Source organism: Schistocerca cancellata, chromosome 2 (assembly GCF_023864275.1).
Source record: "Schistocerca cancellata isolate TAMUIC-IGC-003103 chromosome 2, iqSchCanc2.1, whole genome shotgun sequence".
Classification (NCBI taxonomy): domain Eukaryota; kingdom Metazoa; phylum Arthropoda; class Insecta; order Orthoptera; family Acrididae; genus Schistocerca; species Schistocerca cancellata.
This window is the reverse complement of record NC_064627.1, coordinates 1,150,913,334-1,151,057,512: the sequence shown is the minus strand read 5'-3', so window position 1 is coordinate 1,151,057,512 and position 144,179 is coordinate 1,150,913,334. Positions and strand designations below refer to the sequence as shown.

At 41.7% G+C, this 144,179-nt stretch overlaps 1 protein-coding gene across 1 annotated transcript; it reads left to right on the top strand.

Moving 5' to 3' along the window:
• The first annotated feature begins 33,325 nt into the window (after positions 1 to 33,325).
• Positions 33,326 to 95,456, top strand: LOC126161285 (cytochrome P450 9e2-like). Its single transcript, XM_049917024.1, has 7 exons — positions 33,326 to 33,686; positions 54,017 to 54,148; positions 54,225 to 54,427; positions 59,727 to 59,910; positions 72,302 to 72,529; positions 79,417 to 79,683; positions 94,644 to 95,456. Exons 1-7 carry the CDS (start codon positions 33,326 to 33,328, stop codon positions 94,808 to 94,810), a joined length of 1,542 nt encoding a protein of 513 aa, XP_049772981.1. The 3' UTR covers positions 94,811 to 95,456.
• Positions 95,457 to 144,179: the final 48,723 nt, after the last annotated feature.

Here is a 144,179-nt window from a genome sequence, read left to right as displayed (position 1 = left end):
CTGTGGCAATTTCCGAATTAATGCTTCTGCATAGAAGTTTCACTAGCAGAGGAGGTGGAGGTAAGAATGTCACGCATATATTTAACTCATGGTCATTCCGAGCAATCGCTGTAATCAATTAGACAGCTGGAAGATGCCTACAGAACTGACGCAAACGTTTAAGGTTACATTTGTTTTACAATGTTTTCCGCCAGACTGAAGAACAAACAGCCGTAACTGTTTAACTTCTTGTAGCTGGTTTTACGGTCAGGAAAAATTTTGGAAACGACGTTATGTTTGTCTCTGACAGTACAGTTATTTATTTCCACAAACAAATATTGTCATTTCAGCTGTGTGGCAATTATTAAGTGGAAATTATTGACGCTCGGAGCTAGATAATGGTAAGCCACATACTGAATAAATTGAGATTTTTACACTGTTAATACCTGCAGCGGATTTCAAGAGATGGCACCACACACTCTATTGTTACGTATTACATCAAGAGACAGCACGTCAGTTTTGTGGTTTAGTATGGGATGGAGAAGAAACAGCGAGATTTATTCAGCTGAAAAAATGCATTGTGGAACCTATAAGGAAGCCATTTATTTTGAGAGGGTGATGACAGGGTTATGTAATTATGGAGCATGCTATATTACAGCACGTTATTATGTGATTATCAAGACAGTGCAGTACATGTAGTACCCTTAAATAATACGAATAGTTAGCTAAACCAAACTATGGAACAATTCTAAGACATTTATCTGGAGCCCATTGACTGTAAACCAATTTCGTGCTGCTTATGGGCACCACTAGTGGCTGCTATAGGGGTTATTGCGGCTTGCCATTGTAGTACTTTTCAATTTAGTTTCGTAGTTTCATGTTATCAGTAACTTTTGCATTTTTTTCTTTTGTAAGGAGAAATATAACAAAAAGAAATACTGTAATGGATGTATACGCTATTAACTTTTCAGAAGCTATTGCGCTCAAATTTTTGGTCCCAATCTCTGATTCAGTTTTCCGGAAGCACACTATTCATCGAGACTCTTGTAAAATTAATGTCAAGAAACATGGCCGTGGACTGTGACCTTAACATCAGAAGTATCGTAGGCCTGTTTCTATGCGGCACAAATAAACAAAACATTTACTGATGTAAGTAAAATTATTCTCTTACGTTACATTATTTTTAAAGTTAAATGATAGTGAGAAAACTGAATGATGACAGAAGCATCTGTATAGAGTTAAAGGAAGTGGACTTTCCGCAGTATGTTTCGCGCTCTTTGCTGGACATAAGGTGGTCTGATTGTAGCCTCCCCACGCCTCCGTTGATTAGTCGTCGCTGCCTGGGCGACGAATGATTCATCTTGTTTTGATTTTGACACTATTTCTAACGTGTTTTGTCTGTGGTTATTAGAAAGTTTCCGTCGCTCTTTGCAACTGCTGTCAACTTACGCGGTATACCATGCATGACGCTGGAATATTCATTGCACGGTGAACAGTTTGTTGTTGTTACTGTCGCTTTGTTGGACGTTAGGTGAAACTCCATCGCGATACCAAGAAAGCTTGCAACCCCTGTGACAGTCAGTCGCACCCCCTTCCCCGCACCGCCGACCACAGGGTTCGTGAACAGGCTATCGTCGTACGCCCAAATTTCTGAAAATGTCAAGTGATACACAATGACAAAAAGTCTGGAAATCCCTGCTATAAGGCAAAAGAAACTGTCTGACGTAATGGACCCGCTTCCCTATAAAGCTATCTGCGGTAGAACGTGGACATTTTTTAGCCCTCACTCAGTATGAAGCCATACAGCAGGTTGAAGAACCTGAATTGACTGATGGCAGTATCTCATATTACCCTGAGAGAAATGTGAATTGTGATTATTGTAGCCGGCCGTTGTGGCCGAGCGGTTCTAGGCGCTTCAGTCAGGAACTGCGTGACCGCTACGGTCGCAGATTCGAATCCTGCCTCGGGCATGGATGTGTGTGATGTCCTTAGTTTAGTTAGGTTTAAGTAGTTCTAAGTTCTAGAGGACTGACCTCAGATATCAAGTCCCGTAGTGCTCAGAGCCATTTTTGATAAGTGTGGCCAAATATTGGCGCTGAGTCTTTGGTGACATACAATGACAAGCCAAAAAGTTATCTGTCTTGCTTCATAATATTGTGCTTGACTGTACCCAGTAGTTAAAAATGGTCTTTTTCGTCCGCAGCTCGTGGTCGTGCGGTAGCCTTCTCGCTTCCCACGCCCGGGTTCGATTCCCGGCGGGGTCAGGGATTTTCTCTGCCTCGTGATGACGGTGTTGTGTGATGTCCTTAGGTTAGTTAGGTTTAAGTAGTTCTAAGTTCTAGGGGATTGATGACCATAGATGTTAAGTCCCATAGTGCTCAGAGCCATTTGAACCATTTTTTTTTTTGTTCTTTTTCATTTGAAAACAACCTTTTTGAGTTCGTGGTTTCCCTGACCAATTATGTTGTTTCCGTCTCTCCCTTGTAGGATGCCTTGTAAAAACTGAAATAATAATAACTTGTTTTTATTATATAAAAAAGTTATGTACAGAATACTGCTCGCCTGAGTGCGAGACTTCAGCTTGCTACTCGCTAAACAGCGTGTCAGATTTTGGCACGAAATTACATACAGCTATCCTCATTTCCTTCTTCACACAAAGTCGTGATCTGTACTTCGTTTTAATGACAGCCACTGTCGAAAACCACTCTCGCAAGATAGAAGGTTGCGAAGGCAGTTAATACCTTCAGTGCTTTCTTGCTCAAGCTTGGAAACTCTTTTCTTACTGAATACCACAATTTTGGCAATGTCAGTTTTGAAAACGTCACTTGGAGTGAAGAATCTGAAGAAAATTCTATCAACTTCCTCTTTTGCAGTATTGAATTCAGAAGGAGAATCATTACTGAAGGGATTTTGAACCCACTGACATCTGTTACATATTTCAGAAAATTATTTTTCAAAATGTACATGAGGTCCAGATAAATGTCCTTGGGTTATGGAAAACAATATCTGCACTGAGGCCTACCTCATTGTCGTTTATAAAATGCTAACGTGGAAAGCAGTTCATTTTTCTCTTCCAAAGAAGCAGCTTCTTTTTGAAGGACGAAACTTCATCAATAATCTGAATTAAATGAATCTCATTTCTTTGCAGAGACTTGTTCAGTGACTTTAACTTCTCAAATACATCACAAAAGTATGCAACCTTTAAGGAAAAGTCAGTGTCTACAAAGTACTTCGCACTGTTACGATTTTCTTCTTCCAGGTAAGAACAGACTTCTCGCATACGTTCAAGAACGTTCGATAATAAATTCCCCTAGAGTGCTGCTATAAAATAAGAGATGTATTAGATTGGTGCGTAAGCTCGTAGCGTTCTGTTCTGAATGTTGGTATTCCGGATGCTATGGCTGCATTTATCGACTGTCATTTTCCATTTGTATTTCACTGTTGCTATTTGAGTTTTCCTTTGGCAGGGGTAAATACAGGGAGCGAAAGGCTATTTACAGTTTGTACAGAAAGCTGATGGCAGTTATAAGAGTCGAGGGGCATGAAAGGGAGGTAATGGTTGGGAAGAGAGTGAGACAGGGTAGTAGCCTCTCCCCAATATTATTCAATCTGTATATTGAGCAAGCAGTAAAGGAAACAAAAGAAAAATTCGGAGTAGGTATTAAAATCCATGGAGGAGAAATAAAAACTTTGAGGTTCGCCGATGACGATGATGACGATGTTTGGTTTGTGGGGCGCTCAACTGCGTGGTTATCAGCGCCCGTACAATTACCCAATCTTTGCTCAGTCCAATTTCGCCACTTTCCTGGATGATGATGAAATGATGAGGACAACACAAACACCCAGTCATCTCGAGGCAGGTGAAAATCCCTGACCCCGCCGGGAATCGAACCCGGGACCCCGTGCTCGGGAAGCGAGAACGCTACCGCGAGACCACGAGCGGCGGACATTCGCCGATGACATTGTAATTCTGTCAGAGACAGCAAAGGACTTGGAAGAGCAGTTGAACGGAATGGACAGTGTCTTGAAAGGAGGATATAAGATGACCATCAACAAAAGCAAAACGAGGATAATGGAATGTAGTCGAATTAATTCGGGTGATGCTGAGGGAATTAGATTAGGAAATGAGACACTTAAAGTAGTAAAGGAGTTTTGCTACTTGGGGAGCAAAATAACTGATGATGGTCGAAGTAGAGAGTATATAAAATGTAGACTGGCAATGGCAAGGAAAGCGTTTCTGAAGAAGAGAAATTTGTTAACATCGAGTATAGATTTAAGTGTCAGGAAGTCGTTTCTGAAAGTATTTGTATGGAGTGTAGCCATGTATGGAAGTGAAACATGGACGATAAATAGTTCGGACAACAAGAGAATAGAAGCTTTCGAAATGTGGTGCTACAGAAGAATGCTGAAGATTAGATGGGTAGATCACGTAACTAATGAGGAGGTATTGAATAGAATAGGGGAGAAGAGGAGTTTGTGGCACAACTTGACTAGAAGAAGGGATTGGTTGGTAGGGCATATTGTGAGGAATCAAGGGATCACCAATTTAGCATTGGAGGGCAGCGTGGAGGGTACAAATCCCAGGAGGAGACCAAGAGATGAATGCACTAAGCAGATTCAGAAGGGTGTAGGTTGCAGTAGATACTGGGAGATGAAGAAGCTTGCACAGGATAGAGTAGCATGGAGAGCTGCATCAAACCACTCTGTGGACTGAAGACCACAACAACAACAACATTTGGCTTAAGTGTTGTCATTTTGTAATTTGGAGATAGTGAGTGGCGTTGTGGACACTAGAAAATGGAACGACAGGTGGGGAAATCGGAACATTTCCGACACATTCTTCTGTTTGGGTCCATTAAAAGGGTGATGACAGCGGGGGCAGTCGGAAACATATGCGCCGTGTGTAGGGGTTAATGCCATTAGACAGAGCACGGCAAAAAATGGTTTTCTCGTTTTGAAGAGGATCGTTTTGACATTAGTGACTTTCCAGGTTCATGAAGAACCTCAGGGTTTGATGAAAATCACTTGAACGCATTAATCCGCACCAGTCCACTTTAGTGTACTTGAAGACTGGCAAATGCGATGTTTTTTTCATCATTCCACCATTCAGTGACATTTGCATGCAGTGGGGAAGGTTCAAAAATCGGGCTTATGGGTAGAGAACGCTCCAAGTCCAAAAACCAGCGGGTGGCCACGTGCGTTCCGCTGATTGCTCATCATCAATTGGTTCGTGAACAGTACCAACCATTCCTCTCCTGTTTCATTATTGGTGTCGAGAAGTTTCGTTTTTATGCTAACATAAGGAGAAGAAAGGAACGGTTGAGTCCAAACACAGCAGACATTCCCTGCACAAAGACCTGCGCATTTTCACAAAAGGTAACGTTACGCATCAGTGCTGACATTTATTGTCAACAAGTGACGCGCCTTGCAGACAAAATCCAAGAACAATGACCGGGAAGACTGCGTGAAGTTGTGCTATTCCACGACAACGCCCGACCGCATTCTGCTACACTGACAAATTACACTATACAGGAACTGGATTGGGAAGTCATTCAGCACCCACATTATTCACCTGATGTTGCGCCCTCATATTTTCACGTTTTCCCCACTCTGTCGAACAATCTTCAAGGATTTTCCATTCAGGATGAAAATGCTCTCGTAACATGACTCGACGAGTTCTTTGCCTCAAAACTAAATAATTTCTACAGTCGCGGAATCGAAAAGTTACCCACGCGTTGGCTAACTGTTGTGAATGGTGAAGGGGAATATACTATTGATCACTAAAGTCTCTTTATGCGTATCTGCTGTATTTATTAATCTTACGGAAAAATGATGCGAACTTATGCACCAACTTAACATGTTCAACTCCCATACCGTGACATATTTGTCTAAAAATCTAGCTTCTTGAGGACGGGTTTTAATAAAGTTCACCACATTTATCACAGTTTGCAGTACTTGATTTAGATCAGTACTCAAATATTACAAAGCAAGAGCTTTATGAATAATGCAGTGGGTCCGAATAGTGCTTGTAGACCGCTGTAACTCCCCGACATGGGTCGCGCGCCACCAGTACACAAACCACACCGCAGGCCGGGTTAATTTGGTTTTCTACCATCAAGTTGCCCTCTATTTCGAACAAATCATTGTCGATAATACCTGAATTTATTTTCATAACAAAAAAGATCGTCAATCATTTTGTAACTTTATTCGTCAACAAATGGCACGCAGCAAATTACATTAACATCTACGTGTAGATGTAATTTCTATATGTACATGGATACTCTGTAAATCACATTTAAGTGCCTGGCAGAGGGTTCATCGAACCACCTTCACAATTCTCTATTATTCCAATCTCGTATAGCGCGCGGAAAGAATGAGCACCTATATCTTTTCGTACGAACTCTGATTCCCCTTATTTTATCTTGGTGATCGTTCCTCCCTAAGTAAGTCGGTGTCAACAAAATGTTTTCGCATTCGGAGGAGATAGTTGGTGATTGGAATGTCATGAGAAGATTCCGTCTGAACGAAAAACGCCTTTCTTTTAATGTCCATCCCAAATCCTGTATCATTTCTGTGACACTCTCTCCCATATTTCGCGATAATACAAACGTGCTGCCTTTCCTTGAACTTTTTCGATGTACTCCGTCAGTCCTATCTGGTAACGATCCCACATCTCCCAGCACTATTCTAAAAGAGGACGGACAAACGTAGTGTAGGCAGTCTCCTCAGTAGATCTGTTACATTTTCTAAGTGTCCTGCCAATGAAACGCAGTCTTTGGTTAGCCTTCCCCACAACATTTTCTGTGTGTTCCTTCCAATTTACGTTGTTCGTAATTGTAATTCCTAGGTGTTTAGTTGGACTTACGGCCTTTAGATTTGACTGATTTATCGTGTAACGGAAGTTTAACAGATTCTTTTTAGCACTCATGTGGATGATCTCACACTTTTCGTTATTTAAGGTCAAATGCCAGTTTTCGCACCATTCCGATATTTCTTCTAAATCGTTTTTCAGTTTGTTTTGATCTTCTGATGACTTTATTAGTCGATAAACGACAGCGTTATCTGCAAACAACCGAAGATGGCTGCTCCGATTGTCTCCCAAATCGTTTATATAGATAAGGAGCAGCAAAAGGCCTATAACACTACCTCGGGGGAACGCCAGACATCACTTCTGTTTTACTCGATGACTTTCCGTCAATTACTACGAACTATGACCTCTCTGACAGGAAATCACAAATCCGGTCACATAACTGAGACGATATTCCATAAGCATGCAATTTCACTACGAGCCGCGTGTGTGGTACAGTGTCAAAAGGCTTCCAGAAATCCAGAAATACGGAATCGATCTGAAATCCCTTGTCAGTAGCACTCAACACTTCATGTGAATAAAGACCTAGTTGTGTTTCACACGAACGATTGTTTCTATACCCGTGTTGACTGTGTGTCAATAGACCGTTTTTTTCGAGATAATTCATTATGTTCGAACACAATATATGTTCCAAAATCCTGCTGCATATCGACGTTAATAATATGGGCCTGTAATTTAGTGGATTACTCCTACTACCTTTCTTGAATATAGGTGTGACCTGTGCAACTTTCCAGTCTTTGGGTACGGATCTTTCGTCGAGCGAACGGTTGTATATGATTGTTAAGTATGGAGCTAATGCATCAGCATACTCCGAAAGGAACCTAACTGGTATACAGTGTGGACCAGAAGACTTGCTTTTATTGAGTGCTTTAAGTTGCTTCACTACTCCAAGGATATTAAATGAGGATATTAAATGAGCATCTCTATTGTTATCAGTGGCCTCACAAAGCTGCAAGCCAAAATCTTTCCCTCTAATTTTTTTATATAATTTTGTCATGATGGTCTTCCCCTAAATCTTGAATTCGACGACTAATTGTGATGTCGGTTGTAGGAATGGGCAACACTGTTTTGCCATGGACACTCCAAGCTAAACACCATGTGTGCAGCACACCGTATAATTAATTCTTTTCCAATCGTATGAGCTTTCATACATTTTGCTACTCGGCAAGCTACAATATAGGACGCTAGAAGGGCTTTATTCGAGATTTCGCTTACTTAGAAAATAATGACTTTCTTGTTCTTTCATTTCACTCAGTTTTCTAGAAAAATATTCTCTTGGTTTGATCACGTCATTCTTACGAACACTTTCTAAATGATGCCTTAATTGTTAGATAATATAATTTCAACAGAAAGTACTTTTAGATACCAAACACGCTGTTGACGTTCTTCTTTGTTCAGAGCAGGGTACATGAAACCAATATCTAACTAGCTATCGTAGTATTTCCTGTACTCGCGTTTCCCGTCTTCGTTACCTCTTTCCTTGCAGTCTTCAGCGACTTCTCGCTTTTTGCTCCCGTAGTTTATCGCCTTTATCAACTTTATACAAAATGTAATAAAAGCTGGTTGAAAATACAACAATCACTGCTGGTGCTAAGGGTAACTCGCGGTAGTTCGTCTTCGCAGTTGTGACCCGACTGCTTACGCAAGCAGGTGGAATTCCTACGAGACCACACAGGCTGACACCAGAAATGAAACTTCCCACAGCTGTCTTCTTTGCAGCTACGAAACAAATCCACGGCGCCCCAAGCGGTCATTCGTGGCTCACGACGGCGTCGCAGCACACAGGTTAAACAGCACTGCCGTAATACACGTAGTACGTTGTAGCACAGCAAACGTCCTTCTCAGTCCATCACCTGATTTATGAAGTTTGCTGGACCTTCATGTGTCTCTCCTGCAAAGATTAGATTAGTACTTGTTCCATAGATCATGAATACGGCACTTCGTAATGATGTGGAACGTGTCAGGTTAATAAAAGGTGTCTATACAAGATATTACATAGGACAAAATATTACATGACACTCAATAATTATTTTTTTTTTTGTGGAGGTTCGGAAATTACCCACTTACTGTATCCAAAAATTCATCTAATGAGTAGAAGGCGTTTCCATTAAGAAATTCTTTTAATTTCCTTTGAAATGCTATATGGCTTTCTGTCAGTCTTTGATGTTATTGGGTAAGTGACCAAAGACTTTTGTGGCAGCATAATTTACCCCCTTTTGAGCCAAAGTTAGATTTAACCTTGAGTAGTGAAGATCATCCTTTCTCCTAGTGTTGTAGCCATGTACACTGCTATTATTTTTGAATTCGTTCGGATTGTTAATAACATATTTCATAAGTGAATATATATATATATATATATATATATATATATATATATATATTGTGAGGCTACAGTGAAGATCCGTAGCTCTTTAAATAAGTGTCTGCAGGATGATCTTGGATGAGCTCCAGCAATTATTTCGATTACACGCTTTTGTTCAATGAACACTCTTTTACTCAATGATGAGTTACCCCAGAATATGATGCCATACGAAAGCAGAGAATGAAAATAGGCGTGGTAAGCTAATTTACTGAGATGTATATCGCCAAAATTTGCAATGACCCTAATAGCATAAGTAGCTGAACTCAAACGTTTCAGCAGATCCTCAATGTGTTTTTTCCAGTTCAACCCCTCATCAATGTATACACCTAGAAATTTTGAATATTCTACCCTAGCTACCGATTTCTGATCGAATTCTATATTTATAATGGTGTCATTCCATTTACTGTGTGGAACTGCATATACTGTGTTTTGTCAAAGTTTAATGAGAGCCCATTTGCAGAGAACCAGTTAATAATTTTCTGAAAAACATCGTTTACAATTTCATCAGTTAATTCTTGTTTGTAGGGTTTGATAGCTATACTTGTATCATCGGCAAAAAGTACCAGCTTTGCATCTTCGTGAATATAGAATGGCAAGTCCTTAATATATATTAAGAACAGCAGAGGACCCAAGACCGAACCTTGCGGCACCCCATTCTTGCCCCCAGTTTGAGAAATCACCAGTTTTTTGCATATTATCTGAACTGCTTATTTCAACTTTCTGCACTCTTCCAGTTAGGTATGATATAAACCATTTGAGCGCTGTCCCATTCATACCACAGTACTTGAGCTTATTTAGAAGTATTCCATGATTTACACAACAAAAGCCTTTGAGAGATCACCGAGCGTTTCAATTGTGTTTCAGGTATTGACATGTGTCCATTATGAACAGCAGTAACTACTCCATTCTACAATAGCATCACTAGAGGAACGGGTAAAATGGAGCACAGTGGCTTACTCTTTCGTAGTGATACACATTGTTCGTCCTGATATATTCATTTTACTGCCAGTTCAGCATTTCTGAATTGTTGGTGCACGTATGGTGTGTGATTCCGTGACCACGGTAGCCGAAGTGATGGTGTTTCGAGCGGCACACATTACCTTGCTTAATACGGTTTAGGAAATCTGTTGCCATTTCAAAACAGATTCCAGCCGTCTCGGGATGGATACATACAGGTCCTGTTTGGTTTTTAAGGGAATCTCATATCATTCTTTCAACAGAATAGTGACAAATCGAGGTAATGCTGACGAAAGCAGATAGTGTTACCACACCATTCGCTCCGAATGGGACCACAAAGTCTCAATAATACTCAGATCTGGTGATTGACGTGGCAGGGTTGATGCGACAATTGATACTCGTGCTCACAGGATCAGTCCTGGAAGATGCGTGGACAGGGGCCCCGTACTCCTAGAACACGGCATCAGCATTGGAGAAGAAACATTATACCATGATCATCCTTGGCAGTAGTGCGAGCTTGCAGAGTAGCCATGGGGCTCTTGGAGAACCACGAAAATGGCTTGCCAAACCATCACCGGACCTCCGCCATGTTTCACCCTTTGGACACAAACTCGGCCAGCAGTTAGAAACTGTGAAATAAGAGTCACCAGACCAAATGACTTTCTTCAGAGGCATTGCCAGAATTTAGAAGTGAATTATTATACCACCATATTAAATTACGCGGACTATTCGTCGTTGCATGTCGGCCTCACAAGCTTTGCAGACTGTTTCTGACCACCCTGTATAATACTCCAAACCGTTCGCTCTCAGCAACTTCTTTCCAAAATTAAGGCCTATGGTAGACTTGAAGGAAGCGAAGGAAGTTGGATTGTTAATTACACTTTCTAAACATTATTTTATCGTGCTTTTCAAAGCTATTTCCCAACGTGGACAAGTGAAAACAAGTCCTGTTTAGGCGCTGTACGACTCACTGCTCATTTATTACCAACACGCATAGGTTTTTTTTTTAAATTTCAACCGACGGATGCGGTTAGAAATCCGTATAAAAATCACAAAATAAATAAAAAACATGAAAATGATTTAATCCCAGCACTAACACTGTGTGTCTTTCCTAACACAGACGGAAACCTATACATGATGCAATGCTTGGGCTGTTGAACAATGCGTCGTATACTGCGGTTACAGTTGCACTCGAGAGCTTAGAGGTCTGTGCCAGTAGTTCAAGGAAGCCGACTGGAAAGAAATCTTTGTGCAACATTGCTTGCCTCAAATGCACTGTCGCATCCAAATAAGACGACAGAAGCGTACGAGTATACCCAGCAGCTATTTTCAAGGGTAATTTATTTCATTTTAGCCACCATAGAGCGATTTTTGAATATCTGCGAATATACGACGAACATTCCGATTATAAAGTCAGAAAACATTTATTAATGGAAGCTATGACTATTTATTTAATTTAAATGATATGTAAAAGGTTCTAGACAAAAATAGAGGGCAGCCACCAACAACTGTTACTTTATGTTATGAACGTAGCTAAAGGTTACCTGTTGAGTTTTCCTTACTCGGTTCGTCCAGCAGTTTTACAGAAGTCCATCTTATAAAGAAACTCTTCTTTTTCATTTATTCCTCATTCCAAAGTAATCCCAGAGTGCCATTAAAATTACGCAAAACTGTCGTTATTAATATTTCTAAAAGTTTCCAACCCAACGCATCTTGTGATGTTCAGTATTTTACATTGTTTTTCTTTAGGTTTCAGGGACGTTACGTAGTTTAAATAATGTATAACCAGCGGAAAAGACAGTGACAAAAAAGTGGCATACCAGTTGCTTTCTCAGCATCTTCAAAATTTTTCGTAAAAACTTTAGCATGTGAACATTTTCGCACTCTTTCTAACATGAAACTCGCTTCTCACTCCCAAAAGCTCCCCTAATTGTTACTCGCTCACACCCACTACTCCATCGTTGTAGGTCGCTCATACCCAACCAATTTCAGTTGCTCATTCTCACTCGCTCACTCAGTCCAACTCATTGTCATTATCCGTTTGTGTCTCTCTGTCACTGACTGCCTCCTGTCCCAGAAGCTCAGTCTCATTCGTTCTGTCCCGCTGTTGCTGCCTCCTCTCATATTTGTCTTCTGCTCTCTCTTACTGCTCCTGTGCCATCTCCTCCTCCGTGTCACAGACTCGGTTTCTCTCCTTATCGCTGGCTCTCACCCACTTCCACCTTCCCCATCTCTCTACTCCTCTCCCACTGGCACTGTCTCCTTCGCCCTTTCCCTAGCACTGTTCTGTCACTGTCAACTATGTTCCAGTGTCACTGCGTCCATTCTTTTTCTCAGACTGCCTTCGTCTCCTTCACTCTTTCTATATCACAACTAATGTCTACTATCTTCCAGTACTTATTATTTTTCCTTTTCGTACCCACTGCCACTGCCTCCTCCTCTCTCAGTATAAAAAAAAGCGAGAATTTATTCACATACGACAATTTTAAAGGTGTTGAGAGAGGTAGAAGAAGCAGCTGCTATCCCACTTTTCAGTCAGTCTTTTAACAAACATAAACATGTTCGACTTTTTTCTGCACCAACAGAGGCATTTTTCCACTGGTTCTCTTCATTTTCTTACCACAGCAGGATGTGTCACTACTAAGAAAATATCACTACGGTCACATACATTTTGATAGTTTATTTCTGGGGTGCTGGAATAACGTATGACTAATTTTACACCCCAAACCCGATTTGATGGGTACAAAAATTTTGCATCTGCTTCATACTACAACATGGGGTTCCCAAAATTCTTATGATGGTTAACAGAGACTCTTTTCAGCATATTTCTTCGTGCTACATCACATTATAAACTAGGTTTTCGCCTCATACCGGTTTTACGTGTGTATTTTACTTGTACAAGAAGGGTGACATTGAACATCCGTATCTCGCAAATTGGTAAAGATATCAAGAACACTTTCAAGGTACTTTAGGATTGGGATCTCAGGAATATTTCGTGAAAATTGCAGCCATTTGCTGTGCATAGCCGTCTCGAAAGCCTTGGTTCGTTTTTGGTACTCAAAAACCATGTTTTTTTCGATGTTTCTCGATAAAGGATAAAGATTTTTGAAAACGAGAAGATTCCTAGAGAAGATGCCGTTAAAATTTGAGCAATTTGTTGCTGTTAGTTATTTACATACCCGCTGCTGACGTCCTGAAATAGTAAAAAACGTCTTCGGGTTTTCGCAGGAACCAGGCATGAATGAAATGGTGCCTTCATAAGCCCCTTAAAGCGCAGCGTAGACCACATTTAGTGCAGAAAAAAAGCCAACAGATTTGTTCCATTTGCGTAAGCCGAAGGAAGCGTACAGTATTGAAAAATTGATCTTGTACTATAGGATAGTTACAGTAAGAAGATCATTCTGTTGACTATTCAAATGATCGCTAGCCGAAGGGTTATCCAACACATTTGACCCTATCTTTTCATCGCCAATAGAACCCGACGTAGGAGCAGCGGAAAAATTCCGTTTTTATGCGCGTGGTTTTTTAACACATTGGGCGCAAGCAACACAACATGAAATCGAGGCCCATGCCGTGAACTGCTGAGACACGTGTCTGCCACGTACCCGCTCGCTTACCATCACCTGGTAACCCCAAGTTCGCTGCTGCGTCAGTCAATTGTTCAAATAAAAGCAGTAGTAACTCTGCAGCATATCGACGTTGCGCTCAGCTTACCCTTCTGAACTTACCAGGCACCAGAAGAACATCGTAGCGGCTTTCGCGTCTTCTAATACTCAAAACTAGCCAAATGAGGTAATAGAAAGAAGGGAAAAATATTTCAAAGATTTATGTGACGCATGAAAATAATGTTATTTTTTAACGCCGGAACCATCTCCCGTAAAAGTCAAGTTATTACAAAATACGTCTGGCATTCAATCGATAGACTAGTGCAGACCGTCACAGTGACCTGTGGGCCGCAGAGTCCTGAAACAAAGGTTCCTAAAGTGAGGGCTCACGGCATCACCTTTAGAAACGTGAGAATTTCTCTTACTGAGCTAAGATATCACAACATTGAAATATAATTAATGCAGGGTAGTGATTTCGGAATACATTTGTCTAGGTAAGAGATTTATGTGATTAACATCGCAAGGTCACGGGTTAATGTGGGTAATGTAAGCGCGAGATAAGCCTTTGCAAATGTGAAACGCCGGTGCGTTAATAATTTGCGTTGTCCGGGTGCCGGATGTCAGTTTGTGAGGTGGAGTTTCAGGTCGCTTGCAGTTAGTCGGTCAGTTACTGCTGTTTGTGGATTAGGCTGATGTCGTCGTCTGATGACGTCTCAGCTGGGCTCGATTGGAGACAGGTCTGGTGGTGGAGCAGGCCGGGCCAAGATGTCGGCACCCTTTAGCGTATCTTGGTTACAACAACGGTATGAAGGCGAGCATTATTCTGCTGGAAAACACCCCCTGATATGCTGTTCGTGACTGGCAGCTCAACAGGTGTAATCGGCAGAGTGACATGCGGGAATGCAGTCAGGGTGCGTGGGGCAGCCAAGAGAATGCTCCTGCTGTCGTAGGACATAACTCCAGGTGTGAGCCCGGTGTTCCTACAACAAGACGGGTTGGTTTTAGGCCCTCGATTGGCCTCCTTCTAACCGACACACAGCCGTCGCTCGCACCGAGGCACAGCCAGGTTTCATCAGAAAACACAACGGATCCCCACCCCGCCCCCCAATGAGCTGAAGTCGCAAATGGTGGTGGTTTGGCGTCTGCGGAATGCACACTGCAGGGCGTCTGGCTGTCGCTGTCCGTGAAGTAGCCCACTGGTAACAGTTCGTTGTGTCAGTGTGGTGTAGCTGTTGCTCAAACAGCTGCTGCAGATGCTCCCCGAACACGATTGCCTTCCTTCTCAGCAGTGCCAAGTGCCCCTCCGGAGTCCAGTCGCCTCGTGGCCACAGGTTCCCGTGACCAGCGCTGCTTGCTACCTTCTACAGTGGCTACATTCTTTCCAAAGCTTTTCTGCAACATCGCAGAAGGAACATCCTGGTGGTTGTAGCCCTATTACACGACCTCGTTCGAGCTCAGTGATGTGTCAGTAATGGCGTCTTTGTCGCCTTAAAGGTGTTCTTGACTAACATCACCTCACCACGTCCAATCTCAAAGGTATTTAAAGCACACCTGATTTGCGTCCTCATAGTGGCGTTACTGGCACCACTTTTAAGCGACAGACGTGGAATCTGAACAGATATCGTGTTTGAAATGTAGAAACACACCTACCAACTATCGCTTATGTGGCATAATTTCTTCTTTGTGTAGCGTTTTTTTTCCTTTAGTGTATTTTATCAGAAAACAGAAACACAGAAAATGCAGCGTTGGCTGGAGTGCAGCCACTTGCACGCCCAAGCCAGAGCCCTTGGTCCTGGTCCTATGCACTCGGCATCAAGCAACTGTAGAAGGCATGACCTGTACGAAAAACTAGTGCAAAACTAATTTCTCTTTCTTTACGGGTGAAGCCCGTACCTTGTCTTTTGGCAGGATGAATGTGTAGTATCAAGGGAGACACCTTGGACGCTATTACATGCAGTGCAAAATAATATGAATACTGCATGTCAAAAACTTATCTTTATTCCATCACGTGTCGATAGACATGTTGTACACGTGATCCATACATATTATAAAAATGGGTATATGTATGTGTGTATGTTCCACATCTTTTCCTAAATCGCTGGACCAATTTCAACCAGTCTTGGTACACAAGCAACAATCGCTATAGGGGCAAGGACCACATACATATCATACCTCAGGAGATACACTTTGTGATCAAAAGTATCCGGACACCCCCAAAAATATACTTTTTTGATACTAGCTGCATTGTGCTGCCACCTACTGACAGGTATTCCATATCAGAAACCTCAGTAGTCCTTACACATCGTGAGAGAGCAAATTGGGACGCTCCGCGGAAGTCACGGACTTCGAACGTGGTCAGGTGATTGGGTGTCACTTGTCTCATACGTCTGTACGCGATATTTCTACACTCCTAAACATCCCTAGGTCCACTGTTTCCGATGTGATACTGAAGTGGAGACGTGAAGGGACACGTACAGCACAAAAGCGTACAGGCCGACCTCGTCTGTTGACTCACACAGACTGCCGACAGTTAAAGACGGCCGTAATGTCTATCCAGACCATCACACAGAACTTCCAAACTGCATCAGGACTCACTGCAAGTACTACCACAGTTAGGCTGAAGGTGAGACAACTTGTATTTCATGGTCGAGCGGCTGCTCATAAGCCACACATCACGCCGGTAAATGCGTGACGACACCTGGCTTGGTGTAAAGAGCCTAAAAATTGGACGACTGAACAGTGGAAAAACGTGTGGAGTGACGAATCAGTGTACACAACGTGGCGATCGGATGGCGGGGTGTGGGTATGGCGAATGCCCAGTGAACATCTTCTGCCAACGTGCGTAATGCCAACTGTAAAATTGCGAGGCGGTGTCGTTACGGCGTGGTCGTGTTTTTCATGGAGGGGGCTTGCACCCCATGTTGTTTTCCATGGCGCTATCACAGCACAGGTCATCAATGATGTGTTAAGCATCTTCTTGCTTCTCAATGTTGAAGAGCAATTCGGGGATGGCGATGGCACCTTTCAGCACGATCGGGAACCTGTTCATAATGCACGGCCTGTAGCTGAGTGGTTACGCGACAGTAACATGCCTATGATGGACTGGCGTACACACAGTCCTGACGTGAATCCTAAGAACACCTTTGGGATGTTTTGGAACGCCGACTTCGTGCCAGGGCTCATCGACCGACATCGATACCTCTCCTCAGTACAGCACTCCGTGAAGAATGGGCTGCAATTCCCCGAGAAACCTTCGAGCACCTGTTTGAACGTATTCCTGCGAGAGTGGAAGCTATCATCAAGGCTAAGGGTAGACCAACACCATACCGTATTCCAGCATTACCGATGGAGTGCACCACGAAGTTGTAAGTCATTTTCAGGCAGGTGCCCGGATACTTTTGATCACATAGTGTATGACGCCATAAACACTGAGATGCTTGAAAAACTGCTGTATTCTTAATGACGTTTAAATGTATTACTGATTACTGCTTTCCTAACGCGATTCCAGGCGCTTCAGTCGGGAACCGCGCTCCTGCTATGGCCACAGGTTCGAATCCTGCCTCGGGCATGGATGTGTGTGATGTCCTTAGGTTAGTTAGGTTTAATTAGTTCTAAGTCTAGGGGACTGATGACGTCAGCTGTTAAGTCCCATAGTGCTTAGAGCCATTCGAACCATTTTGCTTTGCTAACTCTGTTTCATCACATTTTGCAAACGCTACCCACGTATACCGCTGAATGTACCTACAAAATTATATCGTGGCACCACACATAATACAGGAGATAGATCGTCATAAACGCTGGGATGCGTGAGAAATGCTGAATCATGCATGAAGTTTTACTACGTTTATTCCTTACTGCTAACTTCTACGGTCTAGTCAGCTGAAGGACATCCCTGACACCTGACTGCGCTGCAAAGTGCAGACGGCTGAGGCAAAGACAACAGCCGTCTGTAGACATATGATGAGGCGTTGCCACGGAGACGTATATTAAATCGCGTTGCGTTGTATACACACGAAGCAACTGCGCCCAGCGTACAGGGACTGTCCGGGATACTTTATTTTAAAAAAAATAGCTCTGAGCACTATGGGACCTAACTTCTGTGGTCATCAGTCCCCTAGAACTTAGAACTACTTAAACCTAACTAACATAAGGACATCACACACATCCATGCCCGAGGCAGGATTCGAACCTGCGACCGTAGCAGTCCCGCGGTTCCGGACTGCGCGCCTAGAACCACTAGACCACCGCGGCCGGCCTTTATTTTCACATTTGTACATTATGCATGTACGACTGTTTCACGATTTCGATACTGATTTCAAGAATATGTGGAAATGAAATTTTTTCGATATTACGCTATAAATACAGTTTTTTTTCGGCTCTAATACACTCCTGGAAATTGAAATAAGAACACCGTGAATTCATTGTCCCAGGAAGGGGAAACTTTATTGACACATTCCTGGGGTCAGATACATCACATGATCACACTGACAGAACTACAGGCACATAGACACAGGCAACAGAGCAAGCACAATGTCGGCACTAGTACAGTGTATATCCACCTTTCGCAGCAATGCAGGCTGCTATTCTCCCATGGAGACGATCGTAGAGATGCTGGATGTAGTCCTGTGGAACGGCTTGCCATGCCATTTCCACCTGGCGCCTCAGTTGGACCAGCGTTCGTGCTGGACGTGCAGACCGCGTGAGACGACGCTTCATCCAGTCCCAAACATGCTCAATGGGGGACAGATCCGGAGATCTTGCTGGCCAGGTTAGTTGACTTACACCTTCTAGAGCACGTTGGGTGGCACGGGATACATGCGGACGTGCATTGTCCTGTTGGAACAGCAAGTTCCTTTGCCGGTCTAGGAATGGTAGAACGATGGGTTCGATGACGGTTTGGATGTACCGTGCACTATTCAGTGTCCCCTCGACGATCACCAGTGGTGTACGGCCAGTGTAGGAGATCGCTCCCCACACCATGATGCCGGGTGTTGGCCCTGTGTGCCTCGGTCGTATGCAGTCCTGATTGTGGCGCTCACCTGCACGGCGCCAAACACGCATACGACCATCATTGGCACCAAGGCAGAAGCGACTCTCATCGCTGAAGACGACACGTCTCCATTCGTCCCTCCATTCACGCCTGTCGCGACACCACTGGAGGCGGGCTGCACGATGTTGGGGCGTGAGCGGAAGACGGCCTAACGGTGTGCGGGACCGTAGCCCAGCTTCATGGAGACGGTTGCGAATGGTCCTCGCCGATACCCCAGGAGCAACAGTGTCCCTAATTTGCTGGGAAGTGGCGGTGCGGTCCCCTACGGCACTGCGTAGTATCCTACGGTCTTGGCGTGCATCCGTGCGTCGCTGCGGTCCGGTCCCAGGTCGACGGGCACGTGCACCTTCCGCCGACCACTGGCGACAACATCGATGTACTGTGGAGACCTCACGCCCCACGTGTTGAGCAATTCGGCGGTACGTCCACCCGGCCTCCCGCATGCCCACTATACGCCCTCGCTCAAAGTCAGTCAACTGCACATACGGTTCACGTCCACGCTGTCGCGGCATGCTACCAGTGTTAAAGACTGCGGTGGAGCTCCGTATGCCACGGCAAACTGGCTGACACTGACGGCGGCGGTGCACAAATGCTGCGCAGCTAGCGCCATTCGACGGCCAACACCGCGGTTCCTGGTGTGTCCGCTGTGCCGTGCGTGTGATCATTGCTTGTACAGCCCTCTCGCAGTGTCCGGAACAAGTATGGTGGGTCTGACACACCGGTGTCAATGTGTTCTTTTTTCCATTTCCAGGAGTGTAGAAAACTGGCGAGGTGAATACTCAGGGAATGCCAGGTTTGCAAGCCAGTATACAACTAACGGGGGCATACCTAGAGTCCTGACGCTGATTTTGACATTCTGGACTGTTGCTTCCATTAAGCAAGAGTCAAAAAGAAAAAAGAACAGATTTCAGTCCTTTATTACAAATTATGAAAGACAGAAATACACTGAGCATTTGACTGATGGAGAGAGGTTGAAATTTTTATGTTCTGTGCCAAAATTTGGAACCTTCCTCTATCCAATGACATACGCAATGTGTTTCTTTTATTGTTTGTCTGTAATAAACAAATGAAATCGACCCGCCAGGGTAGGCGAGAGCGCTAACGCGCTGCTTCCTGGACTCGGGTAAGCGCGCCGGCTACGGGTCGAATCCGCCCGGCGGATTCACGACGAGGGCCGGTGTGCTGGCCAGCCTGGATTTGGTTCTTAGGCGGTTTTCCACATCCCACTAGGTGAATATCGGGCTGGTCGCCATGTTTCGCCTGAGTTACACTGCTCGCAGACATCTGAACAAATTCGCACTATTCCATGGATTACACTGGACGAAGACGGTTGGGGTACACTGATTCCGTCCTGGGGGGTAGGGGGGGGCGGCAGGAAGGGCATCCAGCCACCCCTTAAAACACTAACATGCCAAATCCGATTAACGATGGCTGACCCTGGGTAACTGCGGGACAAGGCTCAAGCGATAGACAGATTAAACAAATGAAATCTGTTATTTCTTGTACCAAAACAGGGTATCTTCTACTGGGCGCACTTTCGTATCTTATGGGCCCGTTGTGCCACGGTACCTGCACGTTGCAGTATAACAGGAGCCGGTCATACAGCCTTCTTACACTCGTCAAGATGCCTCCGCACTGTACAGTAAGGCGTGTGTACAGATAGTGCCGTACCTGTTAGAGGACGGTGTTGGATGTCGAAACAGACCATAATATGAACGTTGATACTGCTAAGATCTTTCATGTTCTGTATGGTCGAAGTGTATTTCGTGGTGGTCGATTTGATTTTGGTCCAGCTGTTTACTGTGCTCTCACGGTCTGTAGTTGGAAACCGCAGACGGCGGACAACGTACAAGTGACACGGAAGACCTTTCGCAGACCTGTAGGTTGGTTCTCCCCCTGTCTCTCTGGATGGGAACTTCTGTAAGCTCCCGGATCCTTTGTCGGACTTTCATTCCTGTCTGTTCTGCACATTTGGAATTCAAAAGGTGTACAAGCTGTACAGTTCTCTCCAGCTTGTATCCCCAACCCCCTCCTGGAAGCTTCAGAGACAACCTCCAGGAAGTTAAACTCGCCATCTTGGCCCTTTGTTTCAATGAGCTGGACTGCCACCCTGGGTAAAAGTGGTCAATACATAAACGACTGGAGGACTCCATTTAGCTCCCTAAATCGTTCTCCCCGCCATTTCATCAATTAAAATTATACGAGAGCCGTTCGATAAATAATGCGAAACATCTTTTCTCTTCTCGGCCAGTTTCGGTCGAATAAATGCGGAACTTGTCGTGGGACATCGTGGAGTGTACCCACTTCAGCCCATATAATTTCATAAAGTTCCAAGAGCTGGCGGCGCTGTACATAGCCTTCAGAATGGCGTCTGAAACGGAGGTGCGTTCTACGCAGAGAGCCGTCACTGAGTTTCTTTTGGCGGAAAACTAGGGCGTCGCAGATACTCATAGGCGCTCGCAGAATGTCTGCGGGAAGATGGCAGTGAACGAAAGCACGGTGAGTCGTTGGGCGAGGCGTCTCTCATCATCTCCACAAGGCCGCGCAAACCTGCGCCACCTCCTGCGGGCCGGCGGGCCGGACACAGCTGCGACACCTGGCAGTGTTGGAACGCGCGGACAGCCTCATTCGAGGTGATCCACGCACCGCAGTCAGACACCTCGCTGCTCCATTGGACGCCTGTGTTGGTGGCGCTGACACGCTCGTCCACCAGTTGGGGTACTCAAAGCTGTGTGCCCGCTGGCTTCCTCGCCGCCTGGCAGAAGACCATAAAGAGCAACCAACGAAGGACCATCTGTGCGGAATTGCTTGCACGTTACGAGGCTGATCGTGACAATTTTTTGTTGAACATCGTCACAGGCGATCAAACATGAGTTCTTCACTTCGAACCGGAAAGAAAACAGCACTGCATGGAGTCAAACACAACGAGTCTTTTCAGTTATTAAGTAATAAGTGCTATCGACAGGGGATGTCAAATCGATTCGATATTTTTAGATTTCCAGAAAGCTTTCGACACCGTTCCTCACAAGCGTCTTCTAATCAAACTGCGTGCCTACGTAGTATCGCCTCAGTTGTGCGACTGGATTCATGATTTCCTGTCAGAAAGGTCACAGTTCCTAGTAATTGACGGAAAGTCATCGAGTAAAACAGAAGTAATATCCGGCGTTCCCCAGGCAAGTGTTATAGCCTCTCTATTGTTCCTTATCTATATTAACGACATATGAGACAATCTGAGTAGCCGTCTTAGATTGTTTGCAGATGATGCTGTCATTTACCGTCGTGTAAAGTCATCAGATGATCAAAACGACTTGCAAAATGATTTAGATAAGATATCTGTATGGTGCGAAAAGTGGCAATTGACCCTGAACAAAGACAAGTGTGAAGCTATTCACATGAGTACTAAAAGAAATTAGCTACATTTCGATTACGCGATAAGTCACACAAATCTGAGGGCTGTAAATTCAGCTAAATACTTGGGGATTACAATTACAAATAAACTAAATTGGAACGATCACATAGATAATGTTGTGGGTAAAGCCAACCAAATACTGCGATTTATTGGCACAACACTTAGAAGGTGCAACAGGTCTACCAAAGAGACTGCGTACACCAAGCTTGTCCGTCCTATTCTGGAGTATTGTTGTGCGGAGTGAGATCCGCATCAGGTGGCACTGACAGATGACATCGAAAAAGCACAAAGAAGGGCAGATCGTTTTGTATTATCGCGAAACAGGGGAGATAGAGTCACAGACATGATACGTGAATTGGGGTGGCAATCATTAAAACAAAGGCGTTTTTCGTTGCGACGGGATCTTCTCATGAAATTCCAATCAACAGTTTTCTCCTCCGATTGCAAAAGAATTCTGTTGGCACCCACCTACATAGGGAGAAAAGTTCATCACGGTACAATAAGAAAAATCAGGGCTCGCACAGAAAAATTTAAGTGCTCGTTTTTCCCATGCGCCGTTCGAGAGTGGAACGGTAGACACAGCTTGAAGATGGTTCATTGAACCCTCTCAGGCACTTTATTGTGAATAGCAGAGTAATCACGTACATGTAGATGTAGAGTGGCGCCGCACTACCTCTCCTCCGAAGAAGTTCAGAGCCGCATCCTCAGCCGGTGACGTCACAGCGACGCTCCTCTGGGTCTCTGAATGTGTTACTCCGTCTAATGTCCTCCTTAGTGGTTCAGCGATTATCTCGGTAGTGTATTGTGCTGCCCTCAAGGAACTGAAGAGACGGCTTTAGAGTGTTCATGGCCCCAAAAATGCAAACTAACTCCTCCTTCTCCGTGACAACTCTACGCCTCACGCAAGTTTGCGCATCCGAGAGGAGCTTACGAAACGTAACCGCCTCCACCCTACCGCCCTGATCTCGCACCTCCCGACTTCTACCTGTCTGCCCCAGTGAGGGAGGCTCTCCATGGAAGGCAGTACGTGGATGACGGGCAGGTTACTGATGCAGCAAGACGTTGGCAGCGACGTCGACCAGTGGAGTGGTACCACGCGGCAAACAGGCCCTCCCAGTAAGGAGGCGTAAGGCCGTAGCGTTGAACGGAGATTGTGTTGAAAAATAGGCGTTTGCAGCCAAAAGAGTGGAGAATAGTATGATATATTCGAATGCTGAATGAAACCAAACTGCTTTGAGAAAAAAAAAATTGAGTCTCACAACTTACGGAGTGCCCCTCGTCGTGGGCCCCATATTTAAATTAACAAACTTGCAAACGACACATGTTGAAGGTTTGATTAAAAAAGTAATTATAACAGATTAAATAGTTATATATGTTAATTAGCAGACGCTGTCATGAAATGAATGTCAAAAAATTGATATGAAAAGGAGGCTGACATGCTAGAGATTAGGAGCCACTCAGTATAAACGTTTTTAAGGAGGAAAAGCAGCTCAGATGGACAATGGTGGCAGACTGAATTGCTCGTACTCTAATTGAAATATCGAACCCGGCATTTGGTGAAGAAAATTAGGAAGAGAACGGAAATCTACATCGGGACGGCAGGACCAGGTTTGAAACCCTCTTGCTAAGAAATACGAATCTAATAAGACCTAAAGGGAGTCCCAGACGAAAGCACGGTTTCTGCTGTTCACAGATGCAGTATTTCACAAAACTGTTCGAAGTTAGTCTCTCTGTATCTGTGGATGACTGTATTTCTGTGGATGACTGTATTCTTCCTCCTTTTACGCACTTTTACCACATTGTTGTCTCTTGCACGTCTGCGGAATAAGAACACACTACTTGACTTTCTATCTAAAAAAACTACCTGTTGTGGCTTCGATCATTGTCAGCTTTACTCCACTATTTCAGAATTACGCCTGTGGGCACTGAAGAGTGGTCTAAATCGTTAATCACGTTCACGGTGCTTGCATTCGACAAGAACCTCATGCTAAGTCACCACTTATCGGGTTAATTTGAAATCCAGAATGAGATTTTCACTCTGCAGCGGAGTGCGCGCTGATATGAAACTTCCTGGCAGATTAAAACTGTGTGCCAGACCGAGACTCGAACTCGGGACCTTTGCCTTTTGCGGTCAAGTGCTCTACCAACTTAGCTACCCAAGCACGACTCACGCCCGTCCTCACAGCTTTGCTTCTGCCAGTATCTCGTCTCGTACCTTCCAAACTTTACATAAGCTCTCCTGCGAACGCTGCATAACTAGCACTCCTGAAGCCGTTCGTGAGATAATGTACCAATCACACAAAACATACTCTGGTAATTTTACATGTACTAATCTCCATTTGCCCTCGCACTTTTCTGCTATGATACTCCTTCCGCGGCCACGTTAATGTACAGGTTCGACGGTCTACACTTAAGACTAAATATTACAGCAATTGTCTGTAGCCGATTCGCTGGAAAGTGCAGCGTTCTTTGGCCACAGATATTGTTCCTACTCCTGGTGTCATCATATTTTCCCTGCCACCAGAGAACCTGCATTGAGGTGAAAGAAGTAAACCATACTGTGGAACTGTTGAAAAGAAAAGGCTGAAATATGCATATTCCGCTTTGGGATAACGTAGTGAGACGCGAAGGATGCGTCGTCCCCTCCCCCAAAACATGCATGCTGAGCAGACAAGTTGAAGCGCACCGTCTTGTTCGAAGTCCAAGGTGCGACACTCATCGAATTCCTCGAGCACGGAGGTATCATTAACAGCGACGTGTACTGCGAGACACTCCGTAGCCTACGGAACTTCAAGGGCAAATTCCTGGGCCGCTCGCAGAGGGAGAGATTTCTCTCCACGATAACATGCATACTTACTTCTCCAGTGTCACACACTGTGTAACGGCCAAGTTCAAGTGGGGGCAGCTTCAGTATCTGTCCTACAGCCAGGACATGTCGTCCTGCCACTTCCAAGTGTTCGGTACGCCGAGAAAAATCTCAAAAAGGGAAGCAGTTCAACGCGCTTCAACAAAGGACACAGCGGAGTACTGGCTCCAGTCACAGACACAGGAATCTGGGAACAGGGTATCCTTCGGCTCGTAAAATAGTGCAATAGTTGTGCTCAGATCTCTTTTGATTACTTCTGAACAAAGACTTCCGTTACACCCACAGTGTTCTTTCGTGCCTTTTATTTTAACACCTCTTGGGTTCACAGTCTCGTTGAATTTTTGAAATGACATTTTCTCCATGGAGTGCAGAATCTGTTACAATTTCTGCAATGCAGTTTCCACTTTTCAATACCTTAACCACTTGAAAATGCCTTGCAAATCGAAATTACAATTGTCATAATTGCAATAAATAGTGTAGTTCACGAAGTAAACGTTACCATTAAAAAGCACTGTCACTGCTGGAACTCTTTTGTAAGGTTATCGAATTACCGACAAAGGGCTTCATTTAAGTCAGAAATACAACTCCCCTTCGTACGAAAACACTGCGAATACGTGTCAACGTTGCTAGAAATCAAGGGAACAAAATCAACAGATGTAAGATAATTTCAGCAGTACCGTTCTTGTATACAAAATACAGAACTACAGGTTGGTCAGAAATAGTGCTGCTGAGAAATAGTTGTCCGAGTTAATTACCAGTGAAGTTATCCAATGAGGCCGTTGCTTGCGCAAATTCAAGCGACCCACAAAATACAATTAGTGTCAGTGTTGTTCGCATAGTGTGGATGATAGTACACGAGACTGCTCAGCCGTTGCCACGAGATCGATCTTTACTATCGATCCATGTTCAGTTCTTAGGAAACCAAGCAAACAACACGTCTGGCCTCTTTATCTGCGCGCGCAACGGCCCTGTTAGCTAACTTCAGTGCTAATTAATTCGGAAACGGCGCAACGTATCGAATTTTTTCCGTAACGGTTATTTCTCAGTACAGCCTATCCTAAAACAAGCTTTTCAGATAGTTTCTGATCACCCTTTGTAAATGATCTAGTGAAAAACATTGGTGACTCCATGAGTGTATTCGTAATGCTCTAGTCTGTTGTTTGCATAAAGGTTGCGAAATGCAAGGAGACCTGCCGAGGATCAGCGATCGTTGCGTGGACTGACACTTCAGCGAGGATGTAAATACATGTGTAACGTAATGCACGTAAATTGCACAAAAGACCGACTGCCGTCACACTAATGGTGACAAATCACTAGAAACAGTAACTATCATAAAATATTAGGAGTCATCATCCTTAGCGACCTAAAGTGGAATGACCACATATAGAGAAGGTGCCAGGTTGAGATTCATCGGAAGGATCGTAGAAATGAAATTCATTCACGAAAGAACTGGCTTAAAAAAACACTCGTAAGCGGATGCGTAACTGTTTCTCATTACTCTGGAACCCTTTCCAGGTTGGATAAATAGAACAGACGGAAAGAGAGAGAGAGAGAGAGAGAGAGAGAGAGAGAGAGAGAGAGAGACAGAGAAGATTTAACGAAGAGTGGCGCGTTTCATCACGTACTCGTTCAGTCAACTCGAGAGCGTTAAGGAGATATTCAACGAACAGCAGTGGCAGAGACTACGACATGGGTGTTCTGCATCACAGCGAAGAACTGTTGCAATTCAGAGAGCGTGCTTTCCAGGAAGAGCCACACGACGTATTACATTCTTCCACATACGCTTCGCATGACGGGAACAACTAAGAAATTAGACGTCATACGGAGGTTTACCGAAACCCATTTTTGCAATGCACGCTTCATAGATTTATCAGGGAACGGAGAAAAATGTGACTTAGAGTATGGATGTAGATGTAATTTAAAAAGATAACAATCATATGGAAAGGTGAAAGGTTACAAACCTCTCAGTAATAATTAAACCATCATCAAAACCCAGCTGACCAGTAGCTTGCAGCAGCAACTTACTTACGCTGCGTGACGGTAGCATGCGCTAACACAGTTCCGTCAAGAATTCGGTAACAAAAATACGAGTTTATGGAAATACGTGTAACTGAAACAGATAATGTACCAATGATGTTCTTATTTTGAACAGTGTGTTTGAGTAACAATGCACGGTTCACATTAAAAAATTGTGCCTACAAACTGATGTGATATTCGTTCCTCGTAGTAATACTTATCTCCTCATATCGCAGTTATTCATTTCGATTACAACAGGAAAGCGGAAGAATCAATTCGCGCTGCCGCTCGAGTGTTGCGCTTACCGCGTCCTCTGCATAAGACCTTTTTACGCGAGCAATTTTCTTGTCTCCACCGACTATGGCACGTTAGTCTGTTCCAGCGCTCTTAGCGCACTGTTCATGGACTGACACACCATTGTTGAGAGTCGACGTTTGTGTTTCAGATGCCTTCGCGCCAAATTTGTTTGTATTCTGATTGTTATCTGCTGCAAAAGTGAATTCATGGGTGACAGGCTTTCTTTCGAAACGGTGGAATGCAGTAACATCATTTTGAAACTAGTAATCATAGCCAAATTCATAGTGAATGATCTTGACAAAGATGTGTAGCAAATGTTCCGCACTCCTGAAAACTGTAGAAACAGAAAAAGTGTCTTCCAAATATTTCAGAGTAGCATCATTTATTTACTCGAGAAAATAAATACACACAGTACATAAAAATATTTATAAAGCAATACACAGCGCCTTGAATGTTGTCTTCTTTGTGAATAGCGAATAATTTACGAAACTATATTTTTCTTTCGGAAAGCTGACCTTTTGAGTTTTGAGACAATGTTCATTATAAAAGGGTTTTCATCTATTTACGTTCTTATATAAGAATATTCATTTTTTTGAGTCTTAGATATTTGGTCTAGATATTTGGTCATCCTTGAGGGGGAATACTCTCAGAAAAAATATCGAATCCTCACGTAGCCTTCGCAGTGTGCGCCGAAAATAAAGTAAACAATAAAGTAAAGATTAAGAAGGCACAAAACCTAGTACTATAACTTGAGTGCATTATGGCGAGAATTAGTTAACTTCCGGTGCTAACAGAGGACACGGCCGTCCCTGTTTCCTCCCATACGCAGCATTCAGCGTTTTCAGGAGTGCAGAACACTACACTCGCTGGCATCACTGAACCACTCGGCACATGGTTGGGGACTCATCTGCACGCAGAAAGATGACGCTTACCAACCACGAGCTGCCGATTTCGATTGGGTCGTTCGTGTAAAACAGGCTTAATGCGAAGGCAGCTGGAGAAGGTGGAGGGATCCGAGCTCTGCCTAGAGAACGGGCATGAAAAACAAGTTGGAAACACGACGATCTTGGCCCATCTGTCTTCGAAATTAGTTTCCATTACAAAAAAGGCAATTAAATTAGTGTTTCATTAGGTTGGACATGAAATCCTTCAATGGGCGTACGACCATGTTTGGCTCAAATAATTTACTGTTGTCTTGGACGCCAAAATTCTTTTCTTTTTGCTCCTGACGCGTTTCGCACTAGCGCATCTTCAGATCGTTTGGCAGCTGCTGTTAAGTATGTATGTTCAGTGTTGTCTAGGTACAGTGTATCAATAAAGATGTGAAGATGCTGTGTAGCGAATCACGCCCGTAGTAAAAAATAAAAGAATTTTGGTGACTCAGATGAGAGTGAATTATTCGAAATTAAAGTGTGACGTGATTCCTGAAGTTTTTCCAGCGCGCCTCAGATAGAGCAATACCCTACGGATGGTACTGAAACAGACAGGAGGTGATCACGATGTCCCTCTGCGCCATTTTCTCATGTAAAGCTAGCCCCTGCAAAACTCACCTGAAGATGGCTGAATGGCTGCCAGCCGAAACACCTTGGCAAGATGTGGACATCATCTGGCTGCAAGCTCGAAACCACATGAAATTAAATTCTAATAATCCTTCCAATATCTGCAGTTTTCTCCTTTAAGACATGGTCTTTGGAAACTGAGTGAAAAGAAACAGGTTTGCTTGACGCATATAGTTGGGCAGGAGCTGAAGTTTCCACCTCACCCCACCTAACGTCAATCGGTCCGTCGCGAAGCCGAACTTACAGAAGTTCAACTCGTGGTCCCGCACATGTCTCACTTCGGCCTTCATTTGGAAGGTTCGGGCCCTTCAGTTCACCGAGACAACACCTGGTGTCAGCAGGAATTTTATTTTCGTCATCAGGTTGCCTTGGCTTTGGTATAAAATACATTAGTGCAATGTCTGTACAGACACTATAAAATACAGACACTGCACTTATGTAATGTCAGTAAACCACCGAAGAGCAGCGAGGTGATTCAACAGAAACAGAACTGATGGTAACTACAGGGCACCAACTTCCGTTAGATTGTCTGCCCGTCAAATGCGTCAAAAGTTATGTGGATGCCCATCGTTGATACACAACAAAATATTAAACCTGCATATTGACTCCATTTTATGACCTACCATTGTAAGATTGGCCTCCTTGGACAAATGAAATTTCCAGAGGAACATTAACCCTTGCCACAAGATCAGAATTATGTGTTTCGACCGCCGATGGATCGTGTGAAACCTTGAACCACAAGGTCGATGGATATAAACTCTATTTGACACAAGGGCACGTGACAAAATATCGAGCACCCTATGAAAAGAGCGTAGTGGTTGTGCGTTGACGCTCTGTAAATGGTGTAGGACTGGTGCCAGATGGTCATATGATCCTCTACCGCTGACGTAAATCTGGAGGATGAATTACCATCCTCATGTCCAGTTTTGGTTTAGGCATCTCCACCCGTTCCAATGTCAAGTACGCTGCAAGTGGTCTTTCCATCTCTTCTTAGAACGCCAAACATTCCTTTAGCCTTGAGGTGTATATTTGTTTATTATTTTAGGTATTCGTTCTTCTGGCGTCCTTTGAAAGTGTTCGAGCCATTTCTTTCTGTAGTCCTCGATTTTCTGAAGTATGCTTTTTGCACACTGTTCACTTCTCACTTCACTTTTTTTTTTATCCGATCTATGATGTAACCAGCTAAGCGACCTTGGAAGGCTCGCTTCTGCTGCTTCAATCCTGCTCCTTGACTGGTGGTGAGAATCCAAGTCCCTGGCCCTTACATCTGCCATCACATTAAAAAATTGTAGTACATCTCTTTTCTATTTGTTTGGAGGAGAGTGCGATTTATAGTACCTACCAACTGCTGGAATTTTTGCAGTTTTTATTCTTCATCATTGTGTGTGATATATGAAAGACCAATGCATTTAAAAGTACATATTTGTTCTACCAACTTATCCTTTATTATTTTTGGTCTAAAATATTCCTTGCCATGGAATGCCATTACCTTAGTTTTGCTTTTAGGTATTGACATTACTCTCTGTAATTTATCTTCTGACTCCGCTAAGATCATTTGATTATCTGCAAGCGGGAGTGTATTTATAAGTTTATTGTTAAACTTAGGATGGTGCACCACTTAATTCTGCCACGTCTTTATGACGTCCTCTCAGTATATATTAAATAATGTGGGTAATACAGGGACACCCTTGTCTCACTCCTTCATAGAGGTTTCTCTCAAGCGGACTTCCTTGAATTAATGTACATGAAACCAGCGAAGTAAGATTGTTCGACGGGAGGCATGACAGAATGATAAAAAGGAGATATTATGTGTGGAGGTTTTAAAAGTTATTTAACATTAGTTTCGTTCATGTAGTATCTTTCTTTGATAGGCTGTCTAGTTCGATGATATCGCTTCCTACTAGAGGGTGGGGCTGTTGCATTAATGTACATACAATGAAATGTAATAATGAAGCAGGAAGTGAGGTTTCACTTCAGTTTTTAACGTGTGTCTACTCATTCATTTCACAATACCCAAAACATGATTCGAAGGAAACATTTACAAAAACCAAAATTCAGTTCGGCTCAACATGCTTGCATCTCTTTCCATCTCAACTGTACCATTCTAGATTGCACTGTCCAGCCAACTACGCCAGCACACAACTAAAACTGACTGATTGCTACACACACAAAACACTGATACATGAAGCCGCATTTCAGAGATATTTGAATACATCGGTCTCCCATGTTACAAATATATGTGTATAGTATCGATCTGATGGAAATGATTTCCAAAAAGTTACAAACGTATTTGGCATTTCATTAATAAAAAAAATGATTATAGGGAATAGTTTTATATTAAAGACGAGGTGTTTCGAGCAGTTCCATTATGTGGTGTCCATGGGTGCACCATAAATGAAGTTTCCAGATTTGCTGGCTCATTAAAGTCAACTGTCCAACGTGTCCACAACGAATCGTGTAGCTCAGCGTGATGTGGTCGTAGAAAGATCCCAGAAGTGTATCACGCCTTTTAAGTGACGATCGGTTGTAGCCCATGACAGGAATTCCTGCTTACAGTGGATGCGGGTCCGTCTCAAACAGGTTCATGCATCAGAGACCAGTGGATTTCAGGCTACGACGAAATGCGTGTGTTTTACGTGCCAAAGGAGTCTTGCTACAGTGTGGGTACTTCTAGCTTATCTACACTCCTGGAAATGGAAAAAAGAACACATTGACACCGGTGTGTCAGACCCACCATACTTGCTCCGGACACTGCGAGAGGGCTGTACAAGCAATGATCACACGCACGGCACAGCAGACACACCAGGAACCGCGGTGTTGGCCGTCGAATGGCGCTAGCTGCGCAGCATTTGTGCACCGCCGCCGTCAGTGTCAGCCAGTTTGCCGTGGCATACGGAACTCCATCGCAGTCTTTAACACTGGTAGCATGCCGCGACAGCGTGGACGTGAACCGTATGTGCAGTTGACGGACTTTGAGCGAGGGCGTATAGTGGGCATGCGGAAGGCCGGGTGGACGTACCGCCGAATTGCTCAACACGTGGGGCGTGAGGTCTCCACAGTACATCGATGTTGTCGCCAGTGGTCGGCGGAAGGTGCACGTGCCCGTCGACCTGGGACCGGACCGCAGCGACGCACGGATGCACGCCAAGACCGTAGGATCCTACGCAGTGCCGTAGGGGACCGCATCGCCACTTCCCAGCAAATTAGGGACACTGTTGCTCCTGGGGTATCGGCGAGGACCATTCGCAACCGTCTCCATGAAGCTGGGCTACGGTCCCGCACACCGTTCGGCCGTCTTCCGCTCACGCCCCAACATCGTGCAGCCCGCCTCCAGTGGTGTCGCGACAGGCGTGAATGGAGGGACGAATGGAGACGTGTCGTCTTCAGCGATGAGAGTCGCTTCTGCCTTGGTGCCAATGATGGTCGTATGCGTGTTTGGCGCCGTGCAGGTGAGCGCCACAATCAGGACTGCATACGACCGAGGCACACAGGGCCAACACCCGGCATCATGGTGTGGGGAGCGATCTCCTACACTGGCCGTACACCACTGGTGATCGTCGAGGGGACACTGAATAGTGCACTGTACATCCAAACCGTCATCGAACCCATCGTTCTACCATTCCTAGACCGGCAAGGGAACTTGCTGTTCCAACAGGACAATGCACGTCCGCATGTATCCCGTGCCACCCAACGTGCTCTAGAAGGTGTAAGTCAACTACCCTGGCCAGCAAGATCTCCGGATCTGTCCCCCATTGAGCATGTTTGGGACTGGATGAAGCGTCGTCTCACGCGGTCTGCACGTCCAGCACGAACGCTGGTCCAACTGAGGCGCCAGGTGGAAATGGCATGGCAAGCCGTTCCACAGGACTACATCCAGCATCTCTACGATCGTCTCCATGGGAGAATAGCAGCCTGCATTGCTGCGAAAGGTGGATATACACTGTACTAGTGCCGACATTGTGCATGCTCTGTTGCCTGTGTTTATGTGCCTGTGGTTCTGTCAGTGTGATCATGTGATGTATCTGACCCCAGGAATGTGTCAATAAAGTTTCCCCTTCCTGGGACAATGAATTCACGGTGTTCTTATTTCAATTTCCAGGAGTGTATATTACAAAGTGTTGACTTTGCTTATTGTCCTTTTTCGACTTCCTTTTAGGTGTAATTTGATTCCTGCAGGTTATCACTGGAACACGTTACACACAAGAAAGTTATTATGACAGTAAACACCCACATTATTTTATAGTATCGCCATTAATCTGATTCATTTCGCTGTGTTGTTTAGAGCGACTAAACGGCGGGAGCTCTGCGTGTAGCGACCAGTTTCACCCGACAGGGCTGCGGGCGCACTGCTCCGGCGATGTGGCTGCTGGCCCCTGCCCTGCTCGGTGCTTGCGCCGCCTGCTGGCTGCTGTGGAGGTACAGCCGCTTCTGGCGCGCGCGCCTGCCCTTCACCCCTCCGTGGCCCGTGGTGGGCAACATGGGCGCCGTCGCCCTCGGGCAGACGCCCTTCCACGACCTGGCCGCCCACTTCTACCGCAGCCTGGCCCCCCACCGCTGCGGGGGCCTCTTCACCTTCACCACGCCCGTCCTCTTGGCCAGGGACCCAGAGCTGATTGGGCTGCTCTTCGCCAAAGAGTTCGACCACTTCACTGACCGACAAGAGCTCATCCCGGAGACTGCCGATCCGCTTTTTGGGAAAAGCCTCTTCGGTCTCCAAGGTGAGTCAACATTCTTTCCAAGAATACACAGACGGGAAAATAACAGCACCAAAAAGTATTTCATGTAAAGCAATGAAATGTGTCCAGGTAACATATGTAAGTGATTAAGATTTGACTGGAATACTCTCTTTCAAATTGTGAAGCTGGCACGGGTAAAATGCAGGGAGCGAAAGGCTATTTAGAATTTGTACAGAAACCAGATGGCAGTTATGAGTCGATGGGCATGAAAGGGAAGCAGTGATTCCAAAGGGAATTAGACAGGGTTGTAGCCTCTCCCCAATGTTATTCAAACTGTATATTGAGCAAGCAGTAAAGGAAACAAAAGAAAAATTTGGAGTAGGAATTAAGATCCATGAAGAAGAAATAAAAACTTTGATGTTTGCCGATGACATTGCAACTCTGTCAGAGACGGCAAAGGATTAGGAAGAGCAGTTGAACGGACTGGACAGTGTCTTGAAAGGAGGATATAAGATGAACATCAACAAAAGCAAAACGAGGATAATGGAATGTAGTCGAATTAAGTCGGGTATTAGGAAATGAGACACTTAAAGTAATAAATGAGTATTGCTATTTGGGGAGCAAAATAACTGATGGTGATCGAAGTAGAGAGGATATAAAATGTAGACTGGCAATGGCAAGGAAAGCGTTTGTGAAGAAGAGAAATTTGTTAACATCGAGTACAGATTTAAGTGTCAGGAAGTCGTTTCTGAAAGTATTTGTATGGAGTGTAGTCATGTATGGAAGTGAAACGTGGACGATAAATAGTTTGGACAAGAAGAGAATAGAAGCTTTCGAAATTTGGTGCTACAGAAGAATGGTGAAGATTAGATGGGTAGATCACATAACTAATGAGGAAGTATTGAATAGAATTGGAGAGAAGAGAAATGTATGGCACAACTTGACTAAAAGAAGGGATCGGTTGGTAGGACATATTCTGAGGCATCATGGCATCACCAGTTTAGTATTGGAGGGCAGGGTGGAGGGTAAAAATTGTAGAGGGAGACCAAGAGATGAATACACTAAACAGATTGAGAAGGATGTAGGTTGCAGTAGGTACTGGGAGATGAAGAACCTTGCACAGGATAGAGTAGCATGGAGAGCTGCATCAAACCAGTCTCTGGACTGAAGACCACAACAACAACAACAACAAGATTGCAAGATCACAGGTAAGCGGGAGATAAATCATTGCAAATGTGAAAGGCTAGTATATTAATAATTGGTATAACCGCCAGGATTTTGAATACAGGAATGCAGACGTGCAAGCACTGTGTTGTAAAGGTGCCGGATGTCAATATGGGATGAAGTTCCACGCCTGTTGCACTTAGTCAGTTAATACAGGGACTTTTAATGCTGGTTCAGATGAAGCTGGAGTTGTCATCCAATGAAGCCCCATACATGTTCGACTGGAGACAGATCTGTTGATCGAGCAGGCTAAGGCAGTATGTCAACACCCTGTAGAGCACGTTGGGTTACAACAGCGGTATGTGGGCGATCGTTGCCCTACTGGAAAATACCCCCTGGAGTGCAGCACAAGAGGTCCGGTCGCCACACTGACGTACAGTTGGGTGCGTGGGGTAACCACGAGGCTACTCCTGCTGTCACACAAAATCTCAACCGAGGCCGTGACTCCAGGTGTAGGTCCAGTGTGTCCAGCACGGTAGACAAGTTGCTTGTAGGCCCTCAGCTGGTCTGCTCCTAACCAAAGCACGGCCATCCCTGGCACCGAAGGACAACCAGCTCTCATTAGAAAACAGCACAGGCCTCCACCACGCCCTCAAATGATCTTTCTCGTCATACCACTGAAGTCGCAAATGGCGGTGTTTTGGGATCAGTGGTATCCACATTACAGGGCGTCTGACTCGGAGTGTCCTTGAAGTAACCGACTTGCAGCAGTTGGTTGTGTCGCTGTGGTGCCAACTGCTGCCCACATTGCTGCTGCAGGTGCAATACGATGCGTCAGAACCGTGCACCGAACACGATGGCCTTCCCTCTCGGTGGTGCTCTCTGCTGTCTGGAACCCGGTCTTCTTGCGACCGTTCATCCTCGTCACAACCGCTGCCAGCGATAATGTACAGGTGCAACATTCCTGCCAGGTCTTTCTGTAATATCGCAGAAGGAACATCCAAGTTGTCGCAGCCCTATTACACGGTCTCGTTAAAACTCAATAAGTTATTGGTAATAGGTCTTTGTTGCCCTAAAGGCATTCTTGACTAACATCAACTCACCACGTCCAATCTCAAAGGTAACTAACGTCCACGACCGTTGCAGCTTATATTTAAAGCAAATCTGGCAGTCTTATCAGACTGAATAGAGATGTATAAAGACGCCTACCGACGATTCTTCACGTCGCACAACTCCTCCTTGGTGTTGCGATTTTTTTCAAAATGGTTCAAATGGCTCTGAGCACTATGGGACTTAACATCTATGGTCATCAGTCCCCTAGAACTTAGAACTACTTAAACCTAACTAACCTAAGGACAGCACACAACACCCAGCTATCACGAGGCAGAGAAAATCCCTGACCCCGCCGGGAATCGAACCCGGGAACCCGGGCGTGGGAAGCGAGAACGCTACCGCACGACCACGAGATGCGGGCGCGATTTTTTTTTCCCCGACAGTGTAATTTACTGAAATTCTCTTTTACTTTCGAAAACCCATCCATCGCTATAAAGAGCATAAGAATAGAACATAATCACGATCACAACTGAATAATCTTTTCGGACAGGGTACACATTCTTATTATTATTGATCGAAATAGCGATCTGAGCGGTACAGAAATAATAAGAAAATGTTGAAATAATCGAAGAGTACAGCTACTTTGGCAATAAATTTACGTTTCTTCTAGATCAGTGGTGCCCAACGGAAGCATAATTACCAGTGAACATTAAATTAATTTTTCTGAGGTGTCCAAAGAAAAATGCTCTTTGTTTTTTTAATTATATCTATTAGCGTATATTTTCCTGACATGGAAGACGCCAAGCGCTATTTTCAGAGAATGTAATTCAAACAAAAATATAATTTAGCGGACTACGTGAAAACAATTGAAAATAGACTTTGTTAACTCAATAATCACAACATTTTGGTGAAATACAGGTGGTATCCATCATTATCGCATAAAACGTGAATAACAGTGAATCATTTCGTTATAAATTGCTTGAGTGATAGTGCATTATCGATTTCGATACAAATAATGACAAAATCGAGAAACTGGGTGAACATGGCAGCACGACGTAAGACGTGAATTGTATCACCAAACAGAAACTCAGAAATATTGTTGGTGTTAACTGTACTATCGATCTCAATTCCTCACTTGTCATTGGTTTCATAAAATATCAGGAGACTGTACACAATAACACTGAGAGCTGCACAGCACTTGCGGACTACTTCAAAGAACTACACGACTACGATCCACCAAAACAAGAATTTAATATTGATAACAAAAAGCAAATACAACCAGACTAACAGTCACCAATAACAAAAGAAATCATTAAAAGTACTTAAAATAACAGTATGTCAGGCTACTGCTTTTCCTCTGTCTGACCTAAAACTTATAGTGAACAAAACTTTACTGCATCGCACAGAAATGGCAACTTATGAAGGTGGAGTAGCTCGGTGTAGTTTTACAACCGCCTACCACGCGCGGTCTATGGCGACTTGCCACGGTTCGTGGCACGTAACGTGGCTACGTATTTGTAACTACTACGTAATGTATCTGTTATGTATACAAAAATAAACATGTTTTACAGGCCACTGAAGATACTTCATAAATAAAAAAAGCGAAAAGCTTACGGCAAAAAAAAAAACCCTCCTTTCATTTTGTTGCAAGTATGGAACATACCTCCATGAATTTTGAAGCAACTAGGGAACGACGGAAAAAGGGAAAAAAGACGATAAAAATTCCATTAAAGAAAGCCAAAAAGCATATCTGCAGACCATGCCGTCTACGCGAGGGAAACAGCGGATTCTGAGCTAATAGGCCGATAACTATGTGCATCTGCCTATGGCCTTTCTTAAAAACGGAAATGACCTGCGTTTTTTTCCAGGGCTAGGTAGCCTTCGTTGCTCCAGCGAACTATGGCAAACTGCTGCTAGCAGGGGAGCATGTTCTTTCGCATAATCTTTGTAGAATCTTAGAAGTATCTCAACTGCTCCTGATGCTTTTCCCATATTAAGCGATAGTAGCTGCTTTTCTGTTCCGCCATTTCGACGTTCATACGATAGTTGAAAGGAGAGCCCGTATTACGACCTTCATCGATGAAACGATTTCGGAAGACCAAATCCAGTATTTCGGCTTTCTCTCTGTTATCTTCTGTTTCGTGCCTTTGTGGTCACTGAGTGATTGAATAGATGACTTAGAACCCATTACAGATTTTACGTAAGACCAAACCTCTTAGGGTTTTTAGTCAGATCAGTTGTCCAAATTTTACTTTCAGTGTCACTGAACGCCTCTCTCATTGCTCTCCGTACGCAATTTTCGCTTCTTCCAGCTTTTGTTTGTCTGCTAGGTTTTGACTTCTGGCTGTTGATATACTTTCCGGGATGTGAGGTCGTGGTCCAAGAACTTTTCTGCTCCTTACGTTTCGTCCAGGACTGCGCTGGACTTCCTCAGAGGCGCTGCTCCGCTGAGTCTTGCCGACTGACTGGTCGGGTGTCTGAGAGCGACTTATATATTGTGAGAAAGGGGGGCGTGGTTCAGGTGACACGTGACGAGCAGTGATAATCCATAGCAAAGATAAGGTTGACTATCGATTACCACCTTGTCAAAGATAAAAATTGTTAGCAGTTTTGTAGATCCACTGTCCATATATCGCTAAGTTTCATAGCCTCCTCTTTCCTATTACAATTATCGTTATGTTTATAAATTTCGATAGCTTCTCTATAAAGCCGTGTATAGTAATTTAACGTTGTAGATAAAACTTCGGTATCCGAAGACTTCACTTGGTGGTTGCCTGGTTGAAGAGCATGTTCCGCTACAGCTGACTTTTCTATTTTTCCAAGTCGACAAAGACTTTTATGCTCTTTCAGTCGCGTGTTTACGCTTCTTTTGGTAGTACCAATGTAAACTTTACCACAGGTACATGGAATTTTATACACACCACATGTCGACAGGGGAGGGCGTTTATCCTTCACAGATCGTAGTACTTGACTTATTTTCTTAGTTGGTTTAAAGATCGGTTTTATGTCATGTTTTCGTAAAATCTTACCGATCCGATCTGTTACTTTTTTAATAAAAGGGAGAACTACTGTATTTTTCTGTTGTGGTTCTTTCTTATCTTTTGGGTTTCTGTTCCTTGGACGCAAAATTCTATCTATCTCTTTCCTTGAGTAGCCGTTTTTTTCAAAAGCCTGCTTCAGATGTTTCACTTCAGCATCCAAATGTTCAGGTGTACATATCCGTTCCGCTCGATCGACGAGACTTTTTATGACACCTCTTTTTTGTTGAGGATGATGATTAGAATTTTTATGTAAATATCTGTCCGTATGTGTTGCCTTCCGAAAAACTTTATATTCCAAGCTTCTATCGGGCCGTCTCATAACTAAGACATCCAAGAAAGATATTCTGTTTTCCTTTTCTATTTCCATGGTAAACTGTATTTTTGGGTGAATTTTATTTAGATAATCAAAGAAATCGTCCAAGGCCTTTCTGCCATGGGACCAAACCACAAATGTGTCATCTACATATCGATACCAACGAGATGGTTTGTTATTAGCTTTGTCTAGGGCTGATTGTTCAAATTTCTCCATATAAAGATTGGCAATCGCAGGGCCTAATGGATTACCCATTGCTACTCCATCAAGTTGTTCATAAAATTCATTATCCCACTGGAACTGACTTGATGTAAGACAATGTCTGAAAAGAACGGTCAAATCTTCTGGAAAAATATCCGCTATGAAAATCATAACTTCGTTAACAGGATTCATTGTGAATGACTTCTCTTGAATATGTGATGAAGTTCTCTTTGTTTACGTAGCCGTTTTGTTCAAATGGCTCTGAGCACTATGGGACTTAATATCTGAGGTCATCAGTCCTCTAGAACATAGAACTACTTAAACTTAACTAACCCAAGGACACCACACACATCCATGCCCGAGGCAGGATTCGAACCTGCGACCGTAGCGGTCGCTCGGTTCCAGACTGAAGCGCCTAGAACCGCTCGGCCACATCGGCCGGCAGCCGTTTTGTAACACGGCTATTAAACCACGGGGAGTCTTTCCCGTTCCTTAAGGCCTTGCTCGGAACATGCTTGTCTGAGGCATATTGAACAATGCTTTTGAATTTTTTCCATTTGTGTTCCACATCTTCGTCCTCAGCGCTAAATATTTGTTGTTAACTACTCAGATACTCTGTAGTTTTTTATCCTGCCACTCTTGCCAAGCAAAAATATTTTCCTATCCTTCTTATCACTCCTTGCAACACTCATAGTCATAATTGCAATTACAGCCTTATGATCACTGATACCTTCTGCAAAGTTAACTAATCCGGTAAGTTCAGGTCTGCTTCTTGCTAGGACGTCTAGGGCGTTTCCTTCTCGAGTTTGTTCTCTAATTATCTGCACCAAGTAATTTTCAGACAAGATACTCCGAATAATGTCACACAAATAGCTGTCTTTGGCACCACTTTTGACAGCGTGGCTCTCCCAATCTATACCTGGCAAGCTGAAGTCACTCCCTGTTTCAACGGCATGATCAGGAAAGTTATTAACAATATTCTGCAAGCTCTCTCTGAAGCCCTTCACCGCTACATCTCCCGATCCAGGTGGTCTACAAAAGCATCCGATTAGCTTTTTTGACGGACCCTTGATGAAAAATTTACCCAGATTCATTCACATTCGAAATCAGTGGTATCCTTCCTAGACACAGGGTGGGGCAAATGAAAGTGGCCCGGGAGAGTACGCATATAACCATACCACGTGACGCGCACACCACGTGTACACCCGCCACAGGCCGGCCGCGGTGGCCGAGGGGTTCTAGGCACTCAGTCCGGAACCGCGCGACTGTTACGGTCGCAGGTTCGAATCCTGCCTCGAGCACGGATGTGTGTGATGTCCTTAGGTTAGTTAGGTTTAAGTAGTTCTAAGTTCTAGGGGACTGGTGACCACGGATGTTGAGTCCCATAGTGCTCAGAGCCATTTGAACCATTTTGAACAGCCGCCGCATCATCACATCGGTTCAGTGCGAGTGGAGCAGTGCAGAGAGTGCGATGGGACTTACAGTGGGGCAGCGGGTGTTCGTCATTAAAGTTACGTGACAACAATGGCGTGGAAACGGTGTAGTCAGTTGTTTGCTGAGAATTTTAATAGTGTCAAAGTGCCAGCAAAGAGTCCCATGCAACGCTTACTCCGAAAATGACGTCAGAAACAGTCTGTTTTGAAAACGTCAAAAACGTTCCGTAACGTGCCCGCACACCAGAAAATGTGGCTGCTGTTCACTAGAAAATGCTTCAGAGTCCTACCAAATCAACACCATGCCTGTCGCAAAACACCAGCATATCACGTCAATCAAGCAGACGACTACTCCACCTGGATCTGTACTCCGGGCTACTGCTACTTGCCCCACACTGTATTATCGACCTTTCTACTGTAATAAATACTCTGCCACCACTAGCAGCGAACCTATCATTGCGGTAAATTTTCCAATCTTACGCAGAATTTCGCTGCTATTCACTTCCGGTTTCAACCAACATTCTGTTCCCACCATCCGTGCAGTATAACCTTCAATAAGCGATACTGATCCCAAGAGGGGGAGGGGGAGGGGAGGTGCAAGGAAGGTTCGGTTCCTCTAACCTAAAAAAGAAAAACGCAGCATAGGTCACTTTCGACCCAAAAATAATCATCTTGCCTGCAATGAATTCCGTAAAACGTTATTCATATTTGGCTAGGAGGCTCTTGGCTTCTGGCATTTGCTTTACGCGTTAAGGGTTATTTTGCTGAAAACAAGTTCCCCCAAGAAGGACGTTACCAATTACTAAAGAATAATAGTAACCTAGTGACTCCTAGCGTGCATGACATTGATGTGGGAGGACCTACATGCGCTGATCTATACCGCCGGGGAGGGATAGTGGGGTACAGCAAAACCAACTCCGTTGACCGCAAATGTTTCCACTTGTATCTCTAAACGATCTGGGCAGTCAGAACAGCACGAAGCCGCTCCGAGACATCTTCTGCCCAGATCTGGACCAGGCACCGACTGCTCTCGCAGTTCTTCAGTCAGAGTCTCAGGCGTACCTGTCGCTACATACGATGCTGAGATCCACCAGCCACCGTCGACTCAAGGGGCCACTGGTGCCTGCCTGCCTCCTCCATCTCCAGGACTTGGCCCCTGCGTCGGAGGCGAACAGGAACTTGGAACTGGCCGTCGACCTTCGCTGCGTTATTTTGTTCTACTTTCCGAACGAATGCCACACACCGAGTGTTTCATTATCAACGTCTGCAGACAAAGTTCATGCTTGTCCAGAACCAGAGCTAATCACGAACTATCACAAACCGTTGTAGTGATTATTTTCTCTGAAGAAGGGTTATTTTGCTCTGGATACTTTTCAATGAAACTGTTCTTTTAGATTAGATTAGTAGTTGTTCCATAGATCATGAATACGACACTTCGTAATGATGTGGAACGTGTCAGGTTAATAAAAGGTGTCTATACGAGATATTACATTACACAAAATACTACATTGCACTTAATATTTTTCATTTTTTTGTGGGGGTTGGGGAAATTACCCACTCACTATATCCAAAAATTCATGTAATGAGTAGAAGGAGTTGCCATTAAGAAATTATTTTAATTTCCTTTTAGATGCTATATGGCTATCTGTGAGACTTTTGATGGTATTAGGTAAGTGACCAACGACTTTCGTGGCAGCGTAATTTACCCCCTTCTGAGCCAAAGTTAGATTTAACCTTGAGTAGTGAAGATCATCCTTTCTCCTAGTGTTGTAGCCATGTACACTGCTATTACTTTTGAATAACAAATTTAATAAGTGAATATATATATTGTGAGGCTACAGTCAAGATCTCTAGCTCCTTAAATAAGTGTCTGCAGGATGATCTTGGATGAGCTCCAGCAATTATTCTGATTACACGCTTCTGTGCAATGAACACTTTTACTCAATGATGAGTTACCATAGAATATGATGCCATACGAAAGCAGAGAATGAAAATAGGCGTGGTAAGCTAATTTACTCAGATGTATATCGCCAAAATTTGCAATGACCCTAATAGCATAAGTAGCTGAACTAAAACATTTCAGCAGATCTTCAGTGTGTTTTTTCCAGTTCAACCCCTCATCAATGCATACACCTAGAAATTTTGAATATTCTACCTTAGCTACGGATTTCTGATCGAAGTCTATATTTATTAATGGTGTCATTCCATTTACTGTGTGGAACTCTATATACTGCGTTTTGTCAAAGTTTAATGAGAGCACCCATATCAGTACGTGGTGTAGCGTCCACGGGCGGCAATGCAGGCGCTGACTCCGGCATCCATTAGATCGTACAGACTGTGAATGCTGTCCTGGGATACCTTATGCCATGCCTGTCGACTTGTTCACGTAGTTCCGTAAGAGTTGTTGGTTGACGGGTAGCACGAGTCACTTCTCGTCCCATCATATCCCAAACGCACTCGATTGGAGACAAGTCCGGAGTACGTGCTGGCTAGGGACGTTGCTGCACGTCTTACAGCGCACGTTGAATTTCACGTGCAGTGTGTGGACGAGCAGTATCCTGTTGGAACAACACATCCCATTCCTGTTGCAATAACAGCAAAAGAATGGGTCTAACAACATTCTGCCTGTTAGCATCACCTCCACAAAAACCAAAGGTGTTCAGGAATTGTAGCTTATCGCAACCCAGATCATAAGGTCTTGGGGGCGGGACCGGTGTATCGTGAACGAATGCACTCTACGAGACAGCGCTCATCAGCCCCATACACGCAAACGACGGTCACTTGCAGGCAGGCAGGCAGGCAGAATCTGCTGAAGAACCATGATGGGTCCATCTTCCAACTGATCCCCTGGCGGCACCAGTCAAGCCGTGCATGTTGATGTTGTCCCATGTGTGGAATCGAGCTAGGGGTTCGCGTGCCCGTACTCCCAGTGCTAATGTTTGTTTCGTAACAGTTCATGCTGACACATCTGGACTCAGAATCTCCCTTATCTGTGCTGTGGTTCGGGAGGACGACGGTGCAATCCCGCGTCCGGCCATCCTGATTTAGATTTTCCGTGATTTCCCTACATCACTCCAGGCAAATGCCGGGATGGTTCCTCTAAAAGGGCACTGCCGACTTCCTTCCCCATCCTTCCCTAATCCGATGAGACCGATGACCTCGCTGTCTGGTCTCCTTCCCCAAACAACCCAATCCTTTGTGCTATGGTAGCTGCCCTTATAGTACGACGGTCCTGGGGGGTCTGTTCACATGACCATCGATTCCAGCATCGTTGCACAACTGACGCAGTGCATCCAACTTCTGTGACAGTTCTCCGAAATGACCATCACGCCACTCGGAAGGCCAGAACTTGAACTCCTTTCAGAATCACCTGTTTGGTTATAGGAAGCACGAGAGCATCACCATGGCATGGTTGCCTGCTTGCTTCACATGTCTGCACCACACTGAGCTTTCTGGGTATGAGCATTCCCTATTAAAGGGTAGACACAGACAGCGCTCTGGTAGTTACGCCACTACGCTATCTGTTGGCAGACGACGCTGAAACCATTATCAGTGCATCTACTATCCTCCAGGTGGCATATCCCATCATCAGATCAAAATCGATGTTGTATTTCCATGGGTCGAGCAATGTATGTATATGCAGATTGAAGCGACGAATGAAAATTTGTATCATGGCTGGAATTTGAACTTCCCTCCTGAGTCCAAGTTACCATAGGGAAGGGTACTGACGTAGTCCACGCAGTCCTGTAAAGCCACTGCGCCGGGGTGCGATACTGGTTAGCACGTCTGGCTACTGAGCAGGAGACCCGGATTCGAACCCCAGCCTTGGTACAAATTTTCATTCGTCTTGTGTCTGTATATATGCATCACAGATTATGAAGCTTGAAAAAAGGTATTTCGAGCCATATAGTTTCATTTGATTATCAATATTGGTCTGAAATTCTGTGCATCGAATCTTTTACGCTAATTTGTGAACTGGATTTATCTGTGCTCTTTCCTAGTCACGATGGACAATTCGCAGCCCTAAAGATTCTCGATAAATATGAGATAGGAAAACAGCTAGTGCTGCACTGCACTTAATGTAAAATCTAACTGGAATCAAGTCCGGGACTGGTGCCTTGTTTGCTGTAAGCAGTGATAACTGTTTTTCAGTGCCTCGGATGCTGATATAAAAATCGCTTATTCATGAGTCTATACGGCGTTCAGAGATTATTACGGCAGTATCCTCTTGCGTAAATATATTTTTAAACGCAGAATTGAATATTTTTGCTTTCTCTTCAGTTGCAATACCAGACGGGTAACGAGAGGTTGAATGGAAGATTTGGACATGTTCACTGAGTTTACGTATAGTCAGAACTTCCCAAGACCCTCTGACAGCTCTTTCTTCAGGATATTACTGTGAAAATTATTGCAGGCTTCAATCATGGCTCTTCTTATGGACGCATGAGCTGCTGTTAAGATTATTTTACCAGTGTGGGTCTTCTCAGTCTTTTATTACGTTACTTGTTAGGCACAGATGTAGGACAATGTTTACAACGTCTTTCGTCTTTAACCACTATTGTGAAATTGCTAGATCTGAACGAAATGTTTTCCATTTGTCCTTTAAGTTTGTTGTTACTGACTATCCATCAGTTTCACCAAACACAAATACTCTCACATCTTTCCTGATGACCTTTTTTGCCTTTGGTGTCCATCTGTCCTGTAGTAGGACCATGTGCGCTAATCCCTCTCTCACATGACGCTTGATATAGAGGCGTAGATCCAATAACTAACGAAGAATTGAGAAATGTACAGCAGTCAGTCGCTAATAATCTTGTTATTGCACATCTAGTTAGATTACAACCTCTGTATGGCTATCTCAATGTTAAAATATATAGGATTACATTACAATAAGACACGTGCATGATTCAAAAAGTCTTATAGTTGTAAGCTCACCGGCCAGAGAATTAGTTAGCCTTAGAGTAATCATTACAAGCGTCATTTAATGCCCTGTGATTGCGTCCCTGGACTTGATAACCGTCTGGATTCAGTTGAGAGGTGAGGCCACAAGGTTGTGCAGTTACATCACATTAGGATTAGGCCACTCGCTGAGGATTTGATCGCGCTGTTCCACCAGATTGCGAGTATACTAATGTGGTATTTCACTCGATTTTCCAACGTATTGAGCAGCTTTTCTATGGAATGATTTTGCAGGCCAATTGAGATGTAATAGGGTGGCGAAGTGTTCAGAAAACCTGTCATTACTCTTTCAACATGGTGGAATTTGCTGTTGTCGTCTTTATGTGCCTGTGCAAGAAATGGTCTCTTGCGAGGTGACTGGCACCAAATGTTCCTTGCATGCAGTCCCGTCGCAATGTTCTCTCTCTAAGAGATTAGGATGGACTTCCATTCCTATTGAGTTTGGAAGCGATTTTGATTCATAAGCCGTGAAACGCAACTTTGGGCTTTTTAGTTAGGATCTTTTTCCAACCACAGTTCTGACTTCGGGTTTTGTGGCCATGTGTGTTACACCGCTGCATGTCGACACGTTGAACGAAACACCACCAAATCCAGCAACTTGACATGCTGTATGGCAACGGGCACGACTAAACACTATCGCGTCCTTACATTTTACCCATGTTTATGTACAATGTCCGCTTAAAACATAAATGTCTCACTGACCGCTACTGCCTTACACTCGTGTAGAGGAAGTACACCTAATTTTCAGCATTCTACTGTAGCACCACATCTTAGATGCTTCGATTCTCTTCTTTTCCGGTTTTCCCACAGTCCACATTCCACTAACATACAATGTTGTGCCTCAGACGTACATTCTCAGAAATTTCTTCCTCAGATTGAAGCTTATGTTTGATACTAGTAGGCTCCTCTCGGGCAGGAATGCCCTGTTTCCCACTCCGAGTCTGCTTTTCATGTCAACCTTCGTCCGTCCGTCATGGATTATTTTGATGCCTAGGTAGCAGAATTCCTTAACTTCATCTACATCGTCATCACCAATCCTGATGTTAAGTTTCTCGCTGTTCTCATCTGTGCTACTTCTCACTATTTTCGCCTTTTTTCTATTTGCTCTCATACCATACTTTGTATTAATTATACTGTCCATTACACTCTGCAAATCCAGTAACTCGTCTTCAGTTTCATTAACGATAGGTATTTCATCACCTAATTTTATCATTAATAGCTTTTCACCTTGAATTTTAATTCGAATCTTGATCCTTTCTTTTTATTTCCGCCATTGCTTTTCGATGTACAGGTGGAACAGAAGGGGCGAAAATTACGTCCCTTTCTTACAATTTCTTTAATCCGAGCACTTCGTTCTTGGTCTTCGAGCTCCTTTTGTCCCCTCTTGTCTCTTGTAGATATTGTACATTACCCGTTTTTCTCTGTAACTTACCCCTGTTTTTCTCAGAATTTCGAAAACTTTGCACCATTTTACATAGTCTAACGCTTTTTCCGGCCGACAAATCTGTGAACGTGCCTCGATTTTTCTTTTAGTCTTTCTGCCATTATTAACAGCAAAAAAAGTCAGAACCTCCTCTCTGGTGCATTTACCTTTCCTAAAGGCGAACTGGTCATCATCTAACACATCCTCAATTTTGTTTTCCATTCTTCTGTGTATTATTCTGGTCAGGTGCTTGGATGTGTGAGGTTCAAAAGGCTCTGAGCATTATGGGACTTAAAATCCGAGGTTATCAGTCCCCTAGAACTACTTAAACCTAACTAACCTAAGGACATCACACACATCCATGCCCGAGGCAGGATTCCAACCTGCGACCGTAGCGGTCGCGCGCTTCCGGCCTGAAGCGCTAGAACCGCTCGGCCACCGCGGCCGGCCAGGATGTGTGAGGTGTTAAGCTGGTTGTGCGATAGTTCTCGCACTTGTCGGCTCTTGTAATCTTCAGACTTGTGTGGATGATGTTTTCCGAAAGTTGGACGGTATATAACCAGACTCAATACATTCTACACACTAGCTTGATTGATCGATTTGTTGCCACATGCCCCAATGATTTTAGAAATTCGGCTGGAATCCTACCTATCTCTTCTACTTTATTCGATCTTCGAGAACTCTTTTAACTTCTGATTCTAACACTGAATCCCCTATCTCTTCTGTATCACCTCCTGTATCTTCTTCTATCACGTCCTCAGACAAGGATTTCAATGTAGTCTCTCCACCGATCCAGCGATCCGCTCCCTCCCTGAACTTAACCGGTATGTCACTTTATTGTGCATGTATCTTATTGTAATGTATTCTTATATGTACAACGGATTTTTTTTTTATTTCCGCCAATGATTACAAAACTTTTGGTCCTTCGATTTTCTGTTTCAGTCAGCAGTCAACATCTTTATATGTGCAGCAAATCATGGTAAATGGAATTCAATTAGTGAACAGATTACGTCTTAGAACGATAAAATATACCTTAACGAAAAATTATTACTTTCGTGGATACGAAAACACGCGACTAAAATATGGCGAAGCATACCTGTTTTATAGCTTGTCCTAAAATAAAAAAGCCATAGTGGCATCGTCACAAAATATACACAATATCAGCCTAGCATCGTCGCATATATTTAAAATGTGTTGTAAGCTAGGCTACAGTTCTAGAATTGTCATACTGTCTCTATCGCTATTGGCCATAACAAACTGCAATACTGTAGCCATAACATATGTTTGTGCCATTAGGTCGTTAACTGGCGCGATGACATGTCTTATATTCTTGTAAAATGAGATCTACGGATGAATAAAGCTATTACTACTACTATTATAATAAGTCTCCACAACATATGTTTGTACCGTAGCTCGTTAGATGTCGCTACTGGAAGTCTACAAATTTTCGTCAATTACAGAAACTGCACAGTGTGCAATAAGTGAAGAGTGCAGTAGGTAAACTCTGTAGTGGGCTTGCCAAATGTATAGTTTATTACAGTGATAACGTGCGTAATAATTTAAAAAACGAATAAAGTTAAATTTAAAATTGTTGAAAGGAAATGGTTAAGTGATAATATATGATTCTGAGACGGTCTTGTGCTCATTTTAGATAAAAGTAATAGTATAAACAAGAACAAGTTTATGGAGCTAATTAAATAACATGAAGTTGGTGGAATAACGAAGGAAAGAAGCCAAAAAGGATAAAGATGAGAAAGTAAAGTAAGTAATTAACGACTTATGTTGACGTAGCCTCCAGAATGCAACTTAGGCGAAAAGTGAGAACTTAACAAGAGTGCGACACGCCGTTCCAAGAAAAATATAATAAAAATTGGTAGCAGTCACTTAATAAGATTATCTTGTTAATGAAATATATTGCACAGACAAAGAAGTGAGAATCAAACGCGAAATTAAAACGAAAAACACGTGATGTACTCCTTACTATGAAACGACAGTGCAAAGATACACTTAAACGAGAGGCGTTCAGTCATTAACGTGAGACGCTATCAAATAGAGCAAAGTAGACATTGGATACAAAATCGCGTTTCTCGTTGAGCACTTTTGCCGTCGGCCAGTTGGTTTTGTAAACATCAAGCTGTTTCAACAAATCGAGAGCATGGCGTTTTTGTGCTCTGTGAAGAATACGTGTACGTTCTTGAATACTTCCTTTAGCATGTCCGGTTTCTGCTATGTGCAACGAAATACAGTTTTGTTACTTGGCTGTAATTGCTCCATAAACCGATCATTAAAAGAGCGGTCGATTTGGCCGATACAACAGCCCACCAATCACAATTATTAGCTACACCCTATGGTCGAAGGCTACACCCGATCCTGTAAACACCGCAGCCGTCAAAGAGATGGTTTTCATTCTTTCTGTTTCCTGGTTAAGTGTGCGTTTGCCTATATTTGTTGTGTGTTTTTGTAGCCTCTTGTACATCGTTTACATAAAAACTGTTGACTGTTGCAATTGGCTTTAAAATACCGAGTTCTTTACGTATTTCGTTGTTTTTTCAAAGATGAACGAAAGAGTCGGTGAACCATTGAGGTACATTAGGCTATTCTGTATTGTGTGGCACGGCATGAACTAGCATTGATGATAATATCTGTGCGTGTGGGTTTTCTGAAAATGGAACATTTGTATTTGTTGTCACCTTTCTTAATAGTAAAATCTAGATAATTGATGGAGCTCTCTTCTGCTTCTGCTTTTTTGGGTGCATGCTATAGGGAGAGTGGTGACAGTTGATCCCTTTTTTTAAAGCGGTAGGTATAAACATCAGAAAATAACTAAAATGTATAACAAATAGTCAGTTTTTAACTCTTTCTGTCCCTATTTTTAATTTAATCCTTTGCCATTTACTATCATCATAAAAAAATAAAAACTAAAGCAATGCAGAATGGATCAAGTCTAACCATATGTGGGACACTTGATCCCTTTTACGGGGAGACTTGATCCGCCACTTTATTGTGGTAAATAAAACAATTTATGCATTATGCAAACCAAATTTTATTTTGTCTAAAAGATTTATAAGAGGAATTGAGGTTTACTAACAAAAGAAATTTACATAATAACTTTAGAAAACAAATTCATTCATGATCTCTAGAGGCATTGCTTGAAGTGCAATCTGTAGCCTACAAAACATGTTATGAGATCATAAAAAGTCACCAAGTTATCAAATATATATTTTAAATAGTTTAAATTACTGTCAAAAAAATTAGAATTAGCATGTTTAGTGTATCCAAGATCATATACGAGATAAAGCACATTCATACAAAGAAAAAACAAGTATACTTCTTGAGAAAGTCAATAACGGTTGCCTGTGCTTGAAGTATTTAGCATGATAGAATTATAGACAAAGATACAAATTGTTGAATATTAAAGCCCTCAAATTTGACACTGTTAAAAACGAAACTGGTAACTCTGTCATTCTTTGAAGAAAATGCTGGAGATGGAATGACTCTTACAATTTGGTTCCTTTCAATGTCACTTATGTCTTCGGTTTCTGGCCACTTGAACCGTTGGCCCTCTATCTTTCTCGCACATTTTATAGCAAAATTCTCTTCGTCAGGAACATTGACAATCTCTCCCACATAATGTTTTTCAGTTTTCTTTGTTTGGAAGGTAGCAATGATCCATTTTCCAGTTCCTGGTTCATCATTCAAAATTTCATCAGAATCACTGTTACTCAAACTCTCCAAGTCATTATCAAACTCACATGGAGACAGTTCTTCACTTTCAGAAGTTTCTACTTTCAGCTTATTCTTTTTTTTTTCTTGTTTTCAAAGTTCACCCTCATAGGTCTTCCCACAGGTTTCAATCTTCGTACATTTCTTGCTCTGATTTCTTCTTCAAGTTTATCTTTTACCGGAGTGTTTTTTAGGATTGTGGTACATGCTCGTTTCCTTCCTCGTCTAGTTGTAGTGTGAGCTGCTGCCTTAGGGTGTGGTCTGACATCTTCAAAGGATCTGTATCCAATAGGGCTAGGTTTAATTCCGGAAGATGAGGGTGCTGATACTGAAACAAACTCATTTGGAGAATCGCAGACTTCCACAGATTGTAAGTGGTCTGTTGTATATGGAGACACAAATTCATCGTCTGTAAATATACCAGAGTTAAATGGCCATATGCCCGAAACACGAAAACCACTAATCACTTTGCTGGGTGTAAAAGCTTTAGGGAAAGCTCTACCAAAAATCTCTGAGATATCATAGATAGAGATAATTTTCCCTGGATGTGCTGTTTTCCAGTCTCCTGCAGCAGAATTGTAATATGCCTTCAGGGGACCATACACTGACCTATCAAGGGGCTGCATTTTATGGGATATTTTCTTTTGCAAAATGTAAGGATTCCAAACTAATATGACTATCATGACTGTCCATGATGATAAGTGCTTTGTGTTGAGCACTGCATTTTACATATTTATGAAAATGTTATAAAAACAAAACAAAATCATCAGCTGTCCTCCAACCGCTGGAATGAGTGGAACCACTGGTTCCAGGAGGAGCTCCATGCAGCATCCTATCCTGCCAGTTCACATGTAGAAAGATCATGAAAGGTGGGATGTGGCCTCCTATAGCATTTATTGCACAACATGCTGTCACAAGTTCACCTCTCATGGCAGAAGTCATTTTTCCTACCTGTTTCTCTCCTTTTACAGCCACTATTTTTCCTGGTTTGTGGCCTGTAGTAAGACCCATTTCGTCTATGTTCCAAATAGATTCTGGTCCAAGAACTTTCCTAATGATAATCTGGTGAAGATTATCAAAAAACTGTCTAACATTGTGCTTATTAAAGCTGCTTCCTCTGCTTCTACTGGTTCCTTCTGGTGTACGAAGAGAGAGTTCAGGATGCCTTCTCATGAAACCCCTGAACCAGTCATTTCCAGCTTTGCCCTCTTTCTTCCAATTTTCAGGAATTTTCTTTTTATTTTCAGAAGAAAATTGATATGCAAATACATGCACACTTTTTGCACTCAGGCCATGGTGTAATTTGCTTGTCGTTTTCAAGTATTCACATAAAGAATTTTCCTCTTCAGTTGAAAACACCTGAGACTTGCTGTATGTAGAAGAATAAGAAATTTCAGTATCTTGACTTAACTGCTTCCTAACATGACGTTTTAAGGTCATTAGTGGGTCTTGAAATTCCTATGATGCTCCTCAGAAACATTTTCCACCAAGGCAAGCCATTACTGCAAGTTCCATACTTCTAGCATCAATTTTTTTCCTAGCTTTGATTCCCTCTTTCCTTTTATATGTAAGACCCATAGTTCTGCAATATAAAGCAAAATTATGATACATTTTATTTTAATTTATTAGACCTAAGTTTCATTTTCACCCATATTGTATAATTCAATGCATTATATTACAATAAAATGTCTATATAATATCATTTGTTGGGTGTTGTTTGTTTTACAATAATGTGATACCAGGAAAACATTTTGGGAAACATTTGAACAGGGACACTTGATTCCTGGATGAAGTCTCACCAAGTTCTTCAGGATTAAGTCTCCCCATAAGACACATGTAAACAAAATTACTTCTGAATGCTCCTTAACCTACAATTATCATTTATTTTCAGTTATAGTTTATGCCTTAAAGTATGAACTTTTATAGGAAACAGTTACCAGCACTATTTCTTACAGAATTAATATGTAAAAATAATTGGATTCACTTACCAAAATAAAAGTTAATTCGGTGAAAAATCTTTCATTCCCTCTTGCTGGACAGCAACAACAGTTAAACTCACGGATGCAAATTACAACAATGGAAAGTGGATGGCAAGAAACACTGATGCCAACAAAGAAAATTTAACTCCCCATAATTGCCAAAGTAATTGGAGGAGCAAGTCTCCCCACTGATCAAGTCTCACCACCCTCCCTATGTATTGCTTAGGCAAATGTGTTAACCTCGGTAGTGTATACTGAGGTTAACGCATTTGCCTAAGCAATACGTAAGGAGGGTGGTGGGACTTGATCAGTGGGGAGACTTGCTCCTCCAATTACTTTGGCAATTATGGGGAGTTAAATTTTCTTTGTTGGCATCAGTGTTTCTTGCCATCCACTTTCCATTGTTGTAATTTGCATCGGTGAGTTTAACTGTTGTTGCTGTCCAGCAAGAGGGAATGAAAGATTTTTCACCGAATTAACTCTAACAGTAATGTATATCGTTGACATAACATTTACAGCAAATAGCAGCCTTTTCTTGCAGCTTAACTTGTATGTTTCTAGCACCGATTTTAGCCACACAGTGGTTGAAATCTCTCTAGATCTCCAGTAAGCACGTTATTAGCACATTTCTTAGTTTTAATAAACACAATCACTGAGCACAATTGTTCCAAATGGGACCGAACCTGAGCTAACGAAGAGGTACTGCACCTATTGGCAAAGAAAAGAAATTCTTGAACAGTTTCGCTAAAAGAAGGGATCAATTGGGAGGACATATCAAAAGCCACCAAGGAGTAGTTAATTTTGTAATGCAGGGAAGTTTGGCAGGTGAAAATTCTAGCTAGAGACCGAGACTCGGGCAAACTAAGTAGTTTCAGTGTATCTATGTTGCAGTAGACATGCAGATATGAAGGTACTTACACAGGATAGATTAGCAAAGAGCTTCATCAAATCAGTTTTCAGACTAAGGACAATAACAACAACATGTTTAATTAGTAGGGATAAGATTCCTGATTTCTTCGGATAATATAATGTAACCAAGATCACAGTATTTGTTGGACTTACAAGTTTTTCTGAATTCCACAGGGCAACGATGGAGAGACATGCGTCACATCCTGAGTCCAGCTTTTACACCAAACAAGATGCGCAACATGGTGCCTCTCATTCAAGAAATTGGTCATCAGATGAGGGACTACTTAGCAAATGAAATGAAAGAAGGTGGTATTACCCTTGTGACCTGTTGTTTCTCTTAGTCTTGAAAACTGAAGTTGTAATTACAAGTTTGTTTCTTCAGGGGAAGGCATCACACTTGAAGCAAAAGATTTCTTTTCGAGGATTAGTAATGATGTAATTGCATCGACTGCATTTGGTGTCCGAATTAACTCACTGGTGGATAGAAATAATGATTTCTATTCCATGGGAAAGGAGGTTACTGATTTTGGACCACGAAAAAGTTTCATTATATTCGGCTATCTTCTCTTCCCGAAGCTAATGGAGGTAATGATTTCATATGTGATACACTTGTTGTTGGTATAACACATATCACTATTCTTGTCACATTATTTCATCCAAGACACAAGAAACTGTCATGAGAGTAGTGCTTTTCTGTTAACACACAGAAATATCTTTACACGATAACACTGTATTCTGAATGAAAATATTATTTCATTTGCATTCTTCGTGTGTCACACATTCTACTTTCTTTCCTCTCACTTTACAGGGCTATGAACACACCCAGTTTGCTTGAACGTTAGTACCTTTTAGGTGCTGTCCACCACTCTCCTGCATTAGCCATTATTTTCTTTTCGTCAGCTGACCTCCAGTTCTTGCTTATTACGTAATTCACGTGACTAAGTTGCCATACTTTTAAAACGTCTGAAAACTTCTGCAACTGCACTCTTTTCTCGAGGTATTGTGCATTCTCTCTCCATTCTTCTACAATTACTATATTGCAGAAAAGCTTGAAGAACCATTATCCTCATATGCAATAGCAATGGCAGAATTTTTTCAGAGTCTTCTCAAGAGTGTCCTATGTATCACAGGTTTGTTTGTATAGCCATTAAATTAAGTTGCAGCAAAAAAGGTGGTTTTATTTACAAAGAAGTGCCCTGAGTATGCTGAACTCTGCTACTGTATTTTTACTTCTACCATTGTGTTTGATTGTTGAATTGTACATTACATCTTGTTGTTTGTTATGATTCCTTGAAATTCTTCAGTCACCAGATCCTAAGAGGAGGCCTGGCCATCTGATAAAGGCACTAAGATGAACTTTGTGTCTGAGTTCCTAGATGGGCTGTTGTGGGACGACAGACATTTCTCATCCACGTACCATCTCCTGGTAACATTCCCATGGGAGTGAACGCCTGTGATCCTCTGGACTGTGGAGAAGTCGCTTGGCAGATGGTTCGCCAGTGCCAGTGCAGTATGATGGAGTGGACTCACTGCATGAACTGGCTTGCAAAACCACATCATTCATCCTCAGTATGGGACTGCACCCAAAGATAAATGAGGGCTGCCGTTATCTTCCCTCTCCTTTGTGCTGTCCGGTCTTACAGTATTTTGACTTGTTTCCTAATTCCCTGTTTTCTTAAAGCAGTGATGCTAATCGGGAAACATGACACAGTCAGACAGACATTTCTCTCATACTGCGCAATTGTGCCTTTTACAGGGTGCGGCAGAACTGACTAAGCAGTTTTAAGGAGCAATAAAAAGTAAATCTGGATGTATAGACGAAAAATGTTTTTATTTTCTAAATTAGTACAATATACCCTTTTACATTCACTTAGTTTTGAAAATAGTGTCCTCAAGATGGCGGCCGTTAGCATCAATACATTGTTGTAGACGATTCCTGAAGTTTACAGTAGCTCTTGCACACATATCGTGGGGTATGGCATTCACTTTGTCAATAAACTGCTCTTTCAACTCTGGTAGGGTGTGACGGCAGCTTTTGAAAACCTTTTCCTTCAGTTATCCCCAAATAAAGCAGCCACAAATGCTGAAATCTGGTGACTGCGCAGGCCACCCGATATCACCCCTCAAAGAGATGACGCCTCATGGAAACATTTCTCTCAAAACACCAAGTGAAATTCGAGCTTTGTGAGTAGTAGCTCCATCCTGTTGGAATCCCCCAGTCCATGTTCTTCAACAATCTCGTCCATCTGCAGAACATTTGGCAACATTTAAACATAATGTGTGGAATTCACTGTCACGGTCACTCCTTCCTCCTCAAAAAGTAAAGGCCTACCACGCCAAATTGTGATATGGCTCACCACGCTGTCACTTTAGGAGAATGTTGTGGTCTCTCATGAATAATTCTGGGGTTATTTTCAGCCCAGTAGCGAAACTTTTGCTTATTCACGCAGCCACTAATGTGAAAGTGTGTCTCCTCACCACTGAAGAACTGAAGAAAGCTGCATTCGGAGGGATTTGAGCATGCATTTGCCCACACAGAATTTGACGGTTGGTGTAGTCTGCTGTGTGTAATTCTTGAGCAGTCATTATTTTGAAACGATGGAACTTCAAATCGCATTGCAGAATCCTTCTGAATCTGAGGTCTGAAACCCCCAATGCAACAGCATGTCGTCGAGCGGAACGTTGGGGGGGGGGGGGGGGCATTGTTGAACTGCTGCACGTTTTCTGGTGTTCTGATGGCTCTGTGTCGGCCATGTGTATCTATTCTTAGTGTGCTACCAGTTTCCTCCTACTGCCAAACCCAGGACCGAATTGTGTTTGCATTAGGAACGGCATTTTTGTGTGGAATGTTGAACTGTCACCGAAAAGCTCGTTGTGTAGCGATCACAGATCTGTTGTTTTCATCATAAGCGTGAACGGCTAAACCACTATGTGCACAGGCCCAGACCATGGTGGCTACTGAAATGAGGGCAACGACTGAACAAAGGCAGACCACGTGTGCAACTACGTATCCCCACCACAGCCTCAGCAGTAATCGATAGAAACTGCTTACTCAGTTGTGCTGCAGCCTGTGCTTCTACTTGGACTACCAAATTAAATAATGCTCAGTACCTTGACATTCCTTATATGAACTTTCTCATTCTCATATGTCTCTCATAAAATGAGTATGCTTGTTTTTCCTAACGATGTTACTTTTTATATAATAACTTCACTTTTACAATTTTTAAGCAACAGCTTATTATACAATCCATTAATTTCTTCCCACTCCCAATTAATTTTGCTTCAGATTTATTATGTGTGTTCTTCCGCCTGGCCTTCCTCTCTCTCTCTCTCTCTCTCTCTCTCTCTCTCTCTCTCTCTTTCTCTGCCAATTTGATAGCAATGTTATCTTATGAGAATGTTTAACGGGGCTGACATTGTCTTACTCATCAGCACTGTCAGTATTCTTGCAATTATATCATTATTATTATTATTATTATTGTTGTTGTTGTTGTTGTTAAGTAAGGATAGGATGTGGATAAGCACAGGAAATGAGATGACAGAGGTAATTAGCAGGGCATCATGGGAGAAGTGTTAGACCATATTCTTGTCTTCTGTCTACTCTGCATAATATCTGTCCATTTGATTTAATTATCAATGATTTCAACAAGAGAATGAGGGAAAGTGGGGGGGGGGGGGGCAGGAAGAGTAAGGAAATGCATAATATTTGCTGATGACATCATATTACAAATTGAAAATGAAATGATAATTAACAATGTGTTAAAATAACTGAACACCAGATTTGGGGAGTACGGAATGAAGATAAATCTGAAAAAGATTACGACAGTGGTTTTTACAAAGCAAACAAGAAAAATAAAAGATGAAACTTGTGAGTAGTTGACAACTTCAGGAACATGAGATGCAAACTTAAGAGTAACATTACATGTTATCAAAAAATAAAAATAGGAATAGATACTATAAAAGAAATGTTTTATGGAAGGAAGAGCATTCTCTGTGCCCCAAACAATAAACAATCAGAGAAGAGATTAGAAAAATATTTTGCATGGGGTATTGCTCTGTACACTGCCAAAACATGAACAGTGTCATGCTGAGAGGATAAGCACTAACTGGCTTTTGTGACGAGAAAAATGAAGTTGTGAACTCAGGTTGAATGATAAATGACAACTACAGGAACAATTAAAAAGAGGAAATGAACTTGTCTATGCCACTGCATTGTACTAGAAGGAATTGTATGTAACAGCCTGTGGTGGATGGCCTGTATGGTCACGTGATTGGATAATGCTGGTGGGCCATTGTCAGGATGTTGATCATAGGAAATACACGAAAACAGCATCAGTGATCAATGATTCATACAGACTCACACTACAACACTAGTAGCACTGCTTCACATTGACCACACCCATTCTGGCACATGCTGTGGGGAACACATTGGGGACCACTGAGGCCAGCAGCCGACCAGAGATCAACCGTGATATAAGTGGCTGGTGGTGTGCTGATGCCCAGGGACCGTGTGATGGAACATGCACTGGCTACAAACACTGTGGCTGCTGGCAGCAAGGTGTGCCAGGGGCACGGAAGCCCATCATAATCCTTGCAGGGGGCGCCAGCCCTCAGTAGTGGAACCTGCCCTGTGAGTGAGGGTGTGTATCATGAGGATGCCTTCAGAGGGGTAGGAGGGTGAGTGGCAGCACTGCCCTGTTCTCCAGAGGCTGCCTTCCAGGGAAGACCTGCTGTGGCCAGAGTGAGCCAGGAGGTGGCTTACCACTGAGAGGGCACCGAGTCCAAGAAGGTAGAATTAGTGACTGCAGACAGGCTGGCAGTGGTGAAGGCCAAAACTCATGGTGACTGCCTGCAGAACTATATTGCTCCATTACCTCATGTAGCTTTCTCTTCACAGTGTGTGCTGCCAGACTGGAATACCTTTGGCTATAAATGACAGGTATTTATACTGGTTGGGGGCTCATTTGTATCACTTAACCATGCACGGTACAACACCTCAGCTGCTTGCAGGTGTGGAAACCAACCGGCTGACTGTTAGCTGCCCCTCTCACTTTGCTGCATCCTTGGTATTGTGGTGCTTGACAGGGTTCGGCCTGCAGTGAGTAAATTGACCAGTTGCGGCAACTGCTTTAATGGTGTTTTGGCAACTGCTGACTTATAATGCTTCTTGCAACTGTGTGGCAGAGTTGCTATTTTCATAGTAGCGCTAAAAAAATAGTGGACAGATCAAATATGGAATCTTTTGTATTACTTAATGTCAATGAGAAACAACGAATTCTGGAAATAGTTAAAAAGAGGAAAAGAAATTGGCTAGATAATTGAATTGTACTAGAAGAAATATTGACTTAGAACATGAAAAGGGGAAGAAGAAAATGTTAACTAACTGATGACATCACAGTAAATGCATCATATGCAGCAGTGAAGAGAATGGTGGAAAACCAGTATGACTGGATAATGCTGAACTGGCATTGATGGACCTGCCTTATGGGCACAACACACATTACCACCACCACTCATTCCTTCTGCACAGAGAAATATTAACTTAGGGAGAGACTTCAAGGATGCATGGTCAAATATGACAGATTACCTGAATTCTCTAATCTTGCAAGATGAAAACAGTCTCAGAAATTTCATTTCGTTTGATGCTAATATAGTTTTATTGTATTTCATTCTTTTCCTATATCTTCCTTTTTTAGACCTCATTGATAAGGTTATCTCTTCCATTTCTGCAGCGCCATTTCAAGCAATGGTTTTTTTATGATATTGACTGATATAATTTTTGTTGAATATCAGTCATCGGCAATTGTTACTCATTTAGTTGTGTATAATATATTAAGCAAAGTTCCAGCATATCTGACCATCTTTCCCTGTCATTCTTGTAAAGGCACTCGGCATCAAGTTCATGAGAGAGAAGTGCTACAAGTTCTTCACTTCTTTGATTATGGAGGCAATTGCTCAACGGGAGAGGCAGCATGTGTTACGTCATGACATGGTGCACCTGTTGATGCAAGCTTCCAAAGGCGAACTCCAAGACACGTCTGATGACAGCAGCAGCAACAAGAAGTTTTGTAAGTTTTTGAGCACTACTGTAATTATATAGATATGCCCTGTGTTGTTCTGAAAATGACAGATAATGAACACTGGTTATTATATCACAAGCATTTCAGAATCTTGAAGTTGACTATGCAGGAATTCAGAAGCATGCTTGTTTTTAGTGCCAATATCATGAACAAATCCAAGATCAATATATTCTTCTTTTTTGACAATAAATTTTGAATTTAGTATATGCTTGGGAGAGGAGAAAGGTAAACTATGTTTTGAGGTAAATGTCCATGTCTAGGGGCAGGTATCATACTCTAGCCTCTTCACATACCCTTGAAACTCAGACACACTGCTCTACAGACAATAATTGTTCTCATCGACTGTACAAGTACAGTGTAAGGGCTACCACTATCCATGTAGAAATAAGGACTCTGAAGGGAGTGATTTCTAGAAAAGCTTTTGATATAGCATAGCTCATAAACATAGCAATATACTATCTGTGGGACATCAACAACTGTTGCTAAAATTTTTCATGATGAGTAAATTTGCTCCAGTAGTATTTTACAGATCCTTTACTTGGATAAAATTGTATACATGGCATCAGGATGTAAATCCCATCTCTAGGAGCTACAAAAAACTAGGGAAACTAAGAGAGAGATGCTTCAAAATTAATGAACATTATATCCTTCCTTACAAATGTCCACTTCAGCTCATATATCAACTGCATACTAGAAAATCATACCAGTCACATAAAAAATTTATCAAGTAGCATGTTAGGTCCCATGTGGGTGACAATATTCTTTGAGTCGACTGGTACACACCAGGTAAATGGGGACAACTAATTACAAAAGAAATGAATCAGTAAGTAAATGCTCAGTGCCAGACTAATTTAACCTAGAAACCAGCTGTGAACGGTCAGGCATGAGACATTTAAAAAAGTAAAATGAAGGCATGAATGTCATAGAATGTCAATTTGTGAACGTCACAGGTAACTTACCATATAAGTGCTCAGCCCATCACTTATTGTGGGCACCCAGCACAACTGGTTAACAGTCTGCTCTGCAAACCAAAACGAGACACCTCAATGCACTTACACGTCATAGAGTGGCTACCATCAGAACTGATACCGCGATTGGGAGGGCAACCGAAGAAATCAGCATAGCCACACTCGCTGTTTTCTTGCAAGTGCCTTCCACTATTAATAGTGCTAAAATCATGTTGCTGTATGGCATTCAGTAAAATCAGAGCAAACAATAAAAGTAAAACATACAATATATAATTCAGTTGTCAAGGATTAAAAATAATAAAAATATAGCATAAAACATAAGAGATCAAACTGAAATATCACAAATTAAACAAAATAGTGCAAGATGCAGAGTACCTGATGTTAAGAAGTTAAGAGACACAAAAATATATATGCACTGAATGTCTACATAGTCTTAGAGCTACACATTAGGTACATAGTTGAGGAACAGTATATTATATACAAACCCATTAAAAGAAAAACTGTGCCTAGCTTGCAGAAACATAATGTGACACCTCTCAGTTGGCATGGCATGCAACCTCAAAGATCAGGGGTTGAGATGCTATAGAGACCACTTATGCAGAGATGACCAAATATGACAACCTACTGTAGAAGAAACCACAGTAGAGATAAACATAGTGATCTCTTACAGTATGTGGAAACTGTGTCTTGGAATGATAGTTCATCCTGGACCATTGTTCAGAGTACCTTAAAAGAATAAAATAGATTTATTTATTTATTTATTTATTCATCCGTGGAACAATAAATATTGTATGGATGTCGTCAGTTTACAACACATGAGCACACATTTACATTTACAATGAAACAGGTTTCTCATATTTTGTGTAGTTTTTATAACTAGTCACACACACATTTATAATTACATAATATTTTGGTGATAATGTCATATGATGCTAATAATCTACATCTATGTTAAATATTCTTTTACAGTATAACAACTTTTACTTACTAGAAAGGTTTTAAGCTTTTGTCTGAAAGTGAGGGGCTCATTTATTTCTTTAATTTCTTGTGGTAATTTGTTATACAGTTTTATCCCATTATAAAATATACTTTTTTTGCATCTTTGCCTTGTTCTTTCTATCTAGATGGAGGTGGTGACAAGCTCTTGTTTCATGGTCATATATTAGGCTGTTTGTGTTGTACATGTTGAGATTTTTCTTAATGAACATTATGTTCTGAAAGATGTACTCACAAGAAACAGTTAGAATTCCTAGCTTTCTAAATAATTCTAGACAGTGGGCCCTGTTGTTGCTGTTTGTTATTATCCTTATGGCTCTTTTTTGTACTTTGAACACAGTTTGTATGTTACTGGCACTTGTTCCCCAAAACACGATCCCATAGCTGAGGACTGAGTGTAGATATCCGTAATATGTTATTTTAAGACAGGTATTATTGCATACCGGTGCAAGGATTCTAAGAGCATAGCATGCTGTGGATAATTTCTTTGCCAAAATGTTGACATGGTTTGTCCATTTCAGTTGGCTGTCTGCATTCATCCCTAAGAATTTGGTACTTGTTACACATTCTAATTCATTATTATTAACTTTTATTCCAGTGGCATTGTGTTTTTTGTTCAATTGGAAGTTAATATAGTTAGTTTTCTTTACATTTAGGGTTACTTTATTTTTTAATGACCAGTTGTAGACATCATTGAGAGCCTCGTTTGCTCTTTCTGACAGTTGTGTTGGATTTTCACCTGTTATTACTATGTTGCTGTCATCAGCAAAAAGTATTTTTTCTCCATGTCTGATACTTTGTGGGAAGTCATTAATGTATATAAGAGACAATATTGGGCCTAATACAATTCCCTGTGGGACGCCTATATTCACATTTTCTGGGTCAGACAGGTGTTTTATAAGGGAATTGTTTGAAACTTGTGATATCCCAACTCATTGAACTCTGTTTTCAAAGTATGTTTTGAACCACTTCTTTGACACACCTCTTATTCTATTTGCCCTAATTTATGAAGTAAGATTTTGTGGTCAACTGTATCAAAGGCCTTGGACAAGTCTAAAAAGATACCACTTACATTTTCACCTTTGTCCAGTGCTTCTAAAATTATTTTAGTGAACTGTGCTATAGCAGATTGTGTGCCTTTTCCGGGCCTAAAACCAAATTGGTCATTGGAAAGAGGATTATATTTATTCAGGTAATTTAGCAGTCTCTTTTTGACTAGTATTTCTATTATTTTAGAAATGATAAACAGTATAGAGATTGGCCTGTAGTTCTCTACATTTTCCACATCTTCGTTTTTAAGGATAGGTATAACTTTTGCTTGTTTTAGGTACTCCGGAAAGTATCCAGATTCGAAAGATTAATTAATTATGTCTGTTAATGGGCCCTTTAAGGAGTCTATACAATCTTTAATTACGCAGACTGGGATTTCACCTCAAGTCCTACTGAAGTTTTATTTTTTAGTTGGTGTACTACTAGTGCCACTTCCCTTTCTGTAGTGGGCAAGAGCACCATTGAGTTTGTTGGCTGGTTCTGAGTAGGTAAATCATACGTATCTGGAAATTTCTGCTGTAATTTTTTTTTGCAATACTACTGAAATATGAGTTTACAAAATCAGATAATTTTTTAGGGTTCCCTACAGGCAATGGCAAGGAAAGTGTTTCTCAAGAAGAGAAATTTGTTAACATCGAATATAGACTTAGGTGTCAGGAAGTCGTTTCTGAAAGTATTTGTATGGAGTGTAGCCATGTATGGAAGTGAGACATGGACGATAACTAGTTTGGACAAGAAGAGAATAGAAGCTTTCGAAATGTGGTGCTACAGAAGAATGCTGAAGATAAGGTGGGTAGATCACGTAACTAATGAGGAAGTATTGAATAGGATTGGGGAGAAGAGAAGTTTGTGGCACAACTTGACTAGAAGAAGGGATCGGTTGGTAGGACATGTTCTGAGGCATCGAGGGATCACAAATTTAGCATTGGAGGGCAGCGTGGAGGGTAAAAATCGTAGAGGGAGACAAAGAGATCAATACACTAAGCAGATTCAGAAGGATGTAGGTTGCAGTAGGTACTGGGAGATGAAGAAGCTTGCACAGGATAGAGTAGCATGGAGAGCTGCATCAAACCAGTCTCAGGACTGAAGACCACAACAACAACAACCTACAGGTACATGTTTGTTTTTAATATGTGAATTGAGGTCCTTTTAGCAGAGTTAGATGTTTCCTGTTTGACGATGTTCCAGGCTGCTTTGCTCTTGTTTTCAGCTTCAAGTAATATTTTGTTGTTTGAAAGTTTTTTTGCGGCTAGCAACACCTTTCTGTATATTTTCCTGTACTTTTTCTAGAATTACAGAACTTCTGGGTTAGATTGATTATTTTTTATGGAGTTGAGATATGTAAGAGTTTCTGAGGATTTTTTGATACCTGTAGTCACCCATTGATTTCTCTTTGTAGTTTTAATTTGATAAAGAGTTTTGGGAAACATCTCTTCAAATCTGAGTTTAAAAACTGATATGAACTTGATAAATTTCTGATTTGCATTGGTTTCTGCATAGACTTCCCTCCAATCTTCATATTCTAGCTGGGATTTAAACTGATACAGGGCTGATTTGGAAAACATTCTTTTGTATGTACAAAGTTTAGGAGGAGTTTCTACATGAACGTTAGTTTTTAAGATCTGGCAGAGGTGGTCTGATAGGCCCAGGTTTTGGACAATAATATGACATTTTTACTATCAATATCTGTAGCTACATGATCTATAGATGATGAGGATTCTTTAATTATTCTAGTTGGACAATTAACAAGGGAGGATATTCCATAACAGCTTAGAATATTCACATATATGTTGCTAGCCTTATCAGGCTTCATCATATTAATGTTTAAGTCACCACAGATAATTAAATTTGCTTTTGGTCCAGAAACCTTGTCTAAGCTTTGATTCAGTTTTGAGAAGACTATATCAATGTCTCCACTGGGAGAGCGGTACACACAAAATATGACTAATTTTTTTGCTGTGCCAGGTCCTATTATTTCAACAGCGGAAAGTTTGAAATGTTTGCCCTCACTCAGATCTAAAAGATCATATCTAACTTTAAATGACATACCTTTTTTTACATAGACACTTGAACCTCCGCTATTCATTGAGATTCTGCTATAGCAACATGCAGGGTCAAATGAGGCTAATGCAATGTGTTCAATTTCCTTCCCTTTGCACCAGTGTTCAGTGATACACAAAATTTGGCTATCAAAATTTTCCAATTCTACTTATAGCTGGTGTGCTTTGTTCTTTATGGCTTGAATGTTTTGGTGAAACACTGTTAGGCATTTGTTTTCACTTATCTTGGTGGCGCCTTTCCCTTTAGACCTGATGCTAAAAAATCCTCTAGATGAGCCGGTGGCATGGTTATTCTTCTGTTGATGACAGTGGAGGTGAGTCTGTTGCCAGTTAGACTTGGAAGTTGGTGTATCTGAAGGTATCTGCCTTATGTTAGTCTTGTAACTGAGGCCGGGTACCAAAAATCCTTGTTGTAGATTCCTCTGCTTGCAAGCATTTATCTCTTTCCCTATTATGTGCTGTTGTTCACTGCTTTGCCCCAGCAAAAATCCTGGCTTCTCAAGGGTGGCTGCCTTCTTCTGGTGTGATGACTGCTCCTATTACCACTGCTGCTGCTGCCGTGTGCTGTTGCAGTGAATGCCAGTGATTGTGGTTGCTTGGTTATTGATGTTGGAACTACTGCTTCTGTTGTTGCTGTGACTGCTAATGATTCTGGTTGGTTGGTTTTTGATGCTGTAACTATTGCATCTGTTGTTAGTTCTGCTGCTGCTAATGTTGGTTCAGTAGTCGGTTCCTCTGTTGCTACTGTTTTTTGGATGGTCAATTTGCGTGCTGCTCCTGTTTTTGCTGGTGTTTCTGCTATTGCAGATTTATACCATCCCAGTTCAGTGGCTGTCACTTTGTAATTATATTTAATTGCTTCCCTTATCAAGTTTCCTAACCTGGCCTTTCCATTTCTGTTAAGGTGAAGCCCATGTTTCGTAAAACATTCTCTGTCAAGTGTGCTTGAGTCAATTAATTTCACATTGCTGAATAGCCTACAACTACTTTTAAGTTTCGCATTAATTCTGTGAATTTCCTTATTCGCACATGACCATTTGGGTAAATCATGCCTGTGGGTAAAGTTCACCAGTAAAATTTTTGTATTTGCCAGTACTAGCAAAAGACTCAAGAGCTCTTTATACATTTTCATAGCATTGTTTTCGTAAATGTCTTTAGCTCCTGCGCAGGTTACAACACTGTCCTGCTTGTCATAGTTATATTTTACAATGTTTTTCGTCACTTCTTTGAAACCAGCACCTGGTTTAACCATGCCTGTGACTGTCGTTGATTTACTATTTACTTGCAGTTCTTGAGAAATTCCTTTGGCGTGACTGTCTCCAAAGATGTTGACTTTTGATTCTTTCTTCTTTGTCACACACGTCGCTTTTTGTTTATTTGTATTTTCACTTTGTTGCAAGACGTCGTATTTGTTTTTATCGCAAAAGTGACAGATTTTACGGTTTGTTATTCTTTTAGTGGACAAGGGATTACCTTTTAGCGACACTTTTATTCACTCGGACGTTGTTTCACTGTCTTGCATCACTTCACTAGTGTTTTGCATATCCTTATTGCAGGCATCACTACTATTCGACAGAACACTGTACCTGTTTTTATCTGTAATTATAATTTCATTTGGTGCCTTTGATGCCTGTCTATCGCTTCCTTTCCGCTTCTCATAACTCACCAGGTTCCCGTTTTTGGGTTTATTGTTTTATCATTTAGAATATGGCACAACTTCTTCAGCTCACAGTTTTCATTAGTTATATGCGAAATCTCACGTCTTAGAACATCTACAACTTTTTGTAAACTTGAAATGTGTTCGTTTAGTTTTTCGATGAGCTTCTGGTTTGTTTAAAAGATTTAGAAGCTGAGGATGAAATAGATATACTATGCCTGTTTGAGCATCACATTGTTACTGATATGGATAAGGTAAATGTAAGTGGATATAAGCTCTCTGCACATGTAATGAGAGAAAATATGGAGAAAGGAGGAGTTGCCATATATGTCAAAAGTTATCATTGTACAAAAAGTATAGAAACAAAAAAGTTTTGTGTAGAGAAACATACAGAAGCATGTGCCTGTGAACTTAAATTAAATAAAGGCACATTTATAATTGTAACTGTATATAGGTCCCCATCAGGAAATTTTCATCTATTTCTGAAAAATTTGGACTCCTTGTTGTGCTATCTGTCAGACAGGGGGAAGCAAATTATTATTTGTGGGGTCATCAATGTAGATTCTCTGAAAGAGGGTAATAGGAAAAATGACCTTTAAGTATTACTCGGTTCTTTCAATTTGACACCCGTTATTGATTTTCCTACTCGGGTGGTAAATGATAGCACCTCACTGATAGAAAGCCTCTTTATAGACCAAGATAAGTTTAACCAGATAAATGCTCAGCCTGTTGAGAATGGTCTTTCTGATCATGGTGCACAGCTAGTTACAATATATGACATAGCTCCATTCAGCAATACTAAACAATCCTCCAAAATAGTACGTTCAGTCAACGATTTAACAATTGCAAATTTCAGGGAAAGCCTACAGCAGTTAGACTGGGATGAGGTGTACCGTGAACCTGTTGCCAATTTAAAATATAATTTATTTCATGACATTTTTGTAAATGCATTTGAAAACTGCTTCCCCAAGAAAATAGTTAAATATACTCGTAAGAAACCTTGTAACAAACCATGGCTTACTAAGGGTATAAAAATATCTTGTAACCGGAAAAGGGAAATGTATCTGACATCAAGAAAGAGTAGTGACCCAGAAACTATCAAACATTATAAAAAATACTGTGTTATATTAAGAAAAGTTATTAAAACATCCAGAAGTATGTGTATCATGTCTGAAATCAGCAACTCTGATAATAAAATTAAAACAATTTGGAATATTATTAAGAGAGAAACAGGTCAACCAAGAGCACAGGAAGACAGTATTACCATCAAATTGAATGAAAACTTTACGAACAAAAAGTCAGAAGTTGAAAATATTTTTAATAATCATTTTCTAAATGTTATATATATAGTAGGATCCAGGTGTTCATTAGAAGATGCTAGGCTGTTAATGGAAGAGGCCATACCTATGCAATTTGATACAACTGAAATCTCACTCACTTCTCCCTCTGAAATTAGGAAAATAATAAACTTGCTTAAAAGCAAAAACTCACATGGAATTGATGGCATTTCCAGCAAAATACTAAAAGCTTGTTCTCAACAGATAAATAAGATTCTCAGCCACCTGTGTAATAGCTCTCTGGAACAGGGCATTTTCCCTGATAGACTGAAATATGCTATTGTTATACCTTTGCATAAAAAGGGGGATAGATTTGATGTCAACAATTACCATCCAATCTCCCTTCTAACAGCTTTATCCAAAATGTTTGAGAAAGTAATGTATTCAAGAGTAGCTTCACATATCTGTAAAAATGAAGTACTAACAAATTGTCAGTTTGGTTTCCAGAAAGGTTTCTCAACAGAAAATGCCATATATGCTTTCACCAATCAAATTTCGAATGATCTGAATAACCGAACACCACCCATTGGGATTTTTTGTGATCTCTCAAAGGCTTTTGATTGTGTAAATCATGAAATTCTGCTAGACAAGCTCAAGTATTGTGGCATGAGTGGGACAGTGCACAAATGGTTTAATTCGTACCTAACTGGAAGAGTGCAGAAAGTTGAAATAAACAGTTCTCATAATATGCAAAAATCAGCACATTCCTCAAACTGGGGAACTATCAAGAATGGGGTTCCACAAGGGTCAGTCTTTGGTCCTTTGTTGTTCTTAATATATATTAATGACTTGCCATTCTATATTCATGAAGAGGCAAAGTTAGTTCTCTTTGCTGATGATACAAGTATAGTAATCACACCTGACAAACAAGGATTAACTGATGAAATTGTCAATACTGTCTTTCAGAAAATTACTAAGTGGTTTCTTGTAAACGGACTCTCGCTGAATTTTGATAAGACACAGTACATACAGTTCCGTACAGTGAATGGTATGACGCCATTAATAAATATAGACCTTAATCAGAAGCATATAGCTAAGGTAGAATATTCCAAATTTTTAGGTGTGTCCATTGATATGAGATTAAATTGGAAGAAACGCATTGATGATCTGCTGAAACGTTTGAGTTCAGCTACTTATGCAATAAGTGTCATTGCAAATTTTGGTGATAAAAATCTTAGTAAATTAGCTTACTATGCCTATTTTCACTCATTGCTTTCATATGGCATCATATTTTGGGGTAATTCATCACTGAGGAATAAAGTATTTATTGCACAAAAGCGTGTAATCAGAATAATAGCTGGAGTCCACCCAAGATCATCCTGCAGACATTTATTTAAGGATCTAGGGATATTCACAGTAGCTTCTCAGTATATATACTCTCTTATGAAATTTGTTATTAACAACCAAACCCAGTTCAAAAGTAATAGCAGTGTGCATAACTACAATACTAGGAGAAAGGATGATCGTCACTAATCAAGATTAAATCTAACTTTGGCACAGAAAGGGGTGAATTATACTGCCACTAAAGTCTTTGGTCACTTACCAAATAGTATCAAACGTCTGACAGATAACCAACAAGTATTTAAGAAGAAATTAAAAGAATTTCTGAATGACAACTCCTTCTACTCCATAGAGGAATTTTTAGATATAAATTAACAAAAAACAAGTTGTTATATTAACTTATGTATGTTGTTAAATTAACTTAATTATGTCATGTATTGGAAAAGTTGACTCGTTTCACATCATTACGAAATATTGTATTCATGATCCATGTAACTAGTATTAACCTAATCTTGAGATGTGCATCATATTTACTACAAATTTATGCTCAGTAGCAATGGCAAGAACTCAGGTTTTTGATTTCATGCCACATAAGGATTCTCACTTACACTGTACCTGAACATTGTGAGAGATGTTATCTCCAACACCTACATCTACATCTACATCTATACTCCGCGAGCCACCTTACGTTGTGTGGCGGAGGGTACTTATTGTACCACTATCTGATCCCCCCTTCCCTGTTCCATTCACGAATTGTGCGTGGGAAGAACGACTGCTTGTAAGTCTCCGTATTTGCTCTAATTTCTCGGATCTTTTCGTTGTGATCATTACGCGAGATATATGTGGGCGGTAGTAATATGTTGCCCATCTCTTCCCGGAATGTGCTCTCTCGTAATTTCGATAATAAACCTCTCCGTATTGCGTAACGCCTTTCTTGAAGTGTCCGCCACTGGAGCTTGTTCAGCATCTCCGTAACGCTCTCGCGCTGACTAAATGTCCCCATGACGAATCGCGCTGCTTTTCGCTGGATCATGTCTATCTCTTCTATTAATCCAACCTGGTAAGGGTCCCATACTGATGAGCAATACTCAAGAATCGGACGAACAAGCGTTTTGTAAGCTACTTCTTTCGTCGATGAGTCACATTTTCTTAGAATTCTTCCTATGAATCTCAACCTGGCGCCTGCTTTTCCCACTATTTGTTTTATGTGATCATTCCACTTCAGATCGCTCCGGATAGTAACTCCTAAGTATTTTACGGTCGTTACCGCTTCCAATGATTTACCACCTATGGCATAATCGTACTGGAATGGATTTCTGCCCCTATGTATGCGCATTATATTACATTTATCTACGTTTAGGGAAAGCTGCCAGCTGTCGCACCATGCATTAATCCTCTGCAGGTCTTCCTGGAGTACGTACGAGTCTTCTGATGTTGCTACTTTCTTGTAGACAACCGTGTCATCTGCAAATAGCCTCACGGAGCTACCGATGTTGTCAACTAAGTCATTTATGTATATTGTAAACAATAAAGGTCCTATCACGCTTCCTTGCGGTACTCCCGAAATTACCTCTACATCTGCAGATTTTGAACCGTTAAGAATGACATGTTGTGTTCTTTCTTCTAGGAAATCCTGAATCCAATCACAAACCTGGTCCGATATTCCGTAAGCTCGTATTTTTTTTCACTAAACGTAAGTGCGGAACCGTATCAAATGCCTTCCTGAAGTCCAGGAATACGGCATCAATCTGCTCGCCAGTGTCTACGGCACTGTGAATTTCTTGGGCAAATAGGGCGAGCTGAGTTTCACATGATCTCTGTTTGCGGAATCCATGTTGGTTATGATGAAGTAGATTTGTATTATCTAAGAACGTCATAATACGAGAACACAAAACATGTTCCATTATTCTACAACAGATTGACGTAAGCGAAATAGGCCTATAATTATTCGCATCTGATTTATGACCCTTCTTGAAAATGGGAACGACCTGCGCTTTCTTCCAGTCGCTAGGTACTTTACGTTCTTCCAGCGATCTACGATAAATTGCTGATAGAAAGGGGGCAAGTTCTTTAGCATAATCACTGTAGAATCTTAAGGGTATCTCGTCTGGTCCGGATGCTTTTCCGCTACTAAGTGATAGATAGTTAGACACCTTTAATAATGGCTGTATTTCTTGTGATGAATTTAACACTATTTTGAATGCTTATATTGGTTAACTTGTTTTTTGGGATAGTGACTGCCCACACAGAACCTTTTGTTAGAATGGTGCACTGCAGGCAATAAAATGTTCTTTGATTTCAAATATACATTTTGAGGAGTATGTTCTTATATTTTTTCAATATAATAGAGGGAAACATTCCACGTGGGAAAAATATATATAAAAAAACAAAGATGCTGTGACTTACCAGATGAGAAACTGCTGGTAGATAGACACAATAAAAAACACACAGACAGACACACAAGTTTCAAGCTTTTGCAACCCAAGGTTGCTTCATTAGGAAAGAAGGAAAGATGAACGGATGTTGGTTTTAAGGCAGAGGGTAAGGAGTCATTCCAATCCCGGGAGCGGAAAGACTTACCTTAGGGGGAAAAAAGTACTGGTATACACTCGCATACACACACATATCCATCCGCACATATACAGACACAAACAGACATGTCTGCTTTCCTTTCGTCTTTCCCTCTTCTTCCCTCTTTCCTGATGAAGCAACATTGGGTTGTGAGAGCTTGAAACTTACTTATTGTGTCTATCTACCACGCTTTCTCGTTTGGTAAGTCACAGCATCTTATATGTTTTCAGTCACATCTATTTCAGTATCTTAGACACTGTAATATGATTGAAACAAACCCTATTTTAATTAGCTTTATTCAAAATTCTACTGAATTTGACTATATATAAAATAATGTTATCAAGCATATATCGTAAAGAAGTTCATATTGCAAAATGAACATAACACCTCTCTTTGTTTCCTTATTATACTGGCTGAATGGTCATTATAGTGATGATATGCTTTACTCTCTTTCCAAAGCTACCCTACAGGATATAGACCTTGCTGCACAAGCAATGATTTTCATCTTTGGTGGTTCTGATACAATTTCAAATCTTATGAGCTTCACAGCATATCTGTTAGCAAAGCATCAAGAGGTGCAGCAAAAACTTCACCAAGAAATATATGAGCTTTTGCATGAAAAACATGATAAAGGTTTCACATATGGGGATGTTGCAGCTTGCAAGTATTTGGATATGGTAATATCAGGTATGCAAAATATGTGTATTTGTTTTTAATTTTCGTTAATCAAAACTCTGAACTCAGTGTGGGTTTTGTTACAGTGTCTTTTGAATGAATCTGCTGCTCAGTAATAGAAATATTTTGTTTGAAGTGGTTTAAGATGACATGATTTATTTCAATAATTATGATACTAGTAGAGAAAGTGGCACTTACACATTTTGAAATGAGATTCATACATGTCCTTCAGCTACGTGCACTGTATGATTCATAAAATATGAACATTGGGTTATATGTGAAAGCTGACTCAGTGAAAGTGATGTACTTTCTTGTTTTGTTTCATGACATTAAGTGACATCTCTTAAAACTACACAAGTGATTGTCCTGGCACAAAATCCCATTAATCATGTTAAAACTAATAACAACTATTTTTCTGTCCTATGAATTATTTGCAGGTGGTAAAACTGTAAAACAATTTCATCTTAATGAATTAAGCATAAAGTAAATAGTATGATGCACTGTATTCAGCTTTTTACAATGGCAAAGGAAATTTATGGAAAAATATTAATATTATTAAGAACAAGACAATGTAACTTGTACTTAGGAACAAACAAACATTTTGTATTGTACAGATAATGCAGTATGTTAAAGAGAACATATATATATATTTAACTACAAAAAGTATATTAGAATAAAAGTAATTTTCATTAAACACTCTGAAGGGCAGTCTCTTGACAGGAAAGAAAGGACTGCATGAAACTGTCTAGAAACCTAAAAGCTGATGTATGACACAACTTTACTGTGAATGATTGCTGTTGCAATTGCACGGGGTGTCCATAAAAGATATCTCAGTTTCAATGGTATAATATAAGAGTTTAATTTAACCTATTTACAACAAATCACATGTGAAACTGAAGGTTAACTAACCATATTTTTCTTATAAATATTCAGTACGTACATGTTTTGTTAAATAGCACACATCCAACATAAAACTCGATTATTTGAAGGCTTTAGTTAACAAGTCCAGATTAATGGAAGCAATAGCCTCTTCAGTTCTGTGTCTCAAATCTGGCAAATCATTAAGTGGTGATGGAATGTAGACACAGTCTTTTATGAAGTCCTATAGATGGGAGGGGGGGGGGGATGTGTGGCGTGAGGTCAGGTAAAGTTGGAAGCAAGTGGAAAAGAACTTTATTGTATTGACCATTACAAACAGTCCATTGGTCGGGGATGTAGGCATTCAACCACTCTCATACAAAGAATTTACTTTCTAATTAGGGAAGGAGCCATTTTGCAACATATTCAGTCAAAGCACCTCTGTTACAGTAGCTTCAGCAGAAAGGAAAAAGAGTCATTCCATGTCAAATCAACACACCTATTTTACCTCACACTCTTAGATTTTGCTGAAAGTTGGTATACTTATAGTGGGCACTGAGACTAAGAAAAATACCAAATTTCAATTTTTTATCTCAAACCGTTCCTGAAATATGGCTATGTAAACTTTTCAAAAACCAGCCAAAAATGTGTGAACGGACTTTTTTTAAATTGTTCTAGGAGCTGCCATAATTGAGCTAGAGAACTGGGAAAGGTGTCATTTTGCAGCATTTTTCATGCTCTTTCCAGTGCTAGACAAAAAACATAGCTTCTAATTAATAACCTTTTTCAAAAAGGTAATTAATATTTTGATTTAATTTTTTTATAAAAAGTACATAATTGAAAATTTTCAAAATATTTCCACAATTACTTCATACTATTGTAAATCACATGGCAAAATATAAATCTGGGATGATGATCGGTTCATTGTTAAAAAAAATTATTCTGGACTCTTGTTTTTCACTATCGGCCCTGGTTTGACCAAATTGATCTTTAAGAAACAGGAATTTCTGTAAAATATACTGAAAGGTAAGTAAAAAAAGTATTAGAAATATCAAAACATCACCTTATTAAACCAAAACTAATCAGCATATTTTATAATTAAGTTGATTGCTTATTTTAATTTCATGCAACTTCACTCACAGTATATTAACCGATATAACAAAAACAAGAAATAGAGCATTTAACTACAAACTGAAATAAAGTATGAATAAGTACAAGTATTTACTAACAGTTCTGGTCCATGATGTTTGAAATGGAACCATTAAACAAATTAAATAAGTAATGCTTGTTTTTGAGTAACAGGTACATGTACATAGCTAAATTTAACACCATATGTACTAACAATAATTCTGAAACAACTTTCTATAAAATATACATTAACACTAACCTGAGACAAAGATTAAGTTTTGAGTTGAAAGCAGTTTCCCAATAAATTGTCTTGGAACTTCACATATTACATTTTAATAAAGCTGACTGGATTTGGTTTACATCACTTTCATTAAGAATGTATGTTCTCCCTGTCGGAGTAAATAGATTCACTTTTGTGAGCACATCCACAACTGACACCCACAGGACATCTGCATGTGCAGGATAAGAGAATGACTTAGCTGGTCCACATGAACGAAGAAAAGTTATTTTCACTTCATCAAGTTCTTCGTTTTTTTCTAAAATGTACCCAAGCCACCAGTTTCTGCCATATACAGTGGCGACATAGCCTGATACATCTTGTAACTTCAGTTTGTCTGGTGATGTAGTTACTTCCCTCTCCCAACTCTGCGTATCACCTGAGAAGTATTTGACTATTAATTTTGATGTAGTGTTGGGAATGAAAGTGTGAAATTGCTGTGTTCCTTTGATTGTCAATGCCTCTTCAAGTCGGCTTTTTAAGAATATTTCAGAAGCAGCATAGTCTTCTTGAGTGGAATATGCAAAATCAACATTTGTGATATTATCTACTGCCGACTCAAATAGATCTCGTGCGGTTTGGATCTGATTTTGGTATGGCCTTTGCAAACTTGCACGAGCTGCCAGTCTCTTTACTGAACCCCCTACTCCATCACAAGGCCCTTTCCCATGTGCTGTGGCTGAAAAGCGCCACTCAGCTTTTATGTTAAAGTCTTCCTCATGAAGGCAAAGGTTCAGGAAGTTTTTCTTATTTTTATACTGAGCGGCAGAACTGTCAGAATAATAGTATATCTTTTTTGGAATCTTTTGAAATTTATTTGTTAGATATAAAATTAGCTTCTTTTGAAAGGTGTAAACCGCAGTTGTATTGTGCTCCAGGCAATCAGAAACAATGAAAAAGCTCATATGCTCAATTTTGTCTTCCTGTTTGTAACCTATAACAAAAGGATGAATGGTAATCTGTTGTCTTGTCCAGTGGAAACTCTGAGCTTCATCCTGTAGAACAATACTATAATTTTCTGAAAAATTTCATATGACAACAAATTCAGATTCCATAAGGTTTTCTCTTGTTGAGTTAAGGAATGTTCATTGTTGCTTGGCAATGAAGTCATGCCAAATCAAAGTCGACATCTTACTACAAAATAAATCTATGAATTCTTCAGAAGTTTTCTGAACAATTTCCAGATTACATCGGTAAACTGACATCCACTGTCGGAACTGTACTAGTTCAATTAAGTTTTCATGAAAAGAGTCTTTTAAAATTTGATGTATGACAGTTTCTCCTGGGCAGTATTCACAGTTTCCCATGTTGCAATCAACTGATGATGGGTTGCAAAGCACTGACGTACTACCTTAAAGATCAGTTTGGTCAAACTAGGGCCGTTAGTAAAAAACAAGAGTCTGGAATAATTTTTTTTAACAATGAACCCATCACCATCCCACATTTATATTTTGCCATGTGATTTACAACAGTATGAAGTAGTTATGGAAATATTTTGAAAATTTTCAATTAATTACTTTTTGTAAAAAAATTAAATCAAAATATTAATTACCATTTTGAAAAAGGTTATTAATTAGAAGCTATGTTTTTTTTGTCTAGCACTGGAAAGAGCATGAAAAATGCTGCAAAATGACACCTTTACCCAGTTCTCTAGCTTAATTAGGGCAGTTCCTAGGGCAATTTAAAAAAAGTCCGTTCACACATTTTTGGCCAGTTTTTGAAAAGTTTACATGACCATATTTCAGGAATGGTTTGAGGTAAAAAATTGAAATTTGGTATTTTTCTTAGTTTGAGCACCCACTATAAGTATACCAACTTTCAGCAAAATCTAAAAGGGTGAGGTAAAATTTTTATTTAAAGTGTGTTGATTTGACATGGAATGACTCAAATATGGTCCATTCATTTGATGTTGGGAAATAGCACAGAAGACATTTAATTTTGAGGAATCTCTTTCATACTCTACAGATGCATGAGGATATTCAGGCCTCCAGATATGAAAAGGTATGAACCCCCATATTGAACCTTCCCACTTAGATGAAAAGCTGCCTTCTCACTGAACATCACATGATCAAGAAAGTCAACTTCTCAGTGCAATGTTTCACTTGCAGAGTTATTATGTACATCTTAGTCATCTGGCTTTAGGGCAAGTACTAACTGTAATCAGTATGGACACATGTATGAACTTTTTCTTAAAATACTACACACTGTTGTCTTTGGCAATAGATGTTAAAGTCTTGCCTTCTGAAAAGAATTATTAGAACTACAAAATTAAGATTCTCTGATACTCCTCTGTAGACACTTTTAGTTATCCTGGGATTTTCCCTTTACACACACATCTGGTCATTTCAAACAGACTATACCATCAGCAGATATTTTTGCTTCATGGAGAATCACAATTAGACTTTAAATGAAATGTATGTTGAACTGAAATTACAGATTTAAACTCAAAAACACTACACAATGTGGAACACTTTATGTTTAGGAGCTGCAGTTTGAATATCTGGTGCAGAAAGTAGGAAAACAACAAAGCAGTATTCACGCACATGGTTTTATAAAACTGTTTGAGTTACTGTTTAATTGCTAACATGAACCAACAGTCTATAATGCTTATAGTTGTTATTATTAAAATCTATAGCTAGGATAGTCTTCTATGGACACCCTGTATTCTCTTAGTGTGTGATAAATTGCCAAACCATGTTCTCTAATAACATTCTGGTTATAGAAGAGCTTTTCTCTTGCATCAGTGATAACAGAGTAGTTGATTTGCATAGGTAACTGCTCACAAGTATTAGGGTAACATGAATTTGGGCATCTGCCATACTCCATTGAGCATCAATGGAGAACTAGGTATATTACTTAATCACACATTTATCTAACAGAAATTATGTACACAACAAATCATCATTATTCCTCTTCCCTTTTCATAAAAAGACCTGAAATATCTGTCAGGTGTTGAAAACAAAGTGGAAACAATCCTTCACCCTATTATCTCGAATGATTTTCATTTGATAACTTCAGTAACAGTTTTGCCCTGTGTGAGCATTTTTTACTGCCTGACACTTATGCAACATGCGCTTTATAGGTCTACAGAGGTCACAGTGTTGTATCCATTCCATATTGTTCAATGAGATGTCATGAGAGTTCTTGCAGAGTTGGTGGTGGCACTGGTTGGCCACGAACACATTTGTCAAGTATGTCCCACAAATGCGTGATGGGGTTTAGATTGTGACTCATCGCCAGCCATTCCCTTACTTCAATGTCCAGCCTTCACAAGGCGTCCTTGCTGTTGCCTGCCACATAGGTCCAGGCATTAGATGAAAATCAGGGCCACCACCATACACAGCAACCATCACATGGTCCAACAGCATCAGTTTGGCGTACTGCTTAGCAGTAAGGCGACTATGAACAGTGACAAGATTCATATGACTGTCAGCACTGAAGCTTCCCCGTCACATCACAGGGCCTTGGAAATCTGTCTTCAGCTTGCATCAGAGGATATCTGGACTCGACTGCGAATAACACATTTTGCCAATGATGTAGTTCCCAGTTGACAAGGGAATGATGGAACTGAAGGTGAGCTGCAAAATGTTGTCATGTCAAGCGGGGTACTTGAGCAAGACATTTTGGTCATAAAGCCCTTTCTTGTAATCTGTTCATGACAGTCTGATCAGACACAGCACCTCCTGTGGCCTTCCTGAAATCATCTTGCAACTCTCAGGCAGTAGCTGCATGATACTGAATGCAGATATGGCCAGAATGCTGTCCGTGGTCCACAGTTCAACTCTGTGACAGGTTAGCCCTGTGACAGGTTAGCCCTGTGCTGAACCACAGCAAGAAGCCATAAAGAAGTTATTTAGGAACTTTAGGCTGTTTCTCTGGCACCACATGGTGTCTGGTCTTCATGTTGGGTTGTACTGTGCCAGCTACCTTGTCCAACTCACCTTGTTTATCCGCCTGTCTCCCTGTAGTGTGTCCAGAACCTGTGGTTAATACATGGAGAGGCATTGTTATCTGCAGCAATGTGACCAAAGGTCCATCCTCTTTGAGTCAAATGGCTGTCCTCATGACTTGCACTGCATTAAGGGGTCACATTGCGTGTGCTTGGTTGAATACAATGACCACAAGCGACAACTGCCATCTGTGTACCTCACTAGAAAACACTGGCGCACCAGTACTCACTTCCTTCTGAGAATTCATCTGACACTGTAATGCATAATACAGCCACTAGATGGTAAATGCTTTTAATTGTTGCCTACATTGAAAGCAAAGATCTCAAGTCATGCAATAATACCACAGGTACTGCCTGCATCAAAATAGATTAAACATACCAGACATTGATACAAACGTTCCCCTAATTCTTTTGAATTATATATATTGCCAGTTAACTATATGTTACATATAAAGTATGAAATAATTGAGCTTGTGAGATCATTAATGCACACATACAAAAAGTAGTAGTACTAATACATAATATCAGTTGGATGGTCTTGTTCACTGTTCCTAAGAATAAAATATCTATTTATTGTAAATGTTGTTCTACATACCGTGTTGACAATGCTTTCCTGTAAAACACATTTTTTTGGAGTTTTTCTTTTCTTTATCAATTGTTTTTAATAAAGACACCTCTCTTTCCCAGAGTCCCTTCGTCTGTACCCACCATTTGCAGTGATGGCTCGTAAGTGTGTGAAAGCATACAAAGTCCCAGAGTCAGAAACAGGGGAGCCAGCCATTAATGTAAATCCTGGTGATATTCTGTGGTTCCCAATATTTGGACTGCATGCTGATCCTGAATTGTTCCCAAATCCAGAACTGTTCGATCCAGAACGTTTCAGTGATGATAGAAAGAAACTTATTAAACCATATTCGTATATTCCATTTGGAGTTGGACCTAGATTCTGCATCGGTGAGAGACATAAAATAAGTAATCTATTTGTCACAATGCTTGCAAGCTACATACATCAATTAAATCATTTGGCTTTGAAAGGAACTAATTTGAAAATGTAGTAGTAGAAATATTTTCATTCAATATGTGTAGAAATTGCATTTTAATTTTATGTATATTTTCAGTCAAGAGATATTTGGTAACTTTCTTGACTTTCAGTTCATCTTTCATCCATCCCCCATGATGAATCATATTTTTTACTGTTTTACTGCAAGCCACATCAAGGAGGAATCGAATGACAGAAAACATCAACAAACTTCAGTTTCTGCACACACAGATTTTCAGATTTCTGCATTAAGGAACTTTTTTAATCTGCTATCATTCATTAATCTGCTACCGTAACAAGTAGTTTCGGCATCTGTTTGCATGGTCATAATTTTCAGGTATGTTACTGATGACATCATTCAGAGGGCCTTCACAGAATACTGTATTTGGCAGTATTCTATAAACAGATATGAAAACTATATAGTTTTTCTTTAGTGATTATAACTTCATGTTTGTTGCATGAGTGAAAACCTTCAGCAGAATATTTTTGTACAGTGATTTTAGAAACAAAGAATTATTACTATAGGAGAAGTTTTTTTGTGATGCCCCCATTGATTTAATTTAGTATGTTATAATTCACAAAAGATTGTAATACTCAGAAGAGGGACTTTCCCATTTGCTCCTTTTTCACATTTTTCCTATTAAATTTGAAGTGGAATGAATACTCTCATTTTACATTGTCTATTAACAGTGTGCAAACTACAAAAGTGTAAGAAGAAAATGACATTATCTGAACAGCCAAAAAAGAGACAGAGTTGTAGTTTAATTATTAGCTGGTAACATTATAATTAACTATGCACTTTAATAGAATAAATAATGTTTTATGACACATGTGATCAGAGTCGAATTCAGGATCTTCGTCTTGGAGGGGAGTACTGAGCTCAGTGAAAAAGTGTATCATCGTGCTGTCTTCAGGTTCTCTAAATGAAGGTGTTTCTTTAATCTAGTATAATACCAACTACAATAGTGAGAAAATCTTTGGGGCTGTTAAGTCTAAAAGCTAAAGACTTTTTTGAACATTAAGAAGAAGCAGGTGTAGTTCTGGGAGGGGGGAGGGGGGGGGGGTTCTGCAGCCTGGTGACTCCTCCCCCTCTAGGATGTGCCTCTGCCTATGACCAAAAATAGGGAGCCAATTCCATAATGCATTAGCTAACATGCAGCTTTAAGTAGTTCCATACGTACACCCATTAAACAAAATATTCCACAATGTCGCTCTTTTTCTTTTTTTATTTTTCCTTTTTTTTTAGCTCTTTTTTGGTCTTAAACTCAAGAACTTTTCTTCAGTTGTGGTCATTCTGATGAGAGTACAGCAAGTCTAATAAAGAATAAACAAATTTTACAGTTCAAAAATTACTGCTTTACCAATTACAGGATCTGTGAAGCATTCCATAGCCGTATTAGAATCATTATCATTTGCTCTGTAAAATTGTGTTTGGGACATCAGGCTGAATGGTGTAAATCAATGACAATGCCTTACTTTTTCATAAGTAGCAGCTTTTGTAGTTATGTGCTAAGCAGTTAGTTTCCAGTTGCTTGAAGTAATAAATACAGAAAAGAATGCCAGCATTTATGCCATTAGAAACTGAAACCGTACTAGATATTGCTTATCTATCTCTAGGATTGGTTCAAGAACATTTTTCCACAGAAGCATCTTATCACTAGTTGCTTCTGCTCCCCCTCTCCTTTCTCCTCGTGCCCTTTCACCCTTTTCAGTTTTTGCTATCAATTGTGATACACACTGCATTTAATTCTTGTACTCAGGCACCTCTTTCAGCTTGATACCCCAAGCTGCTGCTGCTAGTTGTGACATGTTCTGCATAAAAATCTTGCCGTTGCGGTGCCCCTGGCAGCCCTCTCTGCTTGGCGCCTGAAGCAGTGACATGTCACTTGGCTCTTAAGGTGCATACACACTAGGGCAACAAACGAAAGAGACTGGTTTTGGCTGAACATTGGTCACAAGTGCATTGATGTTCAGCTTCTCATTCAAACCAAATGAAGGGCTTGGAGCCAAGAGGTTCTGGGACATGGAATCACAGTTGGATCTGATTGCTGATATTGCTTCCATTTCGTTACTATTATAAAACAGTGTTTTAATTAAATTTTCCCTGAATGATATTATGAGGGAAGAAGAGGATTTAGCAGTCATCACATATGCAGCATTTATTATACCACAAGAAGCTGATCATCAGAAAAAAAAGAAGAAGAAGAAATTATGATCTCTGTTTTAAGAAGTAGGGAGCAGTATTGCAGGACAAAATTAATGTCTGACCCTAATGCTAAATTGGAATATGGGCTGTTACAATAAATACGTATCTTTAGCAAGAGCAGGCATTGCCTGCAGGGGAAACAGTGACAAGCTGCACTGAGTATGTTTTATTGACTGGTTTCACTCTAATTTAAAAGCCAACTACTGTACATTAAACTGTGAATTCCAGAGTTTCTGATCATGCTCATGTTAAATTAAAGAACAGAACTGGTCAATAAAACATACCAAGTGTGACTTGTAGCTGTTCTGAAAAACATAAATACACACCCATTCTAGGGACACAACGCATCACTGCTAAACCAACACAGATTCGACTCACCACACTAGGAGAAGGATCCCAACGCCAACCAACTGCCAGTGCTTTGGTGTTAGTGTCAGCAGACCAAAACCAAGGCCAACCACTTTGTTGGCTTTGATTTGCTGCTCATACACACTATGCAAATCTTGACCAATGAAGCGCTTGTCAGTCATTTGTTGGCCTTCATTTGCCTTGTGTGTAGGTGCCTAAACTAGGCCTGTTCATCTCCTTCTGTCCCTCTGTGGCTGTGCACCCCCCCCCCCTCTCTCTCTCTCTCTCAAAAAACCATTTGATACCAAAGAACTTAACACAGGGTTGTATATACTTGTGAAATTGAGACTCTCTGGAATGCTAAACATTTATTGGAACATCATGTGTAGGCAAATGCTTCAATTAATTAATGCATTAAAAATATCTGTAACCAAATGAATGAAAACGTAGTAAAATGTCTTTTGACATCAGTATTACCACACAGGGTGTTAAGTTACTAATTTTACTATTCACTTCATTAGAGCCTTCAAAGTATTCAGTTTACACTCCAGGAAATGTTGCAGAACCTAATCCCTTATGCACCTTAGCGCGTGATGATATACCTCTTGCAGCAGGAGCCAAAACTTTGTGCAGAATACCATTATTACTAGGTCCATGACCTGTACGATGTACAGTGTGTCTCGTGTAACTTGCTCATTCCTAAAATTTTCTGACTGGTCCGTTACATCGGAGCAGGTTTAATACTTTGCTTTACAGTCAATGTTCATAACGTTTCTTCTACATAGTTATTGGAGCTACATTTTGAAGGAAATTATCTACCCTTTATAAGGCATTAGAGAGCTTACCAGAAGAAATTTAGCCTATGTAAAACACTTCATAATGTTCATAGTAAATTTTGCTCACTGGTAATTCTGAAGGGTGTAACAACCAGATCTGCCAACACAACATAGCTTTACCTTTCTTTGCACTTAAACATTGTTTAATGGGTTATAGGTACCTGAGATCTAAAAAAAAAAAAGAAAGATTAGCTATCTGCTAGGTATGTTAACAAGTGTTACCAGCTACATAAATTTATTCATTTCTTGAAGAATTCTAAGCATGTCATCAAAGCAGTGCATCTTTTTCAATTTAAAAAGTTCAATTTAAAGTTCTTGAGGGTATTTCTGTTCTGTCATATGCAAAAACGTGTGCTGTGAGAAACATAAGAAATTCATAGTGCTGCAGAAGAACTAAAAATTAGACCACAACTATCAGTGTCTAAAGAAGAGAAGCATCAGTGATGTGCTAGCAGACAGCATTTCCTGATGTAAGTGAGAAATCAAGTGAAAATCACCACCACTGATAATTCTGTCTGGTGGGGGGGGGGGGGGAGGGGGGTGCCAGAGGCTGGGGGGGGGGGGTGCCAGAGGCTGGGGGGGGGGGGGGAGAAAAGGAAACACTTTTGCAGTTGCAACAACAGAACAAAAATACCCTCAATACGGACAGTATGGCCACTCAAACGAATTTCTTTAAAGGCTTTCTGCATAAAAGTGTTATGATTCTGAACCCTACAACAAAGTAGTTACCCTTGGCATGCTATCACTTGCAGGAAACCAGAAAACATTGTTTCAATATTACTTGTGTGTCCACATTACAAGGAGGCTTGCTATTTTGTAATTATTGCAGATCTGCCTGATAAGAGATTTGATCTTTGTGATGAATCAGGGAGCAGAGTGTTCTTTAGTTTTATAAACCTCAAATAAATAAGCTGTTCTCGACTTACGCCCCTCTTAATCAGCTTCCCCCCTGAAAAGTGTTTTACTTTTTACATGTGTGTGATATTTAAAATAAGTTTTGTTTCTTAGACTTTGCTCCTGATCTGTCTCTAAAATTTTGCAATATTTCAACTAGGCACATACTTTTTGTCTTCAGGCGATAATGTCAACATAAACCAAGCCAAATGTGGACTGTGTCAGTTTTTCCCATCCCTTTACTGCTACATGTGTGTGTTGTATCTCAGAATTTCATTTGTTATTTGCTTATTGTTCTTGATATCTCATAATTAATACTTAATTTAACATCTGAGAGACATGTAACTGTTTATTAAAATATGAGCATCACCGAAATGTAACAATGTTATATTTACTGGATAATATTTTTGGCAAAATTTGCTCATTATCTCAACATTCCCATAGGCCTGGAGTGAAAACACTTTGTTTGAGTTTTCTTTCATTCTCTCCTCTCATCCCCCCCCCCCCCTCTCCTGCTAAGTCTGTCTGTCTGTTGGTCTCTCTCTCTCTCTCTCTCTCTCTCTCTCTCTCTCTCTCTCTCTCTCCCTCCCTCCCTCTCCCTCTCCCTCTCCCTCTCCCTCCCCCCTTTATTTTAAGAAATTTCTGCCTTTTGATAGTTAATTGTTCATTTACTTTACACAGTTATGATTTCAGCTGTATAGCTATTTTCAAATGCATCTAAAAACAAAGATGATGTAATTTACCAAATGAAAGCATTGGTATGTTGATAGACACACTAACACACACACACACACACACACACACACAAAATTCAAGCTTTTGCAACCCGCGGTTGCTTCATCAGGAAAGAGGGAAGGAGAGGGAAAGACGAAAGGATGTGGGTTTTAAGGGAGAGGGTAAGGAATCATTCCAATCCCGGGAGCGGAAAGACTTACCTTAGGGGGAAAAAAGGACAGGTATACACTCGCGCGCGCACACACACACATATCCATCTGCACATATAAGACACAAGCAGACATATGTAAAGGCAAAGAGTTGCATGTTGAATTGAAAATTAGTAAAGTGTACATGTTATACAGTCAGAACTTGATTGGAACAAGAGATTTTTACGTATTTGAAAACAGAGGTTATTATGTATTTGAAAATGTTACATACAGGTTAAACTATGTCTGACCCGTCTGTGACATTTCATCATAAAAAACATATTTTCGGTCTTACAGACCAGTTGTCATATCACAGGATACAAGTACATATTGAGGGTACATACTGGAGTTGACACTGTGCACAGTAAAAAAAAAACAATTAACACACAGTATGGCATATTTAGCAGCTGATATATTCCTGAGACCTCCTGAGACCTGCATTCATCACTTCTGTTAATCGACTGACATTAACATATACTGAAGCACTAAAGAAACTGGTATAAGCATGCCTGTTGAAATACAGAGATATGTAAACAGGCAGAATATGGCACTGCAGTCGGCAATGCATATATAAGACAACAAGTGTCTGGCGCAGTTATTAGATCAGTTATTGCAGCTATGATGTCAAGTTATCAAGATTTAAGTGTGTTTGAACGTGGTGTTACAGTTGCCACACAATCAATGGGACACAGTATCACTGAGGTAGTGATGACGTGGGGATTTTCCCGTATGACCATTTCACGACTGTACCATGAATATCAGGAATCCAGAAAAACATCAAATCTCTGACATCACAGTGGCTGGAAAAAGATCCTGCAAGAACAGGACAAACGACAACTGAAAGAGAATCATTCACTGTGACAGAAGTGCAATCTTTCCACAGACTGCTGCAGATTTCAGTGCTGTGCCTTTAACAAGTGTTAGCACGCAAAACATTCAATGAAACATCACTGATGGACTTTCGGAGCCAAAGGCCCATTCGTGTACCCTTGTTGACTGCCTGACACAAAGCTTTACACCTTTCCTGGGCCTATCAACACCGACATTGGATTGTTGATGACTGGAAACATGTTGCCAAGTTGGATGAGTCTCGTTTCAAACTGTATTGAGCAATTGAGTATGGAGACCTCCTCATGAATCCATGGTCAGGGCATGTCAGCAGGGGACTGTTCAAGCTGGTGGAGGCTCTGTAATGGTGTAGAGAGTGTGCAGTTGGAGTGATACGAGACCCCTGATAGGTCTAGATACACCACTGACAGGTACGTAAGCATCCTGTCTGATCACCTGCATCCATTCATGTCCATTTTGCATTTATACGGACTTGGGCAATTCCATGAGGACAATGTGACCCCCCACACATCCAGAATGCTACAGAGTGGCTCCAGGAACACTCTCCTCAGTTTAAACACTTCCACTTCCCACAAAACTCCCCAGACATGAACATTATTGAGCATATCCAGGATGCCTTGCAACGTGCTGCTCAGAAGAGATCACCACCCCCTCGTACTCTTATGGATTTATGGACAGCCCTGCAAGATTCATGGTGTCAATTCCCTCCAGCAGTACTTCAGACATTAGTTGAGTCCATGCCACATCATGTTACGGGACTTCTGCATGCTCGTGGGGTCCCTACACAATATTAGTCAGGTGCACTAATTTCTATGGCTCTTCAGTGTATATCAAAACAGTGGCAGAGATTGTAACAAAGTGGCACTGCTGTATGTGCCACATGATCTTTACATTACCAGAGTTATTACTAGGAAAGGGAAAGTGGATATTCGTTTAGCTAAATGCTTAACAAATTCTTGTAATACTCATTCATAAGAGCCTCTTACAGGTATACATTGTAATACTCCAAATTCAGAGTGTAAATGTAACCATTTTAGATGCACAATAAAAGTTTGATTTCAAATCCATTAAAAGAATGTATACATGTGTCAAATTGAAAATGTATGTAGAATCCATTATGTTTGTTTCAGCTATTCACATGCTTTAAGCAATAAGACAACATTAATATCTAACTCTTTGCCTCCACAAATGTCTGCTTGTGTCTGTGTATGTGTGGATGGATATGTGTGTGTGTGCGCACGAGTGTATACCTGTCCTTTTTCCCCCCAAGGTAAGTCTTTTTGCTCCCGGGATTGGAATGACTCCTTACCCTCTCCCTTAAAACCCACATCCTTTCGTCTTTCCCTCTCCTTCCCTCTTTCCTGACGAAGCAACCGTTAGTTGCGAAAGCTTGAATTTTGTGTGTATGTTTGTGTTTGTTTGTGTGTCTATCGACCTGCCAGTGCTTTTGTTTGGTAAGTCTCATCATCTTTGTTTCTAGATATATTTTTCCCACGTGGAATGTTTCCCTCTATTATATTAATATGTAATTAATAATATTCATGTAATATTGCAGTGTATGGTTCAGGTACATAATATAGTATTCTGATGTACGATCTTCAAAATGTATATAGGACCTATTAGGTTTCCTTCAGGGTTTCATGTGCTATAAGTATTGGGGGTACGTCAACATGAATCTAATGAACATTCATGTAATACTGAATAATATGGTCAGGTGTATAATATTGTTCATAGATGTACCATGCTCAGCCTGCTGCCCCCCCCCCCCCCCCCCCCCCCCCACTGCCTACCTCCTCCCATGCACATCCCAAAATCTGTTCCATCCCTCAGCCACACCAACATCTCCCACTTGCCTTTAACTGTCCTCTTCTCTCTCTATGTCCACAACCTTCACACTCTGACACCAGCGTGACATCTTCTGTGTAAATGCCCATGAATCTGTGAATTATAATTTTATAATATTGCAGCCATATGTTAAAAAATTATTTTCCATCTATAATGGTTAATTTACACTATGAGTATGGAGTATTACAATGTATACCTTTAAGAGACTGTTATGAATGAATATTACAAGAACACATTAAAAATTTAGCTAAATAAATATCCACTTTCCCTTTCCTGGTAATACCTCTGGTAATGGAAAGATCATGTGGCTCATACAATGGTGCCACATTGTTACAATCTCTGCCACTATTTTGACATATGACAATGTCAATTGATGAACAGAAGTGACAAATGCAGGTCACAGGGATGTACTGGCTGTTAAATATGCCATACTGTGTGTTAATTGTTTTTCACTGTGCATAATATCAGCCACACTATGACACTATGTATCCTCAATATGTACTCATATTCTGTGATATGGAAACTGGTCTATAAGGTGTGAAATATGTTTCTTCAATAATGACAAATCACAGACAGGTCAGACATTTTTTAACAAATAAGTAATGTCTTCATATACAAAATAACTGCCAGCCGGAGTGGCCGTGCGGTTCCAGGCGCTACAGTCTGGAACCGCGAGACCGCTACAGTCGCAGGTTCGAATCGTGCCTCGGGCATGGATGTGTGTGATGTCCTTAGGTTAGTTAGGTTTAAGTAGTTCTAAGTTCTAGGGGACTGATGGCCTCAGAAGTTGAGTCCCATAGTGCTCAGAGCCATTTGAACCATTTTTGAACAAAATAACCTATTGTTCCAGTGCCCTGCATGGTATGACATGTACACACTATTAATTTTCAGTTCAACGTGCACTAAAGAATGGCTATGAAGCCAAAATCATGATTGTGTAAAATAAATGAACAATTAACAGTCAAATGACAGAAATTTCTTCCAAAAATTCTACCTGACTGGTCCTTCACAAAGGAAAGATCATTAATTTTCTTTGAGTATTTAGAATGGATGGCATATAACATAACCATGGTGTATATCATAACAAAATGTAACTGCTGTTCATATGGGGAATTTGAATTTGCCAGAAAACTGTGTTTTCCTGACCTGAATTGTTTACTTCTAACTTTAGCAGTCTGTTTTCACTCCTCATTTTCTGTGAATGGCTTTTTCTTCTGTGTATATTTCATGACTACATTGAATGACCTCCACACTGTCTATAAGAGAAAAACAGGATAAAATATTTATTTTATCCTGTTTTATTGTCTGAGCCATATATAAATGCAAAGAACTGTAGATTCCTATTGGTTATGACTCAGATTTATGAAGTTAAGAAATTTTATAAACACACCTAGCTTTCTTTTCCATTTTTGCTGCTCCAGTCAAACTTCTTGTATTGTATTGCAGCTGTCATGAGGTATGATGTAGAGGTCAACTCCAAACATAATATAGTGTTAACTGAAAAGAGTTTTATGCGTTAAGAACCATAATTTTCATGCCAAACTTACATGAAGAGAAAGATGCTACAATGTTTGTCATTGTTGTTGTTGTGGTCTTCAGTCCTGAGACTGGTTTGATGCAGCTCTCCATGCTAATCTATCCTGTGCAAGCTTCTTCATCTCCCAGTACCTACTGCAACCTACATCCTTCTGAATCTGTTTAGTGTATTCATCTCTTGGTCTCCCTCTACAATTTTTACCCTCCACGCTGCATTCCAGGACCTTATTCTCATAGTCAACTGTAATATCACAGTGTGATCAATTTGGTTGTTTTTGGCGTGCCTGATGTTTGCATACATTTTGTTCCAGTTAATTTGCAGTACTTTTCAACATTCTTAATGTGATCATTGAGGTCTGCTCTGTGAAAGTCACTGAATGTTGCCTCAGTAGTCAAAGAGACATCAGTGATTTCAGTTTCCATTCTACTATCTTACTTCTAATGTGTGTGAAGTTGTCGGGAAGTAAAATTATAAACAGTCTACATTCCTTCCTTACATGAACTGGGAGGAGGGTCATTGTACATACACACTAATATTTCAATGTTTAATTCTCAACCATTATTGCAGAATCTTTTTGTCATTGCTACAAAGAGCCAAATTTTCATTTATATAGTTACTATTCTAAATATATATTTTTTTTGTTATCCTCATTACCAATATTATTATGTATATAAGAAACTGCAAAAAGGTGGGACTTTAAGGAGATGGGACCTGGATAAACTGAAAGAACCAGAGGTTGTACAGAGTTTCAAGGAGAGCGTAAGGGAACGATTGACAGGAATGGGGGAAAGAAATACAGTAGAAGATGAATGGGTAGCTCTGAGGGATGAAGTAGTGAAGGCAGCAGAGGATCAAGTAGGTAAAAAGACGAGGGCGGGTAGAAATCCTTGAGTAACAGAAGAAATATTGAATTTAATTGATGAAAGGAGAACATATAAAAAGGCAGTAAATGAAGCAGGCAAAAAGGAAAACAAACGTCTCAAAAATGAGATCGACGGGAAGTGCAAAATGGCTAAGCAGGGATGGCTAGAGGACAAATGTAAGGATGTAGAGGCTTATCTCACTAGGGGTAAGATAGATACAGCCTACAGGAAAATTAGAGAGACCTTTCGAGAAAAGAGAACCACTTGTATGAATATCAAGAGCTCAGATGAAAACCCAGTTCTAAGCAAAGAAGGGAAACCAGAAAGGTGGAAGGAGTATATAGAGGGTCTATAAAAGGGTGATGTACTTGAGGACAATATTATGGAAATGGAAGAAAATGTAGATGAAGATGAAATGGGAGATACGATACTGCGTGAAGAGTTTGACAGAGCACTGAAAGACCTGAGTTGAAACAAGGCCCTGGGAGTAGACAACATTCCATTAGAACTACTGACGGCCTTGGGAGAGCCAGTCCTGATGAAACTCTACCATCTGGTGAGCAAGATGTACGAGACAGGCGAAATTCCCTCGGACTTCAAGAAGAACATAATAATTCCGATCCCAAAGAAAGCAGGTGTTGACAGATGTGAAAATTACTGAACTATCAGTTTAATAAGTCACAGCTGCAAAATACTAATGTGAATTATTTACAGACGAATGGGAAAACTAGTAGAAGCCAACCTCGGGGAAGATAAGTTTGGATTCCGTAGAAATGTTGGAACACGTGAGGCAGTACTGACCCTACGACTTATCTTAGAAGGAAGATTAAGGAAAGGCAAACCTACATTTCTAGCATTTGTAGACTTAGAGAAAGCTTTTGACAATGTTGACTGGAATACTCTCTTTCAAATTCTAAAGGTGGCAGGGGTAAAATACAGGGAGCGAAAGGCTATTTACAATTTGTATAGAAACCAGATGGCAATTATATGAGTCGAGGGGGCATGAAAGGGAAGCAGTGGTTGGGAAGGGAGTGAGACAGGGTTGTAGCCTCTCCTCGATGTTATTCAATCTGTATATTGAGCAAGCAGTAAAGGAAACAAAAGAAAAATTCGGAGTAGGTATTAAAATCCAGGGAGAAGAAATAAAAACTTTGCGGTATGCCGATGACATTGTAATTCTGTCAGAGACAGCAAAGGACTTGGAAGAGCAGTTGAACGGAATGGACAGTGTCTTGAAAGGAGGATATAAGATGAATATCAACAAAAGCAATTTGTTAACATTGAGTATAGATTTAAGTGTCAGGAAGTCGTTTCTGAAAGTATTTGTATGGAGTGTAGCCATGTATGGAAGTGAAACATGGACAATAAATAGTTTAGACAAGAAGAGAATAGAAGCTTTTGAAATGTGGTGCTACAGAAGAATGTTGAAGATTAGTTGGGTAGATCACGTAACTAATGAGGAGGTATTGAATAGGATTGGGGAGAAGAGAAGTTTGTGGCACAACTTGACTAGAAGAAGGGATTGGTTGGTAGGACATGTCCTGAGGCATCAAGGGATCACAAATTTAGCATTGGAGGGCAGTGTGGAGGGTAAAAATCGTAGACAGAGACCAAGAGATGAATACACTAAGCAGATTCAGAAGGAGGTAGGTTGCAGTAGGTACTGGGAGATGAAGGAGCTTGCACAGGATAGATTAGCATGGAGAGCTGCATCAAACCAGTCTCAGGACTGAAGACCACAACAACAACAACAACAACAACAACATATACAGGGTGAAGCGAAATTTGTGCACTCGGGCTTCCCAGCGTGACTCCTCATATGCCAGTGACAAAAAAATGTCTCTCACAAAATTTTGGCCGGCGAGTACATCCAGCAGAAAAAAGACTTTAAAGAGTGACAATCTGGCAACACTGTTACCACGTGTATGGTAACTACCTCTGTCAGCACATACTATCTGTGCTGTGAAGTTAGTGAGGTGGATAGAGTTTTGGGTTAGCCTGCAGGAGGTTGAGGGTTCGATCCTGGGTTGTGGCGCATTTCTTTTATTTGCTAATTTTGTTCTGAGATTTCGTACTGTAATATACACCGTTTCTTAGATCACATGTATCCTAAATTTACAATATTTTCTAACGCTGAACATAAAAAGTACGTGGTTAGACCAATAAAAAATACTGTTGAAGCAAATGACCAGACATCTCAGAAAAACTATAAAAACAATATCAATTTTAAGATGCTTAAGGTGGTATCAGAGTACAATAACACAACATCTACTTGTCATTTATACTACACATAATATGAGCTCTCAGATGTTGCACATTAGCAAGCAATTGCAATAATAGTGTCCATATTAATGACCGCATGACCTTCACAACAGAATACGTTGTCCACAGAACAACAGATGCTCAAAGCGACCTCCCTGCATGTCCAAACATTGCACATTCCACCATATCATACAGCTCTGGACTCTTAGCAGCAAAGCTGAGTTCACCGTAAGAAGAGCGGCATGAACACGCACTACCAATTCTTCCACATTCGCCGGCGGAGTAGAGTACACGTGCTCCTTCAGGTGTCCCAACAGGAAGAAATCCAGGGGATTTAGATCAGGTGAATGCAGTGGCCGTACAACTGGACTTCCATGTCCAAGCCATTTCCCTGGAAACGTTCTGTCCAAATACTGTCGCACATTTATTCCAGAGTGTGGAGGTGCACCATCATGTCGGAACAATATCCTCTGCTGAATGTGTAGTGGAACACCTTCCACAGCATCAGGCAGATAGTTTGAGAGGAATGCATGATACCTTCATGCAGTCAACCTATCAGGCAACATGTAGGTCCCCATACACCTGTTGCCCAATATTCTGGCCCAGAAGTTGATACCAAAGTGAACTTGATATACACGGTCGCAGGTGACGTGCGGGTTAGCCTCACAGCAATGGTGGGCATTGTGCATATTGAAGACGTCCTTAAGAGTGAATGCTGTTTCATCTGACCATATTATGGGGTTCACAAAGTCATCGTTGGCTTCCTGTTGTTGTTGGAACCATTCACAGAATTGCATCTGCTGATGCAGGTGTTGCATGAAAGCATAATGACAGAGGTGCAGCACGTACTTGTGCAGCATGTTAACGACTGTACATTGTGAGACACACAGCTATCTTGCTATGGTACATGTATTTCACTGACGTTCTTGGTGTATGACCCCCAGAATAGCTTCCTCAGTAGCTAGAGTACAGCTAGTCCGTGGATGACCTCTGTCATGTGATGGTGGAAGAGGAGAACCTAATTCCTGAAGGCATAGCTCCATATTACAAAACACATTTTTATCTGGATGGCGTCAATGGGGATATCTAGCAACATACTCAGGCGCGGTAACACCAACCATGTTATCAGATGCACCAAGGATCAGGAGCATATCCACATATTCATCATTTGTGTATGCCATATGTCTACCATACTGGTTTAGATTTTTATAATGAGAAAATTCTATATGTGTACACATGTACACTGGAGTCTGTCATGGGCAGGTTACTCCACTTGCAAGTCCCTGTCTGGTTGACAGCCCTTACAGTATAAACACACCGTCAGTATAAAGACATGCCTAACGAACATTACCCCTCTGACACTGATAACAGTAATAATGCGTTGAGATGTGTACTAAATGGCATGTGGTTACCAGACTCAGTGTTGAAAGGCATAATTAGTGGGACCATTGTGATACAAATAGTAACTGAGTTTGGACATTATTTGCAAAGCACGTTGCTGGTCCTATTTGTAACATAAGGTCCTAATGAAATGTAATGGACCTGAATGAGGCAAGAGTAATAGTTGGTACTAATCTATGGAATCATTGGAGAAGAGTGCAAAGAAAACAGGTTTTGCATCTACTAGATGAAGTATTGCCAATAAATTCATGTCCACGACATGGAAAGGGCTTGTTTCAAAGCTGACCAGTCTTCCATTTCTACTACTGTACTATGTAAGCGCAAATATTTTCTAGAGGATCTGCTGCAATTGCTGTTGATGATTAAGATGCCAGATACCATACCACCTGGACAAATAAAAAACATTGCCTCAACCCAGGATCGAACAATCATCCTGCTGCATGCTAACCCAAAACTCTATCCACTGCAGCACAAATAAGAAGTGCTGACAGAGGTAGTTACCATACATGTGGTTACAGTGTTGCCAGATTTAACATAAATTTTCTGCTGGATTTAATCGCTGGACGAAATTTTTTGAGAGACATTTTTTTATTACTGGCATGTGAGGAGTCACGCTGCAAAGCCCGAGTGTGTGAATTTCGCTTCACCCTGTATAATTATTTTTGTTGCAACTGCATAGCACACCTGCTGGCACACAAAATTTAATCATTCTAATTGGAAATGAGTCACAGCTGAGAACTCATGTTTGAAGTGGAAATATTGAGATGCTGATAATGATATAATTTGCTATTTGCTTATGCCTGTATCACAGGATACCTTCAGTTAATTTCTACCATAGTTTATTGTTACAGAAACAATAATTATGACCCATACACTGTTAAAGCATTGGCATTTGTTCTACTCTGTTGCAGCTAATCGTTTTGCACTGATGGAGGCCAAAGTGCTGTTGATCTATCTATTGTCACAGTTCACCATTGAACCATCAGATCGGACACCCAGTCCACTTAAATTCACAGCTACTGGTTTCAGTCTAATGGTTGATGGTGGTCTTTGGTTGAGTATAAAACCACGAAATTAAGAAAATATATACAGCTCACACTGAATCTGGCACATATTATATGTGCTACAGAACTCATGGGGAAAAAAAGCATGATGGAATATGTACAAGAAGTATTCTAACCTCCAACTATTTCCTACAATGTATCATTAATTCCTATATCTATTTGTACTGGCATTACAAAGTCATGATAGGATGACTAAGTCAAGATCAAGCTAAAACTTTTAATCTGATCAGAAGATTAGAGTTTTTCATGTGTTCACTTGCATGAAGCACTACAGTGTTGCAAGGGTCAATAGCACCCATAACTTTAGTCTAAGACCATCTCTTGTACTCACCCATGAGGCACATTTGTGGTTTCCTTCTCTGAAAACCTTCGCTGTTGTGGTTACACTTTGTTTTGTGAAATGGAAGAATTCGTGGACAATGGCAGGTTCATACAGTATGGAGAACTGAATTTACAGCAAGTACCAATGTGAATTTGTATCGTTTGATTGATAATTAACACTTCAGAATATTCCACAAATTTTATATTAAATGGGGATCTGATTTCTAATGTAAACAGTTCATTACTGGTATGTTTTGTTATTAAATCATTGCTCTGAAAATGATGCAGTGTGAATAAATGGCACTAAGCCCAAGGATACCTTCACACATTTTTTGAACAGACTGGCAACGAGTCAGTGGTCACAGCATCCTTGTAACACATTGCCCTGGCACAGTTGTGAAGCTGACGACTGATTTCAATTGCCTTCCATGAGACATGTGTCAGTATAAAACTCAAGGTTTCCAAAAAAGACTTTATATTTACTAGATAACATAATAAGTACTCACCATTCTAATACATAGGTGCCTGTAGGCCATGCCAGCTTGCACTTCTTGTTTTATGAATGAAGATGAGTGACAATAACACTCCAGTTTATCAGAGATTGGGCCATTTTTCCTCTGCCACATAAATGCAAACTCAGTCCCTCAGTTACATATCATTTTGTCAGAAATGTGGGAGATACTCGTACTCTTAAGCACAAGAAAGAGTTTTAATTTATGAATCTCGTAATGAACATAAAAATGGTCACCCAGTTCCTACCGAGTCAACCACCTGCTGCTAAAGATATCCTCATCATGACCTACAGATGCCGTGTGACTAGGGCCTCCCATCAGGAAGACTGTTCGCCATGTGCAAGTCTTTTGATTTGACGCCACTTCAGCAACTTGCAGCTCGATGGGGATGAAATAATGATGATAAGAACAACACAACACCCAGTCCCTGAGTGGAGAAAATCTCTGACCCAGCCGGAAATCAAACCCGGGCCCTTAGGATTGACATTATGTCACGTTGACCACTCAGCTACCAGGGGCTACAGATCATGTGGTGTTATGTTTACTACTGAACAGCTCATAATTTATGAGTGGGAAAAACAATCCTGTAATGTTTGAGTACAGTAGTAGGGTGTGCTTCTTGACATAATTGTTGATGAGTCTTTCAGGCTGTATGGCCATGGTCGAAGAAACTTTTCAGTTCCTGACATTTCCTCCAGAGCTGTGCTGAACAAAACAGTTGATGATTACTGTTTTTCCAGAGCTGCACTGGACAAAATGTCAGGAACCAAAAAGTTTTTTCAGCCACAGCCATACAGCCTGGAGATTCAGCAACAACTATGACATTGTGCTGTGAAAGCCATCTTGATATAATTGCATTGGTTAAATATCTAGGCCCCATGTTTCAAGGCATTATGAAATTGAACAAACACAAGTTGGTAGTAGGGAACATGAATGGTTGACTTGGTCACCTTTGGCAGAATTCTAGAAAAATGTAGCTTATACATAAAGGAGACGAGGTATGCGACACTAGTGTGAGCCTTTCTTGAGTATTGTTCAAGTGTGTAAGATCAGCATCAGGTCAGATTAAAGAACATCAAAGCAATTCAAAGGCATGCTGCTAGATTTGATACTAGTAGGTTCAGTAAATATTCAAGATGCTTCATGAACTCAAACGGAACTCCTTCAAGGAAAAGACAAAGTTTGTTTTTGCAAAACACTGCTGAGATTACTAACAGAACTGGCATCTACATCCCACTGCTGATCAGGTCTGCTGCTGCCAACATATATTTTGTGTAAGGACCACGAAGACAAGATACAAGAAATTGGGCAGGAGAGCTTCTATAAAGTTTGGAAGGTAGGAGACAAGGTACTGGCAGAAGTAAAGCTGTGAGGATGGGGCGTTAGTCATGCTTGGGTAGCTCAGTTGGTAGAGCACTTGCCTGCGAAAGGCAAAGGTCCTGAGTTCGAGTCTCGGTCCGGCACACAGTTTTAATCTGCCAGGAAGTTTCATATAGGAAATCATTTTCCCCACACTCTGTTTGTGAACAGGAAAGTGGAGACTAGAAGTGGTACAAGGTACTCCCTGCCATGGACTGTATTGCATAGCATGTACATAGATGTAGATTGATAAGACATTTTGTGTATTAAATGCAAGTTTCCACAAATGGATTGCTTGAATTAGTTTAAGGAATAGACCTCGCAGCTATAGTCTACTCCAGGGCTGGCCAGAAATTCTGCACGCGTGCGGTGCTCCTGCACATGTGCAACTTCTGGGTCACAGCGTGCAAGCCGCAGCCATCAGCGTTCATGTAGTGGATGTTTCTACGCACAGATGCCGCTTTATCCACTTGCTGGGATACTCTGTACCGGCGCATTCTACTGCGCTTTCCACTGCTTGCAAGCCAACCATGGGAAGGTATTTAGCGTATTAACCATTTAAAATACTGTCGCAGTCCACTCATTCAGATGTCTACTTTTATGTTAACAGTTTAACCCAGTAAGGCAAGTAATACAATTAACAACTGTGGGTTTTTATTAAGGCAGCTTGACTGACGGCACGTAAATACGAGTAATGTTTTTGATCTAGTATTTAAGAAAGAGAGCACTTAGCAATTTCAAATAACATTAAACTAATGCAAGGTTTTCTATAACTAATTCTCGGTGCCCTCACTTACACCCACATAATTTCTGTCTCGCTGACCTCTGAACAGAATGATAACCGCAGACCTCTCGATGATCACCTCTTATTTTGATACCATCTTTCATCAGCTCCGTCTGAAATCTGCATAATAACCGACAATTAGATGAATGTTACGTTTTATCAACTTCAGCTGAGCATAGCCCTTCACACATTGAAAAAAACCCTAAATGTAAGTATACATTGGAACAATTGGTTTAATGACCAACTTTCCTGATAATAATGTAACATGGAGCAGAATGAGGCACTAATGCACACTTAGTAAACAATAATTTTTAATTATGAAAGGAATAAATCCAAACACGTTTATTCACTGGGCATGAGAAATGATAATCGAGTTGTTGTGTCTCAGCCATTTTCTTAAGGACATTTAATTTTGCTTGCCATTCTTCACTCTTGAGTACACTACACTCGTCCCTGTGACATGTATTGTAGTGTCCTTCAATTGGAAACTTACGCTGGCCGCCTATTATTCAGTGGCATAGCAAACACTGTGAGTTTTCACCAACGGCTACAAAAAAGAATTGCAGTTCCCAGTCATTTTTAAACAACTGAGAACATAGATCTCCCGTCCTTTGCTTTTTCACAGTACCTGCCATTTCTCAGTACTTCTCTGTTAAGGTTACGGTTACCAGGGATAAACGAGACTGGGTATGTTGCGCTCTTCCTTGTACCACATAAACAGGGAAGTGGAGCCACCGCCGTTCATTTAGGACACATGTCTAATAACAGATGTCGCTGTCGCACACGTGCGCACATGTGCAGCACTTCCGCACGTTTGCACACTGTGCAGCGTTTGGCCGGCCCTGGTCTACTCCATGGGCAGCCTACAGCAATCATGTTACTATAGTTCATAGACAGCCGTCCCTCTGATCTAGTACATTGCTCAGACCTTACATCCCGAAGTACTGTGATAAATTTCTGGCAGTTACACCATGTTTCCATATTTTACCTCCAAGGGATCTCAATAAAACCCATTTAATTATGAGCATAGGTATCTTCATTCTGAAGATAAAGGTGGCAGTATTTTCCTCCTAGCTGTCAGTATGGTGTCAAATTGGTTTCTTTTCTGATATTCATTTCTCTTTGAAGTTCAGAAGAATCCTTACTATAGGCTGGAGTGTTCTGCAGTTACAAGGCAAATCAATTACACTCAAGTGGTTTAGTTTGTAGGAGCTTCCCAACCTCACTTATTGAACATTTACCTGTTAGTAATGTTGCTTTGTGGATTTACTCTGTGTATGTCTTTGCCAATGGAAAGCGTAGGCTTAATGATATGTTCATTCAAGTATTTCAACAGTATGAGACAATGACTCTAATTTTTAACATAGAATTGTCTAAATCAGCTACAAATTGCAATGAAGCTGACAAAGGTATTTTTGAATATGAACTCTAATGGCAAACAGAACACATAACGTTTGTTAATTTACTTTTACATTCATTGTTCCCACTCTTGAAGTGTTTAAATGGACATATCTTGGAGCAGAAAATGGAGGACACAGCATACATTTATTTGATGTTTCCTCTTCAGAATGATTCTTGCTGTCACTGGTTAACATACATCTGTTTCATCTGAGGACACTCTATTTTCAAAGTCATGGCATCATTTGAAAATCATTAGAAAATACACAGAGATACACAGGTAATCAGTATCTTGCAGACACGGGCAGTCAACCTCCAATATAAAGAAAAACACCACTGCTGCTGTAAGACAAATTAGTTAAATATCAGTTACAGAGAACTGATATTCCTTGTGTACACAATTGCTGAGAGGCCACTAATTCAACTGTTAGTACAGTCTCTATAAAAATATGATCTTAAGCTCTACCCATCCCTTTTGTCATTTGGTGACTGGTATCTCACGGCCTTGTGCTATTCAGATGTAAAATTTTCATTTCTTTTTGTAAATACAAGGGCATGCTGAAAAATAATGCCTCCAAATTTTTTATTCTTCTCTCAATATCGGTTGAGGTCAACTTTCCCACTTTTCTGATGGAAGTTGCAACTCTCTGCTGCTAGAGGGCTCCGAATTATAGCATGTAACATGGTGGTGTGTAAAGAAACTAAGACAGTGCATGAGAAACAGTGTGTGCTGTAATAGAGTTTTGAATCTGAAGAGTTAATCCAAAATTGAGCACCCTCTCCTTCAGCGTGACAATGCCGGATCACACACTGGTGCTGTGACACCTGCAACAGTCCGGTGCCTGAGGTCCCACTGCCGCTGATCATCCTCCATACAGCATCAGCTTGGCCCCATCAGACTTTCATTTGTTTCCAAAACTTAGAAACACCTTTGAGGGCTTCTCTTTGATAGTGATGAAGCAGAGGTGAGGCGCCTCCATTAGTAAAGTCAGATATTCTACAGAGATGGTGTCAACAAACTGGTCTCTTGTTGAGAGAAATATGTTCGTTCTCAGGGTGAATATGTTGAGAAATAAATATGTAGATGTGAAGAATAAAGATGTGGAATGTTAATAACATTTGTTTTATTCAAAAAGCTTTATGAGTTTTCACATTAAAAAATTTGTAGCATTACTTTTCAGTATACTCATGCACATTGACCCAAATATATTAGCATCTATAACTGTACTATTCATCTTTGTTATGGTCCTCCCACTGATAATCTTTAGTTGAGAAGCAGAATTAAATTCTCAAAACACATACACACAAAAAATCTAACATTGGTATATTTAATTATATCATGGAAAACCTAAAGTGGGCCAGTTAGTTCTGGTATAGGATTATCACAATATTTATGTTGAATGCTGGTATTCTTTTATTATTTGGCTGTATCATAATGATGTTTACAGAGCAAGTATCCACAAAAAGCTTTTTCAAGTGAGATTTTTAAGGCAATGTGTCATTCAGTATGTATTGTTAATTAACTTGTTGTCACTTACAGCAAACTCTTATTATAATATTTCTATATGAACATCATTGTTGACTGTATACTTGTGGAGAAAGAGAGAGTTGTTTCCTTCCATACTGTGTCCTGAAGTTTCGTTACACTTGAGTGTCAGACTTTGTCTCTGTGAACCAGTCTACAAACTAAGCTTTCTCCTGTAGTATTCATATTCATTGTGAAATGTGTCACACCTGGAAAGTGAAAAAAAAAATTTCCAAGTTACTTGTTACATGCTGAAAACTAGTTGTTATTATTTGGTATAGTTTTTATAATTACTAAAGCTGTAAGGATAATTTATGGCCATCATGTATTTTCTTCTTTCTTCTACTCTTTTTATATAAATGCCCTTTGAAATCTTAATGTCCTTGGTGTAATATGTGTTACTGCACATCATGAACATCCTCTTTAAGCAGTTCGTTTTCAACATTACCACATGATCTCCAACAGTTGGCACTCACTTTATATCACCTTCCGCACTGATAATTCATTCTTACTGCCTTGTACTGTAACTTTTTGTGCCTCTTGTCTGCTGTCAGCCAACTAGGCCAACAAACACCATTACTCCCCTCCTGTACAATGCCATTGTGACAAATTGTGGATATTCGTCATGGGTCCTGCACCAAACATTGTCAAGTGACATTGTTTGAACAAAGATGTTTTTCAACTGCCTTCAACTCCCTGTTCCTCTAAACTTATATAGATACAATGCCTCAATTATTCAAATTATAAAAAATGTTCACATACAATATTATATGCATAAATTTGCATATATAACATAGATAGCACAAATGAAAGAAAAGAAAGAGCAAAAAAGTACCCCAAGAGAGTTACGTCGCATGTCCATTGCTCAATTCTGTAATTTCATGAGGAATTGCCTCATTGACAAATTCTTAGTACATACTTCACATTATTTTTCAATTTTCTAGTAACCAATCTACATAATTGTGTAGACGACCTCTATTTAAAGAATATTATGTGTATTTGTGTCAGCACCATTTGATGAACAAATTGCTGCAAGACAAACACGATTCTACAGTGTGATGGTATAAAGTATGTGCATTACAGATTTGAGATGCTGCCGTTGTATCGTGCTCACGTGTGCAGATTCCATTACCTGCAAAAAGCAGTGGACCGAGATCTGCTTTGTAGCGCTCATATACAAATGACCCCCATCTGTACACAACACCGTAGTACCGACTGGTTCAGTCAAGGTAAGACTGTGTTCCATTACAATTCTCACACCCCACCAATGAATAAATTTTGAGTATCTTTTCAGAAGCATTATTTATGTCTTGTGCTAATTATTTGCACTAAAATGGCTAGGCCACAAATTGAACCTGGACAGGGGAAACCAATGCAACAGATCAAGGTAATTGATATGTAACATTCTATGATGATGATGTGTAACAGTGTAATCAAATATATACACCAGTTCATGAGAGCTGAGGATGATGTTTTTGACTGCCCTGGATCCTGGACGAGGTGCCTTTTCTACTTGGTATCCTCCTCCTCCTTCTGACTGCCTTTGCCTGCAGGTCTCAAATTCAGGAAACAGGTTTTTACATGAAATAGGACATACACAATTAAGATGCAGGGCTATCATTTGTTGACTCAGATTTTGGTGGACTCTGGTATTTTTAAGGCATGCAAGACTGCTCGTACCATTGGGGCACTCCCCCCCCCCTCCCCCCTCCCCCCCCCCCCCATGGGATCAACAGCTGAACCTGGTGATGCCTCGTTGGGCTCTCAGGAACAGCAGCTGTTCTCTTGAAACTCTCAGCCAGCCTGCATTACGAGCTTTCCACTCCTGCATGTGCCCTCATATGATATGATCAGATTAGATTAGATTCAGTTTACATTTGATAGACCCAAAAAATGAAGTGATTCTCGTGGGTGTGGAACATGTCAGTTTTAGTAAACCACAGCAGCTGATGTTAAACTTGTTGTTTCCTTAGATCAGCTGTTCTCAAACCTTTTTGTTCACAGAATCCTCCTGAAATAGTAAATATTTTACTGAGCCATAATGACACAAAACCTGGTTTATTTTCATTCTTTAATTAAAGTCATTAAAATTTTTTCTATATAACAGGTAGTGTGAGGTTGCTTTTATTTTTGGCCAACTTCATAAGTCAGTCTTGATAGAAGAGAGTTGAAGACACATGTCAAGTACAGTATCCACTCTATTGTGGCCTTTGTCTTTGTAGCTACATATGCTGAGAATCCTGTTTCACACAGTTATGTTGTTGGTAACAGGCGAAGAACAGCCAGAGCCTGTGTGACAAGTTGTGGATATTCAGCACGAGTCCTGCACCAGACATTGTCGAATGACATTGAACAGTGATGCAATGTTTGAATCTGATGTTGTTTCTAAAAAGGATTTTGTTTGACATATTTTCTGGCATCTGCACATTCTGTTCTGAACCCATGAATTCATTTTCAATTTTGTATTGTGTTCTTCAGGAATATACATCTGGAAAGAAGTGCACATATCATGGAGACACTGGACCAGTTTTTTAAATATTTCATTTGGTAAGTCTTCTGTCTCACAAATGAGCACATTCAGTGTCAAAAAGCTTTCAGGTCTTTCATGCCAACACAAATTAACCAAAAATATGATTTTTTTATGGCAGTTACTGTATTTTTTATTAGTATTGAAAACTGTTGCCCATTTTCCTTATGAATAAACATTTAATTCATTAATTTTTCCAAATATATTGGCCAAAAAAGCTGGTCTGAACAACCAAGTCACTTCATTCAAATGGTCTTTTAATTAAAGTCAGTCAAAAAGCTTGTCATTGAGCTCATAGCTTGAATAATCTTGTTAAGGTGTTGTCCTGAGATAATCATGTAAAATTGGTGTGGAACAGTAGTGTTTTATATCTGCTCCCATAATCTTCATACAATATTAAAGACAATCAGCACACAGAGTGCATGATTTCACACAACTGATTATTTTTACAATTTGTCGTATTGACACAGCCAATTGGTTCTTGTTTGATATAGCCTATGACAGTATTAATTCAATGTGAAACAGTGTTGTTTGATAGCAGCCCTGTAGAGAGATTCTTCTGCCAGTCATGGTTTTATTAAATTCTCAGCAATAGTGTGCTCTTTATTGGCTTGTCCACTGCAATAGCTGACTAAGTACAATGTCTCCATGGCTTTTTTTGTTAACAGTTTGGCTTGCACACTTCCTAGTTTTTTGATTTCTTAATAATTGTTCTTTCTTATACATAAAAAATTCTTCATTTTTATCTTTGCAGTGGGGGTGTATATTCCCTAAATGCCATCTCATCTTAGCAATTACCGTGGAACTGTTTGGAAGTAACTTGCTAAGTAACATGCATTAGAATCAACAAATCTGAGACTCATGTAAGATTCATCATACTTTCTTCTTGTTCATTTTTAGTGAGTCACTAGATATCTTACTGTGTGAAACCATGAAGTATGAAGTCATTACATAACCTCATAGTCTTCATTGGATATCTTTGAGGTAGATGCCGTATCTTCTGGGTGAACCACCTTGGAACTTTCAATGCAAGGTTTTGTTGCATCACCTTGATGCTAATATTCCAGTCTGTCTTTGAAAATCAACAGTTTAATTTTACAAATATGACAACATAGAATAATATCACCACAAGATATTGAATTTTACAACTGCAGTCAATAATAAACACGAATTGAATATACTACAGTCTGAGGGTGCACTATACTCAGATTGTAGTTCACTCTGCCAAATAGAACCGTGTGTTGCCATCACAGTACTCGTTTAGGAACTTTATGCTGGCGGGCAAAGATTTAGACAGCTGTGGGTGGTGACACATAGATAGTGAAGCAATGAAATGATTTGAGACACTCTGAGATGTTTGTGGATGAGGGAGAGATGGAGAGATAGTAGTGGACAGCATGCACTGAGAGAAAGAGAGAGAGCAATGTAGCCACTGCACGCACGTGTACAGAAACTATCGAATCGCCACATACATGTTCATACAACCTAGATCCCTGTGTTTGTAGTTGTTGATCATTGCAATATTGTATATTTGTTATGTTCACTGTCACCTCATTTTGGGTTATTATTTATTTGTTTTTCTCTGTGTGACAAAATCTGATGTAATTTTTCTTTAAGTTGATATTATTTTGGTGGCATCATCAAGTAGACCTTGTGCAGCCCAAGGGCTCTGCAGAGCACACCTGAGTATCACTGCCTTAGTCAACAGCCATGCCACGGTGGGTACACCACTCTTTATTAGATCACCGAAGTCGAGGTTTCTTAGGTGAGGTTGGTACGTGAAGGGGTGACCATCCAGACCAGCATGTGTTGTTGACCTATAGGGTTGCACTCAGATTTGTGATTCTACTCGAGGAGCTGCTTGACTGAGCAGTAGGGGCTCCAAATCCCAAACTGACAATGGCCAGGGGAGTGGTGTGCTGACCCCCACACCACTCCTTATCTGCATTCAGCGGTGCCAGTTGGGCTGAGTATGACACGGCAATCACTCAGTGCTGTTGGGCCTTCTGAGACCACCTCAGATGGAAAAGAGTTAGTTTTTTTGCTTACATACGTGTTCATTCCATCACATGAGCTAGAAAGAAGAAAGTACCCTAAAGGTATTCAGTTAATAAAGAGAATTATTTATCATACAAATAATTTACAAGGCAGTGAGTTATGAAACAAGTCCGATCTTTTGTTTAAACATAAATTCACATTAAAATTATGTTTTTTATCGATATTCACAAGTGAAGTTAGTAAGACCAGAAAGTGTTACACCTTTTGCTATGGATGTGTTGGTGGATGCTGAATTATTTATGAGATAATGATACTTGATGTACATAATGATGTTAGTGAAATAAGAATTGCACCAACTACATCATTGCCAGTTTGAAAATATAAGATGCCAGATTTACTCTTATTTTCAATTTATTACAACGTTTTTTATGCTGCCGTCCCTGTAGTTTTCTTATCTTTTGTCTTATGATGAAAATAGGGTTTGATCTTTAATGTAAATGAGGATATATTGAAACATGGGGCTTTATCTTTAATGTAAATGTGACTATATCTTTATTGTTTTTTTGTTGTTTCTGAAGTTGATTGCTGATGCAAGTTATGTCAGCATACCTTCTTCTTTTACATCTAGAAAATTACAAATTGTACCTCAAATTACTGTATTGTGTGATGACTGTTACAACAGTAGTGGTCACTAAAAAAACACTGATTTCTATTTGAATATTTTATGAAACATGTTTTATAGTATTATGTTTAGTATTTTATGTGCATATCTGTGTTATCTTTGTACTCCATGGTGCTTGATCATATTTGGTTCTGTTCTTGACTATCTTGAGATAGTGTAATGTCTTAATGCCTGCATTTCACATAGTTGTGTGTTCATAATTGTTCTGCTTGACTTAAATTATGCACCTTGAATTCTAAAAAAATCTATGACATGTAACATTTGTTTTATAATTGCATATTTGATATAAATGTCTTCTTATGAGTGTTTTTGACCTTGTAGTTCATATTGCTCTTAGCATTTTACTGCAATTTTTGTTTATGTTTTGTACATTACTGTGAACATGGTCCTGGACTGAAACCAGTCAGTAAATAAATAGCATTAAACTTAGCATTTGTGTTATGCATTTCCTACAGCATTAACATTCTTACATCTTATAGTGATCCTTAAAGAGCTCAAGATTACAGGTAGCAGCTTCTAACAAAGAACAGAAGGTGACAGCTTTTGGCTGTGGTCACATTGTCGGCATCAGCCGTTCACCACAAAAATGAGAAAGGCTAATTTAGGTCTTTACAGCAAATACAATATCCTTTTCTCGAATACCATCGCCTTCGAATGTTCACGTTATTCTAACTAGGAAATTACCATTACTAAATCTGGGCAGTGTAAAAGTGAAAGGCAAGAAAGTCATATGCACCACACAGCAGTGCTAGCAGCATGCAGAAATGGGAGTAATAGCTTAATGTAGGAGGACTACTGGAGTGTACAGGTAGGGTCAGCAGTGAACAGTAAGAAGCAGATGCATCTCCTAAAGAGGTTCCTAGGAGATGTAAGGACCCAAGAGAAAACAAATTTGCTGTCAACAATGTGGACAAAAGAACACATTGTATTATTGGTAATTTTGTAACACATCTCCTAAAATACATATAGAAAATGTATTTATTAAAAAAGCAAGAACATATGACTACTGTTATATGCATGATTTTGATAAAATGTTACTTCATTCTAATACTCAGATACATCATGTAATACATCATGTTAAGAGGTCATTCAATATGTCAAATGAAGGGTACAGTCCCACACACTGTCATATGAATTTCTTGAGCTGTCCAAAGATGTAAGATGTAGTTTGGCTGCTGTTATGTGAACTTATACTAACAATATGCAAATTAACTCAAATTATAAAGGAAACTCAAATGAAAATGAGACAGATGGCAAAAAATAAATGAACTGTTTATTATCTAACTTTCGTGAGATATTTGGCCCGGTCGCTATCAATGGACCACCCGTGTGAAAAACAATTAAAAGCGATAATACAATTGCGTAATTAGAATTCTTTGGTGCTTGTACGAATTTTTTAGTCTCTCGGACCTCTTCTCTTACATTTCAATTGCAGACGTAGCCAGCAGACTTCAAGGACACCAGTGGGTGTCATAAATAAGAAAATCCTCCTTACTTGGTTTCACTTCACTTGAATAAAAAAAATACTTAATAGTGGTATCAAATTTTTCTTATTTCGAAACGTGTATGATACAAAACACTCGTAGCCCGTCATCCTCCACACGGCACTTCTTAACAGACGTGCTACTCGTACACACAAGAGAGTGTGAATAACAAAAACATGTACAAAAAAATGAATGATGGTTTTTTTCATTTGTCTGCGTTTTACCTCGCATTCATAATTAACGTCTTTACCAATGTTCATTCTTTGTTTTTAATAAATTTCAACTTTACGATATCGTGTGGGTCTTTCATCATGTACCTACACAATGACCAAGATCAAAGTGCTCGGCTTAAGAAGGGTGTAAGACAGGGATGTACTCTTTTGCCCCTACTGTTCAATCTGTACATCGGAGAAGCAATGATGGAAATAAGAGAAAGGTTCCGGACGGGAAATAAAATTTATGGTGAAAGAATATCAGCCATAAGATTTACTGCTGATACTATCCTGAGTGAAAGTGAAGAAGAATTACATGATCTGGTGAATGGAATGAACAGTCTACTGAGTTCAGAATATGGACTGAGAGAAAATCAGAGAAAGACGAAAGTAAGGAGAAGTAGCAGAAAAGAGAACAGCGAGAAACTTAACATCAGGATTGATGGGCAAGAAGTAGATGAAGTTAAGGTATTCTGCTACCTAGGCAGCAAAATAATCAATGACGGATGGAGCAACGAGGACATGAAAAGCAGGTTAGAACCGACAGAAACAGCATTCCTGACCAAGAGAAGTCTACTAATATCAAAAATAGGCTTTAATTTGAGGAAGTAATTTCCGAGAATGTACATTTGAAGCACAGCATTGTATGGTAGTGAAACATGAACTGTGAGAATACCGGAACAGAAAAGAATCGAAGCATTTGAGATGTGGTGCTACAGAAGAATGCTGAAAATTAGGTGGTCTGATAAGGCAGGGAGTGAGGAGGTTCTGGGCAGAATCGGAGAGGAAAGGAATAAGTGGAAAATACTGACAATGACGAGGGATAGGATGGTACAACACCTGTTAAGACATCAGGAAATGGCTTCCATGGTACAAGATAGAGCCGTAGGTAACAAAAATTGTAGAAGAAGGCAGAGATTGGAATATATATAATTGAGGATGTAAGTTGCAAGTACTTCTCTGAGGTGAAGAAGTTGGCACAGGAGAGGAATTCGTGGTGGGCCACAGCAATCCAGTCAGAAGACTTGCTGCCTAAAAATAATAATAATAATCATTCCGCAGATAACAGAACCAGAGACTTGCACGTTGTAGGCCCAGAGTCAGTCGAAACACTGAGTGGCATTCTGTGACGCCTCGCTTCCTTTTGAGCCGGCCAGCTACACGCCAAAGTGCCCGCAGACCGTAAAAGGATACACACTGAGGCGGTGCTCTAGAGCAGTGTCGACTAGAGATGGGGGATCCGCTCTTGAACTAATTCATAGAGTTCAATCTTTCAAAGGAGTGAACAATCAGTGATTCAGAAAAAAAGAACGGTAGCTCCAAACGTTTCCCACGGCAGAGAGAGAGAGAGAGAGAGAGAGAGAGAGAGAGAGAGAGACGGAGCATATCAGCAGCGCCTCTGCTGGTCACAGCACAGTGCACGCCACACAACACAGCCAGCGCCGGCCTCTGCCCTGCTTCTACCTTGGCTGCCTGCATTGTGCAGTGCCCCATTGGATTTTGTGTTTCACATATGCCGTGGCGTCTGTGCGTCGTCTGCCGCGCAGTGTCTGGCGCAGCGTAACTTCGCATCGCACTCTGTCGGCGATCGTTTCAGTCGCACGTCCTGCCCTCTGGGCAGTTGATGCGAGCAACAGGACAGAGCCACCTAACGGATAACATAGGAACTACTTGCAAAAACCCGCTCGCAAGGGAACGAACTATTTGTCTCGGAGCGGGTGAGTTCACCGCTACCCCCTCCCTCGGAACTCGCCCGCTCAACGCTCGCCCCACCGTCTCAACTCTAGCCAGAGCGTCGAGCAAAGCGACTCAGGTGTCACTCTGGTCTCTGCGGTCTTAGCTCACGCAGTAATACAGCTCGCGGCTCTACCTGCTCGACTCAGTGCTTCTGCATCGGAGTTCGTCTCTACTGGATATTGTTCTTCGTAGTAATGCCGCTATGTATATTACATTATTATGTTATGTATACATCAATTGTTTTTATTTTATTTTTATTTGTTTAAACTGATTAGATTAGGTTCCTGATGACTCCTCTTACTATAGGATTTTTATTATAGACACTCGAATTTACGCTTTAATTACGAGCGAACCGATAAATGTATCGCAAAATGTGATACACCAATATTTTCCTTGTTTTATTCTGCGTAAGGCTATATGCAGCACTTTCGTTTTACAGTCAAATTTATATATTTTTTTCTTATTCTGGTACGGATTTTGCGATTTTAGGCGTCTTCGAAAGGAAACGTTCACTTTAAAAATATGTGGCTTGCGATGTATTTGTATGAGGTTAATGAAATTTTAATACGTTATAGCCAAATATATTGTTAATGTAAATCTCAAGTTACAACATTTTCCGATCACCCAAAAAACCACGATAGTGCAAAATAAATCAATAATCAAAAACTTTGTCATATCGTGGAAATTTCAATAAACAATACAAAATTCTTACTCATTATCTGTGTTACTTCAAAATAGGATCAAATAAGATCAAAATACAGGTATAGTACTGGAATAAACCAAGTTTAAAGGGCAATGTGCCTTCCATTTATTTTATATTGTAAATGAGTGGTGAGTCATGAAAAAGAGCTAATTCATTTCAGGGAGTGAACAGTTCCGATCCAATCTCTGAAAAGAACAGTTTTGCCCATCTCTAGTGTCGACCGTGGAGCCGCAAACCTCACGTGTGCAGCGCGTGCGGGCCATGGGTGGGGCGTGCCCAGCCTGCCACTCGGCTCTGTTCGGTCCTTCCCGGAAACACCCGGAACAGACCGACATTTCATTTAGCAATCCGGTCCGGGATTTTTCGGTCAACACAACTCTCTCAGCTTAGAAGAATCGTGCTATCAGCGAATAGGGCTATCAGCGCTTCTTAGCCCTCGCTATTTGTTCGTTATACGAAGCATTTTCCTTGGTCCAATGGCTATTTGCACAAAAAGAGAGTCTAGCTATCTACTGTCGCTAGCCTTTAAAATGAGTGGGAATGTTAGGTGGATGAGAATTCTCAATTCACACACGATGTATATTTGGTATGAAACGACATTACAATACCATGCAGAAAGAATTTAAAGACTTAGTTGACAATAAAAGGACAAAAAATTGCAATGATAGAAAGGTAGAATTCATTGTTCTGTGCATAAAAAAGCACATTGTGTTAAATTTGTAAGTCTAGAGCATGGGAATAAATTGGTTGCACAGATGGTAAAATTTCTGAAGACTAATGCATTATTCTATTTCCAGTTGCAAATGTTTTCAGTGGAACTGAACGAAGAGTATGGACTCCATACATTACTGCTCAGCACGTTGGTTTTCGATTTAAAATGCTCTGTAGTTGAAGTGCTGAACGAAAATGGAGTGCAGGAACAAAAATCAGAATATCCAGAATTGACTGCAGACTTTGCCTTTCAAGTGGAGTTCACTCCACAATAGCCACAGTTATATATTGCAAGTTAGCTTCTTTCTGATTTGATGGCGATGCATTTAGAAAGAAGATCGCGTTGTATAAAAGGACACGTTCTGACAAAGACAGTCCACTTCCCTACGATCGCTGCCGTTAGAGAAAATGTATGGTTTTAAGAATTCATTGTGGTCTTGAGAGAATTACAAGGGCTCTTTTAGAAAGATTTTGAGGGCAATCTTTTCAAGCCGTTTTCGAGACAGTTTGACGTTTCAGTTGAAACCACCACTGTACATGTACCAACGTAACTGATTAACCTGCAATGTAATTCCAGTTTTAATGACAAGTATTTTTACATTATAACTGTCCAGGCTGTCTACATTGTTGTCCTCAGGTAGAGTTTCAATGTTTCCATAGTGAGATTGCAAAAATGCTACAATATTTTGATAGACATAGTTGTCTGAGATACCTATTTTCGATTATGAAACTAAATAAGTCACGGTTACGTGGCAACTTGAGTGCAAAACTCTTTGAAGTTATGACGTCTGTGTCAGTATGCCGACAGTTTTTACTAGATCAAAAATATGTTACGTTTTTAGTATGCCAAAAGTAATTGAATGATACTGAAAATAGGTTTTGTTTGTGACCTATATTGCTGAGAAATGTGAACTATGAAACTTGATAGTATGCAGTGGACTGCACTGCCATTTAAATATGGAACATCTGCGGTTTTCTCCTGTCCCCCCCCCCCCCTCCCCCCTCCAACATGGTCTCAGACAGCATGGTGCTGCGGTGAGGGAAACGTGAAATGGGGCTGAGCGCTTTGGCGATCATGCCCAGGCAAGGCCCACAAGCCGAAATCTTGGCCGCCCTTGCTCTCGAGCCATACCTGTACAACTCCTGGAATTATGGAGTGGGGACTTATTGAATATAACAAGGACCGACTTTTAATTGGTGGAGGGAGATTGGGTGTTCGTCTGTATGTGGCAATAATGGTAAAAACCTGTTGTCACACTTTTATGATATGGGTATAAAATGGCATCCAACAGGATAATGCAAGACCACTATGCAGTTCACGCTACAAGTGGCCTGAAGAAACCGAGGATTCTTGGCTGACCTGCCTGATGCCCTGATCTGTCGTCAATAAAGTGTGTCAGGGATGGGATGGGAAGTGTATACCTCCCTGCCACTGTTCTTTGTGAAATGATACATCATATGTTTCAGACATGCCAAGTCTGGTGTGTGTTTGCCTTAGAATTCCTGTAATGCCTTAGAATTCCTGTAAGTTATTAGTTTTGGTGTTTTGGGCGTCGACAATTTCAAGTACACTTACTATATGTTCTTATATGTCTAACTACACTACTCATAAGTCGAAACAGAACAGATATAGGTCAACTTGTCGTCTGGAACAACACGCTCAACTTAACGTCCTACAAATAACCGAGAGTAGTAAGAGTAGTTTCAGAGCAAAATAAATGGAAGACTTTCATTCAGTAGGACAGACGCCACTTAACGCCCTACAAATAACTGAGAGTGGCAAGAGTAGGTAGGTTCAGAGTAAAATAAAAGGAAGGCTTTCATTAACCCTCCGACAGTCGCGCATGTATCTGTGAGATACATGACCTATTTTTTCTCTAATATTACCGCAATGAACAGTGGTAACGGTTAGCTGGCCCACAACATCTTGTGTCATACCTTTCTTATCGCTTCACAGGAATTTCAGTCTTATCCCGATACTGACAAGGTCATATATGAGCCAGGTGTGGGAACGTGTACTGCCTGTATCTCTCAGATACAGCGCGCCTACTCGGGTAATGCTTTGTCTCCGCTAATGACTGCAGCTGTTGCATTGTTTGCAGCGTACGCAAGTCGGCAGTTGCGTTGTCGTCTTCTAAATGAAGCAACGTTTCATTGTAGCTACGTGTACTCTCTTTCAGAATGAGTAAACGATATGATCTAGAAAATCCTAAGGATTTGGAAGAAGTACATCGCCTTCTTCTCGACGACGAGGTATCCATTTAAGATGAAGATGATCTTGCAGAAACTGATTCAGAAACCGAAGATATACTCGAAACACGATCTGTAGACTCAGACACAGATCAAGAATTTGATGAAGAGGAAAATAATGAAGCGCAGGAAACTGATGAACATTACTGTTTTGGTGAGTAGGAAAAACAATAAATATGCTTTCAGATGTAATAATAACAATATCTACTAATGGTGTAATGTACTTATTTTTTTTATTTTAGGTAAGGATGGAACTAAATGGAGGAAAGTGCCTTGGAAAGCAACACAGACACGGCCTCATAATATACTAATAAAACTGCCTGGGGTAGTTGGAGGCGCAAAGAAAATGGTAACTGAAATTGACTGCTGGAGCCTATTCATCAGTAATGATATCCTAGACCTAATTGTGGTCAACACTAACAGGCGTATAGCTGATCTAAAAGGAAACTTTGCTCGCGAGAGTGACTGCAAGGACACAGACGCAATCGAAATAAAAGCCTTTCTTGGCTTGTTATACCTTGCTGGTGTGTTCCGTGGTGGGCGACAGAATGTTTACGACTTCTGGACAGCAGATGACCTTGGTCTGAATATTTTTAGAACGATTATGTCCGAAAAACGTTTCCTGTTCCTAATAAGATGTGTTCGTTTTGATGATGGAGCCACAAGACAAGAACGGCACAAGACAAACAAATTAGCAGCCGTGAGTGAAATATTCACCATGTGTTTGAATAACTGCAAGACACATTACTCCCTCGGTCAGAACGTCACAGTTGATGAGCAGCTACCAGCATTTCGAGGCCGGTGTGGATTTCGCCAGTTCATACCATCCAAACCATCTAAATATGGCATCAAAATTTTCTGCCTATGTGATGCCAAGCTTTATTATACTTACAACATGGAAATATATTGTGGATTACAACCAGAAGGACCCTTTCAGAATAACAACCCCGCCAAAGAAGTAGTTCTGAGACTTGCTGAACCAATATATGGGACGGTTAGAAACATTAAAGCAGATAACTGGTTCACTAGTTTGGAGTTAGTAAGAGAACTGCATAAAAGGAGACTGTCGTTTGTAGGCACAATTAGAAAAAACAAGAAGGAACTGCCATCGAATTTCGTAGCACCAAAAAGTAAACAGCAATATGATAGCGTATTTGGCTACAGCAAGAATGAAACCCTTGTGTCCTATGTCCCGAAAAAAGGGAAAACTGTAGTCCTCCTTTCGAGTATGCATGTATCGTCAAGTGAGGTTTCGGAATGTTTAGAGAAAAAACCAGCAATTATTCTACACTATAATGACACCAAACCTGGAGTTGATGTAGTTGACAATCTCTGTGCAACCTAAAATGTAGCTAGGTCAACAAGAAGATGGCCTATGGTGATTTTTCTCCACCTGTTGAACATTGCAGGCATCAACTCAAGAGTAATTTTCTTGGGCAACAAGAATTCGGCGCGAGTACCTCAAAACTTTGGCTCTGACTCTACTGCAAGATCATCTCAAAAGAAGAGCTCTTATTATGACTCTACCTGATGATATAAAGTCAATGCTAGTAAAGTACAAACCTAAAGGAAAAGAGCAAGAAAACGCTGAACAATCCTTGTAATCAGAAAACAAGAAAAGAAAAAGGTACCAGTCATGCTACAGGGAAACAAAAAAGACTTGTCTCAGCAAGTATACATGTGAAAAATGCGGTACACATCTTTGTTTGCAAAAGCACGCAAAAATAATTTGTGAACAATGTCTTTCTGTAGAGGGCAATCAGTAAAAAGAGACATGCTTTGATTAGTTCAATAATTTATTTGTATCTATAATAAAATCAATTTTTAAAAGAATTTCATGTACTTCTCCATTACAAAATGTCAAATATTTCTGATAATTTGAAAGTGTAATGAGCCTGATGTTCACTTCTGTATTTGTAAAATCTGTAACAATAAAAGTAACTGCAATTTAAAACAAAAACAAAAGAAAAAGAACCTGTAAACAAACAAAAAACCACAAAAATCGTCGCATGTATACACGAGATACATCGCGACTAGTGGAGTCATAAAAGTTGACGCGCCTGCTGGAGGGTTAAATTAGTGGATATTTCGAAAGTCTTAGATTCGTTCCTGAAGCAACGATCGAGGTGTTACAGAGATAAGACACTGGACTCACACTCGAGAGGTCCTGTAATTTAGTTTTTCCTTTCCGAAAAGCTTTCTTTGAAGAGGACAGGCGCCATTTCCCTCCACGTTCTTCCCCCATCAGAGTTTCAGCCACATAGTGGCAACTCCTTTCACTTGACGCCACATTGGGAGACTTGCGTGTCTACTGCGATGAAATAATGATGAGGACAACACAACACAGTCCCCGGGCGGAGAAAATCTCCGACCCGGCCGGGAATCGAACTGGGGCTGCTTGCTTGGTACTAAGATGGATTGGTCACTCAGCTCAGGGCGGAACTACTACATTTCTATTATGGCATCTTTGGACTGCAGTATTTAAGCAGCGAGAGAAACTGTAAAACGAAGGGGGGGAGTAATCTTGTTATCATACCACCGCAATCCTGACTATTTATGTAACTCATCAAATTTCGTACAAATGAAGGAACACTATTGGAATCCTCTCATCTAGGTACATTCTAGTCAAAGTCTCCGTGAAACAACTTAGACACGCACATCACTCTACTATGATCTACACCAGAATATTATTGTTCTACGTTGGTTTAAGCATTTGATTAGACTAAAAGTTACGAAGTATGATACAGCTAAGGGAAATCCGAAGAGTGGGACTGCAAGAACAATATGACACCAACTGCCGTATCACATGTTCATTTAAGATTGACATTTGCTACAAAATTCGTAAAAGGAATAAAGTCAAAACTTAACACAATTGAAATCACCCTCTACCACAATGTGTAGGATGATTTACTGGATGTCAATGAAGATGAGTAAACTTTGGCTCTTGAAACTATTAGGAAGGCGCCGGAATTATTTGTGTCACAGAATAACGAAAAATAATTAAGTGAACAGATAAATAATAGAAATATAGTAGTATTATATAGAATAGTGGAAGTTAGAAGTATATGCAAACTTCTGACAAGTAGAAAGGAGACTGTGGGCTGGGGTGTAATACAGCGAGAACAAATGTGTAAAATAATGAACAAGAGCAATGGAGAAAATGTGAAAAGTCATCCAGCAATAATTAATTTGGCCGAAAGAGGACAGTGTAGCGGGGGAAGTTGTAGCAACGTATAGCAATAAATACTAAGGACACTGGAAGTAACAATTATGGAGAGGTGAAGAGGACGGGTAAAACACGGAAGACCACGGTAATCAACCGAAAGCCTGAAGACTCTTAAATGATCAAATGAACTTGGTCATTTTTACCTAAAGGAAAAGTCGTAATTGCCGTCTGCTTCACGTCTGCTGTGCAGCGAGCTACTTTAACTTAAGTATTAACTGTATTTTTCTTACTTGTCACTTCTTCTTCCGTGTGTTTTTGCTTTTAGGAAGCTTTAAATGTCGAGTGCTAGTAATAGCGTTCCATATATTTCGTGTTTGTTTTGAATACAGTCAGAGTGTCTATCAGTCAGCCATAGTGCCAGTAGTGCTAGTGTTTGTTTTGAATAGAGTCCAGAGACAGGTAGTGCTATTTTCATTGTTTTCTACAAGAAGTGGCCAGCAATCACAGTTTAGTCAACAATCAGCCGTCTTTAGTGAATTAGCAGTCTAGTTAAAAGTTGATTAACTCTCTATAGTAAATTGATTTCTTAGGATGGATAGGATGTGTGACTGCTGTGTACAGATGCAGGAGGAGCTGGCCACTGTTCGCGAACAGCTGAGCGTGTCGATGGCCGCAGTCAGCCGTCTTCAGGCTGCTGCCTCGGAGTGTAGCGGCAGTGGGGAGTCTGGTGCGTCGCATGGTACACCCCAGGTGTTACATGCTTCACCCAAGGGTCCCTGCTGTCGAGACATCTTCGCGGGTACCGGGCGCGGTTGGGCCGCCCTCTCCCCAAGGGGAGTGGCGGGTTCAGCGGCGTTCGCGGCGCACGAGGCGGAGGGTAAATGTGGAGGCTGGCCGTGTGGCATCGCCCGCTCTGCCTGTGAGTGGACATGTGGCTGCTCCTTCAGCAAGGTCCGAGCAGGCACACTGGGGGAGGGGTTTATTAGTTATTGGGAGCTCCAACGTTAGGCGGGTGATGGAGCCCCTTAGGGAAATAGCGGGAAGGTCGGGGAAGAAGGCCAGTGTTCACTCTGTCTGCTTGCCGGGGGGTCTCATCCGAGATGTGGAGGAGGCCCTGCCGGAGGCGATAGAGAGCACTGGGTGCACCCGACTGCAAATTGTTGCTCATGTCGGTACCAATGACTCCTGCCGTCTGGGTTCAGAGGTCATCTTCAGTTCATACGGGCGGTTGACGGAGTTGGTGAAGGCGGAAAGCCTCGCTCGCGGGGTGGAATCAGAGCTAACTATTTGTAGTATCGTTCCCAGAACCGATCGCGGTCCTTTGGTTTGGAGCCGAGTGGAAGGCTTAAACCAGAGGCTCAGACGATTCTGCGGAGATCTGGGGTGCAAATTTCTCGACCTCCGCTATCAGGTGGAGAAATGTAGGGTCCACTGAATAGGTCAGGCGTGCACTACACGCCGGAAGCGGCTACAAGGGTAGCGGAGTACGTATGGAGTGCACATGAGGGTTTTTTAGGTTAGAGAATTCCCTCCCTAGGCCCAACAAGACGCCTCCTGAGATGCGGCAAGGTAGGAGTAGGCAAAATGCAACAGGGAATAACAATATTAATGTGCTAATAGTAAACTGCAGGAGCGTCTGTAGAAAGGTCCCAGAACTGCTCTCATCAATAAATGGTCACAACGCCCATATAGTACTAGGGATAGAAAGTTGGCTGAAACCAGAGGTAAACAGTAATGAAATCCTAAACTCAGATTGGAATGTATACCGCAGAGACAGGCTGGACAGTGAAGGGGGAGGCGTGTTTATAGCGATAAGAAGTGCAATAGTATCGAAGGAAATTGACGGAGATCCGAAATGTGGAATGATTTGGGTGAAGGTCACGGTTAAAGCGGGCTCAGACATGGTAATTGGATGTCTCTATAGGCCCCCTGGCTCAGCAGCTGTTGTGGCTGAGCACCTGAAGGATAATTTGGAAAATATTTCGAGTAGATTTCCCCACCATGTTATAGTTCTGGGTGGAGATTTTAATTTGCCAGATATAGACTGGGAGACTCAAACGTTCATAACGGGTGGCAGGGACAAAGAATCCAGTGAAATTTTTGAAGTGCTTTATCTGAAAACTACCTTGAGCAGTTAAACAGAGAACCGACTCGTGGCGATAACAGACAAACAGACCCGAACTATTTGAAACAGTTAACGCAGAACAGGGAATCAGCGATCATAAAGCGGTTACGGCATCGATGATTTCAGCTGTAAATAGAATTATTAAAAAAGGTAGGAAGATTTTTCTGTTTAGCAAAAGTGACAAAAAGCAGATTACAGAGTACCTGACAGCTCAACACAAAAGTTTTGTCTGAAGTACAGATAGTGTTGAGGATCAGTGGACAAAGTTCAAAACCATCGTACAATATGCGTTAGATGAGTATGTGCCACGCAAGATCGTAAGAGATGGAAAAGAGCCACCGTGGTACAACAACCGAGTTAGAAAACTGCTGCGGAAGCAAAGGGAACTTCACAGCAAACATAAACATAGCCAAAGTCTTGCAGACAAACAAAAATTACGCGAAGCGAAATGTAGTGTGAGGAGGGCTATGCGAGAGGCGTTCAATGAATTCGAAAGTAAAGTTCTATGTAATGACTTGGCAGAAAATCCTAAGAAATTTTGGTCTTATGTCAAAGCGGTAGGTGGATCAAAACAAAATGTTCAGACACTCTGTGACCAAAATGGTACTGAAACATAGGATGACAGACTAAAGGCCGAAATACCAAATGTCTTTGTCCAAAGCTGTTTCACAGAGGAAGACTGCACTATAGTTCCTTCTGTAGATTGTCGTACAGATGACAAAATGGTAGATATCGAAATAGACGACAGAGGGATAGAGAAACAATAAAAATCGCTCAAAAGAGTAAAGGCCGCTGGACCTGATGGGATACCAGTTCGATTTTACACAGAGTATGCGAAGGAACTTGCCCCCCTTCTTGCAGCGGTGTACCGTAGATCTCTAGAAGAGCGTAGAGTTCCAAAAGATTGGAAAAGGGCACAGGTCATCCCCGTTTTCAAGAAGGGACGTCGAACAGTTGTGCAGAACTACGATATCTCTAACGTCGATCAGTTGTAGAATTTTGGAACACGTATTATGTTCGAGTATAATGACTTTTCTGGAGACTAGAAATCTACTCTGTAGGAATCAGCATGGGTTTCGAAAAAGACGGTCGTGTGAAACCCAGCTCGCGCTATTCGTCCACGAGACTCAGAGGGCCATAAACACGGCTTCACAGGTAGATGCCGTGTTTCTTGACTTTCGCAAGGCGTTCGATACAGTTCCCCACAGTCGTTTAATGAACAAAGTAAGAGCATATGGACTGTCAGACCAATTGTGTGATTGGATTGAAGAGTTCCTAGATAACAGAACGCAGCATGTCATTCTCAATGGAGAGAAGTCTTCCGAAGTAAGAATGATTTCAGGTGTGCTGCAGGGGAGTGTCGTAGGACCGTTGCTATTCACAATATACATAAATGACCTTGTGGATGACATCGGAAGTTCACTGAGGCTTTTTGCAGATGATGCTGTGGTGTATCGAGAGGTTGTAACAATGGAAAATTGTACTGAAATGCAGGAGGATCTGCAGCGAATTGACCCATGGTGCAGGTTCAAAAAATGGCTCTGAGCACTATGGGACTCAATTGCTGTGGTCATAAGTCCCCTAGAACTTAGAACTAGTTAAACCTAACTAACCTAAGGACAGCACACAACACCCAGCCATCACGAGGCAGAGAAAATCCCTGACCCCGCCGGGAATCGAACCCGGGAACCCGGGCGTGGGAAGCGAGAACGCTACCGCACCATGGTGCAGGGAATGGCAAATGAATCTCAATGTAGACAAGTATAATGTGCTGCGAATACATAGAAATATAGATTCCTTATCATTTAGCTACAAAATAGCAGATCAGCAACTGGAAGCAGTTAATTCCATAAATTATCTGGGAGTAGGCATTAGGAGCGATTTAAAATGGAATGACCATATAAAATTAGTCGTCGGTAAAGAAGATGCCAGACTGAGATTCATTGGAAGAATCCTAAGGAAATGCAGTTCGAAGACAAAGCAAGCAGGTAACAGTACACTTGCTCGCCATCTGCTTGAATACTGCTCACCGATGTGGGATCAGTACCAGGTAGGGTTGATAGACGAGATAGAGAAGATCCAACGGAGAGCAGCGCACTTAGTTACGGGATCATTTAGTAATCGCGACAGCGTTACGGAAATGATAGATATACTCCAGTGGAAGAATCTGCAGGAGAGACGCTCAGTAGCTCGGTACGGGCTTTTGTTAAAGTTTCGAGAACATACCTTCACCGAAGAGTCAGGCAGTATGTTGCTCCCTCCAACGGATATGTCACGAAGAGATCACGAGGACAAAATCACAGAGATTAGAACCCACGCAGAGGGATACCGACAATCTTTCTTTCCACGAACAATACGAGACTGGAATAGAGGGGAGAACCGATAGAGGTACTCAGGGTACCCTCCGCCACACACCGTCAGGTGGCTTGCGGTGTATGGATGTAGATGTATTTACGTTCAGGAGGCACGTTTGTGAATCGTGTAAGTTTTCTCTGTGTGATCGTATTTTAAATGTTTGTGTTTATTATTTTCTGGGGCGGTAATTGGGGTCCAGTCCAGCACTTGCTAAACGAGCAAGGGAATCGTCCTAAACCACACTCAAGCTGGGCGGTGCGTCGCCACGGTCATTAACCCAACTCGCGGATTGAATCCGGATGTGGGTCACTTACTTGTGGCGCAGGCGCAAGCTACTCCGTATGAGCAAGTCCGTTGTCAGAGTCTCTCCTTCCCCCTAAATCGATAACTCACTCTTTCGACGTTTAAAAGGATAGCGTGAGGTACATAATCCATTAGCCATCGTGTCACTGGAAGTAATTCTCTTTCATCAGTCACATGCTGGACATTCAATTACGTTTAAAGACTCCTGTAGCACACTTGGTTCCAGCGCCAAAATGGTTTGGCGGAAGCGTCTCCTCGAGAGCGATATTGAACGTTTCAGGATAATTACTTCCTACGCGTATTACCCGTGCTTACATATCTCCAGGCTATGAGAACTTTTGGAACCATATTTTACGTGAAATATTCTCGTTAATTAATTTATTTATTTTATTTATTTATGCATTTATTTTACCTGGCAAGATCTCCCGTAGAAACACTGTCTTCAATTAGAATTAATGCTTAGACATGAAATGCTGTCGCAATAACTTTTGTAATGTTGGCAAAACTCGTTAATTTGTTTAACTAGGTGGGGCAGATGTAGATTCTGACCACAATCTATTGGTTATGAACTGCAGATTGAAACTGAAGAAACTGCAAAAAGGTGGGAATTTAAGGAGATGGGACCTGGATAAACTGAAAGAACCAGAGGTTGTAGAGAGTTTCAGGGAGAGCATTAGGGAACAATTGACAGGAAAGGGGGAAAGAAATACAGTAGAAGAAGAATGGGTAGCTCTGAGGGATGAAGTGGTGAAGGCAGCAGACGATCAAGTAGGTAAAAAGACGAGGGCTAATAGAAATCCTTGGGTAACAGAAGAAATATTGAATTTAATTGATGAAAGGAGAAAATATAAAAATGCAATAAGTGAAGCAGGCAAAAAGGAATACAAACGTCTCAAAAATGAGATCGACGGGAAGTGCAAAATGGCTAAGCAGGGATGGCTAGAGGACAAATGTAAGGATGTAGAGGCTTATCTCACTAGGGGTAAGATAGATACTGCCTACAGGAAAATTAAAGAGACCTTTGGAGATAAGAGAACCACTTGTATGAACATCAAGAGCTCAGATGGAAACCCAGTTCTAAGCAAAGAAGGGAAAGCAGAAAGGTGGAAGGAGTATATAGAGGGTCTATACAAGGGCGATGAACTTGAGGACAATATTATGGAAATGGAAGAGGATGTAGATGAAGATGAAATGGGAGATACGATACTGCGTGAAGAGTTTGACAGAGCACTGAAAGACCTGAGTCGAAACAAGGCCCCCGGAGTTGACAACATTCCATTGGAACTGCTGACGGCCTTGGGAGAGCCAGTCCTGACAAAACTCTACCATCTGGTGAGCAAGATGTATGAAACAGGCGAAATACCCTCAGACTTCAAGAAGAATATAATAATTCCAATCCCGAAGAAAGCAGGTGTTGACAGATGTGAAAATTACCGAACAATCAGTTTAATAAGCCACAGCTGCAAAATACTAACACGAATTCTTTACAGACGAATGGAAAAACTGGTAGAAGCCGACCTCGGGGAAGATCAGTTTGGATTCCGTAGAAATAAAGGAACACGTGAGGCAATACTGACCTTACGACTTATCTTAGAAGAAAGATTAAGGAAAGGCAAACCTACGTTTCTAGCATTTGTAGACTTAGAGAAAGCTTTTGACAATGTTGACTGGAATACTCTCTTTCAAATTCTAAAGGTGGCAGGGGTAAAATACAGGGAGCGAAAGGCTATTTACAATTTGTACAGAAACCAGATGGCAGTTATAAGAGTCGAGGGACATGAAAGGGAAGCAGTGGTTAAGAAGGGAGTAAGACAGGGTTGTAGCCTCTCCTCGATGTTATTCAATCTGTATATTGAGCAAGCAGTAAAGGAAACAAAAGAAAAATTCGGAGTAGGTATTAAAATCCAGGGAGAAGAAATAAAAACTTTGCGGTATGCCGATGACATTGTAATTCTGTCAGAGACAGCAAAGGACTTGGAAGAGCAGTTGAATGGAATGGATGGTGTCTTGAAGGGAGGATATAAGATGAACATCAACAAAAGCAAAACGAGGATAATGGAATGTAGTCGAATTAAGTCAGGTGATGTTGAGGGTATTAGATTAGGAAATGAGGCACTTAAAGTAGTAAAGGAGTTTTGCTATTTGGGGAGCAAAATAACTGATGATGGTCGAAGTAGAGAGGATATAAAATGTAGACTGGCAATGGCAAGGAAAGCGTTTCTGAAGAAGAGAAATTTGTTAACATCGAGTATAGATTTAAGTGTCAGGAAGTAATTTTTGAAAGTATTTGTATGGAGTGTAGCCATGTATGGAAATGAAACATGGACGGTAAGTAGTTTGGACAAGAAGAGAATAGAAGCTTTCGAAATGTGGTGCTACAGAAGAATGCTGAAGATTAGATGGGTAGATCACATAACTAATGAGGAAGTATTGAATAGGATTTGGGAGAAGAGAAGTTTGTGGCACAACTTGACCAGAAGAAGGGATCGGTTGGTAGGACATGTTCTGAGGCATCAAGGGATCACCAATTTAGTATTGGTGGGGAGCGTGGAGGGTAAAAATCGTAGGGGGAGACCAAGAGATGAATACACTAAGCAGATTCAAAAGGATGTAGGTTGCAGTAGGTACTGGGTGATGAAGAAGCTTGCACAGGATAGAGTAGCATGGAGAGCTGCATCAAACCAGTCTCAGGACTGAAGACCATAATAATAACCTGGAACAGGGTCAGATGAATTCTATATTCTTCAGCATCCACAATTGGCCTGTTTTCAGTGAGGTTAACCCACATGTCACATCTACTGGCGCTCATCAGGAGGAGTTTCACGTGAATGTGTGGGCAGATGTTGTCGGTGACTGTTTAACCGGGCTATATCTCGTAGCTAGGTCATTAAACGACAGACATTATTGGAATATCCTCGCCAGAGCATTGTCGGAGTTCCTGGATGACATTTCACTCGCTACAAGACAGCGCATGTGGTTTCAGTATGAATGGGCGCCAGTGCATTTCAGCCGTCCTGCGCGTTTCCAGAAAAGTGGAGTGGCAGTGGTTGCCCTTTAGCACTCCTTATTTGATTCCCTAATTTCACCCCTCTGGATTTATTGTCTGACAGAACGTGACCCACAAGTTAAATTCTGTTTACAAATCAATGGAGGCACTTTTGAACCACTACTGTAGTTGAAGTACTGTGTTAACAATCATTTTAGGAAGGTGACTATTAACAGCCGCCAAGTACTGTATAAAATTCACGTTTACCATCAGCTACATTGTATTTAAAACCCAAATATCGACCGGATTCAGTCACAGATCATCTCCACGGATTTGGGTTGAAACAGTTTAAATCAGGTCACATCTCTTACCTAAATAACGGCCACGTCTCATGTGTAGAGCATGTCATGAATTCCAGTATGCAACACACGACTTTTAAGGGAAAACATACTAATAACAAACGTAACTAGAGATTTTCTCCGCTCAGGGACCGGGTGTTTTGTTGTCCTCATCATTATTTCATCACAATCGACACGCAAGTCGCCCAACTTGGCGTCAAGTGGAAAGAGTTGCAACTCTGCGGCTGAGACTCTGACGGTGGAAGAACGTAGAGGGAAATGGCGCGTGTCCTTTTCAAAGGAACCTTCTCGCCGAGGAAAAACTAAATCTGCCTCTCGAGTGTGAGTCCCGTGTCTTATCCCTGTGGCATATTGATCTTTGTTTCAGGAACGGATATAACACTTTCTAAACATCCACTAATTTAATGAAAGTGTGCCTTTTATTTTACTCTTAACCTACTCTTGCTAGTCTCGGTTATTTGTAGGACGTTAAGTTGAGTATGTTGTTCCGGACAGGAAGCTGACCTCGACCCATTTTGTTGGGACTGAAGAGTAGTGTAATTAAAGACCTAGAAGAACATATAGTAAATGGACTTGAAATTGCCGACGCCCAGAACACCAAAACGAATCTCTTACTTGAATTCAAAGGCGAAAACACTCTATATGTCACGCGGGGACTTACTTGCCATGTCTGAAACATATGTACAATGTTTCGTTTCATAAAGAACTCTTCAGGGAGGCACACACCTTCCCATCACACCCCTGACACACTTTATTGGTGACAGGCCAGGGAATCAGGCAGCCAGCCAAGGATCCTTTCTTTCATCAGGCCACTTATAGTGTGAACTGCAGTAGGGGTCTTCCATTATCCTGTTGGAATATGTCATTTTATACTGAGATCATGAACTGTGTGACAACAGGTTTTACTAGTCTTGCCACATACTGGCGAGCACCTAATCTCCCTTCGCCAATTACAAGTGAATCCCGTTGATATTCAATAACTTCCCACACCATGACTCCAGGAGTTGGACAGAGCAAGCGCGGCCGGGATTTCGGCTCGTGGGCCTTGCGTTTGCACGAGTTCCAAAGTGGTCAGCCCAGCCCCATTTCGCATTTCTCTCGCTCCCACGCCATGCTGTCTGAGTACGAGGAGGGGGAAGAGGACGAAACTGCGAACGTTCCATTTTTAAATGGTAGTGCAGTCGTACTGCATACTATTAGTTTTTATGTCTCACATTTCTCAACAAAATAGGTTACAAACAAAACCTATTTTCAGGATTATTTAATTATTTTTGGCATATTAAAAACATAATATAATTTTTATCTGGTAAAAACTGTCAGACACTGACAGAGAGCTTCAAAGAATTTTGCACTCAAGTTTGCCATTTAATCGTGACTTATTTAGTTTCAAAATTGAAAAAGGTCTGCCGGCTGGACTGGCGGAGCGGTTCTAGGCGCTGCAGCCCGGAACCGCGCGACTGCTACGGTCGCAGGTTCTAATCCTGCCTCGAGCATGGATGTGTGTGATGTCCTTAGGTTAGTTAGGTTTAAGTAGTTCTAAGTTCTAGGGTACTGATAACCTCAGAAGTTAAGTCCCATAGTGCTCAGTGCCATCTTAGAGCCGAAAAAAGGTCTTTCACACAAATATGTCGATCGAAATACTGTAGCATTTTTGCAACCTTATTATGGAGACTTGGAAACTACCGGAAGAAAACAATGTAGACATTCTGGATAGTGTTGATGTAAAAAGATTTGTAATTGAAACTGGAATTACCTTGCAGATCAATCACTTTCATTGGTATATTTACAGGGTCGATTTCAACTGAAACTGAAAACGGTCTCAAAAACAGAATGGAAACAGATGTAAGATTCACACTAACGTGCAAATTTTTCTAAATCTGTCCCTGCAATTCTTTTGAGACTATAATGAATTCCTGAAACCTCACGTTTTCTTTAATGGCAGTGATCTTAGGGAAGTTGGCGGTCTTTGTCAAAATATGTCCTTTCCACAGTGCGGTCCTCTTTTTAAATGCATCCCCATCAAATCAGAAAGAATCTATCTTGCAATATATAACCGTGGATAGGGTGCAGTCAAGTCCACTTGAAATGTGAAGTACGAAACCCAACCAGGATATTATGTTTTCTTTCCTGTACTACTTTTTCCTTCACAAATTCAACCATAGCGAGTTTTAAATCGAAAAATCGTTTCAGGCATGCCGCTTGACTTAAATAACGTACTTTGTTGTAATATTTGAAGTCTGCATACTCTTCGTTCGATCCCAAGAAACAGTTGCAGCTGGAAATTGAATAACGCATGTGTGGCGTATGTGACGTGAAGCGACGGTTCTTTGACTATGCTCTCTGGTTCTTGGTGTTCCAGCGCGAAGTTCGAAGCCATCTTTCTGTATTCGCTCTACCAACTGACGAAATAAGTGTCGTTTCGATCCTAAAAGTGTGTTATTGCGGTTCAACGCCACGTAAAACTCACTCATTTGATTTCAAAAATTTTACTATTTGTGTGATCAGTTTATTCGCATGCTCTAGGTTTGCAAATGTAACACAAAGTGCTTTGTTACATGCAGAACAATGAATCCCATCTGTTGATTGTTGTAATTTTTTGCTCTTTCATTGTCAACTAAATCTTTATATTCTTTGTGCACAGTATTGTGATGTCGTTTCATAGCAAATACTGTTTACAGTACTTATTGTTAAGCGAAATTAACATTCTTATCCTTCTCTTATATCAGTCCATTCATTTTAAAGGACTGAGACGATAGATTGCTTGAATGGCTCTTATTGTGCAAACAGCCATTTTACCTGTGAACGTCCTTAGTATCGTGAACAAATAGCAAAGATTAAGTAGTCCTGACAGCACAATTCTGCCGAACTCGGACAGTTGTGCCGACCGAAAAATGCTCCACCGCATTTTGTAAGTGAAATGTCGCGCTGTTCCGGGTATTTCCATGCAGGACCGAGCAAAGCGCAGTGACAGGCCGGCCCCTGCTCCGCCCGCTGCCCGCAAACTGAGTGCCGACGTAGTTTGGCAGACCGCGGCCGGCGCTGCTCTACAGCACCGGCTCAGTGTTCGGCCTTTCACGGTCTGCGGACACTTTGGCGTGCAGCTGGCAGGCACGAACAGAAGTGAGGCATCATCACAGGATGCCACTCAGTGTTCCAGTTGACCCTGGGCCTGCACTTTGCCAGTCTCTGACCTCTGTGGATTGGTACAGCCGTAAATGACGCATGACAACTCGAGATGTCACCCTAGTTGCAAGCAATCTGTTCTCAATTGCTCGTGGTGACATTGCCTGTAACGTCTGCCCAGAATTCAGCCGTAATCATCAGCCTATTTGTCAGAGCCTGCTGAACAGTTCTGTGATGTCTCGGGCATGGAAGTTCAAAAGATGGCCATAATCTGTGCACGGAGGTGTTCTGGGCCTACTGTGTCCCGATTTTCACCTGCAAAGCTCAAGCAATGGTCCCATAGTCATCATGTAGTCACACCATTCTTCATTTACAGAAATGACTTCCTTCTGTACAGAAAATAAGCTCCCATAACGACGAAAGTGTAAGTTACGTATCCCAAAGACCTGCAAATACCGTGAACCAATATTGTAGTGCTCAGTCAAGCTGCTCCTGGCATAACATTTTCGATTTCCCACAGTGCTGAAAATTGTGCATCAGTATAATTGTACACAATTCACTTGTAGGCCTCTGGTCCCGTGTTAATACATGTAAGTTTTGAGTGTGCAGTGCGAGAAGACTCACTGTCCTCCCCTTGTTTTCACTCACAGTGATTAGACCGACGACAACCTTTTTGACATACAAACACTTCATTTCATATGACTAACAAGTGCACAGAGTGGCTGCGAGCTGCGGCCCTCCGCTGGACGAGACGCGTCTGCTCGCTGTAGAGTCTCTGGGCTACCTGCTGGCCGCTTACAACAGACGACCAGCTTACTTGCGTGCCAAAAGACTGGCAAGTCCACTTCCACACACACAGGTACAGTGTTTCCTGAAAGGAAGCAGATTATACAGGACAGTCCGGTCTGCCCAGTTTTCAAACTGCCACTAGATGGCTCTTACAGTAGCAAGTGAGTTACGGAACTCAACATACTCCCACTCTAAAATGAGTTTTCTATTTCACAAATAAAAATAAATTTGACAAACAGCAAGGTTGAAAACAACAAAAATAATACTGGACACAAAATTAGGGCACATAAATATGAAATTCACTAACTTTTGGTTGCACAAACCAACAAATGTTACAGTCATGCTGATGAGAGACATGAAAGGTACTAATATTAAACACAAAAGCAACAAAACATTACTATAGTGCTGTTACTCGTGTGCGTCAAGAGATGTGATTTTAATTGTGTCCTGCCTTGAGGTTCGCCGTCAGTGTTACGTTCTGTGCTATGCCATCCGTCGCTACTTTTATGCTCCAGTCATACTGTGCCTTGTGTTCTTTTAACCGTCGCCGTGTGTGGCTTTTTATATGTGCTACTTTTAAGCAGTTTTTTTTTGTTATCTCCATTTTACAGTCACCCCGTTTTGTTTTGTTTTGTCTTCCATGCTGTTCCCCCTTTTTTATATCTATGTTCACCTTATTCTCTCCTTTGCTGTTTTTCAATGTCTTCTATTGTTTTGTACTGTCTTTCGGCTGAAGAGCAGCGCCTATGCTGCTGCCAGCCCGCCCGATGGGGAATTGAAACACAATAAAGGAAAAAAAAAACAAAACATTACTATCACACTGTATGTCAAATGTACGAAGTTAGTGCTAAGAACAGTCAGTCCACAAAAGAAACATGAACAGCTTCTCAAGATGATATTATGAATTAATGATTTGTTCCTGTAAAGAGCAATTTGGCACTGCGCCTTTATCGTGTACCATGACGACAATCCGAGGGAACACCTAACTGATTCACTACTTAGGCAGGGGACACAATTTTGCTACAGGCCTCTTAACCTGCCCATTAGCAGTTTTCACGATCAGCACACGCACATGATTATCCAGTGTCCAGGAAACAGCTGCTCAGCAATGCCCAGCCTCCACACCAAGGGAGACGGGTTATACTCATTGACCAGTAGATGATCGGTTATGTGTGGCTCCTTCCTGCAGGTACTCAGTGGACCACCTCCTCCTCCTCCAAGTTGCCACCTGTGCAACGTGTGGGCAGAAACCTCGAGGACAGGGGATTCAGGATGGACACAGAGTGGCTGTCCGATGAGGAGATGCGCACCAGTGAGAGCAGATGGAGAACCTACGTCATCACAGGGAGCACACAGTAGCTTGAATTTAGGCATGCTTCTATCTGAGTTAATACCGTAGTTAGTTCTTAAAAAGTCAGTACTGTACTGCCAGTGACAGGTTTGACGTGTGACATCTTACATTTGACTCCTGCTTCCCGCAGTCCACCAAACAGAGGGGTACAAGGTGGATTAAAATTCCAATTGATACCCTCTGAGGTGGTAAAGTTCAACACACCTTCAACTGTAGCATCATCGCAGAAAAAAACGTTTAGGTTCATTGTGTACACCTACAAATATAGTACCATTATCATTATACGTGTGAGTAGGTTTTGCTCTTCTCCCAATGAATCTCCTGAGGGCAGCCAGAAATGAACTCGTTACTAAGTCAATAACTAACTCTAGATGAATGTCTTTCGTTGCAAATGAATAAGGCACATGCTTCACAGTAGCAGAGCCCGCATAATCCACTGCACAATGCTGGAAACAGGATACTCCTTTAGTCAAGATGTTGGTAGTTGACCCATAAGTCGAATTGCAGTTAGTGATTTGAACCTAAAGCACTTCAGATAATTCCCAATAAACTCCTTTGACAGTGTTGCACCCGTTGGCAATCCAAAATCTCCTGTGCAACATGTTCAGCAACAGCTGTGACCCAGCATGCTACAGATTTTCATGTTCATAAATGATGAGAATTTTGGTCAGATGATGCTTAGGTGGTACGGTAATAGGACGTCACACATCATATGGCATATCAGCATTCATTAACCTCCTTCCCACTTGTAGGATACCTTCTGTGTTAATAAACGGATGCAAATCTCTTTATTTGCTGTTACGTGATATAGAACAATTGGTCATTAACAAAGCGATCTCAGTACCATGTTCACCATGTTGAACGTGTCAAAGGCCTTTCTGATGGCGTTTCGGCATTCTTGTGGGGTGAGTGGGCCAGTTATCCTGTATGGTGACAGCTATTTACTGTTGTTAGTGAACCTCAGTGCAGAAGCCAAAACCCTGTAGGTTTTCTTGAATTAGGTATGTTTATACAGCAACTGATCATCAAGCTTAATAACGCACATCAAAGATACTTGCAAAAACCTTTTGTCAGGCGCATCTTCTACCACAAGTGAAGGACAAGTGCTGAAGTCTGGGTCACAGTTGGGTTGCCATGAAGGGCCAGACCACCACTGCCCAACTGACCTCAAATGTGCTGGACTAATGCCACGTGATAAGCGATCAGCAGGAATGCCTTCTGATTTGACATACCTCCAGTTGGGCACTGAACTTGTAACGCCGGAAATGCATATCCTCCTATTTCCATCTATTGCACTGCCAATTTTTTTCCTTTATTTGTTACCTGAAGATATAACATTTCTGTGTCTTTATATATTGTAATTGTTTTACTCTTTGTATATATATATATATATATATATATATATATATATATATATATATATATATATATGCATTTATGTCGATGTATAATTGGTTGGTTTTGTAAATATTACTTGTATTTTGCGCTGGGTCTTGCCTAGGGAAAACTATGCTATCGAACGAATACATCGATAGGTCGTGTGGAGAACCAGTGTTAGCTCTGCCGTGTGGAGCGCCGGCAGAGCAGAGGAGAGTCTGGCTGGAGTAGCGAGTGGGGCAGGTGTGTTGTGTGACGGTACCGCGAGTTGCCGCGCTTTCGGGGTTTGGCAGCATGTAATTGCGCTCGACTTGTGATGATAGTTTCTGACATGGTGTCGCGGACGGGAAGAATTAGCTGGCGCACATCAAGAACCCGTTTCGCCTGGTGACCGTGTCGAGAAGGAGGCGCGCCAACATCCAGCTTCTGCAACAGCGACGGCCGACAATAAGTGACTGTTGCCACCTCCTCGATCGACGGCTTCAAACCTTCAATCAACCAACAAGGAAGACTGGAAGCGCGTAAAGTTTTAGAACTGTATGGCAGACCTCAGCTTTTCAAACTGTTCCATTTTCGTAACTAAAATTACAGCAACATAGCATGAACCTTTGTTGCTCATTGTCCCAATTCCATTACCAAGCAGGGTCCCTTCCTTTTCCGGAATGAACCCGAGTGTCGTTGAAATTCAAATGCCAGCGTTAAAGTAATATCATTTGATTTCACTGCTTTAATTTCAAAGTTCAGTTAAGGTATTCATAGCTGGCTACAATATTTAGATTACACAAGCACAAATTAAGAGTGCGAGTTTTGTTACCGTATTTTAGCTTACCTGTGACTGCAGCTCAGCTTGGTATGTACTAAATTTTACTATTGTTAATTGTTCAGAATCATTTAATTCAAGTTCATAGTTAAATCTCTTATTTCTAAATTGCATAGATTCAAGTAGCTTTTGAAATGATTGTTGAGGTAGTCCAAGACTAACCGTGTTTTACTGAATTTCGATGTGCTTCAGAAACAAAGCTCACTATTAATTTCAGTCACTAAATTAACTTTCAATTTTCCGGTTTTAGTAATTCTTTTGCTAAAGTAAGTCAGAGTGTAGCGAAATTTACTTCTGACAAACTTTCAGTTTTCACACTACACGTGTCAACCTTCAGTTGCCACGCTTCTAGTGCTAATTATATGTGTAATAACCTTTCTTTTTCAGTTACTATAGTAATTGTCCATAGGACTGGCGACTGTAATTTCCCCCAAATCTCAAATATCTAATTACCGCTAGTTAATTATTAATGTAACGGCCGCAAACTTACTTTCTTTACCCCTTTTCAAAATTAATTTCCACCAGTTTCATTTGCATTTTTCCTTTCATTTAGATGTAACCCTTTCCTCCCTCTTTACCGACAGATTAACTTCGGTGACGATTGCTTTTCCCAAATTTCCATTAGGTACACGTGGTTTAATTTTTCACTGTCATTAAGGTCGATAAGTGAGGAGGAGGTTACAAACTCAGTTCCTGAATTGCAGAGACTCTGTTGGCAAAAAAAGTCTTCCAGCGACTAGGACTAGGTTGCAGCCATCAGAGAACTATTGTGGATATCGCTATTTTGTACGACGCCTAAGGCGTTGTCCACCTTATGAGTGAATGGAGCAAGAAGCAGAGCATCACATAATTACAGTCGTTGCGGTTTGACAGGAGCTACACGAGATTTGGCTGCAGCCAATGAATCTACAACCCTGTTGTTAGAAAGAACACATCTGAAGTATGCAACAACACCATATGCCAACTGTGAAGCATCTTCGAGTTTAACATACTGAGGACAGGGAATGATCTTCCATCCGTTTGAAATATCATTTAGGGAAGGTAGTTACATGTCGAAGACATTCCATTCATCAGTTAGGTTGGATGGCAGAACTTCATCCCAATCAAGGGTTAGATTCCACAAGTGCTGCAAGAATAGCTTGCATCTTATGACCAATGGACCCAAAAGCCTTAGTGGGTCAAAAATAGATGCTATTGTAAACAGAACATAACGCTTGGTACTCTTTGAGCACTCGTTACTCTTCAGCTGCATGCGGAACTGTAATGTGTCAGAGCCAGGGTGCCATAATAATCCTAATGTTCTTATGGTTTCTTCCCAAGTAAGATCACAAGGCAAAGAGGTTTCTCTGTCCTGTAATGGACTTTTCCATTACCTTGTGACTATTGGAACACCATTTCCTCAGTGGAATCCACCCAGAAGCAAGCCGTTGAGTCAGCTGGGTCTGAAGTTCCTCAGCTTCAGCTTCCGTTGCTGACCCACATAATAAGTGTTCCACGTAAAAGCTAGACAAGAGCACTTACGATGCCACTGGAAAATTGTCTTGATTGTCCAAGGCCAACTGTTGGAGACATCTAGTCGCAAGAAAAGTAGCAGGAGCGGTTCCATAAGTGACCAAAGACATTATACATTCTTGCATCAGATCAGACGGTGATTCCTGCCACAGAATTCTCTGGAAGTTCCTATCATCAGGAAGGAGAGACATTTGGCGACACATTTTCGTTACGTCAGCTGGCAGAGCCACATTAAACGATAGAAATTTTATAATAATGGAAAATAAATCTGGCTGGATGGTGGGACCAACTATCAAGATATCACTGAGAGACACTCCATTAGAAGTAGCAACAGAGCCATCGAACACTACCCTCAACTTATTAGTGGAGCTGCATCCCTTGAAGACAGCTTCATGTGTAATGTAAAATCTTGGACCAACAATATCCCGAGAATTACAGACCTCCATGCGTCCTAGTTCAATATATTCATGCACGAATACAGCATATTCTCCCCTCAAGTTCGGTTGCCTCTTAAATCTCCTCTCAATATGCTCCACCCTTCGCGAGGCCTGTTCTCATGATTCACCCAAGTGTTTAGAGACCGGCCTTACTGGCAGTGTAGCCGAGCGGTCTAAGGCGCTGCAGACATGGACTTTGGGCGCTGGTCCCGGCGGTGGTTCGAGTCCTCCCTCAGGCGTGGGTGTGTGTGTTTGTCCTTAGTATAATTTAGGTAAGTAGTGTGTAAGCTTAGGGACTGATGACCTTAGCAGTTAAGACCCATAAGATTTCACACACTTACTGGCAGTCGAACCACATATCTCTCATCCTCATATCGAGTTATGTGGCGCTGAAAGTGAACCCCACCCATTTTATCCTACTTACTCATCGTTTTGGTAATCAATTCCTCTAGCAACCAAAACCTTTGCAGTTTGGCATCTAAATTATCACCTCTAGCAAAGCACAAAGTCACTGTGGAATGAGGCGTGTTACATGAAGCCGAAGGAAACCTACCAGACAAAATCCAGCCGAATTTAGTTTCAATAGGTAATGGATGATTTAGTTTCTCCAGCCTTTCCCTACAAACAATTCAACACCATGAATTAAATCTACTGTGGCAGGCTTGTTGAACTCAGGACCAGCAAGTGGTAGCTCAAGTGGGGCCTTCCGACTTCTGTCTATATAACTTGCTGGTAGGTCACTGGTGACATTTTTAATAATAGCACAATTGGTTCTGATAGGAAACTCGCTAAGCCTAGACGACGGTTCAACACTACAGGTATAAGACACAGAGGCTGCAAAGGCATTGTTTATGCCATTCACAGGAAATGACTGTTTATTTCTTTTCAGTTTCTAATTTCTCTGTCATACGCTTAGATATAAAGGACTACTGGCTCGCACTACCTAGCAGCACCCTACAAAACCGCTGCCTGCCCATGCTGTCTTCAATTTTGACAACAGCAGTTACCAATGAAGCATAACAGTTTCTGTTACATCTCCCCTTGGTAGCCTGATGGGTCAAGGAGTCGCTTCCAGATTCACCATTCTGTCTGTCCCTTGAATCAGCTGACTTGTGAAGCAGTATATTGTGCATTCCCGTACAGGTCTTGCATTTACTGAAGGCATGACCGGGACACGTGCTGAAAAAAAGCCGCTTATTTTTTGTTACAAATGCCTGTCGCTCTTAGTGCTTGAAACCACTTGCATTTGCTGATAGCATGAAGTTCATTACAAAATTGACATGAGCCATCAGCATCGGCCACATGAGCCTTCCTTATATGCTTAATTTGATACGAGTTGTTGGCCTTTCCTTGCAAATCCCTTGAGGTGATGTCCCTGAATTAAATCAACTCAAGAGCCAGACATTTTTTTTCCAAAAAGTCTATTAGTTGATTCAGTCTAGTGAATGTGGATCCAGACATTTTTTCCTCCCACCCATGCCGGTCTGTGGGTCGCAAAACAGCCAAAATTGCTATAGGAAGAATCATCCCATGAAGTGGGACGTCAAGTTTAAGAGCTTCTAAGGCTTTCAATTGGCTACACACCTGATTAATTAACTGCCTAAAATCGGATGCCGTGCCATGGCCGGCTGTAGGCAGAGCTAACAAGGCCTTGCTTTGGATTACCATGTCTCTGTACCCAAGCAGTTGATAGATTTCCTGGGGCTCGTCGTTTCACCCAGCAAAGAGAAGTTTCAGTAACGAAATTACCGTGCGTCATCAACTGAATTATTGTTCATAATGAGACATAAAAACGCTTCTCTGTAGGACGACCACCTAAGATAGTCCCCTTCGAAATCTGAGAAATTAATAACAGGTAGTTTTAAAGTACTGGCACTGCTTGTCGGATTCGATTTCATAGGCTGTAGCTTAGCATGCCCCTTCATTAAACCCTTGATAGTCGATTCAATCAAGTCCCACGAATCCTCAAATTCTTCCCTATCGTTGCTATGATCCGCGGATTCATCTTCAATTGCCAGCCGACCTTGAGGCGACTCAAAAACAGTCTGCACCCGCGTCAGTCTGCTGAATTTTGCCTCTAGTATTTCAATGCCAGCACTATCTGCATTCTGCAGAAAGGTCCCTATGCGTGCTAGAGAGGCCTTTGCAACTCCTGTCTATTTGATTAATTTTGTCCTCTCAGAGGAATCCATTTCGGGAAAGGGCAGATGATAACAGGAAGGCAACATCTGCACTCACCAGGCTGTTGTACCGGCAGATCACAACACTCCGGACTGGAACCGCAGCGGCATCACGGGCGCTGGCAGCTGGCATCTCAGACGCTGCAGTCTCCGATGGCGCGAAGTCCGGCGAGAGCAGGAGATGACGTCACAGATGACGATGGTACGGTCCGTGTCTTACTTATCGCGTGTAGAGCTCGAAATACATTAAACGTTGGCGAAAAATGTCTCCCAGCACTGGTGCTAAGGCTGTTGTTATCGGAGTTCCAAATAGGCCTTGGATCACTCGGTAGCGCTGACTAGAACGTGTGCAACTCACACGTGGATATCTTCTGGTGTTTTTTGTTTTTTTTGTTTTTTTGCGTTTATAAATCCGACAAACACGCTCCCGAACGCAAATATTCCGTGTGCTGACTGTATTTTATAGGATGACGCCACAGTACACCGAATGGATTTTAGTGAGATTAATTTATATCAACTTCCTTTTAAGTTCAGTAATGCCTATAACAACACATTATTGTTAGCATTTTCAACAATTAGGCCGAAATCATAAACAGTTCCGCGTGGATATGTACTCACTCTTTCCAAGTTTTGCACGCACATCCCTTCGCAAGACGACGAGTGTACAGTGAGTCCAAACAGTATTCGTCTAGCCGTAATTTTTTTTAAAAAAACTAAATATATGTCACGTGAAAGGAAGGGAACATAAAATGTGAACATCCAGTCATATGCAACGACCTTCGTAAGTCATTTTTATTGATGGACAAGGAAATAAATACATCCATAGCGATAACAAATCTGACAAAATGGAGAATTTATTAAAGAGCTACTTCAAAAAGTATTCGTTCATCATTTTTTTTTAATTTACTAGTATCTGAAAATATGATTTCAATTACAAAACTTAATATTTAGTGAGGTTTCCCTTTGCAGCTACTACTGCTTGTATTCGTCTGGGCATCGACAAGACCAAGTTTCCCGTCAGAGAGGCTGGAATGTTGTCCCATTCGTCTTGAATTGCTTCTTTTAGGTCTCTCTTCTCAGAAATGTGTCTTCTCCTGATGCTATCTTCCAGTACTTTCCAAAGGTGTTCAATAGGATTAATGTCTGGGCTCTGAGGAGGGGTGTCAAGTTGTTTTAGAGTATTACACAGGAGTCACAGCCTTGTATTTAGAGCCGTATGCTTCGGGTTGTTATACTGTTGAAAAATGTAATTTCCTTGCAGACCTAATTTTTCGGCGCTAGGATTCAGATTGTCCTTTAAAATGTTGATATGCATATGGTGATCCATGGGACCTTCTATGAAATGTAATTTTCCAACACCTGCAGCACTCATACAGCCCCACACCATCAGGGAGCCACCACTGTGGTTAACCTTTGGCACAAGATTGCGTGGCAACATCTCCGCATTCTTCTTACACCACACCATTCGCCTGCCATCCGACTGGGAATCGTTACTGATAGGTATGGAGTGGGGTGAATGGGCGGGACTTGTTCCGGGTGAAATCCTAGCGCTAAGGGCACGTGTGAAATCCTAGCGTTAAGGGCACATCATCAGACCAGTGTACGTTATATTTACTCTCATCAGAAAATATTACTCTATTCCAGAAGTCTTCCTTTTTGAATCTATGTTGCATCGCAAAATGAAATACCTTTCTTTCGATTCTGTTCACTGGCCCAAAATTTGTTGCACGCTATCCGGCCGTCATGGCCATACGTTTTGAAGGTACACTCCTGGAAATGGAAAAAAGAACACATTGACACCGGTGTGTCAGACCCACCATACTTGCTCCGGACACTGCGAGAGGGCTGTACAAGCAATGATCACACGCACGGCACAGCGGACACACCAGGAACCGCGGTGTTGGCCGTCGAATGGCGCTAGCTGCGCAGCATTTGTGCACCGCCGCCGTCAGTGTCAGCCAGTTTGCCGTGGCATACGGAGCTCCATCGCAGTCTTTAACACTGGTAGCATGCCGCGACAGCGTGGACGTGAACCGTATGTGCAGTTGACGGACTTTGAGCGAGGGCGTATACTGGGCATGCGGGAGGCCGGGTGGACGTACCGCCGAATTGCTCAACACGTAGGGCGTGAGGTCTCCACAGTACATCGATGTTGTCGCCAGTGGTCGGCGGAAGGTGCACGTGCCCGTCGACCTGGGACCGGACCGCAGCGACGCACGGATGCACGCCAAGACCGTAGGATCCTACGCAGTGCTGTAGGGGACCGCACCGCCACTTCCCAGCAAATTAGGGACACTGTTGCTCCTGGGGTATCGGCGAGGACCATTCGCAACCGTCTCCATGAAGCTGGGCTACGGTCCCGCACACCGTTAGGCCGTCTTCCGCTCACGCCCCAACATCGTGCAGCCCGCCTCCAGTGGTGTCGCGACAGGCGTGAATGGAGGGACGAATGGAGACGTGTCGTCTTCAGCGATGAGAGTCGCTTCTGCCTTGGTGCCAATGATGGTCGTATGTGTGTTTGGCGCCGTGCACAATCAGGACTGCATACGACCGAGGCACACAGGGTCAACACCCGGCATCATGGTGTGGGGAGCGATCTCCTACACTGGCCGTACACCACTGGTGATCGTCGAGGGGACACTGAATAGTGCACGGTACATCCAAACCGTCATCGAACCCATCGTTCTACCATTCCTAGACCGGCAAGGGAACTTGCTGTTCCAACAGGACAATGCACGTCCGCATGTATCCCGTGCCACCCAACGTGCTCTAGATGGTGTAAGTCAACTACCCTGGCCAGCAAGATCTCTGGATCTGTCCCCCATTGAGCATGTTTGGGACTGGATGAAGCGTCGTCTCACGTGGTCTGCACGTCCAGCACGAACGCTGGTCCAACTGAGGCGCCAGGTGGAAATGGCATGGCAAGCCGTTCCACAGGACTACATCCAGCATCTCTACGATCGTCTCCATGGGAGAATAGCAGCCTGCATTGCTGCGAAAGGTGGATATACACTGTACTAGTGCCGACATTGTGCATGCTCTGTTGCCTGTGTCTATGTGCCTGTGGTTCTGTCAGTGTGATCATGTGATCTATCTGACCCCAGGAACGTGTCAATAAAGTTTCCCCTTCCTGGGACAATGAATTCACGGTGTTCTTATTTCAATTTCCAGGAGTGTATTTCTGATTGTGTTGGCACATACCTTCTTTCTAGCCACCTTAGAAGCGCTGATTTTAGGTTTCTTCTACATTTTCCTCATGATAAATCTCACATCTGCATCAGTCGGAGTGTGAGGGAGTCCGGTATGTGGTTGGTTTCTTAATGATTTTGTTGCGCAAAATCGATCTATTATCGACTGAACCGTCGATCTAGGTCTACCGACTACTTGAGCAATCTCGTAAGATTTGGACTCATTATGTAAGCGGAGATTAAGTTTCCTGTTCAAACAAATTTCGGGCTTGCAGCCGATCGTCGGTCAATACTTCGCACGATATTTCAACTGGGCACCTGCCAGACATCTTCAGGTGAGTCGTCGCACACTGGCGAAAACGTCTTTTTTTTTCTTTATTGTATTTCAATTCCCCATCGGGGCGGGCTGGCAGCAGCATATGCGCTGCTCTTCAGCCGAAAGACATAGGACAAACCATAGAAGACATTTAAAAAGAACAAAGGAGAGAATATGGTGAACATAGATATAAAAAAGGGGGAACATCATGGAAGGCAATAGACAAAAAACGGGGTGACCGTAAAATGGAGATAAAAAACTGTTAAAACTGTTTAAAAGTAGCACACACAAAAGGCCACACACTGCTACAATTAAAAGAACACAAGGCACAGTATGACTGGAGCATGAAAGGTATCGGCGGATGGTGTAGCTCATTACAAACACTGATGGCGAACCTCAAGGCAGTACACAATTAAAATCACACCTCTTGACGCACAGGAGAAACAGCACTAAACACAACACTGATGTGGCACAGTGACGATGATCAAAACAGAGGATCTGCAAGGCACAAGGAGATGAGGGAGACTGGAAGAAGGGAAGGAGGGGAAGAGATGGGGGAGATGAGTGGGGGGCGTACTGAAGAGGGCCAGGTAGGGAGGGATGTGGGAAGGAAAGAGGCAAGTATAGGGTGCAGTTATAGTTGGAAGGAAGGGTAGATGTCACGGCGAAGTTCGTTATCCGGGAGGGGGAGGCGTTGGAAATTGCCCTGATGAAGGAGATGGAGGGTGTGGAGGTGGAGAGAGGGAGGGATACAGCGATAGAGGCGCGGCAACAGGCGGGGGGTGGAGAGGAAGGATGAAACCAGAGGGTGGGGGGGATCAAGCCTGCAGACAATGTAAAGGATGCAGAGATGTTGGAGGAACAGGAGGAGGTGGGGGAAGGGGATCAGTTCATACAGGAGCTGTGTGGGGGAAGGAAGGCGGATACGGAAGGCAAGGCGGAGCGCTTGGCGTTCAAGGATTTGGAGGGCCTTGTAAAAGTGGGTGGCGGCGGAGATCCAGGCAATACTGGCATAACAGAGGATAGGATGGATGAGGGATTTGTAGGTGTGGAGGATGGTAGAAGGACGCAATCCCCATGTCCGGCCAGACAGGAGTTTCAGAAGGCGGAGGCGGGAATGGGCTTTCTGCTGGACGGTCTGGAGGTGAGGGGTCCAGGTGAGGTGTCGGTCGAGGGTGAGGCCAAGGTATTTCAGGGTGGGGGTGAGCTGGATGGGACGACCATAAAGGGTGAGGTAGAAATCATGGAGGCGAACGGAGTGAGTGGTGCGGCCTATGATGATTGCCTGGGTTTTGGAGGGGTTGAGACGGAGGAACCACTGGTTATACCAAGTGGTGAACTGGTTAAGGTGGGTTTGGAGGGTACGTTGAGACCGTTGAAGGGTCGGACAGAGAGCCAGGAAGGCGGTGTCATCAGAATACTGGAGAAGGTGGACTGGTAATGGGTGGCTTGGGCATATCAGCTGTTTACAAGAGATAAAGGAGAGGGGAGAGGACAGAACCCTGGGGGACGCCAGCCGTGAGATAAAAGATACAGGAGTTGGTGTTGTGGAGGGTGACGTAGGAAGGACAGTGTGAGAGGAAGGAAGTGACCAGACGGACAAAATTGATAGGCAGGGCGTAGGTTTGGAGTTTAAAGAGGAGCCCGGAATGCCATACACGGTCATAGGCATTTTGGAGGTCAAGGGAAACAAAAATGGCGGAGTGACGGGAGTTGAGCTGGAGGGACAGAAGGTGAACAAGGTTGAGGAGTTGGCCTTCAGCAGAGAAGGAGGATCGGAAGCCACACTGGGTAAGGGGGAGGAGGTGGTGTTGAGCAAGGTGCTGATGGATACAATGGGAGAGGATGGATTCAAGGACCTTACTGAAGATGGAGGTGAGGCAGATGGGACGATAGGAAGAGATGGCAGAAGGGGGTTTGAGGAATAAGAGGATGTGGGAGGTCTTCCACAGGTCAGGATAGAAGCCAGTAGAGAGGATGACATTATAGAGATGGGCGAGGACAGTCAGGAAGGAATAGGGGCTTTATTGAAGGTGACGGTAGGTGACACAGTCGTGACCAGGGGCCGTGTTGCGTTTGGACCGGAGGATAAGTTTAATGTCTTGTGCTATGATGGGAGTGTTTATGTTGGAGGGGGGCAACTGCCCCAAGTACTGGAGACTAGGAGCAAGTGGAGCGACCGAAGTATCGGCACGTTCCATGACAGTGGGGAAAAGAGAATAATCAAAGTGGGGATCATCGGAGATGGAGAAGACCTCGGAAAGGTGGGAAGCGAAGTGGTTGGCCTTACTGAGGTTGTCAGGAAGGGGGCGATCGTTATGGCGAAGGGGGTAGTGGGGACTGGAAAGGGAACCAGTAAGGCGATGGAATGCGGACCAGTACTTGGAGGAGTTGATAGGGAGGGTGGCGTTGAGTCGTGTGCAGGTCTGGCGCCAGTCTCGGCGTTTCGTTGCTGTAATAAGGTTCCATACGTGTCGCTGTATTTGCCGGTGGCGTTGGAGTGTATCCCTGTCACGAGTGCGCAGGAAGGAGCGATAGAGGCGGCGGAATTCACGGAGGAGGAGGACAGCCCACGGAGGGAGAGTGGGACGGTGTGGGTGGATGGTTTTAGTAGGAACATGGTCCTCCACGGCGTCAGTAATTACCTTCTGAAGGAAGGACGAGGCGTGGATGATGTCGTCAGGATGGCGATAGGTAGGAGGGTGGCTTTCGATCTGGGTGGAGATGGAGTTGCGGTAGGCATTCCAGTTGGCACAGCAATAGTCATGGACGACCTTGGGAGGGGGTGCAGGGTGCGGAGCCGGAGGGGGGTGGTGAGCAGACGCTATGGTGAGAAGGACAGGGAGGTGATCGCTACCTGTGGGGTTAAGGACGGCGACAGCAATACGCCCAAGGAGGTTGGCGGAGGTAATGACAACATCGGGGGTGGTGTCACTTTCGGGTCAGGTGTGCTGGGGAAGGGGAACAAGGTCACCTCGGATTGTGGAGAGGAACTGATGCCACCGCCGAAGGGCAGCAGGAGTGTGGCTATGGACGTGGAGGTCAGCGGCAATCACATAGGTGGAGAAGGTGCGGCCTATGTGCGAGATGAAGTCATAAGGAAGAGGAGCAGTGGAGCAGACATAGATGGTGGCCCAGGTAATGGTGAGGGAGGGGAAGAAGACGCTAAGGATAAGGTGTTCAGTGGGGTCATTGAGGAGAGGTTGTGGCCGGATGGGGATATGCTTAAGGTGGCCAATCGCGACTCCACCCTGCACACAAGGACCAGGAGCGTCAGTGCGGTGGAGGGTATAGGGAGAGGTGCAGATAGAATGGTGGGGCTGGAGAAAGGTTTCGTTCAAGAGGAAGGTGTCGACCTGGTGGTGGGAGAGGGTGTACATGAGGAGGTATTTGTTGGAGCGGAAGGAGCGAATGTTCTGGAAGAGGATGCGATACTCGTGCCACGCCATGGCGGGAAGGAGGGGGGGAAGAGAGGGAAGGGAAGAGACTTAAACTAGGGTGTCGAGGCAGGTGAAGGTGAAGTGGGCTCGGTTGTGAGAGTAGGTGGCGAAGGTGTTCAGGTGGAAAACGGAGCGAGCGGCAAGGGAGATTTGTCGGAAGGTGTGGGGGCGCTGAAAAGGGTGAATGTTTTGGAGTACAACAGTAAGGAACCGGACGAAGACCTCGGCCGTGGGGGGTGGACGGAGGAACTGTAAGCTCAGGGGTGGCTGGAGAGGGTTTAGCTTTACACTTGTGGGAGTAGGTGGGATGGGGGCCATTGCAGGTATTACAGGAAGGAGGAGCAGCGAGGTTGGGGAAGTTCTTAAGTAAGTGGGAGGCCTTGCAATGGGGACAGGTGGGGGGGGGGTTGCAGTTGGGAGTCAGGTGGTCATTGTACATCAGGCACCGCTGGCAACGATAGGATTGGGGAGGGGATTTGGAGGATTTGACAGGGTGGTGACGGTGGTATATCTGGGCACCCCGGGTGAGGAGATGGTTAATGGATGGAGCAGACTCAGACAATACTCGCATGAGGTAGATGGGACCAGAGGCATTGTGGATACGGCGGGCAGAGCGGATGGGTGGGAGTTCAGTTCTGCCAACACTTCATCCTTTGTGATCACCGGGCTGAGCTTGGTGATCACAGCGGGGTAGGTAGGGGGGGGGGCGACGGGGAGGCTGGGGCTGATGAGGAGTGGAAGCGGAAAGGAAGGGTGTCCGAGAGGCGTGGGGGCCAAACATAACTTGTGGGAGTTTTCGCAGGAGGTCTGTGTGAAAGGATGGGGACGGGGACTCGATAAGGACTGAGTCCCTGCGGGGAATGAGTTGGGAAATAGGAGCACCAGGTAAGTACTTTCGTATCTCCACAGTGAGGGTACGAGCATCGAGGAACTTAGGATCGGGAGTTGACAGGACAAAGGGGTGGAGGGTGGGGGCAGAGGTATGGGTGGCAGGAGGAGGGGTGGTGTCCATGGAGACGGCAGGGGGAGGGGAGGTGGTGTTGACTTTTTGTGGGAAGTGGCAGGAGCAGAGTCGATAATGACGCGCTTTTGGGGTTTTTTGGAGACTGGAGGCTGGGAGGAGGGGAGAGGAACGGCGAGGAGAGGGAGGTGGCAGGTGGCAGATCCCTGTGGAGTAGCAGAGGCGCTGGGAGAAGCAGCCGGTTCAGTGATGGCGACAGTGGCTCGGCGCGACGTGATGCGTGCGGGAGATGCAGGTGACAAAGTGACGGGGTGGGTGAGAGAGGGGAAGCCGACCACCTGAGGGGCAGCAGCAGAGGTGGCAACAGAAGCGTACGTGAGGGTGGGGGTGGT

Excerpts from the sequence above, each read along its gene's own strand:
- LOC126161285 (XM_049917024.1), top strand. The coding sequence starts at position 33,326 with ATGTGGCTGCTGGCCCCTGCCCTGCTCGGTGCTTGCGCCGCCTGCTGG. Across the intron at positions 54,149-54,224 it reads AGCAAATGAAATGAAAGAAG|GGGAAGGCATCACACTTGAA; the intron begins GTGGTATTACCC and ends TTGTTTCTTCAG. Across the intron at positions 59,911-72,301 it reads CAGCAGCAACAAGAAGTTTT|CTACCCTACAGGATATAGAC; the intron begins GTAAGTTTTTGA and ends CTCTTTCCAAAG.